This window comes from Eulemur rufifrons, chromosome 20, assembly GCF_041146395.1.
Source record: "Eulemur rufifrons isolate Redbay chromosome 20, OSU_ERuf_1, whole genome shotgun sequence".
Classification (NCBI taxonomy): Eukaryota; Metazoa; Chordata; class Mammalia; order Primates; family Lemuridae; genus Eulemur; species Eulemur rufifrons.
This window is the reverse complement of record NC_091002.1, coordinates 29,540,018-29,664,241: the sequence shown is the minus strand read 5'-3', so window position 1 is coordinate 29,664,241 and position 124,224 is coordinate 29,540,018. Positions and strand designations below refer to the sequence as shown.

At 44.7% G+C, this 124,224-nt stretch overlaps 2 protein-coding genes, 1 non-coding gene and 1 pseudogene across 3 annotated transcripts in view; 1 reads left to right on the top strand and 3 right to left on the bottom strand.

Moving 5' to 3' along the window:
- Positions 1-4,154: 4,154 nt before the first annotated feature.
- Positions 4,155-11,176, bottom strand: LOC138400722 (MAP/microtubule affinity-regulating kinase 3-like; annotated as a pseudogene).
- A 453-nt stretch (positions 11,177-11,629) lies between these two features.
- Positions 11,630-72,805, top strand: CDS2 (CDP-diacylglycerol synthase 2). Its single transcript, XM_069496509.1, has 13 exons — positions 11,630-11,860; positions 48,916-49,052; positions 50,338-50,434; positions 51,336-51,433; positions 53,345-53,484; positions 56,053-56,111; positions 56,767-56,849; positions 59,319-59,406; positions 59,911-59,979; positions 61,175-61,327; positions 63,976-64,095; positions 64,872-64,975; positions 65,227-72,805. The coding sequence occupies exons 1-13, from the start codon at positions 11,804-11,806 to the stop codon at positions 65,357-65,359; spliced, it is 1,338 nt and encodes a 445-aa protein (XP_069352610.1). The 5' UTR covers positions 11,630-11,803; the 3' UTR covers positions 65,360-72,805.
- Positions 72,806-101,304: 28,499 nt separating this feature from the next.
- Positions 101,305-101,443, bottom strand: LOC138401368 (U4 spliceosomal RNA). The gene has a single exon (XR_011236513.1). It is a non-coding gene; the product is annotated as a U4 spliceosomal RNA (small nuclear RNA).
- A 15,514-nt stretch (positions 101,444-116,957) lies between these two features.
- The window catches only part of PROKR2 (prokineticin receptor 2), a 7,496-nt gene continuing 229 nt past the window's right edge, over positions 116,958-124,224 (bottom strand). Inside the window, exons 1-2 of the mRNA XM_069496341.1 lie at positions 123,996-124,224; positions 116,958-117,654 (exon numbers count right to left, since the gene is read on the bottom strand). The exon at positions 123,996-124,224 is cut by the window's right edge and continues 229 nt beyond it. Coding sequence (XP_069352442.1) covers positions 116,958-117,654; positions 123,996-124,224 — 926 coding nt within the window. The remainder of the gene's footprint in view (positions 117,655-123,995) is intronic.

Below are 124,224 nucleotides of genomic sequence, written 5' to 3'. Positions count from 1 at the left end.
GTTCCTCATTTTCTGTTCCAAATTACAGGCCAAGTGTGAACCAGGCAGGTATCAGGGAGTGCAGGCCTTCTGGCCAGGCCTGTTCTTCCTCCTTTCTCCAGGGAGAGTGACCAGAGCCACCAGGGCACCCCTCCTTGACAGTCCCTCTCTGAGTCCGACCACATGATACCTGCAGTGCAGTCGAGCACCAGGAGGAGCAAAGTCAGCGGTGAGAACGAGCTTGGCTCTGAGGTCTCACTGCTGTTAGGTTTGCAGTTACTTAACTTTTTGATTATACTGCATTTTTCAAACATATGAGGATTGCAAAGAGTAATAAGACAACCACCAGGAAAACAGAAGTAGCATTTCGTTTCCGTGACTCTGGGCCCTTCCGGGACAGGATGGAAGTGACTATACCCCTGGTGTCTCAAGTGCATGGCTGAGCCCAGGAGGGCCGGATGGGAACCTGTGCATCCCATGGCAGCCTGGAATGGCCGAAATCAGGAATTTTATGAGGAAAAATGGGCCCCTGGAGCAGAAGCGGCCTGTCCACCTGACGGGGAGGTGGGGTGGGGAGCACGGTGTCCTATAGTCCCCAACACCCACGTGCAGCTGGGTATATCTGACTTTCCTGTGGGGCCGGGTCTTTGTTCAGCAGTTGTGGATTTGGACCTTGGCCCTCATCTGTTCTGAGTTGAGAGGTCTTGAGGAAGGGTGCTCGTGCCCTTGTTCTTGTCTCCAGGGTGACGAGTCTGCCACTCCAATGGCCCTGCTCTGGTAGCTCAGGTTGGCTGAGGACGTTGGCAATGCAGAGGCAGTCATGGCTGATTGCTAGAGAAAAAGAAGAACAAGACATCACCCTTCTCCCAACCCACGGACAGGAGCAGGACTTGCTAGTGTTCGGCACCTGGGAGCCCCGTTCTCAGGACTTGGCAGCATTTCTGATTGAATCCTCCCCACAGCCCTGTGATGAGGAGGTAAGTGAGCCCCATTTTCACATGGGGGTGCCCTCTCTTCCCTCCCTCAGATCTCTCCTGTCCCCATCTGTGCTCTCGGGGCCCTGGTCTTTCTCTGAGGTGACTCCAGCCTGTTTCCCACCCATAGACTCCCCCGCCATTGCCCAGCTCCCAAGAGCTCATGATGGCCGAGGAGGGGGCTGCCCTGATAGGGAGCTCCCTCCACAGGTGTCCCCAGAGCACTCCTCCTGGAACATCCCGCCAGGACCTGCCACATGCTGCTGCTGGCTACAGGAAGGACGGCAAGTTGTGTCTCCACATGCGGGTGTTTCAGTGGGCACTGTCTGTCTGTCTGTCTGCTCGTGTCTCTGTGTCGAGTACGTGCTCAGCAGAAGCCCCCCACTACCGAGTGCCTGGGGATCCCCCTGATGAGCTAGACTCCTGGAGCAAATGCAGGCGAGGAACACATCTTTTTGCCCTGTGGTCCCCAATTCCTGTGATGGCTTTGACCCGAGCCCACGAATAATCCTGGGCAAAACGGGCAGATTTGAAACCAAGTTTGATTTCCAGGTGACACTTTCCCATTTCACCTCCCTCCCGTCCCATGTGCCAAACGCTTCAGTCAAGTCTCGGTGTTTATTCTTTGCTTTGTGTGTCAGCTCCTGTTCTCTAGGAGGGAATATCTTGGTGACCATAATAAATCCAGGTCCCTTTTGGGGACTGACATATTTGAGAACTCCCTCTATGTTCATGTGTCTTGCTGCAAAACGTCACCTCTGGATGAGGCGACTGTCCTCCCACCTGTCTCCACCAGACTGCTGAGCCGCTGCTGAGCCTGCAGGACAGAGCTGACTACACGCCGTGAGGATCAATCACCAGATGCACGAGCCCTTCCGGGACGCTGGGTGACCAGGCTGCCTTGGGACCTTTGTCAACACTGGGCACTATGGCCTGTGTGTGCCCTTATTCCATAAAAAATTCAAAATTTGGTTTCATGACTTATTGCTATAAAGATCAATGTATTATCATTTATGAAAATATCTTTCCTCTTAAAAGTTTATTTTTTTCTTGATCTTAAAAGAAATGAAAGCATTTTCAGGGACCCTGGCACTGTGTCCACCCTGCCCTGTGGCTAAGGGACCCTAGCAGCTAGCCTGTTTGTGCTGGGCACCCTACACTCACTCACTCTGCCCAGAGACTTTTTCAGTAGGGATCTCCCTGCTCAGAGGGCAGAGCCCAATATCTGTATGTTTGGGATGGGTCCCAGGTCACCCCAGAATGGCATGTGCCTGCCTGCTTTCTTTCTTCCTTAGTGTCACCCACTGACGTGTGTGGGGTGCTCCCTGGGGGCCAGGCAGTGCTAAGCTTGTTACATTGATTACTCTAAATCCCGGACTTGTTCCCATGTGTTTGATGTTGTCGTCACCCTGTTTGTTGTACAGAAGTGACTCAAGTGTTCGAGGCCACTAAGCTGATAAACAAGGGAGCCACTGTAGGAACCCAGTGATGTGACCCCAGAGCTGACTTTCCAACACCAAGTACCGTCCCCTCTGTGTGGCTCGTTGGAGCCATTTCAAGAGCAGGGCGAGCTCCTTTGGGTCATGTCTTTACCAGGATTCAATCAGACGGCTGGAATGAGGGTCAGACAGAGGCATCCAGAAGGTCGACCTCTGCCAGCCACTGGCGTCGAGGCCCAAGTCATCTTCATTTCCTTCCCCGTCCACAGAACCTCACCCCCTCCCACACTTAACTCCTTTTATTTATTTGTTTCTTTTTCACTTTTTTTTTTATAGCCCAGACTTAATTCTTTACCTCGAATCTCAGTCTCTGCTTCCCTTGATCGCTGGAGTTCCTTGAGTTGGGGTTTTATAACCCCAATTGTGTCAGTTTTCTTCCATTTGAAAGAGAGGATACCAGTGACAGCATTTTCCATATTTCTTGTCTTTCTGCAAAGGGAGGCACAGGGAGGTGGCATCACGCGCACAGGGTGGCCTTGCAGTCCGCAGTCAGAACTGGGAGGTGCCCAGGTGAGTTAGCGGCCCTGCAGTCACTCTCCCAGGGGTCCACCTGGGTCACAGCAGGGTGAGGGCACTTACAGCTGAACTTGAGCTCAGCACCAAGGGGTCCTCCCAGACAAGCCAGGGCTCCCACGGCACCTGTGTCACCAGAAGGAATTTGGGAAAACCACAGTCAAGGTTCAGACCACAATCTCCAGCATCAGCCATGAGTGGGTGACTTCTCTCTCCCCAGGGGACAGGAGCCCCTCCCCACCCCACAGCCCAGATCCCGGGATCAGCCCTAATCCCCATGCTCAGAACTCCTCCTCCTTCCTCTTCGCAGCCCAGCCTGTCCCCAGTCTGCCCTGAAGGAGGCCTGTCCTGGGGTTACAGCGAGGGGGCCCAGCCCTGGGACAGGGCCTGCCCTGCTGTGTGAGTCACCTCTCACCAGGCCAATCGTGACTGTCCCCATTTGTGGAAGCTCCTCTTCTGGCCCATGAGCAGCCAGGTTTCTGTTCCTCTCCAGATCCTGGGTCAGGGGCACACTTTGTCCCCAGTGGCCTGACCCTGCTGGACACTGGTCACTTCCCTGACCACGAATATTCCACCAACTGCCCCCCTGAGTGATGAGAACAGATCAGTCTCCAGTCCTGACCAACCCAGGCTGATGGAATGGTCCCGACTCTCTGAGCCACTGAGTTGGGCAACGGGGACTTTGTCAGTTTAACTGACTGTCTCGAAAAGCCAACTGCCAGGTGATTCTGTTTTTTTTTTTTTTAACTGAGAAAAAGTGATCTTTTAATTATTTTGTGAATCTACTTAGAAGAACACACACAAGCAATATTCACAACTGTAAATTTAAATCTTTCATAAAATAAGAACCATAAAAGCACAGGCATGAACTGTAACCCTGTGTTAATTATCAACTAGTCTTCAGGTTAATTCTTAGCAGTAATTCAGTGTTTCCCTCTGTGGCAACTGTCATGTTTTAGCACCAGATGATCTCCCAGAGGTAGCAGTAACGACTCCGGCTGCCAGTGTAGGGAGAAGCTTCCAGGCACAGGGCTTCACGGACGCCGTCCACTCTCATGCCACCCAGCAGAGGCTGCTGGAGACGGGGCCACAAGCTGACCCTCGGGACAGGGTGCAGGGGCCATGCCCCTCTCCTGAGAAAGAAGGTCGCCTCTCGCTGCCAGGTATGCTCCTGTCCTCAGACTTTAATTCCATGATTTAGAAGATGCAGACGTTATTGCCTAGATATTTTTCTATACATTTCCATCAGTGTTCAGGAAAACTTCAATTGTTACTTACCTTACACCATATTTCCTGAGTCACAGCTTTAGCTCATTGGCGATTTTGGATGTGATATTTTTCAAGGGTCTGGATGGCCCTGATATCTGCTTAAACCAGACCCCGTTCAGAGAGAGTCACCTCCATCTCCTACTGCAGGAGGCTCCCAAGTGCCCATCGCCCCGGCTGCAGAAGTACAAGAAGCGCCCCCACTGCTCCCAGTCTTGGTTCTTGGCATCCAGCACTTTGCATCGCCAGGATCCATGGAAGTAGTGGTTTTCATGCTCCAGGCGAAGCTCAGGGAATGAGATTTGCTTCCTTGTTCTCATCCTTTTGCTCAGCAGATATGCCTTCTGAGTTTTGACCTCAGTTTAGGAAAAAGACTACTGAAGTCTTGACTTTGACTCCGGAGCAATGGCGTGCATTCACGGGACAGGCTGGCAGAGGCAGGGATCCATTATATGTTGCAGTTCGCCACTCCCGTGGCTGGCCATGGACAGCGTGACGACGGACGACTGGCAGTACCTCTCAGGACGTGGATTCGATCCAGGGTGGTTGCACGGCTAAGAATGTGCGTTGAAGCAACTCAAGTTCTCTAACCGGGCCTGGTGCCTTTCTCTTGGCACACTGAATCGCTGTGTGTCTATCAGCTGTAGTCCTGTCACTGCAAACGTATGTATTTTGCCTTGTCATTCCTGCAGATGCTGTGCGACTACTGGGGACAGGACAGCTTCTTTTGCGTTCAGGAATATCTGCCTTACTGGGATTACTTGCATTCCCAAGCATTGGACTGGCTGGAGCAATTCCCCCTCCTCCGACAGAAATGCCACTTGGGGAATTCCATCTTCCTTGAGGTCACTATGTGCGGCACAGGTCTGACTTCTTCTTGGATACACCACAGCTGAAGGGACAGCTGGGCGGCACAGTCATTGTAACATCTCTGCTTGTGACTTGAAGAAACACTTCCCTGCACCTTGTGAGGAGGAGACTGGCCAGTGCTGTTGTTGAGATCAGCCTGACATTAGCAAGTGACAGATGGCTGCTACAACTGCAATCGCCAGCACCCGGCTCTGAAGATTTGCTCCTTAGCACAAATATGTTGCTTTGAGTTCATCGTGTTTCATTTTTCTAAGAGATTCTTGAATTTCTTCTTGTGAATACCCCACTCTCACTAAAATGTCTCTTCTTTTCTGGTCTGAGATGTCCAGGTCTGGTTCAACAAATGTTATTGAAATTCATCTTCCTGATACCCTAAGTTCAGCCATCTGTGTTTCCTAATCTTCTCCAGAGTGCCTTGTTGAATTGGTTTGAGCACCAGGACACACTTGAGAAGGTTTTCACGGTGTGTGGACATGTATGAAGGGATTCGCTATTTCCCCCCTAGTACTCTCTGCCCTGGTTCCTTAAGGCTTTGCCCGTCCAAGGGAAGTGTGCCAGTGACGGGCACCTGCAGGGCCATCCTGAGGCTCCACACATCGACTCCGGGCGTCGTGTCATCTCTTGCCCTGGAAGAGCGCAGGGGCTGAGGATGGAGCAGTGCCACCGAATGGGTCGCATGCATGGCCAATATTAAACTCATTGCTGAAGCCAAAATCTATCATTTTGATGTTTGTATTGTCATCTAACAATAGATTTTCAGCCTTGAGGTCTCTGTGCACGATCCGTTTTTGATGGCAGTATTGGACTAGCAGATATGACCTGTCTGAACTCAGCTCTCGCTTCTTTTTCCTGCATTCTCCCACGTTCTGGAAAATAGTCAAATACTTCACCTCTACTTGCATGTTCCACGATTAGGTAGAGGGTTTTTCGGTTTCAATGACTTCACATAATGTCACTATGTTTGGATGATTTAAAATCCTCATTACTCTTACTTCTCTGCAGAGCTTTTATAGACTCGTTGGATTCATCTGAATTCTGTCAATTATTTTTATTGCATCCCCAAAATCACCAGGTCCACCCACCTGACCAACCGGATGATGGACTGGGTGGTCACCAGCTGCCTGTCACCGGACAGACCTGTGGGGCCTGCAGGAAGGAGAGGAGAGAGGGGACTCTGGACAGTGGGTGCCTGCTGCCTCTGTCCCCAGGCTCTGCCACTTTCTGGACCCAGGGACCATCCAGCTGTCCCCTGAAAGGCCCTGCAGGCCTCAGGGTCAGAGCTGTCTCTGGAAGGTTCCTGATATGAGGCCCACAGATGAGCTCCATAGAGACCACTACGTTCCTGAGAATATATTTGTCTTTGCAGAATGAGAGGACACATAGTAATTATCTAGCTCTAGAAAATGACTGATTGAGAACTCAAAGATTTAGAAGTCACTTCTCCAGTGAGAGCCTCGGGAAGGTGAGGAAGGTGCCAGGATAACCCTCACTCAATCCATTCACTCCTGCTCCCAGAAGCCCAAGGTGTGGCGGCACCATAGGGGGAGGCCAGGGCCTGGGTGGGGGTGAGGGTGTCAGGGAGGAGGGATGGGGCCCTGGGTGGCCCTGTGAGCTCCAGGTGGGGCTCTGCTCCCTTGTCGCAGCAATCCCTCCAGAGCAGTCCCTGCAGCGAGGGGCACGGGTGTGAGGGGGAGTGTCCCTTTATCACTGGGTTGCCCAGGACGAAGGAGCATTCTAGCCCCAGCTCAGGCCCAGGGCCCCTCGTTCTGGCCTGACATTCCTGGCACCTGCCACTCAGGGCAGGAAGAGGCTGTGTCCCTGTGTGCATGTGGGGAAGTGGAGTCTCTGGACATTCACACACAGGACACGGTTTATTCCACAGTGTGTCCCTGTCCCTGGTGACTCTGATCACTGAGAACATGTCGTGTCTGCACACGAAGAGGAGCCACAGGCTGCCCAGCACCCTCCTTTCCCTGAAGCTCCACGGGGCTCCGTGTGCCACGCTGTCTGCTCACACTATTAGACAATGTTTTATCCCTTAGAATTTCTATTTTGTAATTATTAAAAGAACGTTTAGACTTTAAAAACATTTTTTTTACCATATATTGCTCTTGTGCCTACATAAAAAATATAAACAAAATAAATTGGTTAAGGCATTCTTACTACTTCTCCACATTCAGTTTCCCACTCAGTTGCTGATACTGCTGTTTTTCCATACAATATCACACTCTGTATTGTCAAGGGTGTTGATGATGCAGCATTTTTCAAGAGTGCTACTCTATTGTCTGTTATTTCTTGCAAGCCTCTGCCACCCATTTGTAAGTTTTGATGCTGGAACTTTCTTGCTTTAGATGCGATTGACTATCTTTTTGCATATATCTCAATATCAAAACATAATACAGCTTCATCTATTTGTGGGTATTTTTCTTTCTTGAGTCCCTTAAAGTCTCAGTTCCTTTGCAAAATGTGGAATGTGTTTATTTCTTCAATGAAGAACAGTTGCCTCACTAATGACAAATGTATGTGTTCTGCTACTCTGTTTCAGTACTCTCAGCTTACTTAATAACATTTTGATTTAATGCCAAATCACAGTGTAATGGGTTTCAAACATTTTAAATGTCAATTAAACTCTACCCATGTGGTGCCCACAATGCACATGAGTTTGTTGAAATGAGGACATAAAAATGGCTATGACCTGTGGTCAGAGAAAGCCTCTCTGAGGAGATAGTATTTTTCCAGAGAAGCTAGCTGTTTGGAAAGTAGAAGAAAGAACATTCTAGGTTAAAAGAATAGCATGATTACAAAGGACGGTATGCTTAGAAAATGTTCAGGCAAGTTTGCTGTAGAATGCAAAGACTAATGTGCCCAGAGCACACTGAACAATGGAGAGAGTGGTGCAAGATAAGGTTGCAAAGAAAGGCAGAGGTGAGATCTTACAGGACTTTGTAGGCCGTCTATAAATGCAAGGGAAAGTTATCAAAAACAGGTCTTTGACATGATCCAATTTGCATTTTAAGAGGTTCACTTTAACATATAGTAAAGGTACTATTCAATCAGTGGGAGAAAGAATGAATTAAGTAAATTTTGATCAAATGATTGGTTAAACTGTTAGAAAAGAATAAAGTTATAGACTCTTCCTAGTAACTATTCACCAAAATAAATTCCAGGTACATTAGAGAATTCAAATTCAAGTAAATGTATACCTAATAAGAAATGGAAAAATATTTCAGTAAATATTTATGAGATGTTCTTATGTGCTTCTAACTATAAAAGGAAAAACACCATGAAACACAGGAATGACTGCATAAGTTTTAAGACTTCAGTATGCTTACAGGCACTGTATTGGTTAGTATAATTTAGGTTTCAGTGACAGAGAACTCAAACTGATAAAGAGAAAAGGGAAATTTATTCATCTAAACAAAAAGCCAGAGGCATCTGGCTTCCAGTGTCCAGTTCTAGCCTTAGTGAATACGTGAAAAATTTGTTAGCCACATTAATAAGTGAAGAAATGTAAATTCAACAGAGATAGACTTTTAACCTACCAAATTAACAAAAGTCACATTAACACCCAGTGTTAGAAAGGATTCAAATAAATAGGCATTTTCAAATATTGCAAGTGGGAGTATAAATTGGTATAATTTTTTTTTTTTTTTTGGAGACAGAGTCTCGCTCTGTTGCCTGGGGTAGAGTGCCATGGCGTCAGCCTAGCTCACAGCAACCTCAAACTCCTGGGCTCAAGCGATCCTCCTGCCTCAGACTCCCGGGTAGCTGAGACTACAGTCATGCGCCACCATGCCCGGCTAATTTTTTCTATATATATTTTTAGCTGTCCAGCTAATTTATTTCTACTTTTTAGTAGAGATGGGGGTCTCACTCTTGCTCAGGCTGGTCTCAAACTTCTGACCTCAAGCAATCCTCCCACCTCAGCCTCCCAGAGTGCTAGGATTACAGGCATGAGCCACCGTGATGGCCTCAGCCTTCTTTTATTAGGCTGGGTTTGAAAGGGAACAGATGAGCTTCCAAAAGGACTGCTGTGATGCTCACTCACTCAGAGATGATGTTTCACAACCATGTACCCCTAAAGGTGAGGTTCAGGATACTAACATCTCCACCTGTCTCAGAAGATGACCTTGTGGCTCTCTCTGTGGTGATGTCCTTCTAGGTCCTTAAGATAATAAACTTTGCTTAACTTATCCAAAAGGTTTCCCGGTCTTTAGATCAAGAAGTGACCATCGACATTGTTCAAAATGGTGGTCATACAGTCCTTAATAGGTTAAATGAGTTTTAAAATTACCATCAGCATTATAAATAACAACAGAAGACAAAATAAACACAAAAAGCAAAGTTTTCTCTAAATAAATTATAAGTTGAAGAGTAGTATCTGTACTGTAGAACTAGAAAATATTATAAAGGGCTAACAGCCTATTTCAGCTTCTGTATCCATGGCTTGCTTGCTTGATGTTTAGCTTGGCATAACAGGCTTCAGGAAAATTGAGAAAAACAAGGCCCCGGGGAGGCGACTGCAAGTTACTTCCTGATAAAGGACTAGGAGTCCCGGGGCTCCCACCGATCAATTAGATAAAAAAAAAAAAGGCAAGGCATAATCAGTGTGTGAACAGCTTGTGTGAGGCGTATGTTTCCCAATCTCTCTCTAAACCAGAGACCAGAGTCTTGTAAACAGCAGAGAGTATAAAAACTCACCTTGTACCACAAGGCGGGGTCCTTGTCCATGGAGAGGCCACTGCGTTGGTGCTCTGGGACCTGGACCCTAGCTCGAGCTAGCAAATAAACTCCTTTGCCGTTTGCAACCTTGGTCTCTGCTTCCTTGTTCCGAGGGTCTAGGGGAACCGGATCGAACAGTACCTCCCCCCTGAAAACCCATACAAGTATTTGTGCAATGTTGTTAAATAGGAAACAAAATATACCTTGAGTTCAGTGCTACTCCAAACTCCTTTTACTGTCACTTCGAAGCATTGTAAAGAAACTTGGGAATATACTCATACAGAAATCAGGAATATATAATGCCGTCTTCACAATTCTCCCAGCTTTCCCCCAAACCCACAGCTCAGGTCAAAATTGCCAGTTAGGGAATTGCAACTCCTCTGTGTGAAGTGCCTCTCATTGTTAGATTACAAGATGGTTAAGGTTCGGGACTCTACGTTACACTTGTGCTACATCACTTACCAGGCAGCAAACAGGAAGAATAGGAAGCACTGAAGGCGATGCTGGAGCAATACAGGTCTTAATGAATTCAGGCAGGCAGTATGTAGAGTGGTTAGAATGTGGGCTTGGTAACAAACCTACCTGTGTTCTAATTCTTACTGGGCACTTTCTAGCGGAGAGAACTTGGCTAAATCATTTTCCTTTTCAAAGTATTAAAATCCATTCAAAAAGCACTTGGGCCGGGCGCGGTGGCTCACGCCTGTAATCCTAGCACTCTGGGAGGCCGAGGCAGGTGGATCGCTCGAGGTCAGGAGTTCAAGACCAGCCCGAGCAAGAGTGAGACCCCGTCTCTACTAAAAATAGAAAGAAATTATATGGACAACTAAAATATATATATATACAAAAAATTAGCCGGGCATGGTGGCGCATGCCTGTAGTCCCAGCTACTCGGGAGGCTGAGGCAGTAGGATCGCTTAAGCCCAGGAGTTTGAGGTTGCTGTGAACTAGACTGACGCTACGGCACTCACTCTAGCCCGGGCAACAGAGTGAGACTCTGTCTCAGAAAAAAAAAAAAAAAAAAAAAAAGCACTTGGGATGTGTTAGGGACATAAGGGGATCCACAATAAACAAAGCTAGGTAGCATTCCTGTCCCCCAAAATGTCTTTCAACAGTCCAGAAGACAAGAAATTTGAAACACTGAGAAAGATCTTATCTGTAAAATGACAATCATATCCACTTCCAAGCGATGTGTGGATTGAATTAGACAAACTAAAGCGATTACTCAACTCAGTGCCTAGCATTCAATTAGCGCCCGATTGGCAAAGCAACGCAGACTGAAGTTTGGGTTTCACTTCTTTATCACGTGATAAGTGGTAGTGCTCTTAATCAGGTCGGCTCACCTGGCCTCTCCATTCAGAGCCTAAATAACGTCTATTTAAGAGTGTGAGGGAAGAGCCCCGGCTGCGGCGGACTAGAAGCGGAAGGCAGCAAGTACTTGCGGGGCTGGAGCCTCCGGGTGGCGCCCCTTGCTCTCAGTATCCGGTTTCGTTCCGGACCCAGGGCACCAGCCATCCTCTTTCACAGCTGGAGCTCCCATTGGCTAATCTCGCTAGGGCTCGCACGCTTTTCCCCGCCCCCTCAAGTTGCTGCCCAATGCGCGCCTCTCCACTCTGCTTCGCTCCGCCCCCGACGCCCCGCCTCCCTGACGTATTTGCGCCTTTGGTGGATCTCTGCGGCCGTGATGGCGGCGGCGCGCGTGCGCGCTCGCTCCGAGCCCGCCTCCCGGGAGGGGGAGCTAGCGGGTCCGGGCTAGGGACAGTCGATCGCTCGGCCAGGGTGAAAGGGCGGTGGCAGCGCTGGGCGGGGCCGAGCTCCCGGGCTGGCGGCCGGGCTGCGGAGGGGCCTGCGAGCCGCTGCAGAGCTGCGCGCCGCTCGGGCGGGGCGGGGCCGTTCGAAGGAGTCCGCGCGTTCCCGCGTCGAGCTGTCCTCCCCGGCGGCTGCGCTGCTCGCCTGCGGCGACGTCGGCTTGGAGTCTCCAACATGACCGAGCTGAGGCAGAGGGTGGCCCACGAGCCAGATGCACCGCCCGAGGACAAGGTAGCGGCAGCGTCGAGTGGGCGCGGCCCGGGCAGTGGAGCTCCCCGGAGGCCCGCGGGGGACGCGCGCAGAGGGGTCGTCTGGTCCCCTGACCCTTTGTCGCGGCTGGGCCTGGGCAGCACAGAGGGTCCTCGGGTGCCAGGGCCCCGCGGCACGCGCGTCAGGGGTCAGCAGGTCGGGACTGTGTGTCCGGTTGGGGTGGTACCCCCAGGGCGCAGGAAGGAGCAAGCCTGGAGTTGCGCACGGCCTCTACCTTGCAGGGCTGGTTGGGGGGTCCCCTTCCACTCCCCAGCATCCCTGAGGCCTTCCTGGGTGTGAAAATGCGGAGACCTAGCAGAGCCTTCTGTGCGAGGCGACTCCTGTGAGTGCGACTTGGGCTTTACGTTCTCTTATTAAAATGTTATTATTTTTATCATTTTTGGAGGGAAGGTGGGGGAATCAAGACAAGGCCATAGGATTTGCCTCCTGGGAGATTTAAATCCCTTCTTGGAAGTTAAATCGTTTGCTTTGAGCAGAGAGGTGTCTTAGGCAGTGAACCAGTTCTCGGTTAGCAGGTGTTGGAGGGTATACTCCGGATGGATGGGCTTGTTTCCTGCGCCAGTGTGGGCACTGATGGGGCAGAGAGTGGGAAGGAGGCCATCTTGGGGACACAGCCGGGAGAGGGGGGAAGGATGGGCGAGTAGACTCCTTTGGTTGAAGTGAAAGATTTGTGTGGGGAGTTGGTGGAGAGTGGTTATATTACCGTGGACGTTGAATGACAGCGTAAGGGTTGGGACTTTGTAGTAGTATTTGTGCTTTTCGAGTTAGCAGTGGTCAGGAGCCATGTATTTGGAAAATTGATCTTGTGTAGAATGGACTGAGGGAATCTGGACCAGAATGCTGGAGACTGGTTTATTCAGGGTTTGCCAATGGGTGACCTGCAGATGTTTTCTTTGGCCCACAGGTTGCCTTAAAGACCAGAAAATTTCTCCTAACAATCTGAATTTCTTCCCTGTCTTGGATAATTGGAGGATCTGCCATTGCTTTCTCACCAATGGTTAGAAATGGTTAATGGTTGGCTGGAGCTGAGAATCATCTGTTCCCACCAATCCCTGCTGCCTTATGCCAGGCCCACAGCACCCACTTATGTAGCCTATGAAAGATTAGTGGAGGAAAGGGACATTAGGGAGACACCAAGAAGGAAGAAAGCACAAGGTTTGGTGACAGAGTGTCAACAGAGCAGTTACGCTAGGAGGAATGTTTTGGGTGAAAGATAACGGGGTTTTAAACAACTTTTTTGTTATTGCTATTGTCAGCGGATCATCCAAGGAGAACTGCCTATATTGATTTTTAGAACATATTTTGGAGAAAATTTAGGGTTAGTGGTGCAGATTAGGAGTCATTTGCAGAGACATGATACTTTGAAGGGCCTAGAAGGTGTGAAAAGAGGGAGAAGAAAGAAGGCGTGAGAAAATAGCTGGTGGCCTATATTTTTGAAAAGCTAACTACTTGCAATAATTAGGCATGTTTTAAAAAAACCAAAACCAAAACAACCATGGGGTTATGAGGTGAAAGGAGGTTTCTACTCTTTCTACTCAGCTCTTCCTCCTCAAAAATAAAGTGCCAGTTGATTCTTACTTTCACATCCCATATTTTAGGTAGGGAGGACATGAGGAGCTGTCCAGCTAAAGGTGCCTTAATAGTTACAACTTTGCTTATGTGACTTATACAATGACAGAATGCCTGGGGTTGTGACATCCACTAATTGCATGTTCCCTAAAATAACAGCTGCTGTGCACTTTGTTAAAAATCTGATGACCATTAGTCCAGAACAAGGCAATTAGCCCATCACCCCATCATTTAGTATTTCTGAGTTGTCATATATGGGATTTTTAATAAGGGCACATTTTAAAAACCATGAAATGCATTATTTGCCTTTGATGAATATATATAGTAAAATTTTTAAAAATCCTGATTTATTCTGTTTCATAGTTTGGAAAAAATCTACCTCTATGATTCTGGCTTTGCCAATATTCTTGTGTTAGAACCCAAGGAAATTAGAAATAATAAAACAAGGTTGTCTTTTTAGGGAAATGAATTATGAAGTGGGAAATTTCTTGTTTCACATAGAAGAGTCCAGAGAACCATTTTAAGTCAGTTTTTTAAAAGATCTGGAACAAATTTGAAAGATTCCTCAAAATGTTACAGTTGCTTAACTGCTGTGGCAAAACTGTCTTATAAATAGACAATCATTAGTATCAAAATTATCTGGGGAATGTGTTTATTTATAAAAGTCAGAGGTATTTTGTTATATTTAGCATCCTAGAATGGAATTTTCAAAGCCAATTGCTATGTTCTCCTCTGGGAACTGTGCTTATAATATTAAAGTCTCAAGGCACAGTATAGCTGCCAAACTAAGAAACTTGGAATTTAAGCTTTGGGAATGATCTTCCTCCTGTCCAACCATGGTTTTCCAATGGAGCTTAGGAAAGAGAAGGATGAAATGTGGTCCAAAAGATTGTCATCTTAAAATTTATGATTGGGTTGGCATTTCAGGAGATTTTGTTTTGGAAGTTAGAGTGAAGTTTCTGGGGTTTTTTGCTTTACTTTGATGCTGCAGTGCTATTAAAATTAGAGCTTTACTTGTTTCAGGGCTTCCTTTCTAGATAATGAAACCAATGTGCAGAGGAAATAGTGACATCGTGTAGAAAGGAAGGTTTAAATTTTAGCTGAAGATAGTGGTTAAGTCAGTTAGATTCACCTTCAGCCTGAGCTCTGCCACTTAGAAGCTGTGTAACTTTGAGCAAATCACTTGTGTAAGTCTTAGTTTGTCTGTCCTTAAAATGGGGGTTATGAAAGTGCATGTGCTTCATAGGCTATTCGTGTGGATTAAATGAGTATGCATGTTACTTGTTTAGGGCAGAGCTTGTCACACTGTAATAATGTGTTAGTTATTGTTGCTACTGGTTAAAATAGATTTTTATAGGAAAAAACTTTAATATTCACCTTCCACTCTTGGAAGGTGCTTAAATCTTCAAGTTATATGTGTTTGGAGAAACCATTCATATTCATTACCTTTTAAGGAAAGTTTTATAGAAAGGGCTTAGCCTTCTGTGACTTTTCAGTTTATTTTCTTGCTGAATTTTTCAGTACTCAGAATCACAGTTAAGCTTTAACTGTAGAAGGACCACTGGGCATGGCTGTATGCAATTATCGTTTTTCATAGTACTAGCTATGATATATCTCAGCACACTGATGAATAATTAAAAATGGCTTTCTGATAGACACTGAGAGTGAACTACTGAAATAATAAAATATTATTTTAAGAGCTATGACTACCTCAGGTGTAGGAGAAATGTTTTATTTTTTTCAAAACAATTTTTTTGAGCTGAATTTAAGATTCACAATTTTTTTTTAATGTTGGGAAATAATTTGGGAAATGAAAACTCAGTAAACCTTAACTCTGGTTCTCAGACTTAAATAGGGAGAGGAGTTAGAAGATTGATTTGTCATATAACCCAGCATTTTAAGTTTCTTATATATGTTGATCAGACAGTATAATCTTCTTTCAAAACCTACTTCCCAATTTATAAATATTTAAAGTTAGCTTTTCCTAAAATCTAATTTTTAAAAAATGTTTTACATTTGCACAAATTAATATGGTATTTTGTTAGAAGAGTTTAATATCTTACAGGTGATCTTACAGAAGAGGATACCACAGCCCAAAGAGTTTATTTGCCAAGGTTGCACAGCTGGTTAGATACGGAGTAGTTAATAGTATGAAAGTCATTTAATTTCTGTTTTTTTCCCCATTATGTTACATAATGCTGCTTTCAAGAGTATAGAATTAATTAGACTTTAAAAGCTTCTGCATTGATTAACTTTGATAGATAAAATGCCCAAATATTACCTATTTTTATTTGCCTACAAAATCAGAAAAATAGCAAAAATATGTCTTTTAAAATGTTATATGCAAAAAAAAGTAAGGTCTCAGAGAGTGAATATGGATATTTTACACTCTGTAAAATTGTGAAAAATATTTTTTGGGGGGGAGGGTAGAGAAAGTTAATTAGGTCCAATTTTCCCGGTTATTGGATGACTGGTGATTTATAAATTTGTAAGCACATCCTGGGAGCGCCCACTGGGGTATCCTTGAAAGGCACCCCCAGAGCAGAGCTGGAAGACTGCAAAGGGCCTCACTCAGGGCAATGTGTGAGGCTGCTTGGAAGAATTACTTTCCAGATGAGAACCATCTGTTCCAGCAATAATCAAGTCAGATTTCAGTATTCTTCTCCTTAGAACATTCACTGACTCCAGTGTCTGCTGTGTACAGTCTATGTATCTTTGAGAGGGGCTGATATCAGTGTTCATGAGGATATTCAGGATTTTATACCATTTTTGACTCCCAAATAATCCACTTTTTCTCTACTGATTTAAGAAATCATGTAATTTTGAATGTTTCTGAGAAACTCGTTTAAAATGAATTTTTTAACTCATTTCACAGTGCAAATAATCATCCTTTAAACTGAAAACATTTGCATGTCAGTGTCTCTTTCCTGGGCCATTCGTATATCAGCCTGCCCCTGGTTCTGGAACAATACAGATACTGACTCTTTTTTTTTTTTTTTTTTTGAGACAGAGTCTCACTCTGTTGCCCGGGCTAGAGTGAGTGCCGTGGCTTCAGCCTAGCTCACAGCAACCTCAAACTCCTGGGCTCAAGCGATCCTCCTGCCTCAGCCTCCCGAGTAGCTGGGACTACAGGCATGCACCACCATGCCCGGCTAATTTTTTGTATATATATATTTTAGTTGTCCATATAATTTCTTTCTATTTTTAGTAGAGACGGGGTCTCACTCTTGCTCAGGCTGGTCTCGAACTCCTGACCTCGAGCGATCCACCCGCCTCGACCTCCCAGAGTGCTAGGATTACAGGCGTGAGCCACCGCGCCCGACCTCAGATACTGACTCTTGACTATTAATTTTGCCAGGGTCTCCTTGAAAGCATACTGATTTGTTTCTGGCGTTGGGCAGAGCTCTTGCCTTCCAAGTCTTGTCATGTGGTTGGGATAGTAGCGAGATGCCTCCTCCTCACCCATGAGGCAGCTCCCCATGCCAGTCACTGATCTTTGGTCTCACGTTGTTTGCTCCAACAGTGGGGATGGCATCAGGCCTGCCACGTTGAGTAACCTTTTAAAGAAAGTTAAACTTTATTATGGCATTTGACCCTAGGAAATGTGGGGTTCAGAATTTGAAGGGAACAAAGGGTACATGGTGAAGGCCTCCTTTCTCCTACCTACTCCTCCCTGCAGGCAGCCCCCACGCCAGGCTGTGATGCTTGTGAGCGCTGCTTTCTGTGTGGAAGGACCTGCCCTGACCTACCAAAATCAGATGTCCTTTTGATTTGCTGCCTTTGGGTCACCACAGGTCCAGCTTGGAGCTTCTCTGTGAAGACTTTGCCGAGTTTTTGAAAGAGTCCTTGGCACCTGGGATTTGTGGGCAACACTCTGTGCTCCTGGGTCTAAGACATCGAGAGGATGTCTATCATTGACACCAGACCCCTAAATGGGCGGCTTGCAGAGCCATGTCCCCACGGTCTGTGTCCTGCTAGACCTATGGTTTCAGTGGTCTGCAGGATATTCCTAGGTGCATGTCTCTCAGTCAGCACAAACTTGCTTTGTCACAAATCTGAGTTCTCTCACTCTACTGTTACCCTCCTCCTCCAGTTTCCTTTCTTCTACAAATAGAATCACAGATCACTCAGTTACTCTGGCTTGAAATCCACTAGTCCTCGTTCTCCTTTGCCCAGGCCAGGATGCAGGTTCTAACCAGATGAAACCTGGAATCCTTATCTGTCTGTGGCTGGTGCACATTTTCAGATCTCAGGACTGAATGCTTACACTGTTGTAAACTCTTCTAATTGCACTCACCTCCCCACCCCCCTTACCTGGAATCCTTATCTATCTGTGGCTCCTGCTCTTTTCACAGATTTCAGGACTTAATGCTTACACGGTTGTAAACCCTTACCTGGATTCCTTATCTGTCTGTGGCTTGTGCGCATTTCAGAGATTTCAGGACTTAATGCTTGCGCTGTTGTAAACTTTTACCTGGAATCCTTATCTGTCTGTGACTCAGGGACATTTCACAGATTTCAGGACTTAATGACTGTACTATTGTAAACCCTTCTAACTGAGCTCCCTCCCTTCAGGATTTGCTCTTCTAGGCCCTATCTAGTTCATGTGTTCTTTGTATCTTCTGTCAGTTCTGAAGCTACCATATGAATTATGGGAAAAAAGGATAGAATTCTGACCCCTTTTTCATATCACTTAAACTTTGCTTAAGATCCTTTGTAGCCTTCTCTCTTAACCGGCCCCTCCCTCTGCTTGGTACCTCTCTGTCATGGATCTTGATTCTTGCTATTTCTTAGCCCCTAAATATGCTCTTTCTCTGTCGCCTACCCTATTTCTACCTATTTAAGTCCATTTTTTTCAAAATCTATCTCAGATCATCTCTGGTGAGAAGTGATTCAGGCAAGTATTAATAAAAATCACAGAAGTGTGTACATGTGAGAATAAAATCTGTCTGCAGTCCCGTCATTCAGAGAAACAAACATTGTTCAAATGTGTACATCTGTGTCTCTCACAAATATTGCTACACGTGGCTGTAACAGGAGCCGCTGTGCATAATCGGGTAGCTTGCTTTTTTATGCTGTCAAAAGCATTGCCCCACATCCTTAAGGTTCTTTGTAAATAGTATTTCAAACTTTTAATTATGAAAGAAACAGATAAAAATAAAATACATTCATTGTAGAAGCACCAAAAAGAAATCATCATAATTCTGCCACTCAGCGATAGCCGCTTAATGTTTTGATGCATATCCTTTCTTTTTAGACACACCATACATTCCTGCACTGTGTGTACTACCATTTTATAACCCATTTTTTATTATAGAATATACCCTAAACATCGCTCAAGTTTTTAAGCATTTTAACCCAGCATCATTGAAAAATATTTTTAGTTGACACATAATTATATATATTATGGGATACAGAGTGCTATTTCAATACATGTATACAATATGTAATGATCAAATCAGAGTAATTAGCATGTCCCTAACCTCAGTTATCCTTTCTTTGTGTTGTGAATATGCAAAATTTTCTCTTCTAGTTCTTCGAAAATATATAATAAATTATTGTTAATCTTTTGCCCTAGAGTGCTGTAGAACACTAGAACCTATTCCTCCTATCTAGCTGTCAGTTTTTATCCATTAACCAAACTCTCCCCACCGCCCCTCCTGTCCTCTAATACCCAAAATTCTACTCGCTATGTCTATGAGGTCCATTTTATTTAGCTCTTATATATGAGTGAGAACATGCAGTATTCACTTTTCTGTGCCTGACCTATTTCACTCAACGTAATGTCCTCCAGGTTTATCCACGTTGCCATGAATGACAGGATTTCATTCTTTTTTATGAGTGAATAGTATTCCATTGTGTATGTATACCACATTTTGTTTATCTATTCATCTACTGATGGACATTTAGGTTGATTCCATATCTTGGCTATTGTGAATAGTGCTGTAATAAACATTGGGGTGCATGTATCCCTTTCATATCCATTTCTTTCCTTTGGATAGATACCCAGAAATGGGATTGATGGATCATATGGTAGTTCTATTTTTAGTTTTTTGAGGAACCTCCATACTGTTTTCCATAATGGCCATACTAATTTACATGCCTACCAACAGTGTATAAGAGTTCTCCCTTCTTTGCATCCTCACCTGCATTTGTTATTTTTTGTTTTTTTGATCATGGCCATTCTAACTGGGGTTAGATGATATCTCATGTGGCTTTGATTTGCATTTCCCTGATGATTAGTAATGTTGAACATTTTTTCATATATATGTTGGGCATTTGCATGTCGTCTTTTGAGAAATGTCTATTCATATCCTTTGCCCATTTTTTAAATTGGATTTTTTTGTTTGTTTGTTTGTTTTTATTGGTTTTTTTTTTTGCTGTTGAGTTGTTGGGTTCCTTATCTGTTCTGGGTATCAGTAGTCCCTTGTTAGATGAATAGTTTGTGTATATTTTCTCCTATTCTACAGGTTGTCTCTTCACTCTGTTTCCTTTGCTGTGCAGAAGCTTGTTAGTTTGATATATCCCATTTGTCTATTTTTGTTTTTGTTGCCTGTGCTTTTGAAATCTTTTTTTTTTTTCTTTTTTTTATTTAATTTTTTTTCCATGGGTTGGAAAGCTTTTGAAATCTTATTCATAAAATCTTTGCCTAGACTAATGTCCTAAAACGTTTCCCCTATGTTTTCTTCTAGTAGTTTTATAGTTTTGGGTCTTATGTTTAAGTCTTTAATCCATTTTGAGTTGATTTTTGTATGTGGTGAGAGATAGGGGTCTAGTTTCATTCTTCTGCTTATGGATATTCAGTTTTCTCAGCACCTCATATTGAAGAGGGTGTACCCTCTCCAGTGTGTGTACTTTGCACCTTTGTCAAAAATCAGTTGGCTGTAAATATGTGGATTTATTTCTGGGTTCTCTATTCTGTTCTATTGGTCTATGTGTCTGTTGTTTTTGTTTGTTATTTTAGAGACGCGGTCTTGCTATGTTGTCCAGGCTGGATTCAAACTCCTGGACTCAAGCTATCCTCCTGCTTCAGCCTCCCAAGCAACTGGGACTACAGGCGCATGCTATTGTACTTGGCTTGTGTCTGTTTTTGTGCCAGTGTGGTTACTGTAGCTTTGTGGTATGTTTTGAAGTCAAGAAATTGATTCCTCCAGCTTTGTTCTTTTTGTTCAGTGTTGCTTGGCTACTCAGGGTCTTTAGTGGTTTCATATAAATTTTAGGATTTTTTTTTTCTATTCCTGTGAAGAATGTCTTTGGTGTTTTGACAGAGATTGCATTGAATCTGTAGATTGCTTTAGGTAGTATGGTCATTTTAACAATATTAATTCTTCCGATTCATGAGCATGGGATTTCTTTCCATTCTTTTTGTGGCCTCTTCAATTTCTCTCATAAATGTTTTGTAGTTTTCATTGTAGAGATCTTTCACCTCCTTGGTTAAATTTATTTCTAGATATTTTATTTTTTTGTAGCTATTGTCAATGGGATTGCTTTTTTGATTTCTTTTTTAGATAGTTTGTTATTGGTCTATAGAAATGCTACTGATTTTTGTATGTTGATTTTGTATCCTACAACTTTACTGAATTTATTTATCAGTTCTGAGAATTTTTTGGTGGAGCCTTTAGTTTTTTCTATATATAAGATCATCTCATCTGCAAAGAGGGACAATTTGACTTCCTCTCTTCCAATTTGGATACTCTTTATTTCTTTCTCTTGCCTAATTCCTCTGGCTAATTACTTACAGTACTGTGTTGAATAAGAGTGGTGCAGGTGGGCATCCTTGTCTTGTTCTAGTTCTTAGAGGAAAGGCTTTCAGCTTTTTCCCATTCACTGTGATCTTAGCTGTGTGTTTGTCATAAACCCACAGGCCATGGCCTTTATTGTGTTGAGATATGTTCCTTCTGTACTTAATTTATTGAGAGTTTTTATCATGAAGTGATGTTGTATATTATCAAATGCTTTTTCTGCATCTATTGAGATGATCATATGGTTTTTGTTCTTCATTCTGTTGATGTGATGTATCACATTTACAGATTTACGTATGTTGAACCATCCTTGTATCCTTGGGATCAATTCCACTTGAACATGGTGTATTATTTTTTTGACGTGATATTGGATTCAGTTTGCTAGTATTTTGTTGAGCATTGTTGCATCAGGGATGATATTAGGTGGTAGTTTTCTTTTTTGGTTGCATCCCTGTCTGGTTCTGGTATCAGGATACTGCTGGCCAAGGAGAATGAGTTAGGAAGAATTCCCCTCTCTTCAAGTTTTTGTAATAGTTTGAGAAGAACTGGTGTTAGTTCTTTAAAAAGTTTTGGTAGAATTCAGCAGTAAATCTGTCTGGTCCTGGGCTTTTCTTTGTTAGGAGACTTTCTGCTGCTGATTCAATGTAGTTACTGATTATTGGTCTGTTCAGGTTTTCTATTTCTTACTGGTTCAATCTTCGTAGGTTATATATGTCCAGGAATTTATCCATTTCGTCTAGGTTTTCCAATTTGTTGGCTTATCGTTGTTCATAATCCAGCATAATTTTTTTTTTTTTTTGAGACAAGGTCTTGCTATGTTGCCCAGGCTGGTCTCTAACTCCTGGGCTCCAGTGATCCTCCCACCTCAGCCTTCTGAGTAGCTGGGACTATGTGTGCCTGGCCACCAGCATCTTATTTAATGGTGGTCTGCCATTTTGTTCTGGGGCTGTACCTCAACTTACTGAACCAATCAGTTCCATTTAACTTGTTTGAAGTTTTTTGCTATTGTAAGCAATGCTGTAGGAAATAATCCTTGTAAACATTCATTCTGCACACAACGTGATACTCTTAAGTAAGTTCCTTTGTTTAGAACTGCTGACTCAAAAAAGGATGTACATTGTTTAGGTTTTTGATACAATTAATATATTTCCTTTTATAGCAAATTTGTAGCCACCACCATGACAGTATGAGAGTCTCTCTTTTGCCATTTCTCCTTCTTGCAAAGTAACACTGAGTATTCACTTGTTTCTTGATTTTAGGAGAGGCACTATAGCCTAGTGATTATAGGCATAGACTCAGGAGTTGGACTGCTTGATTTATATCCTAGCCCTATCACTGATTTGTGTCAGTTTTCTCATCTGAACAATGGAGCCAAGAATAGTGTCTACCTTACAGAGTTGTTCTGAGGCATTATCATTCCTTTCTTATATGAATTGTACCTTAGAGTAATCAAACAGTTGACGAGGGAAAGTTTCTCTTTATAGAATAAATGGTAAAGGAGTGACAGAATAAGAACATTAATATTTCCCAACCTCCAATGAATTAATAGAACGAGGCAATAATCATAAATACTGCTACCATCACAGAGAGAGCCAAATACTGTGTACCTCTTGATGGAGAAATCTTGTCAAATAATCACACCTGATCAAGACTCTATAGTTCTAAGTGCTAGTTTGTAGGAAATTCAAGGGACAGAAGAACACGTGGAAAAGCACTACTTGACAAATGACCTGGTCGCTTTAGTAAGTAAATGGCAAGGAGGCACCTGTAATGTTGTGGTATGGTTTTTGTCCATGATTCCTGGCTCATAACTCCCATAGCACTTGTTATAATGTTGGGGCACTTTAGGCTTCAGAAGCAGGCCTCAGGAAACAGAGTCTCTCTCTGGCCCAACTTTTACCTGTTCCTTTTTCTCTCCAAGGCAGGAATCTTCCCCTGTCTTTCTGTCTTGGAGCTGGCCAGAAAGAAATTCTCTGACCCACCTTGTTTCACTGTAGGCTGTAAGACCCTCAGTGAGGCGGGGAGGCTGGCACACCCCATCCCCCGGGGGAAGGAATGCTGTAGAGAGAGGCCGAGAAGAATCTGAACAGACAGGGCTCGCTGGGTTTCCCCAGTCTGTTAGTATTAGAGCATACATTTTTTGTTCAGTCCCATTTCTGTATGGTTATCTGTGCTTCAGTCATACCTGTCTAATGAAGTGTCCATAAAAGGCCTAAGAGGACAGGGTTCAGGGAGCTTCCTGATAGCTGAACACGTGGAGGTGTGTGGGAAGGTGAACAAGAACTCATCCGTGTGCTGGGAGGGTGGCACACCCCAGCTCCACAGAGACAGAAGCGCCTGTGCTCGGGACCCTTCCAGACCTTGCCCTGTGTGTCTCTTCATCTGGCTGTTGATCTGTATCCTTTAAAATATGCTTTGTAGTAAACTAGTAAATGTAAGTAAGTGTTTCCCTGAGTTCTGTGAGCTTTCTAACAAGTTAATTAACCCCAAAGCGGGGTGGGAAGGAGGGGGTAGTTTTGTGGGACTGAGCCCTCAACCTGTGGCTTCTGAGGCTATCTCCAGGGAGACAGAGTCTGAATTGAATCAGAGCACACCCAGCTGGTGTCCGCTGCAGAATCGATGGCTTTTCTTGGTGTGTGGGGAGAAGCCCCACACATTTGGTCAGAAGTCTCCTGCAATCGTTTTTGTGGTGTGACAACAGGAAAAACGCAGTTTGAGTTTTTCCATTTGCATTTTCATACACTGTTTTCCTCTATTTAAAGAAGGGGAGGGGAGAGATAGGGATAAATATGGAGGATAAAACCTATAGATTAAATGACTCAAGGCCTGTTAATGATTTCTAGACCTGATTTGGAGCCTGATTCAATTAAACTACAATAAAGAGAAAATTGAAATTATTGGGTAAGTTTGAATATTGGCTATGTAATATAAAGGAATTGTTAATTTTTTAGATGTGATAATGGTATAGTGATATTTAAAAGTCCTTGTACAAAAAGCATGATAAAGGAAACAATTGATAAATTGTGCTATGTTAAAATTAAGAACTTCTGTTTATTGAACTGTAGTATTAAGAGAGCGAAAAGAAAGGCCACAATGAGAAAATATTTATAAAAAATATCTGACGCAGGACTCATTTCTAGAATCTGTAAAGATTTTTTTTTAAAAAAACAAATACATAAAAAGACAGCTTAATAGAAAAATGGGCACTGTAGATGGTCAATAAACATTTGAAAAGGTACCCAGTGTCGTTAGTCATCAGGGAAATGCAAATTAAAATTCCTGATAAGATACCACTGCATACCCACCAAATTAGCGAAAATTAAAAAGAATGAAAATATTAAGGGTTGGCAAATATGTGAAATACACTACCACTATGAAGTATACAAGCAGAATACTTTCATACTGGTATAATGGAGTATATTGGCACAATCACTCTGGAAAACTGACAATATTTACTAAAGCTAAATGTACACAGACCATATGATCAAGCCTTTTCACTGTTGGGTGATTGTCCGGTAGAAATCTGCACGTGTTCACTGAAAGATAAGTTCTAGAACATTCAACACAGTGTTCTTTGGAGTAGTCCCAAACTGTAAACAATCCAAATTGTGAACATTGCTGCTGTGAACATGGTGTACGAATATCTGTTTGAGTCCCTGCTTTCAGTTCTTTTGAGTATATTCCCAGAAGTAGGATTGCTGGTAATTCTGTGTTTAAGTTTTTGAGGAACTGTCGTATTTGGATTTCTTGTATTTTAGAAATTTCTCTATTTTAATGTCCTCAATAGGTATAATCTACATAAGCAACTATTGGGGTCCTCAGTAATTCAAGAACTGCTGCTTTAATGAGCTATATTACTCACCAGGGAGGAGAGGGTTGAAGCAGTCATTGTCAGTGGGTTTGGAAAGTGACAGTGTGGGCCAGTTGGGTGACATTCTCTTTTGCTCGCAAGTGACCCAGTTGGGGTGATACATTATATGATCACCCTAATGATGGGGTCCATATCAGGCAGATCATCATACTTGGTAACAGAGTCACCTTTGGAGTCACCTTTGTGTTCTGCTGTAGAGCTTTCTGAACTGGCAAGCTATAGTCTTCCCAAAACCACAGTGGACCAACATTTAGGAGGAAAGAAATGCAGAATGAAGCTTTGTTACATTCTCAGTTGTTATATTAAAAAAATCCTTTGTATTATGCCATAAGATGTTTTTATTAAATGTCAGACCATTTTTTAAAAGAAAGCTTCTCACCGTATCCTTACAGAGAGCATGTAACCAACATGACTCCCAAAGTGCCAGTAGCTTTGGAGACTACACGTCCTTTTTGTAATTTGACATACTTTCCAAAGTGGGTAATGATTTTGACATTCTCCCAGTGTTATTTGAAATTCAGCATTAAACTTTGCCCACACATTGTTTTGTTAAAAATGTTGAACGGATTTTGAGACAAAATATACATTTTTTTAAAAATATATAAACATTGACTTGACTGAAACCATCTTGTTAGATCACTTGGATTCTGTGGAGTTTGTGTATTAACAAACCGTGTGTGTCTTCCCTCCCATACGTGGGAATGTTAACTGGGGAGGGTTTACAGGGTGTGCTGGCTTGATCCAGTCCTCTCCCCTCTGGCTTGCAGAACACATTACCTCCTCCCCAAGGGAGGCCACATGAAGCCCCACCCTGTCACTGGTCATTGTGAGCGTTCAGCATGGCAGTTGGATCCCCACCCTTGGGTCTGGTGACTGTGCACTAAAGGGTCATCTGTCATCCCTCTGCCCTCCGAGTACAACTGTGGAAGAGGGACAGGATGAAGGTGGGCGGGATAACCCAAATAAGCTTTCTCATTCCGACAAGGCAAGAATGGGGGAGACACACAGCAGTGTCTTAGTTCCCCTCTCTCCTGAGTGGAAATTGGAGACTTCTTAGTGCTTACTTAGATGGAGCCTGTTACCTAACAGGCTCCATTTTAGGTTAAGTGGATGGGGAGCAGAACCCCCAAATCCCAGGATGAGGAGAGTTCTACTCTGGGGCCCAGTATTCACACTGGAAGCTTAAATTAACCCAGATGGTCTACTTGGTTTATTTACAGATGTACCTTCTAGTTTTTGGACTAGGGGAATAACCATGTTCTCTGTAGATGAGTCTGGGAGTGGAGCTTGTAACTTGCATGGTTGTCTTAGTGTGTAGACCTTCAGTTTCTGTTACAATCCCTAGTTCTTGCTCTCATCACCATCCCATATGTCAGCTATTGGTCCAGAGCTTCTCCAGGGTTTCAGAGGGCAAAGGCTGCTACTTCCTCTGCCTTGGCTGCATTTTCTGTGTTATTTCATCCATCTTAGCTCTTCAGTCTATTTCGTCACCCAGAAATTTGTTGACATCTCACACCCACTGATGATCCCTTTCCCCTGCTGTTTCTGTCTAAGGCTACGGTTTCATTCTTGACATTCATTTCTGTGGGATATTGGGTCTGCTGTCTTCAACAGGAAGTTTTGAGTTTTGAGAGACCAAGCTGGTGTTACAACACGGAAGCAGGTAGTTGCAACACTCTTGCTGATTTTTATTTTTGGTTTTGTTTTGTGTATGTGGTGAAGGATAAAAATGATTCCTCTCGATGGACGACACTTGTGAATTCTGGGCTTCTGTTCTTGGCATTCAGATGGGCAGGAGGTGACCACTGACCTGGAAAGTGCCTGTGCTTGGTTGCACGTGGATGATGGAGGAGTCAGGGTAGGAAACCAGTGAAAGAGCCAGGAGGTAGTGTGCTGCCAAAGCCTGCAAGAAGTTTTTGAGGAAGAAGAAAAGGACACTGTTAAGTACCATGGGGGTGCTAAGTAGAATAAAGGGGGGACTTGGTTTATCCCACCCGTGTGTATTTCCCACAGTGGCCCAGTAATCATTTTATGGAAGAGGCTGTCATCTTAGAAGGTGATGAGACCTAAGTTTTTTTGAGCGGTAAACCTTTGTACATACATTTGCCATTTTATGGATTTTGCTAAGCTCTTATTTGTGATATTTTTTAGCCCCTGCTCCCTTATGAAATAACTAGCACAATGTGTTTATAACCTGTTTCTTTAAACATTTCAGCAAAATCTGTCTTATATACCAAAAAATATTCCGTGCCCTGTTTAACTTGCAAGTGACTGAAAACTAAAAATAATATAATAAGCAAGACAGAAGTATATTTTTCTCATGTGAAAAGAAGTCTGGAGGTCGGTATTCCGGCAGCTTCACGGTTTCAAGGATTCAGGTTTCTTCTTTCTTGCTCTTCCACCCTCCTGAGTGTGTGGCTTCCACCGACAGTAGAGAATGGCTGCTAGAATTCCCGCCATCTCTGTGTATTTCAGTAAGCAGGAAGGAGGGAGGGAGAAAGGAGAGGCCTGCTGCTTTCTTATAAGAACACTTCCTAAAAAGTGCACGATTTCTGCTCACGTCTCATTGGCCAGAACTCAGTTGCATGTCCTTTTCCAGCAGGGAAGCTGGGAAACGTCCCTCCTTAGGGGCCATGTGCTTGGCTGAGCATTAGGGTTCCTCTTACCGTGGAAGGAAAGGAGAATGAACGTTGGGGGACAACCAGTAGCCTCTGAGAACTTTCAAAGGCTTGAAGATACCTGCTAAAAATTGACAGGAGATCCAAGATGTAATGAAGAAGAAAAGTTGGGAGACGATAAGGATGGAGAATAGATGAGACTAGTGGTTGCTGAGAGTCTTCACTAGTGGTGGCAAGAGCTGATTCAGTGACACCAGGCAGAAAGGGAACAGGAGCTGTTTTGTAGGTCTGGGGATGAGAAAGAGGGGCCGAGCACAGGCACAGGCAGCTGCCCCCTCCTCAGTAATGGAGTCTGGGCTTTGAGGGTCTTTTCATGTATGGTACATAAACGTTTGGTGAACAAAGGCATAAATATGCAGAAAACTCCCTGCATCCCAGCAGCTCAGTAGTTCTTGAGTATTTCCAGGCCCACTTTTCTGTCTTCTTTTTCTTTCTTTTTTATTTTTGAGATGAGGTCTTGTTACATTACCCAAGCGGTCTCGAACTCGGGGCTCAAGCAATCCTTCTGCCTCAGCCTCCCAAATAACTGGGATTACAGACACACGCCACTGTGCCTGGTGGGGCACACTTTTTTTTTTTTTTGAGACAAGAAAGCCCCAGCTTGCTCCGTTGCCCGGAATAGATTGCCATGGCGTCAGCCTAGCTCACAGCAAACTCAAACTCCTGGGCTCAAGTGATCCTCCTGCCTCAGCCTCCCAAGTAGCTGGGACTACAGATGAGCACTACCATGCCCGGCTAATTTTTTCTATTTTTAGTAGAGACAGGATATTGCTCTTGCTCAGGTTGGTCTGTAACTCCTGAGCTCAAGTGACCCTCCAGTCTCGGCCTCCCAGAGTGTTAGGATTATAGGGGTGAGCTATCGCACCCACCCCACTTCGCTAAAACTAGAGGAACAACCAGTCCCTCTGCTTCGTGCCTCTCATTGTCTGATTTATATCTTTTGATCTCTCTATAAAGAGCAGTAATTGTTATCTAAAATGATAATCTTGAATTCTTACAAAAGTGTGTGGGAATGAGCTGTGGAAGAAAGCCAGAAATGGTGCTGCTTTAACAGGATGACTTTGATACAAGTTATTGCACCTGCACCCCTCTTCCTGCCATTGCAGCAGGAGTGTGTGGTTCCTAGATGTTGCAGCAGTAGCTTGCTAGGGGTGACGCAGGTACCAGCAGGGCTGGGACTGAAACCTGGGCATCCTGCTGCCTAATGGGCCTTACAGAATGCCATGGTTAGGCTCTCATCAGCTCAATGGGGCCGTTCTTGCTGGTGAAATTAATCAGTTAATGCAGCTTAGTGCACAGTCTTCAAAATAAGAGGTCTTTGGTGGAAAAATAATGAAAGGATAAGGTTGAGACATAGGTCTAGACTAGCCCTGTTATGTTGCATGTGGAAACTGAGGCTCAAGGAGACTGGCAGGCTGGCCAGAGTTCTGATTGCCTCTGGCCAGTCTTTTCCATGGGCATATATCTCTGAGAGCATAAAAAATAGATCATCTTTAGTCCCTTCAACTGTAGATTTATGGTGTTCCATTCTGCTTTGAGTGTGAGGATAGCTTGTAGATGCCTGGAGACCCTTCTTCATTGCTGATCGTTTGGGTACTTGGAATAGAATCTCCCCCCTACAGTCCACACTGTATTTGGGTTGATATCTGTCCCCTCCTATAGTTTGGGAGTGCAAGAGCCATGTGAAGTTTGTTTTGTGAACCTTGTTTTCTCGCAGGGATGTCAGCCAAACCCCCAGTTTTCTCTTGCACAGCTGCCATTTCTGTCTCCTGTCTGTTCCACAGAATTCTCTCTATCCAGAGATATTTTTCAGTTTGCACCCCATGATCTGCTCAAAATGTGCCACTAGGCAGTAGCTATTTTGAAAACTTCTGACCAAGAACCATTTCTTTAGAGATATCAGTCTCTTCTAGGGACTTTTCTTCAGCAAGTGCTATCTTATTATTCTCGGGGGTCCACTTGAGTCCTGGGAATAGTAGTTAGAGTGACATCTTGTTTCTTAGATCTCAGGGAAAAATAGTTCGATTATTAGGTTTAGTGTTCTAACATGAGTCCTTTCTCATTGGTCTTAAAATATCCAAAGCACCAGAATGCTACTGTTTGAGAGTTGAAAAACAAAAACTTTTATGTGTCCAGAGAATCAAAAAGGGAATAAAAGCCTCATGGTTTGAGCATTCTTCAGGGCCCTTCCTTTTCAGAGAAATTTGACGTAGGATTTCCAGCCTTCGACAGACCATTAATCCCTCTTAGCTCTGATGAGTTTGGTATAAGTAATGTGGTTGTGGAAGCTGACCTTGGGTGGGCTGGTTCTCCTGGTTGCTTTGAAGAAGCTCGTATTGCCTCGTGTATTCTTTTGTGTGTGACTTTAGGGCTCACTCGTCATTCTGAGATAGTTAGCACTGCCTGGGCAGAGCCAGGGAAAGGGCTTGGCAGAGGTGGTGACAGTTGAGCTGCAGGTGCTTAACTTGTATGTTTTCTGGCTATTTTTTTAGTTTGCTTTTGATTTTGAAATCTTTAATCCAACTGGAGTATATTTTAATGAATGGTGTGAAGTAGAGATCTAAACTGTGGTATTGTTCTTAAAGGATTTTTAAAAATGATCATTCATTTTTCAAAGTCATGCCACTGTGATAACCAAGGGAGGATTTGGGGCAAGGTGTGGCTTTGTGATGGCCCGCTGCTCAGCAGAGCTGTGGGTTATTACAAAGTCTGACCATGCAGGGACCAGCTGTGTCCATTTCTAGGAATGGGCTTGCAGGACTATCCGAAGCATTGGCTCCTATTTTTCAGGGATGAGCAAACAGGCCTGTTCAATAAGTTGACAAGTTAGAGTCTGAACCCAGCTGGGCTGAACCTCAGTCGCATTCTCTTTGCCTTAGCCATTCTGCCTCCCTGGCCTCTTCAGTCATTTTTCTTCCACAGTTTGGCCAAAGAGCCTCTAACGCAGAGAGGACCTGTGAGCTTCTTGGGGTCAGCCATCAGGGCCATGGGGAATGGGGCCAGCCCTCGCCTTCCTCTGTACCTAGTCTTAGAGAAAGGAGGTGGTGACACTGGCCACTGAGTTCCTTGGGACCTGCATGATGGAAGCCAGGGTGTCCTGGAGTAGCAGGAGGCCTATGGCACAGTACCCTCATCCCACAGTCCCCGCTGTGGAGCCCTCCAACTCTCCCACCCCATTTCCTCAGCTCCTCCCTTTCCCTAGGATTCTGTGGAAGTCAACTGTCCAAGCCCTCATTAGGTGCTCTCTCCTGCTGTCTCCTCAGCAGACGGTCTCTGGAGTCAGGCTCCTTATCTTGGATTTCTGTAGCTCTCACATGATTCAGTAAAGGCATGTTGATTCATCGTGGGGGTTCCTGGAACAGTGGCAAAACCAACTGTCCCACAGGGAACCAAGTAGGCAGAGCTCACAGGCTTGGCTCTCTTGCAGACTTGGTCATAAACTCCTCGCTGGTCAGACCTGGCTGTTCCTAGCACATATGGTTGTCAGGAGGTAGAGTTCTTGCTAAATCAGCTGTGAAGATTAGCAACTGCCTGGGCGGTAAGAACCAGGCCTTTGGTTTCAGGAGGAGTTTGTTGTGCTTAGTGACTAGAGTTGTGCAGCAAATAGAAAATATTGGCATGCTAGTGTTTATTTTTAGTATTGAAGTACTGTGTTAACAGCATTAAAGCTACACTAACATATAATATGCTTAGTTTCAGTCCTAATATTTCATTAGAAAGTGCTTGGAATTTATGAAATTAAAAAGATAGTAAAACTAGGTGGCTCAAATACACAAGATTTGGACACACTACAGAATATCAGGCAAAAACGTAATTTGATAACAATTTAAATGCTAAAACATAAATTACTGTTCCTTTGTAGCTTAGTAGATAAAGGAAATAAAATTTAAATTTTATTGAAAACTAAAATTTACTAAAATGTACTAAGTTAACTACATTTCCTTCAGTTTACTACATTTACTTCATTTATTACATTTAATTCAAAATTAAAACTAAGATTTAAAATGCAATGATCAGGTGGGTGGTGGCATGCACCTGTAGTCCCAGCTACTTAGGAGGCTAAGGCAGGAGAATTGCCTGAGCCCAGAAGTTTGAGACCAGCCTGAGTAACATGGCAAGATATAGTCTTTAAGAAAAATGCAATTATCTTTTAAAATGTGTATCATTAGTGACATTGATTTAAGCATATTTCTGTTTCACGTTTTTCTCCCTGTGCTGAAAAACTAACTCTAGGAGTAGCGGAATGATGCAAGCACTGAACTGCAACTGTTTTCCTTTTAATCTTTCACCTCTAAAGAATCCCATCTTTTGTTTGATAACTTTGAGGAATTTTTGGGGGGGCAGAGACTACAGCCTTTTAACTAATGTCCTGTGGTTTTTGTTTCAAAGACAGAATTTTCTGTTTATCTTTTTTTTTTCTTTTCTTTGAGACAGAGTCTCACTCTGTTGCCTGGGCTAGAGTACCGTGGCATCAGCCTAGCTCACAGCAACCTCAAACTCCTGGGCTCAAGTGATCCTCCTGCCTCAGCCTCCCAAGTAGCTGGGACTACAGGTATGCACCACCATGCCCAGCTAATTTTATATATATATATATATATATATTTTTTTTTTTTTTTGGTTGTCCAGGTAATTTCTTTCTTTCTTTTTTTCTAGTAGAAATGGGGTCTCACTCTTGCTCAAGCTGGTTTTGAACTCCTGAGCTCAAATGATCTGCCCACCTCGGCCTCCCAGAGAGCTAGGATTCCAGGCTTGAGCCACCGCGCCTGGCCATTCTGTTTATCTTGGTGTTCTTTAGTTTCATCAGCAGTTTGGAAAATCTTTGAAATGGCATAAGAATTAGTCTTTAGGAAAAAACTTTGCTTTAGTGATTGATCTTCCTCTTCCTGAGGATTATAGAGGAAAAGAAGAAAGCTTCTAAGTGAGGATACATTGGGTGTGGTAAGTCTCAAAATATAAAAGCATGTCATTTAGAATGCATTTGTACCACAGTGGTGTTTGTTACTGAAAGTTTGGCATTTGTCCTCGAGGCTGCATCAGAAGAACAAGGACAAGTGGTTTGAGGAGAAGGAAAGAGGAGTTTATTAATTTGCCAGCAAATGAGGATGGAGACCCCTATTTGAAATGCCATTGTCCTAATTATAAGCAGAAATACAGAGCTTTTAAAGGGAGGCCATTCAGCTTCAGGCAATTGCTGTTCAACTACAGTTGATGATTCTGATGGTCTCATCTCCATCTAAGACAACCCCATCACTTCTGCCCACCTGGGAGGCCCACCTGCCCCTCCAGGACCTCTGCCTGGCCAGCTGAGCCATCTCCTATAGCACAAAGAATGAAAGACATTACCCTGCCTCTCCCAACCACTGGGCTGAGGCAGGGATGCAGGTCTTAGTTCTCAAAAAGTAGTGGGGGATGTTTTAAAGAGACATAAAGTATTTTTGCCATTTTTGCAGGCCATTCCCTCTGTAACATGTTCTGTCTCTATGTTTTAGGTTCTCATCTGTAAAAGGTCAGCAATACTGAGAGCATCCTTTTCCTACCCTTTTTCTACTCCCTAATAATAGCTAGCGTTTGTGTGGTGATTCAGTTTACAACATATTTCTCTGCATTGCCTCAGGGCCTTTTGGGCTTTGTTTGGACCTTGATCCACAGGAATAAATATACTTTACAGTGTGTCCCAATACCAGCTTGCATGCGTGCATCACTTGGAAACAAACATTTCAGGAAGCAGTGCTTACTGTTAATATCTGTGATGTATCTAGAAGTTTTCTGTTATTTGATTCTATCTGATTCTACTTTTTATGTAAACTTTTTATTAAATATACATATAAAAATGTGTACATATCATAATTTTACAATGATTTTTCATAAAGTAAGCATATGCCTGCAGCGAACACCTAGATCAAGCAAAAGGGTACCTGTCCCTGGGAATGCTGTCTCGTGATGTCTCCTACTCACTGCCCCCTGTCAGGGATAGACACTAGCCTGGCTTCTGGTACTATGTTTTATTTTATATTTTGCTAGTTGTGACCCACAGAATTGATTTCAAGACCTTAGTTCTCAACTCACAGTTTGAAAAACTCAGCCTTATTTTATCTTCTTGATGACCCTTAAGACAGGAGTTGTTTCTGTTTTTTGGAAGAAAAAGCTGAGGCCCGGAGGTGACTTGATTTCTCCCTAGATCACAGTGCTTGCACTTTTTCCCCTTTCGCCTTTCCCCGTGCATTTGAGCTATTCTTCTCCCTGGAGTTAGGAGTGACTTGCTTTGGAAAGTCAGTTGTAGCCTTTTTTGTTTTATGTCTAGTGTATCACTCCCTCCTAATGTGTTTACAGGATTGATATCCATTATAAATGTAGCTGTAGTGAATTCCTGATGGACTGAGAATGTTTTTGGTTTGTGTTTTTGTGATGATGAGTTGGATACATTTTCTCTTGCTTTGGAGGTTGTATGGCTTGGAAGCTTTCATGGCATTTGTCATCTGGCCTCCTCCTAATAGGATGAAGCTCTGCAGAGGCATAGATGCATGCAGGTGTGACAAGTGACAGTGTGCAGAGCTCCCCACCCTCACTGTGCAGCAGAGCAGTGTGCTGACCTGCAGTTTCTTCCCTGCTTGTAGGCTTTGCCTAGGGGTAGATTTCTTCCCACCCCATGTCTCCCTCAGGCTCCACAACACCTACCTAGAAGGCCCAAGTGCTAAGCTGTCCTGTTATCTTCAAGCTTTTATGGTTGTGAGGTCATTGCTCCCAGCCAGCACCGTTGGGGGTAGATACTCTGCGAGCAGCTGGGCCTGATGTCCCACAGCCCATGCCCAGAACGTCTTGCCTAGGGACTGAGCCTGAGGACTCTCCTGGGCTGTGAAATGATCATGGGCTCTGGTAGTTCTTAGCCGAGGCTTCGTTCTAAGGGCCTTGACGTTCTTTCTCCACCCTTGGTACCTCTCTGGCAGAGAAGTGGCTTGGAAACACTCTCAGGGCAGGGACATGCCAGGCTGCGTTGTAGGCTGTGGGTATTAGCAGTAAATAAACAGTCTCTTCCACCATGGAGCGTGTGTTGCATGGGGGAGACAGACCAATGTATAACAATTTTAGGTGGTAGTGATGTTACAAAGAAGAATACAGGTATTTCCTAATATGAGGATAGCATTTGAAGTGTTAACATCTGAAGGAGCCTTCCAGTATGTGGTCCAGTTGGCTCAAAGCACAGATGTTTTCTGACTCTGCCTAAAGCATTTCCCATCATTCATGGGAAACAAGTGGAAATGTACACAGACCTATATACACTCTGTAGGGCAGGATCAAACCATTTAGGACTCTAAAAGATTTCATGCTGCCTACTTACGCATTATCCCTGGCAATATATTAGCTGCTGTTGGGAAATACAGCTTGTTATCACTCTGCATTGTATGGTTGCCCCTTGTGGGGTCCCTCCACCCAAAATCATCTTAACCTTTGGGAGGGGCTGAAACACAGTGCATTTAGTCATGAGTTGCATTTGTATCACTGTAGCTCTAGGGTTGTCTTCCACTCACAAATGCTGGCAAGTCAGGATTCTAGGCCTTGTAGTTAAAGCTTGATGAATTTGATTCATTAAAAAAAATACTCATTGAGCATCTAACAGGTTCAAGGCAAGGAGCTCTCAAGGTCAGCAAAAATGAATGGGGCAGTCCTTTTGATGATCTTGAAATCTAAATTATATTATGGAAAGTGCCCTCTTAATGTAAATATAAAGCATAACAAATCATACAGGGGAGGTACATGTAATATTCTGTGGGAACTTTATCAGAAGAGAGGTGAAGTTGATGAGAAGGATAGTGTGGCTGTGGCCACATCTTTCTCTCTCTGCTCTGTCTTCACATTGCCCTCTCCTCTGTGTCTGATCTCCTTCTGCCTCTCTCCGGTAAGGATACATGTGATTACATTTAGGGTCCACCTGGCTAATCCAGGATAACACCTTTTCTCAAGACTCTTAACCTAATCCCATCCTTGCCAAGTAAGGCAATATTTACTCTTTTTTCATGTAAGGTAATAGTCACAAGTTCCAGGGATTAGGAAGTGAATTTATTTTTGGGGGAGGGGGTGCATTTTTTCCCTGTCTACCCAAAGATGGGAATCAGGCAAAGTTTTCTTTAGTGGCTTCTAAGATGGGACTTGAAGGATGGACAGGGAGGAGAAAAGGCTGGGAGCAAAGGGGGAGAGGAGGGAAGGGTGGGATGTCATCAGGAATAAGGAGTGGTTGGGCTTGGCTCGAGCAGGTGGTGGTGTGACAGAGGGAATGGCCTGAAGAAAAACATGGCAAAAATATTTCTGTCTCTTTAGAACATCCTCCACTCCTTTTTAAGAACTAAAACCTGTACCCCTGCCTTGGGCCAGTGGTTGGGAAAGGCAGGGTAATACCTTTTGTTCTGTGTGTTACAGGAGATAGCTCAGTCATCCCCGCCCAGCCCCTGCCTCTCAGGTGGGCAGAGGTCACAGGCTTTGGGCAGAGTTAAGATGGTTAGAATCCTTAATGACAGCAGCCTAGAAGTGAGGGGCCCTCCCTTTTAAAGCTCTATATTTCTGCTTGGGGATAGGAAATTTGGATTTTGAGATGAGAGTCTGCCATTTTTCCCTCTCTGCCAGCAAAATAATAAACTGCTCTCTCTTTCTCTTCAATCACTTGTTCTTGTTCTTCTGATGTGGCCTTGAGGACAAGTGCTGAGCTTTCGGTAAAGGTGTGGGGGATGGATTGGATGGATTGTGGAGGACCTTGAGTGGGAACAGTTTGTCTTTAACTCACTAGGCAACAGTGAATGGGGGGAGCTGTAATCAGAGCTGTGCTTTATGAAGATTAATATGATAGTATGTGGGGAATAAATTAGAAGGGAAGAATTAGTGGAGAAACCAATTAAGAGGCCAGTGTAGTAGTGAAGGATTGGCATGCGGACGTCAGAAGGGTACGAGCAGTGAGAATGGGAAGAAGGGTTCCATAAGGAAAGACCCTGAGAGAGAGGATCTGCACAGTGTGAGAAGTGATGAGGTGTGTTGGGTGGGTGAATTAGGTGACAGTGATAAGGACAGTGTTTTCCATGGGGCGTATCTCAGATAGATTAGGGTCTTGAAGGAAAGCAGGAGGATGAGCTAGTGTGGGTGGGAAAGGAGGTGGTTAGTTTATTTTGGTGACTGATTTATTGAGTTGGAGTTGCTGGGTGGACATTGGGGTGTCCTGTTGGCAGGTTGGAATGTTGCATTAGAGCTTGAGGGAGTGGACATAACTAGTGTTACAGGAGATGGTCCACAGAAGAGACGGCATCGGCTCAGTAAGGATGCAGCATAGAAAGACAACCTGGGCAGTACTGGCATTTAGGAAATGTGGGGAGGAAGAACCGAGAAGATGTGATGAGTTATGAATGCAGGAAGTCACTCAAATTGTATAAAGAAAAAAAAAAAGGAATCCATTTGGCTCATGTAACTGAAAAGACTAAGGGAATTCTAGTTTCTGGCCTGGTTTAATCCAGGGGCTCAAATGTCACCAGCTTTGTTCTCCCTCTGTCCTTCATGTTTGCTTCACTTACAGGCTTTAAATGGCAGTAAGATGTCTGCCAGCAGGTGAAAGTCCCATGGAAAGGTCATGCCTGCCTCCTGGTGGCTCCAGAAGTGCAGGAAATTGCCATAATTGGGTCTTGTCTTCAGTTCTGACCTGGCCACTGTGGTTGAAGGAGCACAATGCTCTGACTAATCAGGTCTAAATTATGTGCCTGCACCTGGAGTAGGGGTGGGAGGACTACCCAAAAGCCAGGTAAAGGAACTTTTATTGCACAAAAGGGAACCGAAGCTGGGTGGTAAAACACTAAATGTCCAGGATACGAAGGATCCGGGTGGGAAAGGTAGTGGTGGTTCACAAAGCAAGGCTTGGTTGGATGCCACCAAGATCTCTGTGAGGAAGACAGAGAACAGTTTATGGGGCTTGCCAATTGGGGGCTAATTGATCTGTTAAGAAACAGTTTCTGAAAAGTAAGGTAGGTTGAAGCTAGATTCAAGAAGTTTGAAGAGTTGGGAGGGAAAGGGAGAATAGTTGGTGGGTGTGGACTTCTTTGTAAAATAATTTGGAAGTGAAGAGAAGGGGAGGTGAACTGGTGGCTTGAGACAGAATGGAGTTGAAAGAGCATTGATTTTATGACTGCTGAAGAATGGAAAAAATCTGAGAGAAAAGAGATCAAGATGGTAGAGGCAGAGAGAGGGTGACTGGTCTAGGAGGGCACTGGAAGGCATGGGACCTGGAGCTGGGAGCAGGGGAAGAGAGGCCATGCTGCAGCTGCTATAACAAAATACCACAAGCTGGGTGGCTTATAAACAACAAAAAATTATTTCTCACTGTTGTGGAGGCAGGAAAGCCCAAGATCACTATCCCTATCTCCTAATACCATCACCTTGGAGGTTAGGATTTCTGCACATGAATTTTGGAAAGACACAAACATTCAGACCATAGCAGGCCAGGACTTCAAACATGGTGGGGGACATGGCCAGGCACTGGATTGAACCAGCTATTTCACTTCTTTCTGAAGGAGCTTGTTACTGACAGCCCTTAGGTCATCATTTTTAAAAGAAACCTCGCGGCCCATATGCCAATGACAATAAAGCTGAGCTGTTAGTGCTGCCACTGCTGCCACAGACATTGGATGCCGCACAAATCTGTTGCTGCTGCTTTTGAAAGGCAGAGGAGGGCTGGAATCTGCTGAGGAAGGCTTTGCCCAGGGCTTTTTTCAGGCCTATAATGACATAAAGCTTCCTGTGCTTGCTGAGGGGATAGGCCTGTTCTTGACAGGTTGAGCCTTGTTCAGAACTGTTTGCCTAGCTGTTGAAGACTAGATGTTGTAGGTCGCCAAGGACCTGGTTGTGGCTTAACAAGAGAGCTGCCGTTGCTGCTGCTGCAGTGTTAAAAATGAGCGACCCACCTGGAAGCTGGAGTAGATTTAAGGGCCTGAGACTTGGAGTATTTATTAACCCAAACGGAACTTGCGCTGGGCAATGCATTTGGTAGCAGAGCTCGCGAGGGTAGAAGGCCACTCAGGTTTATACCTGCAGTAGCTGTGGCCCCAAAGTTATAGCCTGGGATGGGGGTTTGAACCACTCACCAAAGCCTGGGCACGGCACACAGAGCCCATTGCATCGATGAAGTTAAGTCCTGCAGAGTTTGCCATGATCAGTGTGGCCATGGTTCCTGAAGTTTTAGACGTTACCGTGGTGGAAAGTGGAATGGTCATGGTAGACATTGCCTGGCTCAGAGACCTTTGCTGCTGAGCAAGTTGAGTTAACCAAGTGGGCTGAGGGTGAAGCCTGAATCTTGGGGAGCAGAGGCGGCTCAAGGAGTTGACCTCTCAGTGTCAGGAGGGTGTGGGGTCAATGAAGGGGTTGGTGAGGAGTAGGTGGCTTAGGAGTTCCAGATCTTTGTGGTGAGCTGCTCTCAGGGAAGAGCAGTCCAGGAGAAGGGAAGCCGCTGAAGGCAACAGTGGCGTGTCTGAGAGGTGGAAGGAAGGCCAGTGTGGCTGCGTGTGAGGGGAGAGAGAGAGAAATGAGGTTGGAGTGCTTGGCAGGAGCCCTGGAGGTCACGATTGAGAGTTTGGATTTCATTCTGGATGTCAACTGAGATGTCACTGGAGGATTTTAAGCTTTAAGCAAGGGAATCACCCAAAGTGATTTATGTTTTTTAAAGATCTCTGGTTGCTCTGGGAGAATGGTATGGGAGTGGCAAGAGGGAGGTCAGTTAGGAGGTTGTGGCCATTGCCCGGCTGGTGCAGCCAGGATGGCCTTGTCTAGGGCACTGCTGTAGAGGGTGACAGTGATGGCAATTTATGATCTAGGGGCTTTTCACATATGAAACCCCAGCAGCTTGTTCTGGTTCTGCTTCCTGGTGGAGGTCTAGGGAGCCCAGTTTTGAGATTGCAAATATGTTTTTCTTTCCCATCTTTTAGATCTTTTGGCAATATTTGACATATTCCCCCTCTGGAAGAGCCTTATTCTAATAAACTGAAAAATAAAATCACTTCCTTGCTCAGTAAGGCTGAAGACTCATTTTCCCTTAAATACTAAATGGAGATGCCTGCCTAGGGAACTGATAATAGGAGGATCTATTAGACCCCAGAATGCTTCTAATTTTTGGTGTCTTTGCCCAAAGGCAGGGGAGGACAATAGGAAAATAAGTGAAGTCATCAAAACAGAACCGTGGGCAGAGCCTTGTGGGGACCTCAGTGGTTTTTCTGTCTCTGATAGTTTCTGTACTGACTTAATTAATGTCTTCAGGTGGTGATTGGTACTTCCTGCAGCCGTTTCAGATTGTAGTCCCATGTGTGTTCTGTTAGTAAACAGATCCATCTACTCCAGAGGGAGGCTTTAATGGGCAAGGTAGGTGTTGGGAGAAAGGATTCCTATTCGTTCCTTGTCATGCAAATTCTTGGTTTAATGTATAAGATTGGTGGTTTTGCAGAGGTTGGAACCCACTACACTGGTGGGTGTTTGAATTAGAAAGCCTTGCATTCCTAAAAGCTGGATTTCAGACAGGCCTCCTCATCCTTTTTTGAACTCTTTCTCAAACATACAAATCCTGTACTTTTTGTGGAATCCCCCCATATCACTTAGGATACATTTGGTCACAAATATTGAAGAAAGAAGGGGAAATGAACAGTAGCCCTATAATGCCTCCTATAGTGCTATTGAGCACAAAAAATACTGAGTTGCTGACCTAAACTATGTGTAGCCCAGCTGTATCTGCCACTTTGGCAAACCCTGGATTCTCTCTGAATAATTGGCTGTGGCTGCTTACGCAGATATGGTGAAACTTACTTATTGTCTTCCGTGTTCTAGGCTCCAGGCCATGTGCTGGGGGTACAGTGGTGAGGAAGTTGACGTGGCTACCCCCTCATAGAGATTATCGTCTCAAGGAGGAGACAGCGCAATGTTGAGGAAGGACAGGGAGCCAGCAGGACACACAGGCAATGGGGAAGGTTTGGAGAGAAAGATCTCTTAAAGGATAAATTAGAATTCACTGGAAAGAGAAGTGGGTCTTAGAAGAGGGTTGTTGCAGACTGTTCTAGGTAGGAGCACATGAGCAAAAGGCCTAAACGTGAGAAAGTACAGCCTGTTCTAGGAACTGACTACAGTTCAGAATGGCTGCGAGAGACAAGGCTGGAAGAGTAGACAAGACCCTTGTCAATGGAAAAGAAGACAAACCCTGCAAAATAGAGAGGTTTATTCTGAGCCAAATTTGAGGACCATGGCCCAGAGCCACACCCAAGAAGCCTTGAGCAAGTGGACTTGCTGTGTCTGGGTTTACAGTTTGGTTTTACATATTTTAGGGAGACAAGGATTACAGGTAAAGTCATAAATCAGTACATGGGGCCGGGCGCGGTGGCTCACGCCTGTAATCCTAGCACTCTGGGAGGCCGAGACGGGTGGATCGCTCAAGGTCAGGAGTTCGAGACCAGCCTGAGCAAGAGCGAGACCCCGTCTCTACTAAAAATAGAAAGAAATTATCTGGCCAACTAAAATATATATAGAAAAAATTAGCCGGGCATGGTGGCGCATGCCTGTAGTCCCAGCTACTCGGGAGGCTGAGGCAGTAGGATCGCTTAAGCCCAGGAGTTTGAGGTTGCTGTGAGCTAGGCTGACGCCACAGCAGTCACTCTAGCCAGGGCAACAAGGTGACACTCTGTCTCCAAAAAAAAAAAAAAAAAAATCAGTACATGGAAGGCATACATTGGTTTGTCCTGAAAAGGTGGGACATCTCAAAGTGGGGGCTTACAAGTCATAGATGGATTTAGGGATTCTTTACTTGACAATTGGCTGAAAGAGTTAGGGCTTTGTCCAAAGACCAGGAATCAGCCGAAAGGAATGCTTAAGATAAGGGTCTTTTATCTTTCATGCGATGCTATACCGGAATCAGGTCGGGATGTAAACCTCATCATAAAAACCTGTTCACTGAGGTTTTATCATTTGTAGGTGTGACTCACCAGGCCCCCTTAGAAAGGAATTTGGGCAAAAGAAAATGATCAGAGTTTAGTCCTCACTCTGATCCCAGAGGGGCTTGTATGCCATTTTAAAAAGTTTAGACCTATCGTATGGGCACTGGGGAGCTCTGGAAGGGGTTCAGGATGGGGAGTGACATGGCCAGAATTTCTTTCTGGGAAGATCCTCTTTCTGCAGTGTTAAGAGTGGAGGTGGGAGTGGACTCTAGGCTGGAGGTGAGGTGGCCAGTTAGGCTGTTGCAGTTGCTCAGAGGAGAGATGATGTTGGCTTGAGTTAAGGAAATGACGGAGTTGGTGGGAAGGAGTGGGTGCGACTTAAAGGTGTTTGGGGAGGTAGCATTCACAAGCTTAGTGATGGATAGATCTACAGGCTGAGGGAGGAGCCACTACGGGTGGTGGCCACATTTCTCGTGGAAATTCGGTGGAAAGAGTACCATTTGCTGAGAGAGGTCACACAGTAGGGGGAAGAGGCTTGTGGGAAGAGGTGATGAATTTGGTTTTGGACACATGGAGACTACTGTTAGGTGTCTGTGTAGACATCTAGTAGGCATTTGGATATGTGGGTCTGCAGCTCAAGAAGAAACAGCAGGAGGCATAAGAATGAATGAGATCACTCAGGGAGAGTGAGCAGTAGGAGAACAGAGCCTAGAGCCAGTCCCTGAGAAACCCTCAAATTAAGGAGCAGGCTGAGGAAGAGGAAACTGCTGAAGAGAAGGCCAGCTAGAGACGGCCTGGCCAGAGAGGCAGGTGGAAGACCAGGGGGATGTTCTGCTTGGAAGCCAATGAGGAGTGTTTTTCGATAATAGCATCAAAAGCTGCTGAGAGATAGAATAAGGTGAGGACTGAGAGTCCCCAGTGGGTTAATGACAAGGTCGGGTTAGTGACAAGGTGGTTGTTGACCTGGGAAAGCTGCTTCAGTGGAATAGGTGGGGCTGAAGCTGGGTTGTTGTGGTTTGAGGAAATGATGCACCGTTGCTTGTGGGGAGGGGAGACGGGAGGCGTGGGTGTTAACAGCTCTTCCCAAAGGGTTACTATGAGTGGGGGAGAAAGTGCATTGGTTGGACGAGATGTCAGAAGTTGTTTATTGTGAAGCCGGCTTAGATGGCTAAGTAGGGCTGTGGTGAGCTGAGAAGACGGGGGAGGGTAATGGAGTGAGTGTCTGAGGAGTGGCAGGGGAGGGCACGGCAAGCACATGGCCATCTCCTGATGTGGCTGTGCTGGGAATGAGTGTCCTCCCTTGAGAGCCCTGTTTGGGCCCGTGGCCATCAGGGAGGTGCCCTCTACAAAGGGCCCTGTGGTCCTATGTAAATGTCTTTGGAGGCAAAATGGCTCACGGCCAGAGTTAGGTTTTAAAAAGCTAAATCTGCCACGTGCATGTCTTTTTGTGTCCTCTCTCTGAGTACAGTTCCTTCTGATAGGTTCCGGAAGTGAAGCAATCCTTCTGGGTGCTGAACACATTTCCTGTGGATCCCATCATTGATACGAGACGTTGGAGGACGGGGTGCAGCCACATTGGGGATGATTCAGACTTGTTCAGAGTAGAGCTCCCCTCTGTTTGATCCTGTGTTCAGACAGTTGAACTTGTCAAATGGGGTTAGCATTATATAGGGCTAGAAATACTCCTTTGTTATTCCTAACACTTCTCTCTCTCTCTCTCTCTCTCACTCACTCACACATAGACATATATATTTTTTTCAGTAGGAACTCAGATGAAAGCCACTTGGCTTTTTCATTGAGAGGGACACATAAGTCCCTGGCACTTATTAAGGGTCATTATTAAGGATAAAGCTTTCTCTGGCAGTTTCTCTCCCAGGGACCTGTCTGTGTAAGTAGGATAGTTGATTGCCATGGCACCTGGCCACAGGGCTTGATTTAGAAGATGGCAGGCGTGGCATTTAGCAGAAAGGTTAGGCTCAGATACATGACTTTCCTCCAGGAGAAGGCTTGTAATTTGCACATAAAGCAGTGCAAAAAATAGTGTAAGTTCAGGAGTCACTCAGTAAGTGAAACTTGTGCATTTGAATGCAATGCCAGTGGAAAGTACAGAGTTGTTGAAAATATAACCAGCCAGTGCATTGAACTGTACCTTTTAATGAAATTTTCTTGAAGATGAAAGAAAAAGAGAAGAAAATCCTAATGGATGGTACCACTTATTTTCTTTCCCTAGTGTTTATTTCCTCTTAGGCAAACATGAAGGGAATATTAATATATTTTCTTTAGTGGGGTGCAAAACTGAATCAGCATCCGGTAAAGAAATGGGGTGTGGAGCAACATGAGTCCCTCCAGCCCGGAGCCCAACTGACATAGTGCCAAGGGCTTTGTCCAGCCCTGGCCGTAGCCACTTTCTTTTGGTTCAAGCTCTGACCATCACCACTTGTGTGTATCACTGCCGAGTCTTGAGAAATACTGAGGTAGGAGGGTGGGCCCTGATGTCAGCTGATGACTGGAAGGGAGCTTTAGAAGGATGCCGCCCAGGAGGCTTTTGTAAGCCTGTCAGGCCTGCAGGAAATCCTGAGAATTAAGAAGGAGGCAGAGTATGAGCCTAACGACAGGTTTTTCCACCCAGAGAGTTGATAGTGAAACTGAGCTTTACAAATACTGTTCTGGACTGAGCCAGGTCCTTCCCCAGGAAAAGCCAGACCTTGACCACAAGGAACTTCCCTCCCACCCACTGCTCCCTCTGCACCTCCTCACTGCCTTCTCTTGGTTCTGTTGTGCTCTTCTGTGCCCCAGGACAGTGCTGGGTGCGGGGAGACTTCTGGGTAGTTGTAGGGGCTAGAAGGGGCCCTGGCAGGCTGGTAGGGGAAGCTTTTTGAGTATGAGTTTCTCCAAAAATGCTGACTGATCTTACTGAGCCCTTGTTGCTCAGGATGCTCCATGTGTCCATCATCCTAAGTGCTTCTGCCTTTCCCTCAAGGGCCTAAGTAAACCCAGAGGAAGGGAGCCTCCGAAAGAGCTTTTTTGTCCTTCCTTTAAAAGCAACACTCTTGTTTCCTGTTTACACCAGCACCACAACCCCTTGGGAAGTGGCTAAGGAACTGTAGGAGGATGGGCGGTGGTGGAGAGGGAATCTGAGGCCCAGTCTCTGTTCTGGGCCATTGGATTGAAAGGGAAGGAAGGAGAGGGGGGTCCTGGGGGCTGGGCAGAGAGGAGTCTGAAGTGGCAAGGCAACCTTGGTCCCAGAGCTGGGGCCTCCCACCCACTGCCCACCAGGGAAGGAGGCAGGAATGGTCTCTACTCCAGTCCTATTGCAGGGCAGGCAGGGTATGTGTCAGGCTTGTGAGCTGGAAGGAGAGTGAATGCTGTCTGGACACTTTGGTCCGTGGTAGGTCAAGTAGAATTAATTAGCTCATTATTCAGCCAGCCTGTGGGTACCTGCCATGTTCCAGGTGCTGCTTAGCGCAGTGGTGAACAGGTAGCCCACGGCCCCTGACAAATCATGTCTACCACGTATATGATGTTTTGACCAAGCACCCCAGTTGACACATACTAAGGTGTGTCGTGTACTGATATGTCCGTTATAAAGCATACACAGGGAAGGAAATAAGAATGATGTAAGTAGAAATAAGTTCTAATATTTCCTCCCACACCTCGGCAGATTGTATTGCATGCCTCCTGCTTCAGAGAGCACTAGCATGGACTGGAGCTTTAACGGGTGGGCTGTGTGTGTCAGACGCCACCTTACACATTGGGGCTGCCCGTGTGAAAAGAGGAAGCAAGGCAGGCAGGTGCTGAGCTCAGATGATATGTTAATATTAGCACACGGGCCCGGCAAGACCTGAAGGCCACTGTTCTTCCCTCCACTCCACCCTCCTTGGGAAGGGTGCCCAGGTCGCCTGGGGTGGGTGTTTAGGGTTCTCATGCTCCTGTCCTGTGTGGTCGGGTTGCTCAGCGGTGGAGGCTGGGGAGCCAGTGCAGCAAGTGCCTGTTGCCATGCAGTCCCTTTATAGTTGTCACAGACTTTCACTCATGCTGCATTTGATCATCTCAACAACGGTGCGAGATAGGGAGTCCTTTCCCCACTGTGAAGACCAGATGTGGAGACTTATGCTGAGTGGCATGAGTGCCAGAGCCAGCCTGGGGCTCTGCTATCCCGAACTGGCAGCTGCCTCCTTCTGCAGAGAATTTTCCTTGACATCTGCCTGTCTTGCCCCAGAGAAGCAAACAGATAAACATGTTCAGCACCTGTGATTCTTGGTCCAGCATGTGCCTTTCTTGTGGGCAGGCACTTGGGTTCCAGGTCCCTGCCCACTATGGAAGCTGCCGCCAGCGCTCAGCTTCCTTTACCCAGGTATGAGCAGCCGTTTCCCCAAGCAGGAGCCTTTGCCCACGGGGCTCGGGGAGCCAGAAAACCGCAGGCCTCCAGGTTCTCCTAGGTTTCTGTTCCCCCAGCCTGCTCCCTGTGACATCCACGCCGGGGGCAGGGAGCAGGGGCCGGGAAGCTGGCTGACATGCCCCCTCCCCATCTGTCTTCCCAAGCTGTTCCCTCTCCCAGGATTTACCTTTCCCACCTGCTTGGCCTTGTGTCAGCTGTGGGAAAGTGGTGGTCCGTGCAGGGGCTGGTCTTCTGCTCCGAGGACGCTTCTTTAGCAGCCCTGGGGGAAGGCCCAGGGAACCTGAAGTTAAAGACAGGAAAAACCTGGAAGGTGAATCTCTTTCAGGCTTGTTCCTTTAGAGCTTTTTATTTCCTTTCTTAGTTGTTCATCCCAGTCACTGTAACTTTGTATTAATAGCAATTCTCTACCTCCTCTTGCTGTCTTCTGCCTCAGGGTACCTCTCTTCACTTCACCCCTTCCTACAGGGAGGGAAAGGAGCCAGGCCCGACAATACTGCAGGACGCAGTGCAGGGCTGACAGTCCCTAACAGGGCCTAGGTGGGCCAGGGAGACCCAGCAGGGAGCTGGAGCTGCCTCCCCCCTCCCCCCGCAGGACTCTGCCTGGGCTCCCTTCCTGCCCTTGCCTGCCTGGGGAGCCAGCAGCCTTTGTGAGTCTCCTTGACAACAGGGTGGAAGAATTAAAAATAACCTTGTGCTGGGCCTTCTGTGTGTGTGAGTGAGTGTCCCCTCGCCTGCTGTGCTCGAGCGCAACCCCTGTGGCTTCTAGATTAGATGTTCCAGAAAGGCCTCCGTGGGAGCCTCGGTGGGACCCAGGTGCTGGCATTTGAAGGTTTGGGCGTCAGGCCCACATAATCAGGCAGCATCATTACCTGGTATTACTGGTGGCTGCGATGGGGTGTGGGTGTCAGTGTTAAAATAAAGGTGGGAAAGCTGTTCTGAATGCCTCGTCTTCATTTACGCTAACTGGAGAGGGGTGATTTTGGAGGCGTTCCTGTGTTTCACAGACTCTGGGGGGATGGAGTAGGACACAGTGCTGAGTGGGAAGTCAGGAGGGCCCCTCCTGGGCCCCGTTTATAAGGTGAGGACTCCAGGGGACAGAGGCACTTGGGCCACTTGTCCAGAGCCGCCTGGCCTGGCTGCGGCAGTGGGGAGCAGTGCCCTGTCGTCACAAGCTGTGGCTCTTTGTCCTGGACCCCAGTGACAAGGCCATCTTAAAGGCCATGTGCCAAGTCAGCTGCCTCTTTTGTAGCACAGTCTGCACGAGTTAAGACCCTCTGTTTTGTGGTCTTGTCACTGTTGTAAATTAATTCAGAAATAGCTGTCTTCTTGAGGGCAGGAGCTGGGTTTCTCCTTACCACACCTGGAATTAATTTTTCTCTTCCTGCCTCCATCCTTCCAACCATTAATAAGTATTTAGCTGTGTGCCAGGCATGGGGATATAAATTAGAACAAGATGTCACAGTCTCGTCTTTAGGAAGCTTATGGTCTGCCAGGGAGGCAGTTACAAAAATGTCCCCATGTGGCCATTGCTGCAAGGGAGAAGGTTCTAGTGTTAGGAGAGCAGATGACTGGGCTGCCTAACCTTGCCCGGGGTGAGGGTGAGAGTTAGAATAGACTGGGAGAACGTATTCGCGACACAAAATACTTAACATGGAGTGCATAAAAACTCCTACAAATCAATAAAAAGGAAGGCAGAAAACTCAGTAGAAAAACTGGCCGGTAATTTGACAAACATTTTACAAAAGAAGATGTTCAAATGGCTAGTGAACATACGAAACAGTGCTCAATTCCATGTGTTTCTTAGTCATCAGGGAAGTCAGAAGACCTCGGTTAATATGATACATTGGGCCAGACATTTAACTTCCTGGAGCCCCTGTTTCTTATTTGTAAACAGGGCTCTTCCCTCCCTTCCTCCCAGTCTGCTCCCAAGCTCACAGGCCTGGAAAATGCTCTTCACACTGTACAAATACTGAGTAGGGTTGTTATTCTAATTCTAAGTGATCTGATTTCTTTTCCACTTCTTCTCATAGCAACTATCCTAAATTCCCCTAAGAAATAAAAGGTCTGAGTAGTGGGGTGGTTCCTAGGATTCAGAATAGCCTGCTCCTTGGTACTTTGGGTACAGAGCTTGTTGCTGGCAGGGCTCTGGTCCCCTGTCCCGGCTGGGAGCAGGGTGAGTTCCTGTAGGTGTTTTCTTCATGGCTGGGGCCTGGGGCAGCAGCTCTGTGTGAATAACAGTGTAAGGTCTGTAGATGCCCAGGGCTTGCTGGCAGGGAAAGGACAGAGGTGCACCAGTCCTGGCTCAAGCATTGACTTGAGTAAACTCTATGGCGTGTCTTCTGCACCGACTGTGGCTGACCTCACAGAATGTTCTTGTAAGTCCAGAAGTAATACTCTGGGCTTTGGGGTATGTTGGCATTCACTGGTCCATAGGAACAAAAGCCCACACACCTGGCCAGCTTCTCCCTAAGAGCTTGGTCAGTGCCACTGGCTCCCCCGGCTGGCTCAGTGATAAGCCCTTGCTAAAATCCGTCATAGCCTTCCTTTTGCGTTCTTTGAACATAAAGAAGCCGTTTTCTGTATCCATCCTCCCCAGTTGAGCAGATCATGTGTGCACTCTTCCAGCAGAGTGCACCAGTCACCTTGGCACGCGTCAGAACAGGGTCAAGATTGCTGTTAGTCCCGTCTGTTCCGTCACCTGATTATGCCAAGTCCTCAGGCCCCATTTGGAGTCTTTTCCTACAGATCTCCCACGGCAGGAATGCACTTCTCAGTAGTCTACTCAGCACTTTTGACCTTTTTCTCTTCTGTGTTTCTGCTGTGCAGGAGTCAGAGTCAGAAGCAAAGTTAGACGGAGAGACTGCATCAGACAGCGAGAGCCGGGCAGAACCTGCTCCCCCACCAGCCTCTGTAGATGATACCCCGGAGGTCCTCAACAGAGCCCTTTCCAACTTGTCTTCAAGGTAACCTGGCTTAATGATGCAGGTGCTTGTTGGGGGCCTTTCACAGTGTCCAAGTGCCATGGAACACCCAGAGCCTTCAGCGAGCCTGTGGCCTTGTAGGTGAGCCCGCTTCTGTTACGTGTGCAGGGCGGGCCTGCTTACTTGCCTCAGCCTCCCTGCCCTGCCTGGGCTCCATCGAGTGCAGTTAGTGCTTGGCAGTGGCTGCGAGCACAGTGGGTGACCAGGAGGGGAGGGCCACCCAGTCTGGGAAGATGATGCCCCGGAAGGGTGCTCTCGGCTGGGCCAGGAAGTGCAGTTCCAAGGAGGAAGAAAAGTGTGGATAGGAAGCATGGGGGTGGGCAAGGTCGGCTGACACAGTGCGTGACAGGAAATCGTGTTTGGGTTTGTGACTAACGGGAAGGCTGCTTTTCACTGAAGAGTCCAAGTTTCTAGTTCAAAGTGTAGTTTGCCCTCTCTACCTGCATCCATTGTGAACAAATTCCTTAAATTCTCCAAGAAGAATTGGAAAACATCTCGACTTAGGTAAATCTAGGGTTAAAACTTTTGGCCCTTGAGAATCTGGTCCTTTTAACACCAGCTATGGTACATGCGTAGATCAAAAACACAAATTGCAAGACCCCAAAGCATTATGTAAGTGTTCCTATGTGTGCCTCCCAGCTGTCCCTTGAGAGGCTGTATTGTGCAGTGGGTAAGGGCATGGACTCTGCAGCCAGACCCCTAGATCCAAATCCCAGTGTCACCACTGGCCAGCTGTGTGACCTGTGCCTCCATTCCTCATCTATAAAAGCTAGTTGTGTTGAGGGTTGAAGGAGTTAACGTATGTAAAGTCCTTATAAAAGTGCCTTGTGCATATTTGTAGTAGCTGTTGTTATCATTGCTTGTTATCCCCGTAATGATGAGGGGCAGTGCAATGTAGAATCCTACTGCAGGAAAAATGTGCATAGTTTTTTCTTCTGATAGAGTTAGCCATAGAAACTATCCAAGTAGATACATAAGCAGAGGGTACTGCCTTTGCCTTGGGGTTTTGTTTTGTTTTGCCTGATACAGTCCTTAAGGCATAAACTGGGTGTATTTTTCTGGAGGCCTTGGAGCACCTGCTGAGTTTGGTCGTAGGTGAGGCATTGGCACCAGTGGCCCTGCTCCTGCCAGCTTGTGGCTGGTGCCTCCGTCAAGGTGAATTTGGAAAGGATTGAATCTCAGGAAGATCCATATCCCCTAGGTTTGTGCTTCGGTTCTTTCTGGGTTCCTAACTGGTGTTTTCTCCTTCCTCTACTCTCTGACCTAGATGGAAGAACTGGTGGGTGAGAGGCATCTTGACTTTGGCCATGATTGCATTTTTCTTCGTCATCATTTACCTGGGACCAATGGTTTTAATGATAATTGTAAGTGCCCTTTCTGGCTATTTTGGTTTTGCCTTCAGGTTTCCTGCAGGACCAGTGCCAGGTGTCAGGTTGGTTATGGGAATTGATGGGGGTCCCCAGAACACTTCTGCCATAGAACATCTGTGGCTTCTCACTGTTCAGCAGCCAACTGGAGGGTCATTGGCATAGGCCAGTTGTTTGTGGTTAAGGATATTTCTTCATTTTAAAAATTGACTTTATTCTAACTGTTGGATTAAACTGTGACCCTGGCCGTGCCTTTGTGTGACTCCTGGTTTTGTTTCTTGTTTCCCTGGGGCCTCCCTCAGGGGCTTAGATCTTCCATTAAGAAGTTGCAGTCCACAGAGCTGCCTTCTGTCCCTCCCACTGTCACAGGCAGGGTCAGGTGACCAACAGCTGAATGCTGAGCAAAGCAGTTGGAGCTTTTCAAGTATTATATTCAAAGTCAAAAGGGAAAGGGATTGGTTGAGTCCTGGGAGGTTTTAGAACAAAAAGTTAGTTGAAACATCGGGGTGTGTATTTTATTGTGAGTGAGAAATGGAATCTATGTCTGCGACATAAAGGGCTGCACTGCAGTGTGGGATGTTACGAGAGAGGGAGGAGGAGGCAGTGAGCACAACCACTGTGGGCTCGGTATTTTTCCTAAATACGATGTTTTATCTTGAAGCCTCATGACCTGTTGTTTTCTGTTTCCAAAGATCATAAGAGTTGGGTAATCAGCCAGGCATGTGGTGGCTCATGCCTGTAATCCCAGCACTTTGGGAAGCTGAGGCAGGAGGATCAGTTGAGCCCAGGAGTTTGAGACCAGCCTGGGCAACATGGCGAGACTCCGTCTCCTTAAACAAAAAAAAAAAAAAGAGAGAGAGAATTGAGGACTCACTGTTCCAATTCTTGCATCCTACAGGTGATGTGTGTTCAGATTAAGTGTTTCCACGAGATAATCACAATTGGCTACAACGTCTACCACTCCTATGACTTGCCCTGGTTCCGGACCCTCAGCTGGTAAGCTCTCTGGCCCCACAGGGATCCTTAATAGATTTGGATGATGTCTTTTGTGGCAGATATTTACAGTGATGGTGGGTGGGAGGTGGAGTGATGGCCACAGACTTGCACAGCACCTTCGAGACCGGAGTATTTCATAGGCCACACCGTGTGACTGGCCTTAGTTACTAAGAGTCTGGAATCTTCCCCAGAAGAAACCAGATCAGCTGCTCTGTGGCCGTGTTTGTCTCGGTATTTGGATACCTTAGATTCTGCACAATGGCCCCGCTTTTCTAGATCAGTGTGTTTTTCATGCTATAGTAGGCCAGCATCCCACTTGAATAGTCTGGGAGTTGTCAGGTTCTGGTGTTGGTGTTGCTATCCGTGGAAGCTGGTTTCCTCATCTCTGAAACAGATGGTTGAGCCTTAGTGGTTTCCAAGCTGTAGTGTAGGAGCCCTAGTTCCTCGGACGTGCCTTGGGTGCCAGAGTGGGCAGGAGTGAGACTGAATGCATAGGATCTGGGCTCCTCTGAGAAACTCTGCTTTCTCCTTCTCCTTGGAAAGGGCTTGGCTGCCTTAGAGCAAAAACAAAATAAAAACCTATAGTGTAGATGATGTTTGAAACCCCCTCCTGATCTGAAACTCAGCATTATTGGCCACAGTATTCTCAGGTAGTGACATTTGAGCAGAGCACTGCACAGTGCTGAGAAGACCCGGGGCAAATATGGACCTTCTCCCCCTACTGTGCAGGGACACAGGGATTGAGTCCACGACTCAGTGGGCTGGAGAGGAGTGTTTTGTGCCCAGCAACTTGGTCATGGTCAGGGGAGCTGATGTGCTCAGACTTAGGTTGGGGACCTCCTTCCCAAGGTGCTTCCCCATCACCCAGCAGCACATGCTGCCTCCCAGCCTCCAGGTGGACCTGTGATTGCCACCTGGGTTAAGATGTAGGTCTCTTTTGTGGCTGTTCTGTGGCTGGAAAGCAGTGTGTTGAATTTTGTTAACATGCTCGGGAGGCCTGACCCCTGGCTGTGATCACTTTCCAAAGGAAGTTTTTTCTATGTAATAGAAAATAAGCCCAAAATGGGAGTTTTTGAACTTCACAATTTAAAAAAAGATGGGAAAGAGAAGCCCTTTACTCTCTTCCCTGTCTCAGGACCCTTGTTGAGAGTTTGGAGTGGTGGCTGCATGCCCACATACTCAGAGGCAGCGTGGAGGCTGCAAAGGGATGTGAGCCGTGGCTTCTCTCAGGGAAGGCCCGCTGAGGAGAGAGGATAGTGACAAGTGAGTTGACGCTAGGGAATGGCTTACATGTCAGAGCCAGGGTTCTGGGAGGGAGATGCTCTGAAATGAAGCGTAATTAGTGAAATGAGCAAAAACTGCTTGCTATGGAAACAAATGCAGGGAGGCACATACCATGTTAGGTCATGCAAGATTTTATGAAGAAAATGGTATTTGAGCAATGAGTGAAAAAATGAGTAAGTCAAGACAACGTTCCAGGCAGGAAAAAGGCAGGAGCAAAGCAGACAGGAGGCAAAGCTGGAATAAACCCTGTTGATAGGAGAGGAGGGATTCCTGTCGGGAAGAGCGGAAATAAGACTGGGGAGGCAGGAGGGGGCGCATTTGGGAGGGTCTTATGGTTCCATTGTCCTTAGGTTAGGTATGGAAATGCCACCAAAGGACAAAAACCGAATCCCAAGTTTGTGATAAATGGAGAGCGTTGAAAGCTGCCACTAGTTTCTAGATAAACTTCTCACCTACAGTGTCACCAGAGAACCGTGGTCTGCTTGTCCCTCTGCAAGCTGCCCTGGGGTTCTTGAGGGGTGGGGTGGTCTGTTGCCCCCTGTCCTCTCCTCAGGGCTGTCCGACTGTCTTGCTGTAAAGGAGAGGCCACGTGTGTTCCCCGTGGCACTGACCTGTCTTCGTTCGCAGGTACTTTCTACTGTGTGTAAACTATTTCTTCTATGGTGAGACAGTGACAGACTACTTCTTCACCCTGGTCCAGAGAGAGGAGCCCTTGCGGATTCTCAGTAAATACCACCGCTTCATTTCCTTCACTCTCTATCTAACAGGTATGCATGATTAAGCAGTTCGCCAGTTCTTGTGTCTGTACTATTTTTGTATGTCTGTCAAATGGGCGTTGAGGAATTTTTTGGTTAAAGTTTCATGGCATTAACTCTGACCATGCAGGGGAGCAGAGCTGGCAGCTCTGTCTTCTATTGAGCTGTGGCAGCTCTTTACTGAGAGAAACAGAGTCTGAGGGGCTTGTGCGATTGTGGGGAACTGCATTTTATGCCACCTGTCCCCATGTTCCAGCCTCTGTTGAAGGGGACAGCACAGCATGATCCTGTCCTGACTGTCCTGTTGGCAAAGACTCTGCAGTGGGACCACCCAGAACCTCACCATCGTCAGGAGAGTCATCTTAGGAGACCCCCTTGAGAGACATTGCAGCGGGGTGGAAATTTGACTGGATTTGGGCTTTAAAAGACTCAGCACCCTCAGGGGGCTAGTAATTTAATCTTTCTGAGTCTCAGCTCTTTTGTAATCTAGAGCTAAACCCACCCAATTACTGTGAGGATTAAATTAGATATATTAAAACTTCACAAACACTAAAGTGTTACATTAACATAAACTCAGGTAAGGCCACACACCAATTCTAATAATGCTGATGGTCTTCATAGTTGCCTTCAAAGCCAGTTTGAGGCACGTGAGAAATTTGTCCTGATCTCAATTTCTGTCTGACCTGTTTTGATCAGCCTGATAACAAGTTTTTGAACAGCTTTATAGTTCTGTGAATGACACCTGGGTATTAAAATAGGAAGACTACTGCCAGGGGGTCTGCTGCTGTTGAGGATATTCAGAGCGCATGGCTTAGACCCTGAAAGCAGCCTCCCACGGGAGGGGATCAGGGGTCTGGAACAGTGACACACTCATTTATGGGCAGGACTGCTTTCACAGGGCCTAGCACACTTATGGGTAAAGTTCCTTTCCTTCCTGGAGAAGGGGGCTGCAGAATTTTTTTGCCACCATCTAGGTCACTGTGAGAGAGATGCAAGGGTGATCTTGACCCTATACCAAGTGGATCCCTCCTCCCCCAACCCTATTCTCTAGGACAGGGGTTGGCAAACTTTTCCTTTCCTTTCCTTTCCTTTCTCCTTTCCCTTTCCCTTCCTTTTCTTCTCTCCCTTTCTTTCTCTCTCTCTTTTAACTGGGCTAGAGTGCAGTGGTGGCATCATCATAGCTCACTCCGGGGCTTAAGCCATTCTCCTGCCTCAGCCTCCCTAGTAGCTGGGACTACAGGTGTGTACCACCATGCCCAGCTAACTTTTCTGGTTTTTGTAGAGGAAGGGGTCTCACTATGTTGCCCAGACTGGTCTTGAACTCCTGGCCTCAAGAGATCCTCTTGTCTTGGCCTCCCAAAATGCTAAGATTACAGGCCTGAGCCACTGTGCCCAGCCTGTCAAACTTTTTCTTAAAGTTCCAGTTAGTAAATATTTTAGGCATTGGGGGCCGTAGGATCTCTGTTGCAACCACAGTCATGCATCATTTAATGATGGGGATATGTTCTGAGAAATGCATCATTAGTTAATTTTGTTATTGTAGGATATTGTAACATAGAGTGTACTTACACAAACCTAGATGGTATAGCCTACTGCACATTTCAGCTATATGGTATAGCCTGTTGCTCCTAGTCTACAAACCTGTACAGCGTGTCACTGTGCTAAATACTTCAGGCAGTTATAACACAATGGTATTTGTGTATCCAAACATAAAAAAGGTTCAATAAAAATATGAGGCTGGGCGCGGTGGCTCACGCCTGTAATCCTAGCACTCTGGGAGGCCGAGGCGGGTGGATCGCTCGAGGTCAGGAGTTCGAGACCAGCCTGAGCAAGAGTGAGACCCCGTCTCTACTAAAAATAGAAAGAAATTATATGGACAACTAAAATATACATATACAAAAAATTAGCCGGGCATGGTGGCGCATGCCTGTAGTCCCAGCTACTCGGGAGGCTGAGGCAGTAGGATCGCTTAAGCCCAGCAGTTTGAGGTTGCTGTGAGCTAGGCTGACGCCACGGCACTCACTCTAGCCCGGGCAACAGAGTGAGACTCTGTCTCAAAAAAAAAAAATAAATAAAAATAAAAATATGATATTATGATCTTGTGGACCACTGTCATATATGTAGTCTATTATTGACCAAAATGTTATTTGGTGCATGACTGTACTCAGTTCTGCCATTGTAGCTCAAAAGTAGCTATAGACAATATGTAAACAAATAAGCATTATTGGGTTCCAATAAAACTTTATTTATAAAAACAGGCTGCTTTCCTGACCATTGTTTGCTGGTCCCTGCTCTAGGAACAAAACATTTGTATCTCATGAACAGTGTCCTGATTTGAGTGTGCTCTGCAAAATTATAAAATATTGCCTGCCTTTTATTATCTTGGAGGAGTTATTTTTTCCTTATGACCATTTCTCTGGATAACTAGTTTTCCTCCCCTGGGCTTTGAAATTGTGTACCGGTTAGCTGCTGGGAAAAAATTAGCCAAAGAACCACTTAACACAGCTAAAGGAAATGACTGGGACAAAGATAAACACACATGCAATTCATTTTGTCCTTTCTTCTCTCTCTTCAAACTAGGATTCTGCATGTTTGTACTGAGTCTGGTCAAGAAGCATTATCGACTGCAATTCTACATGGTAAGGGAGGGGTGTGTGTGTGTGTGTGTGTGTGTGAGAATTCTTGGTTTAAATGAAGTCCCACAGAAAGTCAACAAGCCTTTCATGCTTTTTGTAATAAATCAACACTCTGGAACGCAGTCTGTTCTGTATGCATGAAGGAAGAGTGCCCGTTTAGGTTGTCAGCTCTACACCGACCTAGAGCCAGTCTCTGTTACTTAACTTATAGCATAGGCGGTTTCCCCACTAGGGCCCTGAAGATGGGCTCCAGGTAAGGCTCAAGCTGCAGCTTCAGACGCTGCCCACAGATAGCCCGTCTGGTACATCATGTGCTGCCAACCATTCCCTGCCTCAGCTTGAGAACACCTCCTCTCTGAGTGCCCCAAGCACCCAGTAAATACTAAGAAAGTGAAAAGTACCCAGGCTCTCAGAGCAGGAAGGGCTCACTCACTAGTGGGCCCTACTTTTGGTGGGGACTCTTAGCTGGGGTGGGGGGGGCCCACACAATGTTACCCCCAGAGGTCTGTTCTATACCTTTTCACTTCCAATAAGTCAGATACAAAAGCAGATATTCTTCCTTCCTGTTTCCCATTGATTTTCTATTTGATATTGATTGGTCTTTGAAGTTACTTTCAAGGTAAATGGATAGGTAGAGTTTATTTTTCTTCTTTTGCAGTTTGGCTGGACCCACGTAACGTTGCTGATTGTTGTAACCCAGTCACATCTCGTTATCCACAACCTGTTCGAAGGAATGATCTGGTGAGTGATGTTGGGGGCAAAGGAGATTTTCCCTTTTATTTTGTGGCTGTTTCTCACGAACAGGAGGCTGAGAGCCCCTGCCTTACCTTCTAAGCCAGGGGTTCTCAGCTTTAACCACATTAAGGATCCCCTGCAGGGCTAGTTATGGATTGCTGGATCCTATGTCTGAATTTCTGATTTAGTCAATCTGGGGTAGGGCCTGAGAACTTGAATTTCTAGTACATTCCCAGGTGATGCTGCTGCTGCTGCTGGACAGGACCTACACTCTGAGAACCACTGTTCTAGACTGACAGCTGCAGGGATATTTAAAGACTCAAAGACAATGCAACATGCATGGCAACAAATTTGAAAACCTAGAGGAAATATTCATGATTTCCTGGCAAAATGTGTACTGAAAGTCACAAAGAAGGAAACTTGAATGGGTCAATAAGTATAAAAGAGTTTTGAAAATTATGTAAGATTCCACACCTGGAAAAAGAAACAGGCCCAGATGGGTTAACAGCTGAGTTTTATCTAATCCTTATATCAAAGCTGATGAAGAGGGAGAAATAAGAATGATAAGCCTGTTTCTTTTATGGTTATATGTAAACCATTCTAAATAAAATACTAGCAAATAGAATCTGACCATGTGTCAAAAGAATAATATGCTAGTACTTAGTAGATTTTATTCCAGAAATGCAGTGGTTTCAACAGGAAATCTGTTGGCATTGACAGAAATCAGCATGCCAGTGAAGACGCTGGATGGTCTCAGCGAGAAGGGAAAGGCATATCCCAGTGTGCATGAGAGAGAGAGGTTCTTAAGTACTGGGGTTAAGATCCGGATTGTGCCTTTGCTTCCAGATCTCACAGTTAGGATGCAGCAATACCCACCTCCTGAGGAGTAGATTAGTAAATATATGTAAAGTGCTCAGAACCAAGACTGGCTTACATTAGCCTAAGGTATTATTACATTTAAAACAATTACAATGGCCAGGAGAGGCAAGTAACTCCTCTTTCAGTGTTTTTTTTTTTTTTTAAAGGTATTTCTTAAGAGTGGCACCTGCTAAGTTCTCATCTTCAGGGCCAGACATACCACTTAGTGCTACAGTGAATAATATTAAAATCCCCATAATTGTTGGTTTCCAGGTTCAACCTGGAAGACTTAATTATAGTTACAGAGCAGAGACCATGTGCCAGAGGCCTGGACAGAGTAAATCACGTTCTGGGGGCTGGGAGGCGAATGGAGTAAGGAGGATACCGAGGCTCTGATTCTCTCCTTTAACAAACAGGAAGTCAGAAAATACTGGCCGGGCACGGTGGCTCACACCTGTAATCCTAGCACTCTGGGAGGCCGAGACGGGTGGATCGCTCAAGGTCAGGAGTTCGAGACCAGCCTGAGCAAGAGCGAGACCCCATCTCTACTAAAAAAATAGAAAGAAATGATCTGGCCAACTAAAAATATATAGAGAAAAAATTAGCCAGGCATGGTGGCGCATGCCTGTAGTCCCAGCTACTCGGGAGGCTGAGGCAGTAGGATCGCTTGAGCTCAGGAGTTTGAGGTTGCTATGAGCAAGGCTGACGCCACGGCACTCACTCTAGCCTGGGCAACAAAGTGAGACTCTGTCTCAAAAAAAAAAAAAAAAGAAAAGAAAATACTGCCTGCATTTGAAAGGCAGGACATAGAGGTTTATGTATACAGTACTATGCTAAACTGTAATAGAAGAAGTATTTAAAAAGTGTCAGAGAGTAGAGAGTGAGGAGAGGATAGGGATGGTGCAAATGTGGAAACCACTCGCTTTCTTGTGGGGAAGGGGCGGTGAAGAAATCGAGCTGTGTTTGTCGGGGTTTTGCTCTCAGTCTTGTCCCAGGGAAAGGTAGGGCTCACAAGAGCTGGTAATAGCAGTAGAAAGGTAAGTAAAGTATGAAATACACATACAATGTATCATTTAGAGTTGTGGAGGTAACTACTAGAAGAAGAAAAATTAGAAATGATTAAAAGTGGTTGTTTTGGGGAATGGAGATAGGGATGGGAGAAAGAAGGAAAACTTATTTAAGATCTTTTTTTTTTTTTGGAGACAGAGTCTTACTCTGTTGCCTGGGCTAGAGTGCCATGGCATCTGCCTAGCTCACAGCAACCTCAAACTCCTGGGCTCAAGCGATCCTACTGCCTCAGCCTCCCGAGTACTTATTTTTTAATTTCTTTTACAATTTGAATTTATATTGTGTATATACATATATTGCTTTATCATTAAAAAAGAACCAATGACATTTTATACAGTAACTTAGTAGTTATTCAGTAAATATTTGAATATGCCAGGTACTAGGTATGGCTTTTTGGTATTTTCTTTCTTTTTAATTTATTCCTTAATGGGTGACAAGTATAATTTATGTGTTGTTTTGGTACTGGAATTTATGAATGGCGTTATTTAGTGGACTTCTGGGGCACTGTCATCTTGGTAGACTTGATCTTTACTTTGGTTTCTTTCCCAGGTTCATTGTCCCCATTTCTTGCGTGATCTGTAATGACATCATGGCCTATATGTTTGGCTTTTTCTTTGGTCGGACTCCACTTATCAAGGTAAATAGATTATCCTAACATGAAACATCACCGCGATGGGAGGGTGGTGCTTTCAATATGAGCAGATCAGCTTGGCACACACAGGAAATCTAGCTGTGTGTATTGTGGCCACATCTTCATGTCATCCTGGTAATACATTGATTTTAAGACAAAGGCCAAATGAAAACATTGAAAACTCATTTTAAAAAAAAGAGAGAGCTAATAAAAATTTTTACGAACTATATAGGCACACTTTTGGGGCTTTGATCTGGATTTGAATGTTGGCATTTAGTCTGTAGTCTATGGTTTTTATAATAAAAATATTTGAATGACTGAAACAGAAAGGAGACCAAAGGAAGGGTACAAGGTAGGGAACAAAGAAACTATATTTGGGGGAATTTTAGAAGGTGACATGGTTAACAGGATGGGGGTTTTATGATAGAAAGGTTTTTAACAAGTAGTCATGGCTCCCAAAGCTGGAGTTATTGAAACACCCTTTGCTAAGAACTTGTTCTCTGTCCACAGCTCTCCCCAAAGAAGACCTGGGAAGGCTTCATCGGGGGCTTTTTTGCCACTGTGGTGTTTGGCCTTCTGGTAGGTGGTGGCTCCTGGCTGGGAGGGTGAGAGTTGGGGGAGTAGACACAGGCCTCACGCTACCTTCCAAGGCCTGTCTAGAGCTAGACAGTGTCTCCCGAGACAGGGCCTCCATCCTGCTGAAAATGCTGGCCTTGCCTGAATAAAGGCAGCCACCAGCTGTCCTTTACTCATTAGTTTTCAACCAGGGTTTTGGCAGCTGGAGAGCAGGGCTGTGTGCACCTTGCACACCCTCTTATGCCCAGGCATGGCGTCAGCAGGTGGTGTTCTTGTCAGGCACCTGATGTTTCAAGGTCAGGCCGAGGGCACCGAGAGTAAGGGGTGAGGTGAGATGTGCCACTGCAGTCCAGATTTTCTCCTGCGTGTGCCCTGCACTGAGGTGGGCGACCTTCCTCCCTTTCGAGAGCACCAGTCTTTGCTCAGACCCTCGGCCAGTCTCCCTTCTTCAGTGCTCCCCCTCCCTACCCCCCAGCACTGTTGCTCTCTAGCCTTCTCCTTCCTGGTGTCTGCCTCTCGCGGCACCACTCCCATGGCCTGAGAGATCCGAGGAAAGTGGACCATAGCTTCCCAGATGGGGAGGATCTTCTCATAGTTTTTTTGTTGTTGTTTGCTTTTGTTTTTGAGATAGGGTTTCACTCTGTCACCCTGGCTAGAGTGCTGTGGTGTCAGCCTAGCTCACAGCAACTTCAAACTCCTGGGCTCAAGCGATCCTCCTGCCTTGGCCTCCCAAATAGTTGGAGCAATCACTCGCTGCTAATCTTGGTATTGTTAAAAAATTTTTTTGTAAGGGATGGGATCTTGTTATGTCGCTCAGGCTGGTCTCCTGGCCTAAACTGATCCTCTCACCTCGGCCTCCCAAAGTGCTGGGATTACAGCTGTGAGCCACCGCACCCGGCCCTTGTTGTAGTTCTGTGCTCACATTCATTCAGGTCTTTCCTGGAGTCTTTCAAGGCCTGGGTGTTTGTGCACCTCTGTGTGAGACCTCAGTGGGCAGTGAGGCTTTTGCTTTTTTTTTTTTTTTTTTTTTAACTTCAGGTAAAATACGTGGGTGGTGAAACATGAACCTCTGATTCAGCTCAGAGCTTGCAGTTAGTGGGGTGCTAGGCACTGTGGGGAACGTGGCCAAACCAGGTATCTGCCGTCCAGGCTGGATGGCTGGAACTTGTCTCCTTGCCTGTCTGCTCTTCCTCCTCAGCTGTCCTACGTGATGTCCGGGTACAGATGCTTCGTCTGCCCCGTGGAGTACAACAACGACACCAACAGCTTCACTGTGGACTGTGAGCCCTCAGACCTGTTTCGCCTGCAGGAGTACAACATTCCTGGGGTGATCCAGTCGGTCATTGGCTGGGTACGTGCCACTCACATGGGGCGAACAGCCTTTGGGCCTTGGTTGAACAGTGACTACAGAGAGAGCCCCCTCCACCACCACCTGCTGTCCTCAAAAGCTAGCTTCCTCCCTCCCAAAGCTGTAAGCCCCAGGACGAAGGAGAATTGCTCAAGCCAGGGAAGGAGACCTTTCCCCCCACTTCAGATCATGCAGACCAGTGGTTCTCAAAGTGTGTTCTGTGGATCCCTGGGTGACCCTGAGATCTTTTAGTGGGGTCTGGGACGTCACAACTATTACTATTTTCATCATTACACTATGCCATTATATGCCTTTTTCAATGTGTTGACATTTGCTGTGAGATGGTACAAAAGCAGTGGTGGTTAAAACTGCTGGTGCCCTCAGATGAGTTAAGGCAGTGGTTTCTTTATGCCACACGCTTGTAGTACAAACACGCCTGTTGCTCTTATGAATGTGTTTGAAATAGTAAAATTATTATTCAGTCTTGACCCTTGCACACACACTTTTTTAATACTCGCTCTACTGAAATGGAACGTATGTGTAAAATGTTTCCACTGAATACTGAAGTATGCTGCTTGCCTACAGGGAAAGCATGTATGTGTGCAGTTGCTTGAGTTGTGAGCCAAATCAGCTGTTTTTTTTCTAGGAATGTAATCTTTACTTGAAAAGAACTGACAAATTATAGTTTTTTTCAGACTTGAGAACTTGGCAGACATTTTTCTTGAAAAGAATGAAGTGAGTGTGTCACTTTAAGGAAAATGACAGTAATTGTTACCAATGATAAAATTTGGCTCTCAAGTGAAAATTAGAATTTAGGAAAGCATGACCTGCCACTGTGAGCTTGACAGCTTTCTGATTCTTACAGGCTTTTCTGATGAGATCTGTGGTGATTTCAATATATGTTAAATTTTTTTTACTTCTTTTTTTACTTTTTATATTAATTAATTAATTAATTAAGAGACAGGGTCTTGCTCTGTTGCCAGGCTGGAGTGCAGTGGCCTGATCATAGCTTACTGCAACCTCAAACTCCTGGGCTTAAGCAATCCTCCTGTCTCAGCCTCCCAGAGTGCTGGTATTACAGGTGCGAGCCACTGTGCCCAGCCAACATATGATACTTTGATATTATATAAAGAAATGTGTCTATATTTGGAAGATTTATATAACTCAGTGAACCAGCGTTTTCTTTCTTTCTTTTTTTTTTTTGGAACGGAGTCTCACTCTGTCACCTGGGCTTGAGTGCCGTGGTGTCAGCCTACCTCACAGTAACCTCAAACTCCTAGGCTCAAGCGATTCTCCTGCCTGTAGCTGCGATTATAGGCGTGCGCCATGATGCCCGGCTAATTTTTCTATTTTTAGTAGAGACAGGATCTTGTTCCAGCTGGTCTTGAACTCCTGACTTCAAGCGATCCTCCTGCCTTGGCCTCCCAGAATGCTAGGATTATAGGTGTGAGCCACTGTGCCCGGCCAGAACCAATATTTTCTAAATGGCCAATGCATGGTGTTATACAATCATGCCTGTGTAAAAGAACTATTTAAAGTGCAAGATAGGCCAATGGATTTCAATGTAAAAGAGTATAAAAAGTTCATCAATAGGATTTCAGATTGCACATTGTCCCTAACATTGAAGAAATGACTACTTGTCAAGTTCTGGCATGGTGTCAAAGAAGAATATCCACAATTATCTGAGAAGACTACTAAAATACTCTTCCTTTTTTCAACAACATGTCTGTAAGGCTGGATTTTTTCATATATTTCTACCAAAACGACATATTGCAATAGATTAAATGCAGAATATCTTAATGTCTTCCATTAAGCTAGATGTTAGAGACTTACAAAAATGGGGAAAAAAATCCACTCCTCTTACTGATTAAAAAATATATAATTAGTTTCATAAAGAGTTATTTCTGGTGGCATGTAATAAGGCTTGGCCCATTTGGTGTTGATATAACAGCACACTTGAGGCTGGGCAATCATAAAGCAAAGAGGGTTATTTAGCTCACCGTTCTGCAGACTGGGAAGTACGAGAAGCGAGGTGCTTGCTCGCTTCTGCCTGGCTTCTGGTGAGAGCTTTTTGTACTTGGTCATAGCATAGTGGAGAAGGTCACAGGGGAAGCAGGCAATGCAAAGAGGCAAAACTCGGGAGGCAGCCTCGCTTTATAACAACCCACTCTCGTGGGACCATTCCCGAAAGAACTCATCCAGTCTCGAGAGTGAGAACTCACTACCTCTAGAAAGGCATTAACCATTCCTGAGGGATTTGCCCTCATAACCCACAGCCCCACCAGGCCCCACCTCCCGGCACCGCCATCCCGGGGATCAGATTTCAGCGTGAGTTTTGGTGGGGACAACTCAAATCGCAGCACTGGGCTCGTGGGCACGTTGACTTTTTTTTTTTTTTTTTTTTTGGGGGGTTAGGATCAGGATTTTTTTTTTTTTTTTTTATTTTACAGAATCAAAGAGTCTAACAGTATATCTTGTTAGATACAGTATGTCCTCATAATGTATACATTATTTCTTGTACAATGATATGAAATAATATGGGAAATATTCATGATCAATTATTAAGTGAACAGTGCAAGTTAAAAACAATAGTTTCATATTTTTTTTCCCCACCCAAGCACGTTGACTTTTACTTTGCTTGTCCTCCTCAGAAAACGGTCCGGATGTACCCATTCCAGATTCACAGCGTCGCCCTCTCCACCTTCGCCTCGCTCATCGGCCCCTTTGGCGGGTTCTTCGCAAGTGGATTCAAACGAGCCTTTAAAATCAAAGTAGGAAAGCCCTCCTCTCTGTCCTCTCGTCTTGCTCCCTCCTCGCCCAGCCCTGCCTGTCTCCCCCTGCCCTACCCCATCCGCCACCACCCTCTTCAGAATGCCAGGCTGCACACCCTGGTGACTAATGTGTGCTGTTCTTGACCCATGTGGTAAAGTTAGGTGGGTTAAATAAAAATATGTTTCTTTCCAAAAAACACAACAGTTGATTTTCAGTTTATTTGTTAATATATCTTTCTTCAAAAGAATATTTTTTTTTTTTTTTTTTTTTGTTGAGACAGAGTCTCACTTTGTTGCCCAGGCTAGAGTGAGTGCCGTGGCATCAGCTTAGCTCACAGCAACCTCAGACTCCTCGGCTTAAGCGATCCTACTGCCTCAGCCTCCCGAGTAGCTGGGACTACAGGCATGCGCCACTATGCCCGGCTAATTTTTTCTATATAGATTTTTAGTTGTCCATATAATGTCTTTCTATTTTTTTAGTAGAGACGGGGTCTCGCTCAGGCTGGTCTCGAACTCCTGACCTTGAGCAATCCACCCGCCTCGGCCTCCCAGAGTGCTAGGATTACAGGCGTGAGCCACCGCGCCCGGCCAAAAGAATATTTTTTAATTTAATAAAATTATGTCCTAAGATAGCCTCAGCTCTAGATTTAATACTTTTCACTTTCTGTTGCTCTCAGTTACTCAGGACAGTTGCTGGACATTGGGGTGGGAACTTTAGGCTGGATTTGGTCATTGGCTGAACCCGGGCTCACCTGTCTCTCCTCTGCCTCTAACAGGACTTTGCCAATACCATTCCTGGCCACGGAGGCATCATGGATCGCTTCGATTGCCAGTATCTGATGGCCACCTTTGTCAATGTGTACATCGCCAGTTTTATCAGGTATACACTTTTCCGTGTTGGTGGATTTTTAAGTATGGTGCAGTTCTAGAATTTTAGCTACATCAAAGTTCCAGTGAAAAGCATCCCAAATGTGAATGTAGTTTTCATTTTTTACTGCTTTTGGATTTTCTGAAACCTTCCCCCACCCTCCATTAGTAGAAAATCCAGAGATCAGAGCAACCTCTTGGATAATCAGGCCTTAGAAGCTTCTAGGCCCCAGCTCAGCACTGTTTCTTCATGTTCCGTTCCAGGGGCCCTAATCCAAGCAAACTGATTCAGCAGTTCCTGACCTTGAGGCCAGATCAGCAGCTCCACATCTTCAACACGCTCCGGTCTCATCTGGTCGACAAGGGGATGCTGACAGCTGCCACAGAGGACGAGTAGGGGCCACCCAGGGCCGGGAGAGCAGGAGCAGGACTGAGCAAGGGGCAGGTCTCCAAGGCAAGCCCTGCTGGTGTGACTCAGACAATGACAAGGCTTCAACTCACTGTCTTTCTTTCTTTCCTTTTTTTTTTTTTTTTTTTTGGTAGGGTATTTTTTATTTGTGGATTCAAAAAATCTGTATATACGGTCTATGTTTATGATTTGGGTTGTGAGTAAGCTGTAGCTTTGCGTTGGAAAGAAGTCATGGGGGTAAAAACTGTTTGAGTTTTTTAAACAAACAAAAGTATTTAACAATCCAGAAAACAACGTCGCCCAGCTCAGGAGTGTGTCTGCTTGGTGGTTCTAGCCCCCATCAATTGAACTGTTTCTGGGCTCAGACAAACACAGACATGCATCTGTGTCTGACCAGTTCAGGGGGCTTCCTCACCTGTGTCGAGGGGCCCGGCTTGGATGTCTTTGCTGTCCTGGAGAGCTTTCACCTGGGCTTTTCTAGCAACCACGAGAGGTTGCCTTCTGTGGGACAGAAGGATGGATGCTTAGTAAGAGCGAGGCATTCCGTCCACACGGAAATCCTGCAAAGTGTAAAGAAGCTCTGCTTCATAGTATGGTTTTACCTTCCTTCATCACAGACTGAAAGAAAGTTTCAGTTTTTATTTTTTTCAGAAAGCACGAGAAATTATTTATAATAGTCTGGAGAAAAAACACACTGTAATATTTCAAGTGTATGCAGTAGAATGTACTGTAACTGAGCCCTTTCCCACATATTTTCGGCTCGAGTGTCTCCCGTAGGGCAGTCCAGCTAACTGTGTCTTTTTCAGGGACGATGCTGTTGCGTTTGTGCTGTAGACCTGCTGCTGAACCCTTCCGGGGGCCTTCCCATCAGGCAGGGAGCGGAGGGCTTCTCACTCGTGCACCCTTTGCCTGAACACCCATGTAGCTGCTGTGTTGTGTATATTTTCCTCTTAAGGGTGTATATATCTGTTTGTTTTAAAAAGTCACTTATTTCTCACAGTGATTTTAGTTGCACCATGACTTTTCACTGAAACCACAAAGTCCTGCATAAAACTATGGAAAACCTAAGCTGATTAGAGGCTTGACTATTTTGAAGATTAAATGCACACTTTTTTATATATATAATGTGACCAGTTTAAATGTATTTTGTATTTGACTGGGGTACCTTTCATTGTTGTTACTTGCTAAACTGTGATTTATTTTTTTCCCTCCCTAATTATAACGGTGAGATTGACTTGAGGAAGATAGATGAGTCCTAAGCAATGGAGGAGCGTGGGAGAGTTAGTTTGCTGCCCAAATGTGTTAAATTATTCTGTGCCATGGTTGCTTTCACTTCCAAGGAGGGTGTAGTGACTTGCTCCAGCACATTGGTCTATTGGTGCTTGGTGTTGTTTCTGCTTGTAAATTAGCCTTACTGCCTCCCTCAAAGCTCCTGGGCGACCCTGGTCTCTGAGGCGTGGGGCAGAGAACAGAGCCCTCAAAATATTTCAGTTCACGTATCACTGTGTGATCTCCCACATGCGTGCGGGGTTGAAGTGGCTTCTTTCCCCTGAACTTTCACTTCATTTCAGCTTCATGGCTTTTCTCGGTCAGATCCAAGGCCTTCTTAAAAACAAAACACGTGTGACCCCGGGCAGGCTGCATTGCTCTCAGGGGACTCACTTTCCATGCTGTCTTCCCATTTCTCTATCCTGCAACTCTGGCTGAGCAAGTTCACATGGCCAGAGGCTCCTGTGGGTATTGAGTCACGTCCTGGGCACCCCAAAAGGAAGCGCTTTCAGACCTTTTCTAAATGCTTGTCCTCCAGGTGAGTCAGTATCTCAGCAACACATCTGAAGCAGTGAGGGTGATCAGTGATGGGACTGTAGTTTTCAGATTGGAGAGTGAACCTGGATCACCAAACTAGATACCGAAGGGCGCCTGTTTGTCTCTTCTGTCCCTTTGTGGGTATATGTGGGTCCTTGGGAACAGGGAGTCTCACTGGGGCTCAGCAGCAGAGACTGTCTCCAGGGGGGCTGCCTTAGGGACCAGGAGCCTGGCAGCAGCGGGCAAGGTCTCCTTTGTGGATGTGGTCACTGAGGGGTCCTGGGAAGCAGGAGCTGGACGCTCACTGGAGCTGCCCGCAGGAAGGCCAGAGGGTTCGCTTGCCCTTTATTGTCTTCTGATTTCCCCACGTGCTTTCTGGGGAAGAGGAATTTCCCAGTCAAGTAGCCAGAAGAGCAACGCCACCTTGTGTCCATAGAGCGCAGTGTTTCTCTTTCTCCTGGTATTTACAGACAAGATTCAAAAGGCTGTTTTTACATACACCCATGCCGATCTCGCTTTAGACCCATTTTTTTTTTTTTTTTTTTTTTTTTTGGTCAGAAATAAAATGTGACTGAAACCGTGTGCCCCTCCTTGTGTGAATTCACCGTTTATCACTTCCGTGCATGGTTTTGTGTTTCTCACTTGTTTATGTATTCATCAATACTTTGTGGTCCCGTTTTAGAGATTTTTGTTTTGTTTTCCAGTTTGTGTCCTCTGCATTCTCACAACAGCCTTCTGAGGTGCCTCAGGTGAGAGTCCTGAGCGCCTGAGCGGGGACAGAGCTTCCCCGGGGTGGCCGGGTGGCGGGGTGGCGTCGGCATGCGCTCTGTGCGCAGGACTAGCCCCGCTTGCCTCGTGAACGTGGTTTGAGCGCGCCTGGGGTGTTGCAGCTTCCCTTCCCTCAAGCTCACGAGGCCTGGGCTGAGCCAGGTTGGAGCTTAAACTGCTCTTAGATCATAACTGGTGAAGTAAGGAGTTGATGAGGAAGGGTCACAGAAACCAGTCCTGACTCTCGAAATGCAGCCTGGTGCCCTGACCCGTGAGTCGTGCTCATGACAGCTCCCAGGGCACCGGGTCTCGCCCTGTGTGTGTTCGCATGCCGCCCTCTGAACTGCATTCAGCATCTCGAGAGTGCACATTTGTGTTTTACTCCTGCAAGTGAAACCCTTTAAGGCAGCCTGGGCCTTCGGTATGTTTATTAGTATTTTTCCCTTTGCCTATCTGCTTATGTATTGTCTGTTAATTATTTTTTGTCGGTTTCATATTCTGAGCACTTTAGTAGCTACAGTATTAACTACATTTAAAATGTATCTACCCTTAGTGTTGTACACTCTGTAATGTGTAAGAACTAGTCTCACATCCGTTGAAGCTAGTCTCTTCAAAGGGGTGAAATATAACTTTTAACCTATACAGGTGGACTTGGAAACCATTTTTATGGAATTTATTTTTTCCCGCTGGGCTTTTAACCTGTAACTTGACCTATATTATGCAAGACAATCCCCAAACTGTACTTTAAGGAAGACTACGCAGACCCTGTGATTTGAGTTTAAGCTAAATGTTGAGTTGGAGGGAGCCTGATTCACATGGACTCTTAAGTTGAGATCTTCACACCGTCAGCAAACTCCTGGCAGGCTCAGGTCCATCCTGCTGTTGACAGATTTGGGTAGGGGGAGGATGTGAACGGCACAGGGCGACAATCAGCCTTGCTGGGGAGAACTGTTCAGCAGTGGCCTTGGTCCTTATGAAGCCAGACCTAGATGGATTTCTGAGGGAGCAGGTTTTCATCGTTCTACTAAGGGGGACGATTTCACTTGGACCCGGGTTCCTGTTCTGAGGGCAGGGTCGGGAGGAAAGGCTAGGGGAAGGCTGTCCAGGCGACTGTTGAGGACACATCGCAAGACGGTAAGCTGTGGGTGGACTCCCACAGGGCTCCAAAGAGCAGCTGGAACAAACTGTCAGCTCCTGAACACAGGGACTAATACTCACACAGAGCCTCATAGTCTTCCTTGTCTCGGCCAAAACAATCTTCCTTTTCTTTTTATCACCCTCCACACAGCTGCCCAGCTTCTACTTCTTAAAGAATTAACAGTTCCCACTTCCTGACTCAGTTCCCCTTGTTGGGTAGGGCCTTGTGGCACGGCCTGCATGGGTTGCTGGAGTTTGGACCAGGCGGTGACGAGGGATTCTTACTTCAGGGCTCTGCCTGGCCCGCCTCCTCTTGGGCCTGGACTTTTCCCTCCCATGTCCCCTACAGAGGGTGGGCCGCATTCTCCGGAAGAGTCCCAGCTGCTGTTTCCTTTCCAGGTTGACCAGCAGTGGCCTTGCTCACCTGGCTCTCAGGTGGATGGAGGCTGTGCTTCTCATCTGGAGCTGTCTCTTGATCAAGGCTCTCACCTGTTTGCATGGGGACCATGTTTTCCAAGGCGCAGAGATCTCCACTTTGAGGGCAGTTTAGGAGGTATACTTTGGATGCTGAAGTGTTGGGTGTTTTAGGGCCTGTGGATGATTGATGAGAATAGAGAGGCAGAACATGTGCAGTCTAGGGTTTTATGGCCAGTGGGTTTCAAATCTGTTGGCTGTTTGAAGACTGTCCTCTCCCCTCCGCTTCTCTACGGAAGGCCTGTATACTGAGGTTCCTTCTCTTTTTATTCTTGAGCCAGTGAGATATCACGTGTGTTTATTAATGATTATAATATAGTGCTTAATATGTGCCAGGCATAATGCTAAGGGTTTACATACATTATCCTGTTTAATCCAGAAAACAACCTTTGGGTATTATTATCCCATTTTATAGATGAGGAAACTGAGTGTGACTGAGGTCGAGAGCAGTGGTTAAGAGAGCAGACTTCAGGCTCAAAAAGCCCTAGTTCTGAGAAGGTTGCTCGGCTGCTGCCAGCTTCCACCTCCAGCCCAGCTGGCTCTGATCATAGTGCCTTCTCCATGGGGAGGTTGTGAGGATTTAATGAGACAATGCATGTAAGCATTTAGCACAGTGCCTGGCACATAGTAAGCGCTCAATAATGGTAGTTCCTTTTGTTGAACTCTGCTAGTAGTTTGGCCCACGTTGGTGTAGTGCCACAAACTGGGTTCTCAGTCACCACACTGCCACCACGCTGCACGCAGCCCAGGTCCTTCTGAGAGAAGCGTTCTAACCTTATCACCCCTCTACGGCATCTTGGTGCTTCACGTGTCATTAAGAAGGCCAGCCTGACAAAAGGAAAGAGGCTGCGAGGGTGTTCAGAAGTTCTGTCCTTAATGGGAAGGGCTGGCCTGAGAATCTTGCCCACCTCCCATGCCTGTGGTCTGGACTGTCCGTGGGGAGGAGGCCGTTTCCTCTTGCCTGGTGGTGCATCCACTCTGTGGGCAGTGAAGGCCTGTCGGTGACTTGCTGTGGATGCCGCTTTCCCCTCTGGCCAAGAGCTGCAACCTGCACACACAGCTTGGGAACCTGCAGCAGGGAAGAGTAGGGAAGAGTGGGGAAAACAAACCTGCTGTGTAGGAGACCGTACAGACTAAAAGCCTAAAAGTCCTGCCTACACCTGTACAACGCAGCCAATCTGGGGCCTCGTGTTTCATTCTTTCTTAAAAGTATTAACAGGATAGAAGTGAGCGACCCATTGGGGACAGACGGCGTAGGGTGTTTGTGTCGGATTCTAGGTTAGCAAGGAATTAAATGGGGGATTCATGAGTGGAGGGAGAACAGGCACAGGACTGGGTGAAAAAAAGTTCCTTTAACTTCATTTTCTGAACAGAGACAAGGGGAACTGGGGAGGGAGTGTGCGCGGCGGAGGCTTCCTCACTCTGCAGGAAAGGTGCTGGCTGACAGGACCTGTGGAATTCTGAAGCCAACTCAGTAATAACAGCGTAGAACTACTGGCTTGACTGTGGATTATTTCCTGGGTGTTAGTGGGACCCAACAGCCTATTGCTAGCATTTAAATAACAGTCCCTGTCCTTCCGTTAATTAATGAAGTCATGGTAATGCCACGAAGCAGGAGAAGATGGTGGTGGGGTTTTAGCAAGCAGCGCTGTGACGGGCTGATCCTGGGCTTGCCCCCGAGGGTCCCCTTGCCCTTCTGGGCTCATGTTTGCCAGGCCTGATGCTTTCTCCCTCATTGTGCCATTGAATGGACCCAGGGCAGCCTTTTGTCCACACAAAGTCTCGGCACAGGGGGCGAGGGACCTCTGGACATCGAGCTGAAGATGCCCCTGCAGTGGTCACCCAAGGCACTGGCAGGGCCAGCTCTTTGCAGCCCCCAGAGGACTTTCTCTGCAGAAAGTGCTTGGAAGGTTTAGCCACCTGGTGATTCTATGCCAAGTGAAATTGTGTTTGCTGATGTCACCCACGTAGCCGTCCCTGTCATTGGCTGCTGGGATGCTTTCTGTCACTTGCGTTAGGTTCTGGTACTGGTTTTGCTGGCTTTTCTGAAAGGAACACCAGAACAAAAGAGGGCTTAAGAATGTTTTCTAGCGTGCAGAATGTGCCGACGTTCTTTGTGAGTGTTCTTTGTGTGCTGTGTCTTCTAAATCCTCTATACACAGAGCACCATGGGCCTTTAGCAAACCCTGCGTTTCTGTCTTGCTGGGCGTCTGGGGGCTGATGACGAAGGGAAAGAGCTGAACAGACATCAGGGCCAATGAAACCAAAGGTTGGAGCCAAGAGAACAAGTCAGGGATTGGGAGGCAGCGGTTTATTGTCATCCAGCCAGAGGACGCCCAAAAAGCTGTAGGGGCAGCAGCAGGAGGAACACAGGGGCGAGGAGGGGGCCAGGAGTCTGTAACTGGGGGCTAACTCTAACTGAGGCAGCCCAGTGAATGCTCATGTGGGTGTTGGGACCAGAAAACTGGGCTCAGAATACCCATGCAGGGAAGTTTGAAGTTCATGGATTATCTTCTAGAGTTGATACCGATTCCAAGTTTTAATTTCTATTGCTGTTTAATACCTTCCAAAACAGACGGGGAAGATCAGACAGGAACCCCCTCTGTTTTGAAGAGTCTTGGAAACCCTGGTGTTCTTGGGTGAGTCATGCACGGCTGTGGACATCCTTCTTAATTCTGTCCACTTCGAGGATTTATTTAACCTGAAAGTTCCCCAGACGTAGACATGGCCTCCCCACCCACTTTGGGGAGCTGTCTGTGCTTGGAGTGCCAGGCGGTCACACGGGCCCATCACTGCCAGCGTCTGTGCCTCCCAGAGATCCACCGTGTCTGCCCCGGCCGTTCTGCCCCTGTGATTGGGCGAGCATCCCCTGGTCAGTCTCTCTGCCCTGCCCTTGGTAAAGTGGATGCACACGGTGGAATCAGTTATCTGGCAGTGATAGGGCGGGTATTGATATTCAGTTTTCCCACCCTCGGACTCGGGGCGACCTTGAAGCAACTCTTGGGTGTGTGGGTCCACGTGACAGTCCTCACAGCCTCCCCAGGTAGGTGTGTGCCTGGGCGCTCCTGCTGTGCCGTCTCCCCAGCGTGGCGTTTCCCTAAATCCGCGTTCTTGCTGCAGTTGATCTGTGTGCACTTCTGATGAGTATTGACCGAAACGTGTAGGTTCTTTCTCCACACGGTGTAAGAACATGATATGCTGTACATTGGAAAGTATTTACCTTATTTATATACCTGAGTGTTCCTACTACACAAATAAACATATATTAAATTCTAGATCATGTGCGTGTTCTGATTCGGGGGGGTGTATTTTGAAGGCCAAGGGTACAGAAGGGGTGTGCCGACCTGGTGCAGATGTTGGGGTTGCATCTGTGGAACCAGCGTTACTTCTCGGGATGCTGCTGACCACTCCCTGCTTCTGGCGACACCTCTGCCCTTGGCCTTCGCAGCCTGCTCCCTGGCTTCCCCCGCCCCCTTGGCTGCTCCTCCTCAGCCTTCTTCCTGGGCATCTCTTCTCATCCTTAGATCTGTGGTCCCCAACCCCCGGAGGAAATTAATAGCTGCTTCTGCTGTCAGGTGGCAGTGGGGCCACCTGAGGCCAACCCCTCCAGGCCTTTGCCCCGACCTGAAACTTGGTGGTCTGAGGCAAGGAGGAAGGAGAAACTCACTGAAGGGGAAAGGGGAGGGCCCTACCTACAAAGAAGTGGATCTCCAAGTCCAGAACCACAGAGGGCGGGCCTTTGGACCTCAACTCTCTGTCAGTGACCTTATCCAGTCCCCTGGTTCTTAGTGTAGAGTAACATCCACACCTTGATCTAGCTAAAGTTGTTTTTTTTTTTTTTATGAAGAGGTAGGGGGTTGTGAGGAAGGGTGCTCAGTTGCCTTGTTTGTTTTTGTTGAGACAGAGTCTCACTCTGTCGCCCTGGGTAGAGTGCAGTGACATCATGTAGCTCACTGCAACCTCCAACTCCTGGACTCTAAGCGCTCCTTCTGCCTTAGCCTTCCAGGTAGCTGGGAGTACAGGCATGTGCCACAATGCCCAGCTGGGTTTGGGTTTTTGTTGTTTTTCTTTTTGCTTTCTTTTTGGTAGAGATGGGGGTCTCACTTTTGCTCAGGCTAGTCTCAAACTTCTGAGCTCAAGCGATCCTCCCGCCTTGGCCTCCCAGACTGCCAGGATGACGGGTGTGAGCCACTGCACTCGGCCGTGCTACGGTTTTTATTTCGACCCCGGACCAGTCTGTTGCATTGGACGCCCCCATGTGGATATTGCACAGGCAAGTTGAACCCAATGCGTCCGAAACCAAACCCCTCATTGGCCCATTCTGGGGAATGGGCCAGAATTCCAGAGGCCTGGGTGCCCTTTCCTCGAGGAGGAAGAGCAGCATTCCCTGTTGGTCTCCTGGGGAAAGAGGGAAAGGGGAACAAAGCAAGAGCGGCTTCTGTGTTTGGTTACTCAGAGGCCAGGCAGTTGGGGCGGGAAGCCCCAGTGATGACTGATGGTCTGGCCACCACGTGCTAAATCAAAAGCCACTCCCCTCCCCGTATGAACCAGAGGACATTCCCCCAATTATCCCAATAATGTCCTTTAACAAAATAATGTGTATATTTTTGACTGGTGGGATGGGAACGTCTCTTCAGGGGCTTTGAGAACAAGAAATACCCTCCCTGCCTCCTCCCCACGTGCCCCTTCCCTCACCTGCTGGACAGGTTCCTGGGGCGGCTGTTCTAGATGCCCAGGTATAATAAAATGCGGTACCCAGCACGGTGAGGCAGTGCTGTCACGGGCCCAGCAGAGGGCAGTCGTGGGCCAGGAGTGACGTGCAGTGCCTTGGCGTGTGACACATCTCGGGGGCATCCTGGCTCAGCTTCCACTAGCTTCGTGACCTGAACAAAACACTCAACCGCTCAGCCTCCTCTTCTATAAAATAGGGATAATTGAGAAAATTCGTGAAGCACTTGTCCAGCTCCTAGCACTTAGTAATCATTCAACAGGAACTTCTATTTGTAATCTTACCGCGTTGGTCCTAGAAGAGAATTTCTCAGGGGTGCAGGGGACGGAGCTGGCACCACTACCCCGGTGAAGGCAGGGATACAGTGACTGTGAAATCTTGTTCTTGTCCTCATGAACTTCATAATTAAGGGCTGGACATGAGGCTAGGAACATGGAGACGGAAGGGAGCTCTTGGGAATGAAGTTCAGGGAAAATGAAGTTTTAGCTGTGGCTGAGTTTTCTCACCTTGGGTACCCTAAGGCCGGCTGGAACTAAAATCCACACTGGAGTGTTGGCCGAACATTCGTGGCACTGTCCAGGTTCCCACCAGCTGCTGGAATCCCCCTCCATAACCATCCTTAACAAATCCAGGAAGGAGCAATGGTTTGTCTTCTTTTTCATTCTGGTTGAGGGAGTGCATGAGTTTGATTCCTAAGTCCATCACGTACTGGCTGTGTGGCCTTGGGCAAATTATTTAACATCTCTGTGCTTCCAGTGTCCTCATCTATAAAATGGGGGATAATAATAGTACCCACCTCATGCAATCCTTGTGAGGATTAAATAAGTTAGTACTTGCAAAGAGCTTAGACTGGCTTCTGGCACACAGCAAGTTGTCATAAATATTAGCTTTTATTATTTCGGTGCCCTCCTGATCTGCTTTTCTTTCTGATCTATGTGCTTGACTTTTTCGTATCATCCTCAAGGTGGTCCCATTATGGGTGGGGGAGTTACTCTTGGGTCGGCACCTCCCTGTCCCTAAATATAGCTATTGTACAAGTGGCTGCTCATATTGAACTTTCTATAGCCACCAGCCAACCTTGTGGAATTTTTTTTTCTTTTTTTTTTTTTTGAGACAGAGTTTTGCTCCACTGCCCTGGGTAGAGTGCAGTGGTGTCATCATAGCTCACTGCAACCTCAAACTCCTGGGCTCAAGTGATCCTCCTGCCTCAGCCTCCCGAGTAACTGGGACTACAGGCATGTGCTATGACACCTGGCTAATTTTTCTATTTTTAGTAGAGACGGGATCTTGCTGTTGCTCAGCCTGGTCTTGAACTCCTGAGCTCAAGCCATCCTCCCGCCTCAGCCTCCCAGAGTGCTAGGATTACAGGTGTGAGCCACTGCTCCTGGCCCACTTCGTGGAATTTTTATCTGACCAAGGACTTCCAAAGATGGAACATTTTGAACATCAATAAGGGTAATAACTGCAATTGATTGAAATGTATCAATTATGTTTAAATACATGAATTTGTAATGATAATTCAACTCAACTGATCCCTGTTGGAGGATGGTAGTAAACCAAATCTATTTCTGAAGCTAGTAAACAAATGGAAAGAATCAAGCATTTATCCCGTCTTTTCTAAACAAACTGTTCCGTTGCTATTGAATACCTTTTGCGTAAGGATGAACCAACTAGCAACCAAGGCAGTGAGGCAGTGCTGGCTGGGACATCAAGTAACAGAATTAAAAGCAGGGAAACAGACCTACACGTATATGGTCACTTGACTTATGCAAAGGTGAGGGTGCAGTGAGGACGGGTGGTCTTTTCAATAAATGTGCTGCATATCCATGTGAGAAAATTGCCTCACACTTCACACTGAAAAAAAAAAATCAATTTCAGGTGGACTGTAGGTCTAAATGTGAAAGGCCAAACAATAAAGCTTTTGAAGAAAACAGGATTTCAGGCAGGTGAGGTGGCTTACATCTGGAGTCCTAGCACTCTGGGAGGCTGAGGCAGGAGGATCGCTTGAGGTCAGGAGTTCGAGACCAGCCTGAGCAAGGGCGAGACCCCCATCTCTACTAAAAATAGAAAAAATTAGTCAGATGTGGTGGTGAGTGCCTGTAGTCCCAGCTACTTGGGGGGCTGAGGCAGGAGGATCCCTTGAGACCAGGAGTTTGAGGTTGCTGTGAGCTAGGCTGATGCCAAGGCACTCTAGTCTAGGCGTCAAACAACCAAACAGAAAAAAAAACCCACAGGACCACCTTCATGACCTTGGAGTAGGCAAAGATTTCTTGAACAAGACACAAACGGGCCAACTGTAAAAGAAAAAAATGGATAAATTAGAATAAAAGGCCACTGTATTAGGTACCTTAAGGGATGCAAATACTGTGAAATCTAGTTCTTATCCTTATGAACTTTATAATTAAGCTTGTTTACTGTTTTCTTTCTCTTTTTGTTAAGAGTAGAGCTTTTAAAGCTGGCTGGCAGGCTTGCTGTCCTACTCTCCCTGGGTGGGGGGCTCCCTCTCTCAGGTCCCCTGCCATTAGCTTGCTAAGTGTCCCCAGAGAGCACGTCTCCCGGCTGAATAACTGACGTTTTCCCCTTGCCTGGCCTAGATCAGCCTCCATTTGGAGCGGTGGTTTGGTGGCTGAGGAATGAGAATGTGTCGGGAGGAGGACAAACAAACAGGTCTCCTCTCCATCATCGACAGCTGATTTCTGTTGTCAGCGTGCTAAGGTTGTGAAATCGTCAATCGGTGGTTAAGATTCTGTTCGGGTCTTGTGGTGAGGAGAGAGGTGGTAGCTGCTGAGAACGTAATCAGAAGGCATTTGGGGAAATGGAAAATTTGCTGCATGGAGCTTCAGCTGATCATTCACTGAGCTCAGAGAGGACCCTCCGCGCTCTGCCCCTTCCTCCCTGTCCCTCTCTCTGAACTCTGGGCCATGTGTAAGGAACCGTGGACCTCGAGCAGGAGTCAGAACAAACTCAGTGGCCCAGGATTATTCTCATGTATTCACCAAAATAAAAATGCAAAAAATAAATAAATAAATAAATCATACCCTGCCCTTGTTAGTAAGAGAGTGAGAGACATTTAAAATGGACCATGATCACACTATGTGGGGAAGTTTATTAGGGGTTAATTATCAATGACATTTATGAAAGCTTTCCCTGGACCAAGGATTGTGACTGACTCTTTACTGGCACTATGTCCTTTAGTCCCGATGTCATCCTAAGAGCTCAGTATTATTCTACCTATGTCATAGATTATGAAATTGAAGCCCCTAAAGATTTAGCAACTTGGTCAAGTAGATTGTTAAGGGTCCCAAGACAAACGTCTTTACGGGTCCTAGCCCCTCAATCAAATGCCATTTGGCAATGAATCTTTCTCATTTTGTTATCAAACTGTCACCCAAATTATTTGAAGCCTGAGGCCTTAATTAAAAATCTGGCTGACGTGTTTATAATAATTATAATGTGTCAGAGTGCTGATGCCATAATTGAAAGTCAGAGTGTGCTTCATTTTTTTAGCTATATGTTTAAAAAGGATTGATGGTGGGTACTTATGCCTCAGGGCGGCACCCCCTTGATGCTGAACCACTCCCAAGAGGAGCTAGGGCTATAGCTGGCTGACCACAAATAAAGAGAACCTAATAGCTATCTTTCTGGAGTGTTCCTAAGGTTAGGAACAGGACAAGGATGTCGATTTTCACTACTTCTACTTGACGTTGTACTGGAGGTTCTAACCAGAGCAGTCAGGCAAGAAAAAGAAATCGAAGTCATCCAGATAAAAGGAAGAAGTAGAACTATCTGTATTTGCAGATGACATGAACTTTTATGTAGAAGGCTCTAAGGAATCCACTGAAAAACTGTTAGAACTAATCAGTTCAGCAAGGCTGCAGGATACAAGATCAGTGTACAAAAATCAGTTGTATTTCTATACATCAGCAATGAGCTATCCAAAAACAAAATTAAGAAAACCATCCCATTTGCAATAACATCAGAGAGAACAAAATACTTAGGAATAAACTAAATCAAGGAGATGAAAGACGTGTACAATGAAAATGACAAAATTAAAGAAGACATAAATAAATGGAAAGACATTCCTTGTTCATGGATTGGAAGATAACATTAAGATATCCATACTACTGAAAGCTATCTATAGATTCAACACAATTCCTATCAAAATCCCAATGGTATTTTTTATAGAACTAGAACAAACAAGTCTAAAATTCATATGGAACAACAAAAGACCTCAAACAGCCAAATCAATCTTAAAAAAGAAGAACAAAGCTAGAGGGGAGGCATCACACTTCCTGGTTTCAAAATAATACATACTTTATATAAATTAAGCCATCATTTAGGAAAGAATTTGGGGACCATGGTTAGACAGTCCATTTCCCTCTTCTCCAACTAGAGCATTACTTTTTTTTTTTTTTTTTTTTTTGAGATAGGGTCTCACTCTGTGACCCTGCCTAGAGTACAGTGCCATAGCTCGTGGCAACCTCAAACTCCTGGGCTCAAGTGATCCTTCTGCCTCAGCCTCCCAAGTAGCTGGGACTATGGGCGAATGCTAAAATGCCCAGCTAACTTTTTCTATGTTTTTTAGTAGAGATGGGGTCTCACTCTTGCTCAGGCTGGTCTTGAACTGTGGTTGAGTGATATTGGTTCTATTCTTGGCTTTTCCCTTAACTGCTTTTTAATGTCACTTATCTTTCTGGGCTTCATTTACCAAGTGAAATTATTTCATAAATTGTATTAATTTATCAGTTTAGCTACATCTGAGAGAAAAGCCAAAATAACAGTGGCTTAAGCAAGTGGTTTAAGTAAGATAGAACTGTATTTCTAACTTATGTAGCAAAAGTCCCAAGGTCTGGTTGGTGTGATTTTGGTGCCACACAATTGTTAGGATCCCAGGCTCCTTCTGGTTTTGGTTCTGGGGTGTAGACTTTGTGGTCCAAGATGGTGGCAGGAGCATAGCCACCGTGCAGACAGCAGAAAGAGAAAGGGAGGAAGAAATTTCCCAGAAGTCCCGTGCAACATGTCTGCTTATAATCTGTTGTCCAGAATTTAGCCAAGTGCAAGATCTAGGGCAAGGGTGGCAGGGAGAGAGCGAGGAAAGCAGCCTCTATTCTGGCCAGCAATGTGCTAAAATGGAAGAGTCTGTTCCTCAGGCAAAGGGAAAGAACGGTCATTGAGAGGCAGTTACTGTTCCCTATCTCAGTCATACCCCACTTTGAAGAGATTGTTGTGAAGGCACAAGTAGGGGCTTGATCAATGCTACTGACACATTCTGTCATTTAGCTGACAGCATGCATTTCCAGTCTTCCTTGAGGCTGTTTTCACCAGCAGAACAAACCTTTTTGGCCAAATTCTGGCTTTGGATACCTTTGCTTCCAAAACAGGGGGCGTGCGTGTGTGTGTGTGTGTGTGTGTGTGTGTGTGTGGCGCGGGGAGGAGGAAAGAGAGAAAACGGGGCGGGGAGAGGCATAGTTCGACCCCTCTCCCCAGTAGCCTCCACAAAGATATGAGGAGTCCTCTCCTTCCCCAGGGTCTGTCCCGGGGAAGCCACAGCAGGTTTCTACTGGTATCTCAGGACTTGAGATTTGAGTCTTTTTTTTACACAAACTGAGCCAGTGAACATTTAATGCCATTTCTGCTGCAATATCTTTGCTAAACACATTATTGTTATTTTAAAAATAAATTAAGGTTCCTGGACTTGTATAGTACATATGGTCATTCCAAGGTGAGTTAGCCAAGAGTTTAGTCCAGTCCTCCAGTCCTTGAATGTCCTTCTGGTCTGTGTAGCCACGGTCTGGCTGTAAATAAGCATGCGGCTTCACAATAAACCGTTTACCTAGCCAGGAAGTCTAAGGGGGGCTCATTTTGAAAGAAATGGGGAATTAAGGAAAGGAACTACCATAATCTTTCATAGAATTGTGAATTTCTAGCTTACAATGGATAGGTGGGTTTGAAAATAAACAGGCAGCTGGAGAACGACTTCACCTCTTCTTTGTTGGTATTATCATTGAGAATCTATGGGTGTGTGTGATAGTGACAGACATGTGAGCTGACCGGAAAGTTAGAATGAAATGGCATCTCTGCAGCTCCTCCCAGTGGGCAGACCTTAGGGGCCACTCGCACACCCACCCTGGACTGCTCTGTCGGACTCTGGTGGTCCGAGCTCCCTTCTCCCCACTGTTTGGCCAGCCTTGGAGTGCAAAGGCTCCTATGGAATGCCACATGGGAGCCATTGGGAAGAGAAATTCCTCCCAGGGGAGATCAAGTCATCTGGGCAGGGGCAGGATTCCCAGAAGGTGGATAGGAATTCACCAGCAAGGATTAGGAGGCAGAGGCAGCGTTCGGACAGAAAGGTGGGAAAGCAAGGGTGAGAACCAGGGATGGGTAAGAAGACCCCCTGGGAAGCATGAGAGTTCCTGCATGTATTTTCCAATGGTTATGGGGAAAGTGATCGCACATAATTTTAATCCCTCCTCTTGCAGGACTTATTACACATGTTCTCAAATATATACTCAAACAACCTTTCTAATTTCCTTTTAGATATTCCAATGGTGACAGTCAGAAGTTGGCTATAGGTGACAAACTCTTCTAACTGGGGCAAGCAGAGCGGGATCTATTTAGAGAATGAGGTGCTTGCAAAATCACTGGATCAACTAGAGAAGCCAACTCGAGGCTGAGCTCCAGGAATAATTTACAGAGTGACCCTGTGGAATCCGCCACCAAGAGAGCACTACTTCCTCCTCTGTCAGGCTCTAGGGGGCAAACACCACCCTCCTCAGGGGACCAGGGAGTTGTTGCCACAGTGCAGGTCAACTCAATCCTCATGAAGTTAGGGCTTGGACACTGGGGCCTTGGTTACCGTTACTGCAGAAAGCCAAATCCCTCCATGCGTATATTGACCAGTAGGAACAGCAGACGTTTGTGGAACTCACAGTGAAGGTAGGTTGCACACAGCACGAACAGGGGAAATGTGATCTTTAACATCCCTGTAGGGGGAGAGGATGGAAGCAGGGAGAGAGGGTGGAAGCAGACATGGCCAGGTAAAGAGGGTACCCTGGTACTCCTGGTGCAGGTGCTGCTGGAGGCTTGGACCAGGTGGTTGGGCTGAAAAAGGAGAGGTATGGAATCCCCTGGGATGTATTTTAGCTGTAGAACCAGTGGAACGCTGGTGGATTAGATGGGCGTGGGAGGGAAAGGCGAATAAGAACGAGTCTTAGGTTTCAGCCTTGCCCGACAGGTGCACGGGATACCACTGTTTCCCAGTTTAGAGTCTCACTGCTTACGCAGGACAGAGGCTGTTATGGAGATGGGGACAGACTCAAGGACGAGGAAACACAATTGGGTGAAGGTTGTGAGGATGTTTCAGAGGGAAAATGACCTTTCTCTCTCCACACTTTGGAGATCAGAGCTCCTGATAGCAGTGTCTTATTCATTTTCAAGTTGGAAACACTGGCCAGGGCCCACCGCTTTGCTTCGTTTGTTTCTGTTATCTTTGTTTTGACAGTATCTCTTTTTCTGGCCTTTGGTGGGTGTGAGCGTAATTACATTGGCAGAAATAACAATAGTTCTTACTCTGGGATTTGAATATCATTTGCATATTTTAAATTCCTCTGTGAAAATTACTTTCTGTCTATACAGAAATCTGAAGAACAAGACTTGGAGACCTAAAGGAAGGATCAACTTAGTGAACACCGTAAGCAGCTGCTTTGGGTTGGGCTTCCGACAGCAAGACAAGGATCTGAGTGCAAGTAGTTTATTTGGAGGAGCTCAGGAAAAATCTGCTGTGGAGTGGAGAGGTGAGACAGAGAAGTGTGTACTGTGGAGCAGGTTGTTGCTGGGGGCAACTGGGGCTTAATCCCCCTGCAGAAACTTGGGAGATTGTAAAGAGTGCTTCTCAGAGTTGTCACCACCAAGAGGTAAGGCAGGCAGTTCCTCCAACCTGCTCCTGTCATTGGCTCATGATAGCTAATAGTGGCATTAGGTCCTTTAACACATCCTACCTGTGACACCCACAGCTGAGATCGTACCCTCAGCTAGAGGTAGCTCTCAGGCTATGAGTCACAAGTTTTTACTATAGAAGCCATTGCGTGCCTGGGAATGGTGAGGGCCAACCGCATGTGGGCAGGACAATGACAGTGTTGCTACAACAGCCTTTGGGGAGACCTGGGCTCCTGGACCTGAGGTGATTGCTGGCCCCGTCCTTCCATCACATTGCTGGACATGTCCTTCTGTAGATCCCTCCTTCCACCACATTTCTGGGAGCCCTTTCCTCCCCTTTCCCCTTCCACATGCTCCACTGGTTTTTCCCAAGCCCCAGCAGGCAATGCCAGAATTATTACGCAGATCGATTTAACTGTTCCTTATCTTCATTTCTCTTACCTGAGCTTGCCCATGGGGACCTTTACCTTCTCTACCACGCCCACCTATCACTTGAATAAGCAGTAAGTCTCCCCTGCACATTTGCCTACTCCGTTGCTGCAAGCAAATACAAAATATATTTTCCATATCATATTTGACTCTATAAGCCCAAGGTACACCAAGAGGGCTCAATGACACAGTTGGAAAGTACTTTTCATTCACAGAGCATCCAGGGTGTGACACGCTCTCTGTTGACATGAATGACAATAAGCAGAGATACAGACAAGCTGTACAAGAAAATAATGTTCCTTCTTCCTTAAAATTTTCTAGAAGAGATAAGGACTCCAGATGTTATTTTTAATATTTAGAAAATAGGAGCTGGGCATGGTGGTGCGCACCTGTAATCCCAGCAATTTGGGAGGCTGAGGCAGGAGGATCACTTGAGCCCGGGAATTTGAGGTTGCAGTGAGCTATGATGACGCCATTGCACTTTATCCTGGGTGACAGAACCAGATCCTGTCTAAAAAACAGAAAAAAAGAAGAAGAAAATAGGAATATAGCCTCAAGTTGCCAATCAACCCTAAGCATACACTTGAACTTATAATTTTTCTTGAATATTCAACACACAATTGTTAGCCTCTATGTCCTTGACTAGACTATCAGCATGACAGACTATGGAAGTGTTGAATTGCCTGCCTGGAGGCAAGTTGAATTTGAAAATATATAATGCATTTCACACTCCCTTGCAACCTCACAGTTCCGCAGAGCCTTGAGAGATGTACTCCACGCTCTCCCAAGCATTTCTAATTATCCCCAGTACTGTGGGCCCCTGCACGGGGCTGAGGGAGAAGAATGCACAGGAGACAGGGGTGGGCGACACAAATCAGAGAGCTTTTTCCTTCCTTCTCAGACCTTATCTCCATTGGGCATCTCAGACCAACCCATGCCTCAAAGATAAGGAAACAAACAAACCAAAACTCAGCTATAATTGCAAATTTGCGCACCTAAACATCCAACCCTGGTGCTGTGGCTTGAATGTTTGTCTCCTCCCAAACTCGTGTTGAAATCTAGTCCACAATGTGGCTGTGTTGAGAGACGAGGGCTTTAAGAAGTGATTGGGTCACTAGGGCTTTGCCCTTATGAATGGATTAATCCATTCATGGATTAATGGGTTAATAAATTAATGAGTTATCATGGGAGTGGGACTGGTGGCTTTCTAAGAGGAAGAAGAGAGACCTGAGCCAGCACACTCAGCCCCTCACCATGTGATGCCCTCTGCCACCACGGGACTCTACGGAGACCCCCCAGCAAGAAAACTCTCACCACATGCACCCCCTTGACCTTGGGTTTCTCAGCTTCCACAACGGTAAGAAATAACTTCCTTTTCTTTATAAATTATGCAGTTTCAGGTGTTCTGTTATGAGCCACAGAAAATGGATTCAGACACCTGGGATCCAGCCAGGTGATCAAGATGTGACAATATGGTGGATTTCTTCACAGCCCTATAGTCAGGGTCTAAATCATATTAACTTACAGGGGTAAATACTCATAATAGGTTGCAGGTGGCCGGGCGCGGTGGCTCACGCTTGTAATCCTAGCACTCTGGGAGGCCGAAGTGGGCGGATCATTTGAGCTCAGGAGTTCGAGACCAGCCTGAGCAAGAGCGAGACCCCATCTCTACTAAAAATAGAAAGAAATTATATGGACAGCTAAAAATATATATAGAAAAAATTAGCCGGGCATGGTGGTGCATGCCTGTAGTCCCAGCTACTCGGGAGGCTGAGACAGGAGGATCCCTTGAGCTCAGGAGTTTGAGGTTGCTGTGAGCTAGGCTGACGCCATGGCACTCACTCTAGCCTGGGCAACAGAGTGAGACTCTGTCTCAAAAAAAAAAAAAAAAAAAAATAGGTTGCAGGCTGCAAAACAGACTGTACAGGAGGTCTTCATTTTGATAAATTATATAGGCAGATATAAATTATGAACACACATGACACATGCTTGTATTACACACACATAAATTGCTTACATATAAAAATCATAGATACCTAAATATGGGAAGAGTAGACATGATCATATTCATAACTGGTACTCTGGGAGGAGGGGTGATTTGGAATTTGGGGGAAGATACTATATGTGTGTTTTCACAGTGTTTAACAATAGCTTTCTTTTATAAATAGAAAGATATAGCATGAAAAATAATATTGTCTTTCCTCCTATTTCCATGATGATTGACACAGATAGTTTGAGCAAAACTACTCCTCCCGGCTGCCTTTCCTTCAACCTCAGACATGGCTCTATTGTTCCTACTAAAATACTTCAGCTAAGCTGGGGGTGGTTGTCAAAGGTTAGGACACTGTTAAAAGGTCAGTAGACCTGAGACCTAGGCTCCTCACCCCGAGCCTCTGTCCCTGTGAAGAAACCACAGTGTGCCCCGTAAGTCCCATTGGACCCTACCACTCATTGTGATTGTGGTGGACTTTGCTTTTCACAAGTGCTTCGTCAGCTTAGACAACTGGGAAATTACTTTTGGCTCAGAGAAAGGCCCCAGTCATGTAGCTACAGCATGGTATCTATGCAACATTGTAATAATACAACATGGTAACATTGTGACTATGTAACTGTTATAACGATGTATTATAGCCATAGCATTGCCCTTCTCTACCAGAGACAGGGCCACCTAATGGTCTACGAGGGCTTAGTAGTTCTTTACCAAAAAGCAACTTATTGCCAGTTGTTTTGGAGAGGATGGTAAAATCATAGCAACATATCTTTTCCCCACACAGTATTGTAGAAATCAATAGCTATATGAGTACTTCTCCATCATAATCCAGCCATCAGTAGGTCCTGGGTAAGATTGTGTTGTTATAAAACATTTGCCTATCAGTGACATTTTAATATCCCCTGACACCATTATAGAGTGAAGTTCTATAAACAGAAGACAATGAGCATGCCTGGTCTAATAGCTTTTCTCTTTCACTATTATTCAAAGCACCCCTAATGCAGGAGCTCTTGAATTTATAATTCTTAGCAAAACAGAGCCTGCTTCCCAGCTGCATAAAATGCCCTGGGACAGATGCGGGAAATACACTAGTAAGATGTCTGAGTGTTAGCAGCACTTCCGCAGGTGTAGAGCGCCAGGGGAACTTGTCTTTATTGGCCGCCTTTGGACATTGGGAATAACGAAACACTATGGCCGGGATTTGTAGCAGCATTGGGAGATGAGACTTCCAGGCAAAGCAAGCGTCATGGCCTTTGGAGAGCTAGTCAGTGCAGGTGACTACATCCAGGCACATACCCTGTCTCTTCCACATGTGCATTACCAACTGTAGAGGATGTCGTTGGTGCTGCACCAGGATCCCCCTTTTCAGTCAGTGCAGCCATCTCTCAGCTTCTGGGGGTGTTGGCTGCCAACAGCTCACAGTTGCCCCCTTCTCTGCAGGTGTTTCCTTGTCCAAGAGCTTCCTTGCTCCCCTGGCAGCCACAGCCAGTGACGACTGATGTTGCGTGCAAAGGCCGGCCCCCTTTCCTTAAGGCAGGACCAACTCCGGGATGCAGTTCACACTTCAGAGGCCCCCGTGGATCAGACTGAGCCTTGATTCCAGCTGAGAGCACATCTTCACTCAGCGCCGTCCTCTGACCTCGTGTCCTTGGCTCACCCCACTTCTGAGTGACTCTCAATGAATTACAGGTACCTGAATCCTATCTCAGTCTCTACTTTCAAGGGGCTTAACCTAAATGCTGTGAATTACAAAGAAATCATTCAAATGCATTTAACAGGAATATTTTTCAGAAGATAATTTAGTGCTTTGATGATTCAGAAGATGCTCATAGACTGTGCGGTGTCACTGGGCTCTTACGATGAACATCAACTATTTCTACAGGTCGGAAGAAATAGCCTTGAACAGAGTGCTCCCATGGCCAGGGATGCAATTACATGTTCTAATTTAACAGCAGCCAGGACTCAGTCCATCTTGGTCTCAATGAAGCAAAACTCAATGGCAGAGCCAGAAGTCAGAATGATGTCACTAGCTGACATCATCCCCATTGACAGTCATAGGACAGAGCCACTGTGCTCTTATGTGTGTAGTTTCTTGTTTTTATTAGCACTTCACACTGGTTTCTCCTTTATAGACACACAGCATGTTAGTGTTGGGAGGGCCCTTAGTCATTCCTCCAGCAAATATTTGTTATACCCTGTGCTGGGTTGAATTGTGTCCCTCAAAGAAGGTTGACGTCCTTCGGCGGGGTGTGGTGGCTCATGCCTGTAATCCTAGCACTCTGGGAGACTGAGGTGGGAAAATCACTTGAGGTCAGGAGTTCGAAACCAGCCTGAGCAAGAGTGAGACCCCCGTCTCTACTAAAAATAAAAAAACGAGCTGGGCATGGTGGCGCATGCCTGTAGTCCCAGCTACTCAGGAGGCTGAGGCAGGAGGATTGCTTGAGTCCAGGAGTTTGAGGTTGCAGTGAGCTAGACTAATGCCACAGGACTCTAGCCTGGGCAACAGAGTGAGAAAAAAAAAAAAAAATGGAATGTTCTCAGCCTGATAAAGGGCACCTACAAAAAAACCTACAATTGACATCATACTTAATAGTGAGAGACTGAATATTTTCCTCCTAAGGTTGGAAACAACTCAAAAATGTCTGCCTGCACTTCTGCTATGGAGCATTGTTCAATGTAGTCAGTCAAGAAAAAGAAATGAAAAGCACATGAATTGCAAAAGAAGATATAAAGCTATTTTATTCACAGATGACATGATCCTATATATAGAAAATCCTAAGTAATCTATAAAAATAAAAAAAAAGAAGAAGGTTGAAGTCCTAACCCCTGGAGTCTTGGACTGTGGCCCTATTTGAAAATAGAGTCATTGCAGATGTAATCAGGATGGACTCATAGTGGAGTGGGGTGGGCCCTGATCTAATATGACTGGTGTCCTTATAGGAAGAGGAGAGACAGACACAGGATGGCCACGTGACTACAGAAGCAGAGATTAGAGTGATGCATCTACAAGCCAAGGAATGCCAAGGCTTGGCAGCAAACACCAGAAGCTGGCAGAGGCGAGGAAGGATTCTCCTCTACTGGTTTCACAGGGAGCACGGCCCTGTCAACACCTTGATTTCAGACTTCCAGCCTCCGGAACTGCGAGACAGTACATTTCTGTTGTTTTAAGCCATCCAGTTCATGATACTTCATTATGGCAGCCCTAGGAAACTAATAGAAGCCCCTCCTAAGTGCCCATATTCATGAGTTATCCATCCTAACCTTAAGGCAGGGACATACCTCAGTCCCATTTCACTTTACCCCAGAAGAGGGAGCTCGGGTTGATCCAAATTCTGCGTGCATCATGTCTAGCCATCTCTGTCTGGGCTTCTTTGTCACACACCTGGCTCAGAGGGACAGGCAGGAGAGGGTTTTGCAATAGCACCCAGGGCCATTGCAAAAGGAGCAGACGAGGCTCCACGTCTCCTAACCCTCAGCCTGGTTGGTGAAAGTCAAGGGGCACTCGGTGAGCAGTGCTCCTGGAGGCATCTCAGCCCGGCAGTGCCTGCGGTGTAGACAGACAGTCTCTGCAGTGAGATCAGTCATAGTGGCAAGGCCCGTGTGCCCCCTCCCCATTTCCTTCCCTTGCTGCTTCTCCTATCCAGGGGAGTTCCTGAGAATGTTGTTAAAATCCTTTACCCTAATTATGTTTTATTGCTGCATAGCTTCCAACATCTCCGTAGGACTTGATCTAGAAAGAAACCGCAGAAATCAGGCCTGGTCTCCCCACAGTCCTGGCTGTCTGCATCTGGACCATTCCCCATCCCAGGCCCACACATTCCATCAGAAGCTCCTTTTTCCTTCCTCTGTTTCAGGCACTGCATAGATATCTCGCTCAAAACCATTGCTAGAAACAAAGACACCTCACAATATGGGTCCCCGTGGACCCATATGGTTTAGTCTAATACAACCATTACTTAATTTCTCAAAACATATTTAACCCAAGGCAAGGTTCAGAACTAGTGACAGTCAATATAAATCCACAATTCAGAAAGTTTTCTTAATAATTTTGATTTTTTTAAAATAGAATCCTTCCAGCTCTTTGAGAACAAGAACAAAACTACAAATCTTCCATGACTTTACAACTTTGCTCTTCTGTTTTACCTGTTATAGTGCTTGATTTAATAACCTAAATTCTACAATCCTCAGGCTGGACTCAGTGTAGATTTCTTCCCAGCCAACTAGCACAAAATATTGTGTTTCTCCAAGAAGCCCAGAGGAATTATTCATTCAGCAAGTGCGATGCTGATCACACGGCTTTCACCTGCTCTTAATGAAGAAAGTGATATTACACGGCATTGTCAGAAATTTCCTAAAATATGAGTAGGCAAGTAATATGATGTCTAATACTAAAGTTCTGAAATGTAAATACACATAACTGTGCATAACAAGTAGGGAGATAAGTAAAAATGCAGATTTCTGGTCACACCCCAGAGACTTGGAACCACTAGGCCTAGGCTGGGCCCGAGGAGCACATTCCCCCAACGTCAGCGTGGTGCTCTTCAGTTCATAAATTAGTTTCTTCCATTGCCAGACTGAAGGCCGGTTTTTACTAATGCAAGATCTGTTATAACAGGCTGCACCTGAGACTCCAAGGGAACATGTTGTATTGAGTTAAGAATAGAGAATGTGGGGTAAGGGCAGAGTAGGGAAGAGCAGAGAGAGAAGGTGGCCTCTTGTGACCGTGGCTCTCGGGAATAAGGCCAGGTCGTCACCCACAGGCTGGGTCTTACGAGTTCCTGGTGGGGCTGGGCAGCCTGCTATAGAGGATGGGCCCCCAATCACAACCTTCTAGAAAAGTAATTTCCTAAAGGGGGGTACCCATGCTGGATGGCAGGAATAAAATATTATCAATAGAATGCCTAAGGTTATCTAAACTGTATTTAAAGCTTTGCTAATATTGCATGTATTGGTAGATGCTGACATCCTTGCTGGCTCACAGGTTATGAGGCGCCCATGGGGTCGGAGTGTCCCAAGGAAAGAGAGGGCGCTCCTAGCCTGGAGGGGCTGCCTGTGGCATCCTCACACCCTCTCTGTGGCTTGAAGGTGCTTGCCAAGTACAGTTATGGGTTACACTCTCCAAACAAGCAAGTCGCTTAAAAAGATCTCTGCAAAGAATTCCCAGATTGAGGATACTAACAAGGCAAGGTAAGCAAATGACAAGAAAATGGGGGAGCTGATAGGCACCATGCCTAGTATCAGTACATGACTGAAAACAATGACAGTCTCATCAGTCCTGACCAGGGGTTGGTAAAAAAATAATAATAATAATAATACAGAAACAAAAAACTCCCTCAAAATTATTAAGATATCTTTCTGGATTATGGATTTGTAGCTACTCTCACTAGTTTTAAACCTTGCCTTAGGTGTATACATCTTGAGAAATCAAGAAATCAGATTGTCTTAGACTGAATCATATGAAATTGACAATATTCAGCTATATTTTGATAGAAAATCAGCTATTCAATGCAGTTTACTTTGATGTAAAGTTGTCATGATTAATATGATATAAGTATAAATATATTTTTAAAGAAACAGGATGAAAAAGCTCTATACTTTTTCATTGTTTTGTTTTTAAAGTCATGGGAAACCTGATTCAGACTTTTATGAAATTTCACTCAACTTAATGATAAATACTTACAAAGCCTCTTTTGAGATTTCTTATTTAAGGGTAAAAGATGGGCCAGGCGCGGTGGCTCACGCCTGTAATCCTAGCACTCTGGGAGGCCGAGGCGGGTGGATCGTTTGAGCTCAGGAGTTCGAGACCAGCCTGAGGAAAAGCGAGACCCTGTCTCTACTAAAAATAGAAAGAAATTATATGGACAGGTAAAAATATATATAGAAAAATTAGCCGGGCATGGTGGCGCATGCCTATAGTCCCAGCTACTCGGGAGGCTGAGGCAGGAGGATCACCTGAGCCCAAGAGTTTGAGGTTGCTGTGAGTCAGGCTGATGCCACAGCACTTTAGCCAGGGCAAAAGAGTGAGACTCAGTCTCAAAAAAAAAAAAAAAAAAAAGAGTAAAAGATGAAAAGCTACACACTACCATGTAAAAAGTTGTTTCATCCTACTGGAATAAAAACAATTGAAAGAATACCTAGAAACAATATGGTGGCAAAATTAAAATGCAGTCGTTGGTGGGCAAATGAGTGGAAGATATGTGGAAGATATTGTTGGAGATTTGGAAAATAGTAAAACAAATTAATATTAGGAAATTTGCAATACAGTTTGATAAAAGCACAGATGTTTTTAGCACATCCCAGTTTATAGTGCTTGTTAGACTCTGTGTCAGTCATAAATTGAAAGAACCATTTTTTAATGAGCTGTGAAAGAAAAGGTAAACCAGATAAGATATGATCTCAACAGTAATAAATTTATGAAACAAAAACAGTGTTTGATGGAAAATAAAAAGCAAAAACCTGTAGCTACCAAGAATCATCTGCTTTGATTTGGGAGGGGAACAGAAAGAATTTTAGGATGAGACTATTGAGCTTCTCATAAAAAAATGCATTCACCGTTGTTTCATAGGCCAGGCATTGCAGCAAAGAGGTGACAGCCAGAAATGCTCCATTAGCACAGTTTGCTTTGTGAGGACATTTTTAAAAGAACTAGGATGGAGATCCTTTGCACAGGAATTCACTGATTATCTTGTGGCCAAGTTCTTAAAAGAGCTTCCAACTGAAAGATGAGTTACATGGTCTTCCTTTGCAACAAGGCAAACATTTCAAATTTGGGAAACTCTTCAAGGAAGACACGTGCTGTTAATAGAATTGAGAAATGACAGTAAGTGCTCAAATTGGCAGAAAGTCCAGAAACAAACACTGACGGTTAAATCCACAAAGTTCACTTATGTCATGGATCGAGAAGGAAGTTGGCATAGTCAGAATTCACTGCAAAGAGATTAGGAATATTAACCGGGCCACACAGAGGTATAAACTTGTCCGCCACATCTACTCCCAGAGCTACACAGTGTCAGATAACATTTGATTGGGTGAGAATGCCATCAGACCTTCTGGAAGCCTAACTGTTTTTCCAGCTCCAGACTTCTGCACTAGGGCCAGGAGCACCTCATCACTCTCGGAGTTTATGATACGTCGTATTGTGACAGAGCCCAGCACTCTCAGGCATGAACAGGGCCTCTGTGTCCCCTCTTCCCCCCTACCCCAGGCTAACACAGCCTTGTCCAGACACATTCCTGAATTTAGTGCTGCAATGCTGAACAGGATGCATGTTTAGTCCTCGTGTGGATCTTGGCACAAATGGACCAACTGCAAAAGACATTTTGGTGATATTTGGGGAAATTTGAGCACAGACTGAGTACCAGGTGATATAAAAGAATGATTATTCATTTCATTAGGTGTGATAATGGTTGCTACGGTCTGAGTGTCTGTGTTCCTCCAAAATTCCTGTGTTGAAACCTAATTACCAAGATTATGTTTAGAGGTATTATAACGTGGAGCCTTTGGGAAGTGATTAGATTTTGAGGGCTCTGCCTTCATGAGTGGGATTAGTGCCTATATAAAAGAGACCCCAGAGAGCTCATTCGCCTTCCACCATGAGAGGACACAACCAGAAGTTGTCAGTTTGCAACCTGGAAGAAGGTTCTCACTAGAACCTGACCATGCTGGCATCCTGATCTTGGATGTCCCAGCCTTCGGAACTGTGAGAAATAAATTTCTGTTGTTTATAAGTTACCCAGTTTATGATATTTTGTTATAACAGCCAGAACAAACTAAGATAGTGATTATGTAAGAAAATGTCCTTCTTTTAGGCCCCACCTTCTAATATTATCATCTTGGTGATTAGGTTTCAACATATGAATTTTGGAGGAACACAACCATTATCACACCTAACAAAATGGATAATCAGTCTATTATATCACCTGGTACTCAATCCGTGCTCAAATTTCCCCAAATGTCACCAAAATGTCTTTTGCAGTGGTCCATTTGAGCCAAATGCATATGAAAGTATTATAAGGTGAAATGTCATTGTCTGTAATTTATTATAAATACTTAGGCAAAAAATTAGATGAAACAAATCTGGCAAACGGTTAAAAATGATTAAATCTAGGTAATGGGTATATGGGAAATCATTACACCATTTCTCTCTACTTTTCTGTATGTTTGAAATGTTTATAAAAAAAAAAATTTCCATAGAAAGTAATATAATCTGTACCATCAAGGTAAAAATGATATTCTAGCATTGAGGGAGAACGTATTTTTTATAATGAAATATATGGAGAGAAATTTGGAAAATTTCCATTATCATATTATCTTATTGATAAAAGAAATACAAGTGGGTCTTTTGCCAACTCTTCTGCTGCCATATTAAAAAACAAAACACTTGGGAAAACAATGAATAACCTGAAAAGGAAATTAAGAAAACAATTTCATTTATAATAGCATTAAAAAGAATAAAATATTTTGGAATAAAACTAACCAATGAGGCCGGGCGCGGTGGCTCACGCCTGTAATCCTAGCACTCTGGGAGGCCGAGGCGGGTGGATCGCTCAAGGTCAGGAGTTCGAGACCAGCCTGAGCAAGAGTGAGACCCCCATCTCTACTAAAAAAATAGAAAGAAATTATCTGGCCAACTAAAATATATATAGAAAAAATTAGCTGGGCATGGTGGCGCATGCCTGTAGTCCCAGCTACTTGGGAGGCTGAGGCGGTAGGATCGCTTAAGCCCAGGAGTTTGAGGTTGCTGTGAGCGAGGCTGACGCCACGGCACTCACTCTAGCCCGGGCAACAAAGCGAGACTCTGTCTCAAAAAAAAAAAAAAACAAAAAAAAAACCTAACCAATGAGATGAAAGACTTGTACACCAAAAACCTCAAAAACATTGTTAAAAGAAATGAAGGAAGATACAAATAAATGGAAAGGCATCCTATGTTCATGAACTGGAAAACTTAATATTGTTAAGATGTCTATACCACCCAAAGTGATCTACAGATTCAATGCAATCTCTATTAAAATACCAGTGGTATTTTTTGTAGATTAGAAAAATTCATGGTAAAATTCATATGAAATCTCAAGGGACTCTGAATAGCCAAAACAATTTTGAAAAAGAAGAACAAAGTCGGAGGACATGTACTTCTTGATTCCAAAACATATTCATCCTTTAAAAGGAAAGAAATCCTGTCACATGCTACAACGTGGATGAGCCTTGGGGACATTATACTAAGTGAAATAAGGCAGTCACAGAAAGACAAATACTGTATGATTCCACTCATATGAGATATCTACACTTGATCTTAGTCAAAAGGCTGAGAAGTGATTGAGATATCTAGAGAAGTCAAAATCATAGAAACAGAAAGTAGAATGGTAGTTACCAGGGGCTGGAGGGAGGAGGAAAGGGGAATTATTGTTTAATGGGTACAGAGTTTCAGATTTGCAAGATGGAAAAAGTCTGGAGATCTGTCTCACAACAATGTGAACATACTTAACACTTCTGTACTGTACACTTAAAAATGGTTAAGATGGTCACTTTCATGGTCATGTATTTTTAACCACAATAAGATGGTCCTGTGTTTTTAACCACAATAAAAAAATGGGGTGGGGGGACTTGGGAACAGAATTGTTGGGCTGTTTTAAAAGCTTCCAAATGAAGTGTTTCAGTAGGTTTTGAACAGAAACACTTTGTTAAATATATAAAATCACATCGACCTCCAATTAGTCTGCAAGAACATCACGGAACATAGTGATTTACTTGCCAAGTGTCAACAAGAATCTTTGCATAATTGGCAGTGAACGAGATGGAAAAATGAATACCACAATTTAGGGAAGCACATTCAGCAATGTGCTTACTACGTTTACTTTTTCTGAAAAGTCCCTTTTAGCGATGACAGCAATCAAAAGCAAGTGTTGAAAGAACACATCTTCAAATTACTTTATCACAAAGTGTGAAGTCAATATTTTTTAAAAAAAATTAAAGGACATTGCATTATGTTGAATTCAAAATTCTAATAATAAACATTTTAATTCTATCTTAATGAGAACTATTCATTATTATAAACTGAAATATTCATACATGTATTAAAATCTTTATTAATGTTTTTTCCTATTTAGATTATACTTTAAAAATTTGTTTTGATTGTGTATCAAGTATCTTTTTTTTAACCAATGAGGTACACAATATAACAAATTTGGAATTATTGCTGCAGAATTCAAAAATTTCTTCACACCCACAAACCCTGGAGAATCCTGTCCAATCTCTTCCAGGAATTCTGAATCCCACAGAAGAAGAAGCAGGGATAGAAAGGGAAGAAGAGAGGAAGGAGGAGAGGAGTCAGGGAGGAAAGAGAAAGATTTTTGTTCTAATATTATTTTTAAAATTTTCCAATGATCACGAACACCACTTTGTAATAGAACTTTCTGTGATGGAAATGTTCTATATCTGTGCTGTTACATCAGCCATATGTGGTTATTGAACACTTGAAATGTGGTAAGTGTGACTGAAGAACTGAATTTTAAATTTTGTTTAATTTGAATTAGTTAAAATTTAAATAGACATATGTGTCTAATGGCTACTCTATTGCACAGTGCCACTCTAGAAAGAAGCTGCAGCTAAACGTGTGCTTAAAACATCTAAGGACTGAAGGAAAATTATGAAATGTGTGAACCTAGCCATGGAGAACTGCACACATGTCAACATGAAGTAAGTTGGGGCAGGGGCATAGAGGTGGCATAATTGGAATGACTTAGGTGGCTTTTATACCAAAGTGGTCTTAGATTTTCTTTTCTACCTTGATGAAGGATTTAATGGAAATGGAACTTATGTTTCACAATTTACTTGGCTGCCAAGGAATATACTTTTTGTCACTTTTATCATATTTCATAGTTTCAAATTATGTTTCCTTTGTGAAGTTGAAGGCAGGAGGATGGGCATTCCTCTTCCTTTGTCTTTTGTCTAGGCTTGTTATATTAGCAGTGCAAGCTGGGCAGCATCTGTTTCTTTCCTTTCAGGGCTGCACTTGGCCATTTGATTTCAAGTTCTCTCTTTCCTTTTTTAAACCATCTCATCCAAAAAATATCTCCTCAAATGCTACCATAAAACTCCTTCAACAACAGGCAAAGTCTTTTGTTCCCCAACTGAAGAGCAAAGGCATATGATGGAAATACTAGCTGATGTAATACAAGAATCACACATGCTAAGGAAAAATGTCAATCAGTGAATTAAGGAGACCCTCAGCTCCTTGTCTGTTTTGACAGTGTAGGAGAGGATAATTGAAAAAAGGAAGCCATTGGTCCCCTAAAAAGGAGGGCAGATGGCAAAAGTTTCCTTGAAAGGACATTGTGGAGATACAGAAGAACCACATTTTCAGGCATCATCACTTTGCCTTGTGCCAAATGAGAAGCACAAACTAAAATCAGTGGCTGGGATGTTTAAAGCTCTGGGCTGTGGAATTTAGCAATGACGTGTCTCTACAGGGACATTGTAACTTTTGGAGGATGGGGACGAACTGCAATGTATGTTCCACTTGCTCCCTGGTAGTCTCCAATATTGTGCTAGGTACACAAAATACAAGTGTCTGTTGGCCAAGTGAAAGAATATGACTTGTGAAAACCCATTTAAATCCCAGAGTGCTGGCTGAGCAGTAAGCATTTTCTTTCCCCCTCAAACAAGTGGATGAGAAAATTAACTGATTACAAACCTCATGTGGATGTGGTTTCCTCCAAGCTTTTGCTCCTCGTTGATGAGAACTTAGGCTGAAGAGCTCTTCTTGAAGTCTTCTATCAGCAACTGATTACTAATGAAAACCAGTGCTAATTATATGAACACTTTGGAAATCAAGATAAGGAGCCTTTCCATGTGAACTCAGAATTCTCACTTGTATAAAATAGGCTTATTATGGGGAAATGATAAAACTTTATTGAAAGATAATAACGAATATTTAAACAAATGCAGATAAGTTCCATGTTTATGATCAGAGACATACAATGAAATAAAGGTGTTAATATTCCCAAAATAGAGCTCTACATTCAATGCAATTCCAATAATGTTGTGTTGGAACCTGATAAGCTGATTTGAAAACTTATGTGGAATAGCAAAGAGCCAAGAATAGCCAAGACACTCTTGACAAACAATTAGTGTTGTGGTTTTGCTCTACTAGATATCAAGACTTTTTATTAAAAGGTCAGAGTTATTAAGGCAATGTGGTATTGCCACAAAGAGAGACAATCAAACTGCTGCAACAGAAGATAGAGCCCAGAAACAGAAATACAGGTCTGTGGAAAGTAATGTGTCATTGCAGAGAGCAGGAAGGGAATGAGTGGTCAATAAGTGGTTCTGTGACCCCTTAAGAGACGTCACACTCTGCGCTTTCACCTTGACTCACCCATCACTCCAGATGGTCATGCCAGGTGCTCTTTCTGTCTCTCCCACAAAACTGTCAGCACCAAGTGTCTTATTCCCTTCTTCACATCACCTATGACAGTGTCCAGGACATTGTAGAGCCTTCCCAAGATTCAGTTCCACCTTTTATGAAAATTTGGTATCTGCCTCCTACCTGAATCCCAAGGTTCCCGCAAAGAGGCTTTTGTTTATGGATGGGTGAAGAATTGTTGTTGTGGTTTGTGGGGGGATAAGAGTGGATGACTCCTTATTCTGTCATTGTGCTGACATCACCTCCTACTTCTTTGAATGGTTGGTAGAATTCAGCTATGAGGCCATTTAGTCCTGGGTTTTGTTGTTCTTCTTGGGAGGTTTTCGATTACTGATTCAGTCTCCTTACTTGCTATTGGTCTGTTCAGATTTTCTCTTTCTTCATGATTCAGTCTTGGTAGGTTGTATGTTTCTAGGAATTGATCCATTTCTTCTAGATTACCCAATTTGTTGGTATAAAGAATATGTACATGTGTGTGTACATATACAATGGAATATTATTCCATAAAAGGAAGGAAATCCTGCCATTTATAACAACATAGATGAACCTGGAGAACATTATGAAAAGTGGAATAAGCTAGACACAGAAAGACCAATATTGTATGATCTCACTTCTATGTGGAATCTAAAAAAGTTAAACTCATAGAGACAAAAAGTAGGACTGTGGTTTCCAGGGGCTGGGAGTTGGGAAAAATGGGAACATGTTAGTCAAAGGGTATAAACTTGAAGTTGTAAGATAAATAAGTTCTGAGGATCTGATGTATATCATGGTGACTATAGTTGTATTGTTTACTTGAAATATGATAAAAGAGCAGATTTTAAGTGTCTTACCACACACACACACACACACACACACACAAATGGTAACTATAGGTGGTGATGCGTGTGTTAATGGATTGTGGTACTCATCACATAATGTATACATAAATCATCATATTGTACACCTTGAATATATACAAATTTTATTTTTAAGCCAAATATTTTTTGAAAATCAGGAAAGAAAGAAGAGAAAAAAGAAAATCAGGAGGATTTCTGTTTCCAGGAAGATGTAGGAGATGTACTTTTCCATAGTAAAGGACAGGAGGTGAGTTCCCTGTTCTGTTTTTTGTGGGGTTTTTTTTTTTTTTTTTTTTTTTTTTTTTTTTTTTTTTTGCTTCACATATCCTGGACTTGAAGGTGAAGAAGCCGGCAACCTGGAAATGCTAATGGATGCATACAGAAAAAAAAAAAAAAAAATCCAAGCAAAAGTCTGCTCTCTTTAGCCAAAGGGCTAGGGGAACCTAGAAATACAGAACAAAATTAGACAATAACTGTTCTACTTTAGCCAAACATAGCAAAAAATTGTGACCCCGCTCTCAGCCCTGCCAACAAATGTTGAATGGAGAGTCTAGACGTCTAGCCTTGCCAGGCTATAAAATGGCTCCCTATACCTCCTGGACAAGATGGTGCCAGAAAAAATCAAGTAGAAGCCTAGACTTTCCTCCCCACTGGGGAATAATGAGGTGGTCTCTTCACATCATGCTGTCAATAGAAACCACTGGGAAAGCCTGGACTTCACCTCTACCTGGCAGTAATAAGGCCTTACTCCCATATCAGGTATCAATGGAGACCAAGTAGAGAAGCTGGCTTTCTACCCACAGGTGGAAGTAATTAACTGGTGCTCTTCCCCACTCCCTGCCAGAGCAGTGTCAGAGGAAGTCAGCTAAAACACGAGGTTTCAATAAGACCCAGAGTTTCAAAATTAGCCAAAATGTCCAGATTTCAATAGAAAAATCACTCATCATACCAAGACAAAGGAAGATCTGAAGCTGAATTTAAAATGACAACCAATTGATGCCAATGCTGAGATATATTAGAATTATCTGACCGAGATTTTAAAGCAGCCATTATAAAAATGCTTTAATAAGCAATTATGAACATACCTCAAACAAATGAAAAAAATTAGAATGTCTCGACAAAGAAATAGAAGATATAAAGAAGAATTAAATGGAGATTTTAGAACTGAAAAAATATAGTAATTAGAATAAAAAACTCAATGAATGGGTTAAACATGGGAATGGAGAGGAAAGAGGAAAGAATCATAAATGATTTGGAAGATAGAATAACAGAAATGATCTAATCTAAACAACAGAGAGAAAATAGACTTATAAAAATAGAAACTCAGGCTGGGCGTAGTGGCTCATACCTATAATCCTAGCACTTCGGGAGGCCAAGGCAGCGGGATCGCTTGAGGCCAGGCATTCAAGGCCAGCCTGAGAAACATAGTGAGACCCTGTCTCTATAAAAAATGGAAAAAATAACCTGGATATGGTGGCACATGCCTGCAGTCCCAGCTACTCTGGAGGCTGAGACAGGAGGATCACTTGAGCCCAGGAGTTTGAGGTTGCAGTGAGCTATGATGATGCCACTATACTCTAGCCTGGGCAACCGAGTGAGACCCTGTCTCAAAAACAAAACAAAAATAGAAACTCAGGGACTTGTATAATTATAACAAAATATCTGGCATTTATGTCATTGAAGTACGAGAAGGAGAGGAGAAGGAGGATGGGGCTGAAAAAGTACACGAAGCAATAATGACTAAAAACTTCCCAAGGTTGGCAAAAGACATAAACCTACAGATTATTTTTATTATTATTATTATTTATTTTTATTTTATTTATTTATTTATTTAGAGACAGAGTCTTGCTCTGTTGCTCAGGCTAGAATGCTGTGGCATCAGCCTAGCTCACAGCAACCTCAAAGTCCTGGGCTCAAGCGATCCTCCTGCCTCAGCCTCCCAAGTAGCTGGGACTACAGGCATGCACCACCATGCCTGGCTAATTTTTTCTATATATTTTTAGTTGTCCAGATAATTTCTTTCTATTTTTTTAGTAGAGATGGGGTCTTGCTCTTGCTAAGGCTGGTCTTGAACTCCTGAGCTCAAGTGATCCTCCCGCCTTGGCCTCCCAGAGTGCTAGGATTACAGGTGTGAGCCACCATGCCCGGCCTTAAACCTACAGATTAAAGAGGCTGAGCGAACTCCAAACAGGATAAATGCAAAGAAATTCACACTAAGATACATTATAGTCAAACTTCTGAAAAGTAAATATAAAAAAATATATTGAAAGTGGCACAGGAGAAAATGACACCTTACCTATAGGGGAAAAACACTTCATGGTATAGCAGATTTCTCATTAAAAAAAAAAAAAACCTTGGAAATCAAGAGGATGTAGCATAACGTTTTTCCAGTGCTGAAAAAAAAAGAATTGTCAACTCAGAATCCTACATCCAGTGAAAATATACTTCAGGAATTAAGGGGAAACCAAAGCATTCTCAGAGGAAGGAAAACTACGAGAATTTGTCATTAGCAGACTTACACTAAAAGAATGCTAAATAAGTTATCTAAACAGAAATAAAATTATAAAAGAAGGAATCTTGGACTATCAGACATAAGAAAGAATAAGGTAAGCAAAATATGGATGCATACAGTAGACTTTCATTCTTCTCTTGTGTTTTCTAAATGATGTTTGACATTTGAAGCAACAATTGTAACACTGTCTGATGTGGTTCTAAATGTACATAGTGGAAATATTTAAGACAATCATATTATCATTGGTGAGGATAAAGAGACATAAAGGGATGTAAGGTTACTATACTTCACTGGAATTGGTAAAATGATAACTGTGATAAATTATCTATCTCTCTCTCTATATAAAGTAATACATAAAGGAATACTAAAAAAAAATTTATTCAAAGGAATACACTCAAAGCCACGGTAGAAAAATCAAAAGAGAATTCTAAAAAATGTTCAAGTAACCCACAGGGAGGCAGGAAAAGGAAAACAGAGAGAACAGACAAGCTATAGACTGGAGGAAAATATCTGCAACCACATATCTAGCAAAGGACTAATATCTAGAAAATATAAAGATCTATTGAGACTCAACAGTAAAACAAAAAACAAAACTCCAAAAATCCAATTAGAAAATGGGCTAAAGACATGAAGGGACATTTCACCAAAGAGCGTCTAGGAATAACAAGACACGAGAGGGTGTTAAACATCGGGTAGCCATCAGGGCAGTGCTGGTTGCAACCCTAGCGAGATATCACCACATACCTACCAGAATGCTTAAAATAGTGATACCACCAAATACTGGTGAGGATTTGGAGAAATTGGATCACTCAGACGTTTTTGGGAATGTAAAATGGTACTGTCACTCTGGAAAACAGTCTGACAGTTTCTTCTTCTTCTTTTTTTTAATATTCAGTCTCCATAGAGCTGTCAAAAATTGCCGGTGCCAACTACATTGCAAATCATTGCAGCAGAGTATTGGGAAAAGTTCTCAACTGGCAATAATCACACCTTGGATAAACCTCATTGGCTAAGATATTGCCGCTGCACAAAGCTGTTTCTTAAACTCTAAAGATGAAACTACCATACGATCTCCATCTTGTACTCCTGGGCGTTTATCCCAGAGAAATGAACACTTACGTTCATACAAGAACCTGGGCACAAATGTTCACAGCAGCTGTATTTGCGATAGCCCCAAACTGGAAACAACCCAGATGCCCTTCAGTTAAAGGGTTGAACAGGCTGTGGTACATCCATGCCATGGTACTACTCACAGTAAAATCGGATGACAATTGATACACACAACAATCTCCAGAAAGTTCTGCTGAGTAGAAAAAAGCCAGTCCGAAGAAGTGACATGCTGTATAATTTCATTTATATAACATTCTTGAAAGGACAAAATTACAGAGGCGAAGAATAGATTAGTGGTTGCCAGAGATTAATAATGGGGTAAGAATGGAAGGGAAGTAAGTGGGCCTATAAAAGGGTAACATGGCGGATCCTTGTGGTGCTGGAATGTTCTGTATCTTGACTGTATCAATGTCGATGTCCTGGTTGTGGCATTTTACTGTAGTTTTTCAAAATGTTATTATTGGGGGAAACTAAAGGATACATTGAATCTCCCTTTATTATTTCTTCCCCACCCCTGCCATGGCCTCTGATTCTGTACAAATCTCTGTATTATTTCTTGCAACTGCATGTGAATTTACAACTATTTCAATATAAAGATTTTAATTAAAAAAGAAAGGCACTGCCATTAACTATTTTAAAATATTTTTACCTTTGTACTTAATTTCCTTAAACCTATACATAATTTTACATAAATGCACAGAATTTGTTTCAAATGCAGTCTTTTTTTTCTTTTTATTTGTCCATCTTCTTCTTCCTCATGTCTCTGCCCACATTCCCACTCTTCACTGTTGTTCACAGATTTCTATGGCAAAAATGAAGCAAAGACAATGTTAGTTGATAAATGATAGATTTGAAAAAATATGAATAATACAGATGAGAATGTCAATATTGTTAATATTCAGAGATCTTACAAATTCACCAGGAGAAGACCAATTACCAAACAGAAAATAACTGGGCAAAGCTTTGAAGAGATGCTTCCCAGAAGAATAAATTCAAATGGTCAACTTACCCACTTACATGTGACAAGATGCTTCAACTCACCAGCAGCCAGGGAAATGCAAATTGAAGGAACAATAAATATCACTTTATATGCATCACATTTGCAAAAAAAAAAAAAAAAAAAAGAAAGAAAAAAGATAAAAGAAATCACTGCCAGGGATGGGAGGGCAAAAGGCTGTGGAAATGTGAATTATAAATAGCAATCTGGTGACGACTATCATAATTAAAAAATATATAAATATATATTTTTATATATAAAAATTCATTGAACTATGCATGTAAAAATTGTGCACTTTACTGTTTGTAAATTATATCTGAGTAAAAAGTAAATAAAGATTTAAAAACACATTTACTCTTGCCCCAATAGTATTCTCCTGGAAATCTATCCCATGAAACTAAAACTGCCATTGGTACATGAGGACATTGGTACAGAGCCATTTACTACAACATTGTTCACTGCGCTGAAAGAAACTGAGCATAAGGAAATGGACCATACATGGAGGCATAACCACACCGTGGAATATTGTGCAGCCATTAAAAAATATATATCCAAGGCACACAGATGACCTGGAGGTATTTTCCCAAGGTATTGTTTGGTGAGAAAAGCTAGATGTAGAAAAGCATGAATAATGTGGTCCCATTTTTATAAAGCCACTGTCAAGGAACCCTGTGTATATGTTGATGTGTCTGTATGCACATCCATCCACGTATATATTCTTGAATTTCTTTTCCCATACTCGTTGTTTTAAAGTTGAGAGGGTTACCAAGTTCAGCCTCCCAGAGAGGGTGAAGGTTTATCTCAACTTGCTCCCATTTCTCGTATCCTGCGTGTATGTTCCCAACTTCATTTGGGAACCTGGCGAATTAGCCCTACTTGCCCGTCACTAAACTCTTCAAGCGTTCACGATTCACAAGTTAGTGAAACTTCCTTGGCAGCATGTGGCAGTCTGTGTTAACACCACCCACTTCTTTGTGGATTAACTGTGATAGTTGCAGTAACTTATTATCACCCACAAAGAGCAGAGGACCCTGGAATGGAATCATGTTGCTGAATTGTCTGCCCATCAGTCGCTCCTATGGCATCTGTTTTTACTGCCTCTTTGTGGAGCCACCCCCTTCCCCACCCCACTTAAAATACATTGAGTTTCTATTTAAAGTTGTTTTCAAACGTTTGGAACATTCTGGGGCAATGGTATAATAAGTACATGGAACGTCTGTTGAGTCTGGCGCATGGTAGGCGTCACACACATTAGCTTCTGAGTGGCAGTTGGAGGAGGAACACAGGGAAGAGGAAGAAGAGGAGATGAAGCCAAAAGGTGGTACCAGCTGCCGTGAAAGGAGGGGATGGTCCCTTTCCCCTCCCCACACTCCTGTCGGGCCGAAGGTGCCCTTCCCTACATTTTATCCTTAGGAAAAGGCCAACTTTCTCCCCTCCCAGGGAGAAGACATTGAATGTCGGAAAACATTTAACATTTTTTAATTAATTAAAAATAATTAGGCCAGGCATGGTGTCTCATGCCCGTAATCCCAGCACTTTGGGAGGCTGAGGTGGGAAGATTGCTTGAGGCCAGCAGTTTGAGGCCAGCCTGAGCAAGAGCAAGACACAGAAAAAATTAGCTAGGCATGGTGTCACACATCGGTAGTCCTAGCTACTTGGGAGACTGAGCCAGGAGGATTGCTGGAGCTTTCAAACTGGAGGTTGCAGTGAGCTATGATCATGCCACTGCACTCCAGGTTGGGTGGCAGAGCGAGACTCTGTCTCTTAAAAAAAATAATTTAAAAATTATTATAAAATTAATTAAAATACCACTACCCACCTATTAAAATGGCCCAAATCTGGAACACTGACAACATCAAATACTAGGCAGGATGTGGAGCAACAGGAACTCTCATTCCTTGCCGGTGGGATGCAAAATAGTATAGCCACTTTGAAAGACAGTTTGACAGTTTCTTGTACAACTAAACATACTCTTTCCATATGATCCATCAGTCATACTCCTTGGCATCTACTCAAAGAAGGTGAAAACTTATGTCCGCACAAAATCCTGCATGCAGATGTTTATAGAAGCTTTATTCATAATTGCTAAAACATGAAAGCAACCAAGATGCCCTTCAGTAGGTGAGCGGATAAACAGTGGTGCATCCAGACAATGGAATATTATTCAGTGCTAAAATGAAAGATCTATCAAGCCACGAAAAGACATGCAGGAAACCTAAATACATGCATGTTATTAGAGAAAGAAGCCAGTCTGAAAAGGCTGCATACTGCGTGATTCTAATAATATGATAATCTAGAAAAGAGTCATAGGGTAGATATATATTTGATGTTAGTAGATTCTGCCAGTCTTCCGAAGAGATTGTACCACTTTATGCTTCCGTGGATGGGAATTCTGGTTGCTCTACAGCCTCACCAATACTCTGTCTTGTCAGTTTTTAATTTTAGCCATTCTGGAAGGTATGTAGAGGTATCTCACTGTGATTTGAATCTGATTTCCCCTAAGAAGTAGTGATATTGAGCACCTTGGGAAGCATCCTGATACAGAATGTCTTTGAATGACCAGACATCTACATTTTCCTACATCTTTTCTGTCCAATTAGTTTTAGAATGTCTCTTTGAGCCAGCCTCCAGAATTAATACTCCTTGCAATTCAGAATTAAGCAAGACATGTAAAATAAGCTGGCACTCCTGATAAGATATTTCCTACCTTCCCCTGGTCCCCAACCTTAGGGATGTGAGTGATAAATTAAGAGGAGCAAGGAAAGGTTAAAAAGGAAGTTGAGAAATTATAGAATGAGAACTTAGAAACTTGGAGAACTGGAACAATACATCTGTGGATAGAGGTTTAAATATAGGAAGGGTCCCAAGAGTTAAACATGAGACCCAGTATTGTACTTAGAGTTTTCTTATGCACAGCATTTAGACAATTTTTAAGAGACTCTTTGCCATCAAATTTATCCCCAAATTAATTAGCTTCATTAGTTTTCCTAAAGGAATGGGAAAGAGGTCAAGATAGAAAAAAAAAACCCAACAAATCCTCAAATCCTTTACATTAATACTTCTCGTATTGTAATGTGCACATCAGTCACCTGGGGATCTCATTAAAATGAAGATTCTGACTCTGCAGGCCTGGGGTGAAAATCTACATCTCTAACAAGCTCCCAGGTGATGCTGCTGCTTCTGGTCTGCAGAATACACTTAGAGTAGCAAGGATCTAACATTTTAGACTCTAAATCCTCTGTATGTGGCTTTAAAAATTTTTTTTCTTAAGGAAGAGCTGACTAAGGGATTCCCCAGACCAAAACTTTCTTATTCACTCTTCATTCTTTTTGTCAGTCACGTTCTGGCTAATGATGCCCTCGTAGCTCTGATCACATTTAGCTGTTGTCTTAGTCCTTTTGTGTTGCTATAAAGGAATATTTGAGGCTGGGTAATTTGTAAAGAAAAAAAGGTTTATTTGGTTCATGATTCTACTGGCTGGAAGATTCGGCATCTGGTTAAAGCCTTAGGCTGCTTCCACTCCTGGCAGAAGGTGAAAGAGAGCCCAGTGTGTGCAGAGATCACTCTAATGAGTGAACCAGGTCCTTGACATCCGGGAGCTCGCCTGCTCTTGGAGGAAGAGGGGATTCCACTGAACTCTGAAGGATGGCTCAGTCCTGGGCTAGGCGAGAAGAGAGGTTGTCCATTCAAGGTGGGAGTGTCGTCTTTTGGAGGTTGGGCTTCCTAACACCCGACTCTGGCCTTGGCTTGCTCATTCACTCATTCATTCATCCAAGAAATATGTATTGAGCAGCTACCTACTTTCAGGGTGATCTATTTGGCATCTTTCTTGGGGGGAGAGGGGCATTCCCAATGGGCAGACTGTCCAGAAGGACAAGTTTACTTCTCATTCACGTAGAAATTCATATGGCAAAGAGGTGGTGTGGATTAGACGCTGTAGAATTTGTATTTGCAGAGTATTTACTTCTCTGACTTCTCTAGCTGTTCCCTAGTGCTCTAGGCTGACCCCGGAGAATAGGGCAGCGCCTCATTTTTGCTGGTGTTTCCTGAACACCCTCAGGGAAAATAAAAGGGTCTGTGGCAGTTACTGCGCTCAAGCCCCACCCTCCCCCTAATCTGGGCATCAGGAGTAGAGTCGCCAGATAGAGTTGTACTATTTGAGCATACTTGTTTCAAAACATTATTTGTTGTGTATCTGAAATTCATATTTATTGTGTGGCCTGTATTTTGATTTATAAATCTGGCAGCTGAACTTGGGAAGGGCTCTCTCTGGCCTGAGAGGGGCTGAGTCTCATCTCCCAGGTTTTCGAGAGGCCTCTTCCCCTATAAACCTTCTCCTGACCCTGGCAGGAGGGCCCACCTGGAGCCTGCTGTTGACTCTTCTCGTGTAGTTCTTGGGGGTCACTGGGGAGCATGGGTGGCCCGGTGTGAATTGAGGACCAGGAGACCTGGGTTCTAGATCAGTCTGCCAGCAACAGGTTCTCATATGTCTCACACATGATAATTTGCCTCTCTGGGACTGATTTCCCTATTTGGAAAATGAGAGGGTTGAGGATTCAATGGATGGTCAAACATCACACACAGATTTAGTTTCAGAGGACAAGCAGGACAGGAGTGTTTGGCCATTTGTCCACTATATACCCACCCAGGGCTGTGTGTGTGTGTGTGTGTGTGTGTGTGTGTGTGTGTGCTGGGGAGTGGATGAAAGATGCCAAACTGCCCGAGAGAATGGAGACAATGGCTTATTAAAAGCTTCTGTGGCTTTTCCAGTTCTGTAGAGTAGAAACAACCCCTGCGTTGACAGTGGCAGTGGGTGGATGACGGAACAGGTAGAGCCCTGCCCCATTTCTGCTCAATTTACCCCCCCAGAAGACTCTCCCCAACCCTCCCCACTCCCTGGAGAAAATAAAAGTTCTTTTTTCTGTTTCTTGAATAAAGCAGACTGGCAAAAGGGAACAAAGACACAGTGGCTGGTTGTTGACCTGAGCTTGAAAAGGCCCAGCCGCAAGGGGCCGAGCTCCCATCCCAGGTGCCTGGGCTTAGGTCACCTCCTGGGAGGCTGCTCCTGGCTGTTCATTCATTCAGTCTAGTTCTGCAACACCAGGCAAAGAGGAGAGGCAGAGCTGTACAGAATCTGAGGGGAGCCCAGGAAAATGACTGCAGCAAGAGCAGACAAAAGTATATCCTGTTAAATACTGCTTTTGTACCTAAATTTGGGATTATGGCCATTTGACAGAACACACAGAGAGACAGAGACACTAACTGAGAAGAGATGGACGAAGCTCACATCAGGGCTGTAAACCAAACCAGCACACGGTCAGAACTGCCTGGAAGGACAGAACACCAGGAGAGCTGAAGTGTTTGTCGTGCTGAAGCAGAACAGGCCTGGCTCTTGGTTTTAGGAGAGAAGTTGGTATATGTCGTTGCCTCAGTCCATTTGCACTGCTATAGCAAAATACCACAGACTAGGTCATTTATAAGCAATAGAAATTTATTTTTCACAGTCCTGGAGGCTGGGAAGTCCAAAGTTGAGGTGTCAGCAGGTTCCAGTGTCTGATGAGGGCCTGGTCTCTGCTTCCAAGATGGTGCCTTGAACCCTGCATCCCGAACATGGTGGAAGAGCAGAAAAGGAACCCACTCCCTCAGGCCCTTTCATAAAGGCTTTACTCCTACCCATGAAGGCCCTGCCCACATGGCTTAATCACCTCCTAAAGGATCCACCTCTTAATGCTATCATATTGGCGATTAAATATGAACATATGAGTTTTGGGGGATGCATTTAGACCATAGCAGTCGTGGACACTGTTGTGCCACCCAGATCTCCTGAGATCCCTTTTACCAGCCTGCTGGGTGTACCCCCAGCTCTGTGTGCTTTGCTGCTAATTTGGGCATCTGTGTCTTTTGGGAGATTGTTGGGCAATGGAGCCACCTTGTCTAACAGTGAGTCACTGAGGCCTGGGAGTTTCATGCCCTTCCCCTCAGACTTCTCTCTTTCTGGCCCAGGGCAGGGGTGGGAGTTCAGAAGTAGCTCCCCAAGGTGAGACAGTCTTCGGTGTAATACATGTTCCAGAGCTCTGCATGGGGTCAGGCTGAGACTGGGGCTCTATCTGCGGTCACTCCTTCCTTGGCTTCTTCCCCTTCTGTATACTGCTTTTCCATGTTCTTACTAATTTAACCTTAATTAATTCATTATCTAATAATTGGTCATCTAATTAATTAAGAAATTTATTATTTCTCAATTAACCACTTATACCTGAATCCCTGCCTCAGGGTCAGATTCCAATCTGATTATGATAGGGGGTCAACCCAGCATTGGAACCCCAAGAAGACATTCCAGTAAACACCACCCCAGGCTCTCAGGAAGGAAGAGAATCAGAGAGGCATCAGCTTCAACCAGCCATGCCCCAGAGCAGAATTATCCTTTAGGTAGGACCACAGATCTCCAGTGGAGGGAGAAGGGTGGATGTCAGGAGCAGGGGCTCTTAGAGGTCAGTCTCCAATGTTTGTGTCTTTGTTTTGGGGATCTTTGAAGTAATTTACATGGAGACTCTCGATTTATTGGGCAAGAGGATGTGTTTTAGACTCAGACAGATCTGGGTTCATGTTTTTATTGTATATGCAGAGCAAAATGATTACTATAGTCAAGCAAACCAATATATCCCTCTCCTCACATGGCTACCTTTTTGTGGTAAGAGCAACTGAAACCTACTCTCTTAGCAAATTTCCAGTATACAATACAATACTATTAACAATAGTCCTCTTGCTGTTCATTAGATCTCTAGACGTATTCCTCCTACATAACTGCAGCTCTGTGTCCTCGGACCTACACCCCCCATTCCTCCCCTCTCACCGCCCCAGATACCCCCTGTTCTATTCTCGACTTCTGTGTGTTCACACACCCCACTTCTGGCTCTTCCTAGCAGCATGACCTGGGGCAAGTTACTCAACCTCTCCAAGCCTTAGTTTCCTCATCTATAAAATGGGACTAATAGTGGTACATACCATAGGGGGTAGTTGAGAGGGTTAAATGAGCTCATGTAGGTACCCACCAGGGTGAGCATGTGGGTTCTGGTCCCTGAGTCTCAGTGTTAACTTAAAGTAGAAGCCCATCTCCTCTTTTATCAGTGTGTCTTTCCAAAGTGGGACATGCCAACTGCTAAATAATGCAGCCAGTCCGTGATTTTTGCAAGAGTTGTTATGGCAACCATATTTTTAAAAGTCACTAAATTGGCAAAGAACTTGAAATTAGGACTATGTAACAACAAGAAGTGATGGGGATGACATAAATAAACCTATGAAAAAGAAAAGAGGAAAGAAGTAAGAATATGAGAAGCCAGTACAGAAGCACAGAGTAAGGGCTGGATTGGAACAAAAAAATATGTCCTTATAGTCTTTAAATCTATCCAAACTTCTATTCCCTGGCTAAAAACTTTCATTTTTCTTAGAGAATCCTTAATTTCTCACCTAATAACATCTTTATTTCTTTCTTCACTTTCAAAACCTGCACCAGCTTCCATTACGGGAAAGCTATTGGCTTTCTTTTAGGGGCGTCCCCTCCCTAAGAAAAATAGTCTTTTATCATTTCATGAGAGCAACTGGGTATATAACGTTGAGTAAGGAACAAGAAAGCCCAGTGAGATGGGGCTGGCTAGGCCTAGTCACTGGGATGCAAGATAGAAACTTACACCTCTCGAAATAACAAATGATCACATCATGGATCTTTGTGATGGCTCAGGAACGTAGTCACAAATATCAAAGCTGCCAGTATCAAGGGCTACCATATGTTATATCAATTATATTTCTCCATACTGTCCATGATGGAGACATACTGACTTCTTTTTAATTTGAGTGCTATTCCAGAAGGCCTGACTCCAGATCCTGTGTGACAATTCTCATTCCAATCATGCGTCTCCAGCGTAACAGCTTTTCTTCCTTTTTTCTCCTTAACCCGGTCTCCTGCTGCCTCTTCATCATAGTTATATGTGTAGTGTTGGCTGACACCACACTCGGGAAAATGTAGCTTCTTGATTTTTCTACCATTGATTGAATCTTCATGAGCCCCCATCTCATGGGAGGTAGGGAAGCAAACTTAAATTTAGCTATTAAGGATATACAGTCTTTTTGAATTGAAGTTGACTACCTTCAGTTTAAATCACTCATTTTTGGACACAAGAAATCCTTTGGATTTCAGTCTCTGACCCCTGCTACTTTCTAGCGTGGTAGAGCTTCCAGTGGCCTCACGTTGGAGGAAGAGAGAAGGAAGATTCAGGATTATGTGCTGTAAGATTCTGGGTCCCTGCTGGCTCTGCTCAGGATGATTGCTAAGGAATAATGGACCCATCTGGTCTTTCGCAGTTTGTGGTCCTGGCCACTTGTCCTTGATAATAGCCACTTTAACCCAACACAGCCCTTTGCCCATCCATCTGTGGCCCCTAAGTGGGGCATGTAGGAATTCAGGGACCCCTGCACTTCACTGTTTGCTGTGGGGTATTAGGGCACCACCTTGGAAGGAGGCATCTTCCCGTCTCCTCCCACGGTTGCTTCACCATCTCCCTGGGTCATATGCAGGGCTCCCCTTAGAGATCTGGGGCCTTTCCCAGGGAGCCCAGGGAAGCATCCTATTGCTGCCTTCCCACCACATGATCTCAGGCTCCCCTATACCTTAGCTGTTTCTATAGCATTACCACCTATACCACCTAGATTGAACCCCTGAAGGAGAAAGCAAGAACAAATGCATCTGGTCCTCAACTAACTTCTGTTTCTTTCCCACCACCCACTGAGGCTGCAAGGAGTAGATGCTGTTCTTCTTCCTCTATGGAGAGGACTTCCCTGACATCATGGTCTCTTTCTTGAGAGTCGTTAAACTTTCTGGTTCAGTCTTAATGATGGAAGGGCATCCTTTCTACACTATGGAAGAAACCCTCTGCTTTTAGTCTGCAGTCCCCAACCCCTGGGCCACAGAACTCCGCCGCCCCACCCCCCTGTCCCACGGATGTGGAAAAATTGTCTTCCGTGAAACTCAAGAACAGGGGGCAGTGAGTGGGGGAACTGCAGGAGGTGAGGGGCCGGTGAGCGAGTGAAGCTTCATCTGTATTTGTAGCTGTTTCCCATTGTTTGCTTCACCACCTGAGCTCCGCCTCCTCCCCTCCTCCGACCCCATGGAAAAATTGTCTTCCATGAAACCACAGTCCCTGGTGCTAAAAGGTTGGGGACCACTGCTTTGAGTTGAACAGTTATGTTAGGGAGTTGAAACTTGCAATCACAGATAATAAAAATGCCCTGGTTTGATAATTCCAAAATATATCCACTACATGTGACACAATGTTCTGGATTCATCTAGGAGAAATTCTATTCCTAGAATTAATCATTCTAAAAATAACAGCTAATATCTATTGTCTGCTTATGATATACCAAGCATTTTCTAAAATATATTTAATGCACTTATAATCCTATGATGTAAATACTATTATTATTCCCATTTTACACATGAGGAAATATGGCCTAGATAGGAGTGTCAAGTGTCTTTCCAAATGGGTAAGTAAAGAATTGTTATCTGAATGCACATCTGTCTGGCTGGGAATCCCAGGCCCTTCCAGCCTGCTCCGGCCCCCTGCCTCTTCATCCAGCTTGTCGGCACACTGCCCTGATCTGCTCTCCCCTAAACACTCTGCATCCTGTGGGCCTGTCAAACCAAGCTACCTATATTCCATCTCACTTTCCCTCTTCTAGATCTTTGTTCCTTCTGTTCCCTTTGTCTGGGATACCTTCTCCTCACCACTTCCTGATCTTCCAAGGTCCTGCCTAACTACCCCCAACCCCAAACCTTCTTTGATCCCCACAGCTGGAAGGAACTTTTCTCTAAACTCACTTCATCTTTGCACTTGCAGTGTCTTGCCAGTGTCTCAGCTTTCAGGTAGATTAATCACCTTGAGATTCAGGCTTGCATCTCTGTCATCGTGTTCCATCCGTAGCCGCCAGCCCAGAAACTGCATGAGTGAGCAGAAGGCCCCTTTCTCCAAACACTGGACCATCTCTGCAGCAGAGTTCAGTAAAAAGATTTTTTTGGGATCTTGCCTAGGAGCTGGAAACCCAAGGTCAGCATTAAATGAGATTGTGGAGACTAATTCTTTCATCTCAGCCTGTGACTCACATGTAGAAATTCAGCACAAACAGTCAACAAAGGGATGCAAGGACCTGTGTCTGCTTGGCTCTCTGTTCTAAGGGCTGACCCCTCTACTTCTTGGAGGCAAAGTCCCCTGCCAACTTCCCTGTTCTGTAATGACTTCCTAAGTGCCAGTGAAAAAAATCCCTACCTCCTCAATTTGTTGTATCTGAAGAAAGTGCCAAACCCATTTTTAGAAAATGGAAAAATTGTCCTGTATTTTGAGCTCTTTGAACATCCAATTATGAGCACAAGCTTCAAGATGTATTATTGTTGTCGATGTTGCATTTGAAACAGTTTATGTGCCCCATAGCTTAATGGCAAAGGGTCTTAATGGCAAGCCTTTGAGAGCTGATGGATCTGCGCAGCCTCTCAGGCCGTCCTTTGCCGGAGTAGGGTTGCAGGGCTTTGGTGATTAATGTGCTCACATTCCTGCTTTTGGAAGAGCCAGCTTAAATTGTGCTTGAAGGAGTTAAAGATCTTTATTGTGGGAATCCTGGCTGCCCGGCTGACTAACTGTCCCGGGTAGCAGTGAGGTTTCTCCAGCATAGGGCTGAGGGTGAAGACCAGGCTTAGCAAAAGATATGCTGATTAAATAAATGTATGCCCCACCTGTGGCACTGCCACCGGACAGTCCAGACTTTCTGCTCCCAGGTCCCTCTAGGGTCCAGCTGCCCAAGCTTCTTCCAGAGAAGTAGCAGAGACAGAAGTTGTGTTTGTGCTACCATCTAAGAGGGCACTGGCAACCCCAGGAGGTGACATATCCCTGGCTGGTACATCTCAGGAGACAGACAGGCTGACCTGGCGATCAGAAGCGTCTGGTTCCCAGGAGGCATGAAGAATGACCTCTGCTCAGGGTCAGCCAGTAGTAACTTGTATGAAGACTGCACGTTGTGTTGTGGATGGCCCCAGACTTGCTTTGTCTTTCAGTGTGAGCAAACCTCTCCCCCACGACCTTCTTTACCTGGGGCCAGGTTGCCTCTCATCACAATCTCTTTTCCCACATGGCTCCTGCATCACTTGCAAATAGCTCCATGTATGTTCAACCCAAATGTGTTAAGACATCCCCCCCAGCCCCGCCCCTAGCACTGGGAGAAGAGAAAGACAGGAGCACTAGTGCCCCTGGTGTGATGCTTTCTGGTTTCCCTGGAATCCTGGAGTCCGATGAGATGCATTGTTGGCCTGTTGGAGGAGGAGGAAATGTATCTTCCCTGCGGCTTAAGATGCTGCTGGGAGGCCAGAAACAGCTTAAACATTCTTAGCAAGGGTCCGCTCCTCTGGACTCAGGAATGTAGGCCCTGAGTGCAGTTCTCTGGGCCAGAGTTCAAATCTTGGGGCAGTGTTTTGTCTCCAGCAAGTGTTAGCTGTGCCCTCTTAGGCGAGTCATTTCCTTAGTTGTAATTCATATCTCCTCTCCTAAGGGTGTTTTCTCTTGAGCCCAAGGGACAGATAATAGTTAAATTGGGAGAATATGTTTCGAAGCCATCATTTTCCCACAGAAATAGAACTCATTTTAAGTTTTTTTAAACACCTCCTACATGTTATATTCTTCCTTGTTAAGTCTGGAATTGGTTTTCAGGCCTGAGGGCCTCACAGGGCCATCTTTTTTCCTTACTCCAGTTGAGAAAATGGATTTGTTTTGCTAAATAAGATTGATTTTCCAATGTATAACAAGAGGTATAAATGTGTATAGTAATATATCTTAGCATAGCAAAAGTGTATTAACCTTACCATTAATTAGTCTTGAGAAGAGTAAACACAAGTGCAATTAATTTATTACCTTAATACCAATTGCAGGGATGAATAGTCACCATGCAAGCAGCAGCTTTCATTTAAACAAATGAGATCGTTTTGAAACGAAGGGGTCGCATGGGCACAGTGTAGTGGTTCCCTGCTTCCTTATGCCATGAATATACTCCTGGGCTATCAGCTTGTGACCGGGAGGAGGGTGACTGATGGCATGAGCTGCCACTGTTCTAAAACACCTTTGATAAATTCCTTCTCTGTTTCACAGTTGAGCTGTTTAGGTGGCTACTATTCCATTCATATCTAAATATACTAACATGATATAAAGAGAGCGGGGAAACATTTGAACACTGTGATTAAGATTCCACATGTTAATTATTTCATTTGATAACAACATAACACTTTTATTCACTGGAAGATCACAAATACACACTGCTATTTACAAAAGTTTTTTTCAGTGAAATCTAGATGAAAGGAGGATAGTACATTTTAGGATAAAAAGGAAAAAGCAGAAGAATTCTGTTAACAGACTCAACTGGGACACAATCTACTCCTAAGAATCTTCTGATTAGGAGGAATCAGGACAGGGTAATAAATAAGAATATAATTATTATACTTATAAAAATGTAGATAACTCAACATGCTTACTTGCTTGGCTTTGGAATGCATTGTGTAATTTTTTTAAAATCAGAATTTACAAACAGCTTTGCTTAGGCTAATATTACAATGCTTTTGCATTTTTTGAGGATAAAACGATTGGGCTAAAGGTTAAGTCTGCTGGGTGGTGATAGAAAAAAATGTTGGTTGAAATTTCACTATTGGAGAAACAAACCAAAAAAAAAAAAAAAAAAAAACCCAAAAAACCCAAGGGAACAACTAATTAAGCCCTTCTGTACAGAAAATTAGAAGTTGATCAAATATGGATGGGTCAACCTGACCAGACCAAATACCATTCACGTCATTTTTCTGTTTCAAAATGAATCAGGAAGAAATGAGGACATCTATACCCAATCACCACAGACATGTAATAATACAGACAGATTCAGAAGTGATATTTGTGCAGCCCTGGGGTGTGCTGTTTTGCAACATGCAGGGAAGACTGTCAACACTTCTAAGACTACAGGGATGCTGAGATTCTGGGGGTCACTAAGTCTCTGAGGTTAAATTTTCCTGATTATAGCCCAGGACAGGGATTATTTTTTGCCCCAGTGTAGACAGGCTACACTGTAAAGAGTTCAGGGTTCTCTGGTCCAAAGAATGGGGATGAAAAAGTGGGGGTGATTCTCCATCATAAATCACAGTGGTTGGGGGTTCCAAACTCCTTCCAAACAAACTGTTCAATATTACTCATGCATTGTTATCACGTGTACAGTCGAAAAGCACATTCACAAACTGTGACATAATGGGCCCTCCCAACATCTCTGCAGGACAGGCAGAGCACGTATTTTCATCATCTCCATTTCATTAAAGCAAAACTGAGACATGGAGGGAAAACATCCACGAGTTTAGGACATGAGTCTTAGAGTTAGGACTCAAACGCAGGTCTCTGGATTTCAGATAGAGTTCCTTTCGTAAAAAAGGGTGTGCTCTAGAAAATGGTCCAGGCCTTAGCAGAACGGCTACACAGATTATGTTCATTTCATCGCCAGTGGCAACCTCTGCCCCCTTCTCTGTCCTCTTCCTCCCTGACTGCAGGGTCCTTGAAATTCTTTGCACTGAGGTGTCAGGAACTGGATGTGTCCCTCATCTCAGGATTGCCCATCTTCACCCAATAGAATGATGAGCTTTCAAGCATCAGTAGAAAAGAGATTTTGGGGTTCTTTCCTTTGAGATTACATCATTGTAGATAACCACATCAGCCTGGCCTGGTTGCAAGAAAAATTTTTTTTCTGGCAGCCAGAATCCTAGAGAATGTGCCAGGAGGTAGCAGGAGCTGGGTGGGAAAACTTGGACTCTCTTCCTATGAGGCTGTAAACCCCACACTGGGAGCTTACCCTTGATGTTTCCATTGTGTCTCAGTGCCTGTCTGAGTGCCTTCTTCTATAGCCTTTGACCTTCCTGCACTGATACTGAATGAGGGAAGGTAGAGGCTGAGTCCAGATAACTATCTGTGGCCTCTGCCTGCCTATTTACATAACTGGATACTATGATAGCTTCTGCCATTTTGTTTGGTTTTTCAAATGTTTTTGCACCCGGTAATCAGTAACTGTCAGCTCCTGTTGTCCTTGTCTAATCTCATTGGTGTGGTTTGCACAGAGTAGGTGTTCAGTCAATGTCAGTTGCTGCTACTTGTATCTAGTCTCCTTGTTGTCAACATGCACACAGTAGGTGTTGAGCAGGTATCAGTAAATGTCAGCTGCTGCAGTTTGCATTTAGTCATCACACTGCATGTTATGACTTAGAAGTGTCCAGCTCCTTCAGGGCAGGGAGCCATGAACACAGATGTCCTTTCCCATGCAGCCTGTGAACTTGGTTGATGGTAGGTAATGCTCTTAGTACTGAATTGGGGTTTTCAATTGTGTGACACCAGTGGGTCACTTCAGCCTGATACAGTCTACCTCTTCTGTGGCAGGTACGCCGCTGCCTTTGAGGTCAAGGTCGGCGCTGGATTTGCTCCCCTGGCGGGAGGAACGCCAGTGGAGCAGCATCATCCTCTTGAAGTACTTCATGGTATTGTTCTTGACGGTCATGAAGCACACGGTGTTGATCATACTATTGCTCATGGCGATGCACTCAACGACGTAGAAGGCGGTGAGGTAGTGCTTCTCCTTCACGAACACGGTAGGGAAGAAGTCGCGCACGATGGTGAAGCCGTAGAAGGGCGCCCAGCACAGCACGTAGGCTGTGAGAATGCACATAAGCACCAGGACCGTCTTCCTGCGGCAGCGCAGACGCTTGCGGATCTGCTCCGTCTGGAACCCGGGGACAGCCTTGAACCAGAGCTCCCGGGAGATCCTGGCATAGCACAGGGTCATGGTGACCACAGGGCCCACGAATTCGATACCAAAGATGAAGAGGAAGTAGGACTTGTAGTAGAGCTGCTGGTCCACAGGCCAAATCTGGCCACAGAAGATCTTCTCCTGGCTCTTGACAATGAAGAGGACGGTTTCTGTTGCAAAGTAGGCGGAAGGGATGGCGATGAGAATGGAAACCATCCAGACCAAAGCGATCAGGAAGGAGGCTGTTTGATAGTTCATCCGTGGTTTCAAAGGGTGAACGATGGCAAGATATCTGGTGATGGAGGGAACACAACAATAATAATAATGTATGCTTGAAAACATTAATAGTTTTTAACTAATCCCAAGCACACACAAAAGCAGACAAAATGGCTCAATGAATCCCATGCATGTGTTAGCCAGCTTCAACAAGCTTCATCTTATTTTAGCAAGATCATTTGGAGTAGTGGAGTAATTTAGCAGAAATAGCACCAGCTTTGGGTCAAACAGGCTGAATAAATCCTGGTTTTTCTCCGATTGGCTTTTGGGCCTGGGCTGAATTACCCAATCTCTCTGAGGTGCATTTCCTCAAAAATGACCTGAGATAAAATGATACCTACCTTGCAAGGCTGCTGTGAATATTAAAAATGATAATTTTTGTAAAATGCTTTGTATATAGTAGGCGTTCAAGAAATACTTGCAGCCTATTTATTAAGAGTCCCATTATACCACCTTGGGTTTCCATCTTGCCATTCTGCCCAAGAATATAATACTCTCGAAGGTCGTCATTCCCAAATATCTCACAGTTTAGAGGTGAAGGAAGGGCTGTGCACAAGGGCTTCCTCCCCCTCCCATGAGGTGCCATCCTGCATTTCAGAGGCAGAAGAGTCAGGGTGGGTTTGTTGTAGAATCTATGGAGTCTACAAGAAGTTTATGTCTTTCCCAAGCTCACATCGTGCAGGGACCAGACTCCGGGCTCTTAATATAAAGCTTTACATCCACCTCCCTGGGCTGTCTCATGCTCAAATGAGAAGGTGCGTGAAGTCACCTTGACCCCATAAGGCTTTTCCCTACTCTTTCCCTTGAGCCACACTGTCTGGGAAAGACTGTCTGGAGCTGTTTGTATGAAATGAGCTCATTTGCATGGGTCAAATACTTTCTTTCCAGAAAGACCTAATGACACCTATTTAGATACTTTGGTGCCCTGGAATCATTTCTGTGCATTTTATTAGGGATGTGGAGGAGTGATGGGCGAAGGTGGAGGAAGATAAGAGGCATCAGGGTGAGGGAAAATACAAATCAACCCTGGAAATGAATGTGTACCCCATACCTGGAGCTTGAGTTGGGGACGCCGAGAGCAGGAAGCCATCTGTAGAAAGTTCTATCCCACTTTGCCTTTCCTTTGTAACCAGATTCTTTGATCACCTTCCCAGGTCTTCGACTGGACTAAAAAAACCTTCTGCTATGTTATTTCTTCTTGTCTCTGGCAATATCTCTGTCACGAGGTTGTTTTATCTTCTCTTGCCTGCCTCCTGCCTGTCTCCTGCCTGCTGGTGGCTCTGACCCATTGAATTCCATTAGGAGAGCCCATGGCAGCATGGCTCTGCCCAGCTTGTGGCTTCAGAAGATCTAGGATGAAGCTGGATTCCATTGCAACCACTGGCTGCACCCCAGCTAGATGTATTTATGTGCACAGTGGTTGGTGGAGTTCTTCACCCATCCATGTGAGCCAGCCTTGCTGAGTTAACCTGCACTATCTTCCTGGGTGGTACCAGGCTCACAGGGCTGGCTCACCCTCGACTGGGGCAGGGACACCTCACAATCACTGTCTCTCTGTGGTGACCAAGTGCATTAGTGTCCTATTGCTGCTGTAACAGATTACCACAAACTTAGTGGCTTGAAACTACACAAATTTATCTTACAGTTTTGGAGGTCAGAAGTCTGACATGGTTTTCACTGAGCTAAAATCAAGGTGTCAGCAAGGCAAGCATGGCTTTCTGGAGTTGCCAGATTGTTTTTGTTTTTTGCCTTTTCTAGGGCTGCCTGCATTCCATGGCTGCTGACCCCTTCCCTATTCAAAGCCAGCAGTGACCAGACTAGTCTTTCTTATACTGTATCACTCTGACGCAAACTCTCCTGCCTCCCTCTTTTAGGTCTCTGTGATTACATTAGGCCCACCCAGATAATCCAGTATAATTTCCTTATTTTAAGATCAGCCAATTAGCAACCTTAATTCTATCTTCTACTTTAACTCCCCTTTGGCATAGAATATAAGATATTCATGTATTTTGGAAATTAGGATGTGGTTATCCTTGGGTGGGGTGGTTATTATTCTGCCTACCATATTGCATCCAAAGTCCTTAGAAAATGCAGAACTAATTTGGGACTTAAGGGCTCCCTCTCAATCTGGTTCCATCATGGAGAGTATCTCAATAACCAATGCCAAAGGGAATTTCCACATTCCTGCTTATTCTGTTGTCAACTCTTAAATTCAAATGCTTTTTCCATCTATATCATCTTCCTCATTCTGTAGGATGTTTTAAAACTCAGAGTTGTCATCGAATAAATCAGAAAAACAAAACAAAATGGGGCTAGGAGTTATTCAGAAGACCTGAATTCCAGCTAGACACCTGGACCTATGCTGTGCAGTTAGATAAATCAGTTATGCTTGGGGGGACTTAATTTCTTCCCCTGTGAAATGGGGATAATCATAACCTTATTGACAGCCTCTCAGGCTTTTTGTTAGGTTCTGAAAAGGTAAATAAATGTGCATAAGGCGTGTGGGAAGCTACAGTATGTTGTTTAAACTTGTCACTTCCCATGGGAAGAAGGACATCTGCAAGGTCCTTGAGTGTGCCCGATGATAAAAGCCCTGTTCTCCAAAGTCAGCATCATCAGGGCTGAGAGTGACCATCCATCTTTCTTACCATTTTGCTTTATTTCTCAATTGGTCAGAAAACCTGGTTGGAGAGGAGTGGCTATTTATTAGGCTCCTGTGTCATCAGTCCTGACATTCCATGTGCTGCCTTGACATCTTTGAGCTTCATGGGGCCCCAAAGGCCGAGCTGTGAGTTCCTCTGCTCTCACCAGATGTACCCATCCACCTAGCAGGAAAGGGTCCCCATGCGGCTGGACCAGCTGCACCCCCATTCTCAACCTAACAGGTGTCACCTCCCTGCCAGCCCATAAAATTATTCAAGCAAGCCAATCACATTCTCCCACGGGAACCAAGGGTCACCCCACCTTCTTGTCACTACCGAGCCTGCCTCTCGCAGCCCCCGCTGGTTCATTCTGCTCCTGAGTGCAACCTCTGTGTGGTCTTGCGTGCTGTGTACTGTCCTCTTTCCTCAGGCTGTGAGCATCAGTGAGTAATGAACTCCTGTCAGTCTCATCTGTCCAATGTCAAGTGTCATGTGTTTAGTCCTCTTGTATTATTTGAGATGGGAGAATCCCCCCTTTATCAATGGGGTGAGTACGAGGTGATCAGAACAGCACCCTTAAATCTCTATATCTTCCTCACAAAGCATTCCCAGACTACATCAGTAACCTAATGATCACATCTTCCTTCAAATGACTCTTGTCTTATCTCTTGAGTATTCTTTATGTTTCGTAAATACTAGTTTTTGTGTGGAAGAAAAACTCCTTGAGGTCAAGGACTGTATCTTCTACTACTTTAAGCTCCTATAGACACACACCGTGCACACGGCAGGACCCAGCAACTTGTTGTGGCTCTACCAGGTGGTAGCTGATGCTCCCAGTGTCCCACTTATATATCCATTTGTTCCTGTCACTTCAGTGCACACCTGTCCACTCCTACCTGCCGACACCCGTGTTTCTTTGCCTGAAGGCTTTCTCTGGCTTCCAGAGTTCTCTTGGCTACGTGCATAGCACTTCCAGAGCAGCCCTTGCCAGGGACTTATGAGAGATAGCATGTAAATACCCCAGCTCCCTCCCACCTCCCACTCCTGGGAGAACTCTGAGGTGTGACCTACACTGGCTCCAAGAGTCCCTCAGCAGGAATAAGCTCTAGTTGCCCACAGTGAAAACTTGTTTAATAACAAGTTACTATATGATACCAGGCATTCTGTATGGACTGGCTTCCCTTCCCTGCCTCACTTCCCATCCCCGTATAGGTACTTCCTGGGTGCTACCTGTACATAAATCCTTGTCTCAGAGTCTGTTTTGAGAGTCACCCAAACTAAGACAGAGGTATAATCTCAGACACAGAAAAATAGAAGACATGGCTATTGTGCTTAAAATACACTGTCTTTTGGAAAAGACTGCCTGTATCTCCATACATAGAATGAGTTTGGAAAGACAGGTTGGCATCAAATTACAAAGGCTCTGGAATCCTAGACACAGGATTTGGCATGTACTCTGTAAACACTGAGACTTTCAGAGATTTTCTTGAGCAATGAAATGCTTTAGGAAGACCCATCAATGGTGATATTCTGATGCTTAACACGGATGAGTATAGATTTCACAGAACAGTCAGGAGCCCCTGGAGAGTGAAAAGACAGGCTAGAAGAGCATGATGATGGTCCAGCTATGACTTGCTAAGAGATAAGGCTGGAGGGAGCATTGCCAGGACTTGGTATAGGGCTGAACACAAGGGGTGGGCTGGGTGGGGGTGGGATAGGTAGAAAGGTAAAGGATAATGGTGCTTGGGTGACTGAGAGAATGATGGAACTGCCGATGGGGCTGGGAAACTAACCGGGGGCACAGTTGGTCTGGGGTCAAAAAGGAACCACTCTGATATCTGCTGTGTTGTAACAGGGTGATTGCTTCCCAAGAAACTCCAATGTTACCAAAAAATAAAAAAGACATAAAACCCTCAACACTATAAAGACAAAGTTTTCAATAGGACAAAGGGGATGGTAACAGCAATAACTCTCACTTTACTGAGCATCAGAATCACTCAAGGAATTAGATAAAAATGCAGATTCCTGGGCCTCAGTCCAAGGGATTCCCATGCAAGAGGCTGGGCTGGGGCCCAGGAATCTGACTTTGTATCATCGCATCAAATGATACTCTACCATTTGCCCTGGGGAGTTTCATGCAGTTAGTTGATAGGTACACATTTTATAAGCGCTGGTTTCAGGGTTGGAGAGCCCGAAAGTTGTAACAAAATTGTTCTCCCTGCAAGAATTATGTTATAAAAAGGAAGGAAGATGCTTCTTGTACCTGTATGTGTATCTGATTACCAAAATGAAAAATAATAAATGGGTTGACTAAAAAGCACAACAAACTTAAGAGAACACTGAGGACAAGGGAAAAATTGAAGAGTTGAAAAGAGACAAAAGGAAGAAAAGGTGCTTAAACACATTATCAGAATAAGCACAGCTTACAATGGCAGACAGTAACCAAAGGAGGTGACACCAACTGCCCCTATCACACACAGCCACTGATGATCCGATGTTGGCCTACAACTGTTCACATAAATAAAATGTGTGTAAGATTTGTCATGAACTGCTATTATAAATTTTACTTTATAGATTTAAAATAGAGCAAGGGCTAGAGAGGAGGAATAAGTTCTAGTGTTCCGTAGCATTACAGGGTAACTATAACACAATTTACTGTATATTTTCAAATAGCTAGAAGAGTGGATTTGAATGTTCCCAACACAAAGAAATGATAAATGCTTGAGGTGATAGATATGCTAATTATCCTGATTGGATCGTTACACATTGTACTCGTGCATCAAAATATCATTCTGTACCACATAAATATGTACAATTATTATGTGTCAATGAAAACAATAATAAAAGCAAAAAATAAAATAAAATAAAAATAAATAAAAGAAAGGAAAGAAATAAAATAGAGCAAGGACTTCTGGAACATCTCATGCAAATGTATGCAAATGAGCACAGGGACGAATGCAGAAAAGCAAAAGCAAGCATGTCCTTCCCTCTTTTCTGTAAACCTTGTTATCTTATTTTAAAATCAGCTCTTTGGGCACACTTGCAGCTCTGACTTGGGCAGAGCAAATGCAATATATGTTATCTAAACCTTTGTACCCCTGTAAAAATTTTGGAGAAAATAATTTTAGAAAGCAAAAAAAAAAAAAAAAAAAAAATCAGCTCTGCTACACAAGAGTACAAACTGTATGATTCCTTTTTTATGATGTTAAAGAACAGGCAACACTAAACTGTGATGATAGAAATCAAATTAGTGGTTGCCTGGGTGGGAGGATTGACTGGGAAGGGGCATGGGAAATTTTCTAGGTGTTGGAAATGTTTTACATCTCGGTCTCGGTAGTGGTTACAGGAAAACCTTGGTACAAAACTTGATCTTGGCTGGAAGCTGCCCTGGTTAACTCTCACGTGGCTTCTAAGTAGTAGCTGCCTGAACTTTCCACTTTTGCCTTTGTTGGATGCTGTACACTGTCACGTGATATGCCTGTATCTAAGGCAGATGTGGTTTCTGGGGCCATGGCCCAGCGCTGGGGCACTCAGAAGCCTCACTCTTGCTCACATTTGTGGGCAAAGAACACAATAGGAGAAACAAGGTTTCCTCTTGCCCCTCAAAAGATCAGTCAGCATTCATACCTGGAGCAATGCCTGCCTCGCAGGGCTGAAGCCAGGAAAGAGACAGCCTGGCCCGGCTCCGTTGTCCACCCCTACCCAGCATCCTCACCTGTCAATGGCAATGGCCAGCAGGGCATTGGTGGAGACGTAGAGAGAGACTGTGCGCAGGTAGTTGACAGAAGCACAGAGCACGTGGCCGTGCTCCCAGGAGAGCTGGCGCACCACATAGTAGTCCATCTCAAAGGGACAGCAGACGATGGCCACCAGGAAGTCAGAGATGGCCAGGTTAGCAATGAGCAGATTGGTGAGGTTGCGCAGCTTCTTATAGCGGGCGAGGG

Excerpts from the sequence above, each read along its gene's own strand:
- CDS2 (XM_069496509.1), top strand. The coding sequence starts at position 11,804 with ATGACCGAGCTGAGGCAGAGGGTGGCCCACGAGCCAGATGCACCGCCC. Across the intron at positions 11,861-48,915 it reads ATGCACCGCCCGAGGACAAG|GAGTCAGAGTCAGAAGCAAA; the intron begins GTAGCGGCAGCG and ends TCTGCTGTGCAG. Across the intron at positions 59,407-59,910 it reads GTCGGACTCCACTTATCAAG|CTCTCCCCAAAGAAGACCTG; the intron begins GTAAATAGATTA and ends CTCTGTCCACAG.